This window comes from Mastacembelus armatus, chromosome 8, assembly GCF_900324485.2.
Source record: "Mastacembelus armatus chromosome 8, fMasArm1.2, whole genome shotgun sequence".
Classification (NCBI taxonomy): Eukaryota; Metazoa; Chordata; class Actinopteri; order Synbranchiformes; family Mastacembelidae; genus Mastacembelus; species Mastacembelus armatus.
This window is the reverse complement of record NC_046640.1, coordinates 12,162,276-12,306,454: the sequence shown is the minus strand read 5'-3', so window position 1 is coordinate 12,306,454 and position 144,179 is coordinate 12,162,276. Positions and strand designations below refer to the sequence as shown.

The window sequence follows — 144,179 nt, the reverse complement described above, 5'->3', positions numbered from 1 at the left end:
TGCCTGAGTGCCAAGTAAGACAGTTAATCTCTGCGCTGTCGTGGGCCACAGATTCCCACTGAAATGTGCTACACTTTCCCCTCTCCTTCCTATTGCTCATGTTCTTTTTCCCTTATCACTGTAATTTGGTGTGCACTGACAATGGGAAATTTGACAGTAGCTATTCCACAGTGAACTAATAACTTGAAGATTTCAGACAATTGAGGGGAATATTAAAAAGGATGGTAGTCTGAATTGAAAAATACAGTAATGGCAAGTAAAAGGACTGATAGTACGGTATATTTCACCATGGGAACTTTTCTTTGATTTATTTAGCTAATTTATTCATTTATTTTATGAACCAGTTCAGGGAAGGTTTTAGACCTTTCATTTCAAACTAGAGTAATAGACGACCGAGCTAAAAATCAGTACAATCAAATAATCGTCTGCTGTTTTCAGACGAGTGCCATGATAAAAAGGAAAAGGGGCATAAAATCTGAATTTTGGAAATAAATTAGCATTCTTGTTGAGAATTGGGTGTAAAGACCAGTTCTCCTCTACTGTCTGATGGTAAATAGGTAAAGTAACTTTGTACAAATGGGGAAATTTAAAAAAGCTGCCAAATGATACAAGATACTGACAAACTAGTATTTGCATACATACAAATTTTTAAAAAGACTGTAACTAGCTTTATCATTAGTTTTGCTATATAAAAATGTACAGTACGTCATGTCAATCCAGATTTTGTCTCACATTATCAAAGATTTTTTTGTTGAGTAGTTAGTTATTTACTCGAACTTTTGAATATAAATTAAATAAATTGCTGTTTTAAAGATAACTTTTTTTCTAACCTGATGAATAGTAATTACTGAAAAAATATGTTTAAAATATAGCTGCATGCAAAGTCTCAAAACCTCTCAAAGTTTTTAAACTAAATTGGCTTTATTTCAAAGTGCTGGTGTAATAAATCCAAAGTTTGACAGCTTTATTAAGTGATTGTGGGATTTTTCTTCGGTGCTTGTTTGGACATAACATGCTCTGCTTTAAAGCTGCGGCTGTGATAAACATTGATCTGTGTGCTGGATGTGAACACTAACAAAGGGCAATCAAAGGCTCTTGTATACTGCAGAAAATCTGGGAGGATATTTGACTCGTATAGAGGGGCTAACAAGGTTTTAGACTCTATAAAAACCCTTAGGAGATACCAACCAGTCCTTTCCATTAAGAAGTTTGAATTTACACAAGAATTATTTGGTTGTTGCAAGGCTTATACACTTAGAACTCAGATTGCATCTTTGCAGTACTTTTAAATGCAATCTGGCCTCACTCCAAGGTTTGGGATATACTCTGTAGTAAACACTAGGTCTGTGTCACTGAGCTACAGTTGTAAATTGCCTCAAAGCACCACATTTAACAGTCTTCTAATGACTAGGTTTACATTGTTGCATTGGTGTTTTTATTAAAAACAAAAACATGATTTCAGAGTGAAAGTGATTGATAGTAGTTTACATTAGATGTGATTTCATGTTAGATGAGCTGTATTGAAAGGACTCTGGCTTTTATGAATGTTGTGCTAATTATTTACAGCTACCTACTACTAAGGCCCAACCCTTAGTTATAGTTAGTTGCTCTCAGAGCTAAAGATTATGTTGATAATGCGGGGTGTCATGCTATGGTGACAAAATGAGTATGTGCTCTCATCTGCCCTGTGGGTCATTAATAGCTCCATAGGAAATGTTTCTACCTAGTTCTCATTTATCCATTAATCCTATTTTAATTAATTCTCTTTCATTTACCTTGGTTAGAAGAAATCAATAGCACAGGTTTCACTCAATTTGTTCTTTTGCGTTATCCCTTGATGCTATGTGTGCAATAAGAGTGTGTGTGTGTGTGTGTGTGTGTGTGTGTGTGTGTGTGTGTGTGTGTGTGTGTGTGTGTGTGTGTGTGTGTGTGTGTGTGTGTGTGTGTGTGTGTGTGTGTGTGTGTGTGTGTGTGTGTGTGTGTGGACAGAATGCATGATGTGGAGATTGGTCTGAAGTGACTACATTGCGTGATCTAAGAAAATCTGTGATGAGTCGTATGAATGAGGTTTTTAGTGTGAGTGATGTTTTTGAGACATGGAGGAAATACACTTAAATATTTTTTTTACTAATGAAGTATCCTAATATTAGTCTTGATTTAATCCAGCAGCATTTTTTTCTGAAATTCTGTCAAGTGTAGAATTGTCTGACAAATTTTTCCCACCATCCACTTCGTATTTTTTTTACTGTGGAGGACACTGATCGTTTGAGTTCTTTGTCTCTTCCCCAGAGGTTATACACTTTTTCTGAAGCTCAAAAGTCAGTCCCAAAGGTTTCAATTAGAAAAGTGTTGTGCATCTGAGTGTATTCACTTTAATGGTAGAGAGGGATCTCCTGAGCGTTGTAGAAGTGAATGCTGGTAGTATTGCTCTTTCTAACTCGGGTTAATTGGGTTTCTCTTGGCTTTAGCCAACAACAGTAAACTGAGGAAAAGGAAGAAATCTTTCATTTTCAGCTGCAAATGTTCAGTGTACATTTTGATTTGTTTCCCCTGATCCACAGAAAAACACTCTACTGCTGTTTACCTAACATTGGGATTTTTAATATCACCCAATTGTTCAAACGACTTGTGTATACTGATGAATCTTTTCCAAAGCATTCTGTAGGTAGGTTTGCAGATTCATTGTTTGTCAGTCGCATTGTTGCGTTGTGATAATGCAGTTGTAAACAGGAACTGTGGACTGCTAAACTGTAATATTTTAGCTACTAGCTGCAAACTTAATGATTCAACATAGAAAATGAAATTGAGAAAACAGTATTTAAAATTATATACAGTTGCATCTTATATAATACAAGTTAGCAAAAGTTACAGTTACAAGTAGGTGAAGATTAAATTGAATTGAAATTTTAAAGTAAAGAAAAGTTGGAAGAGCCTCATGCAGCATATGTGACCTTATGACCTCTTATACTGCACTTACACCAGCAAAGGACAAGGAAAGCTTGTCATATTACAGTGTAATCACACATGTTTATATCTGATGACAAATTGAGATTGAAATTATGCCGGAATTAGCTCTTGTTATGAGTTTGAATCATGATTAATAAATTATTTTAATGTAGGTTAACTTCAAGTTCAGGTTAATTTTCAAAAAAAAAAAAAAATTCCAATGATCCTGTGAAATTAGATCCATCAAAAAATAGTACCAAATGGTATTCATCAGTGTGGCCTGAGAAAAAAGATAAATCAATGTAAGTGTGCCCAAAGCTGCTGAATAGTCCTCAATAATTATCAGGTCCAAGCCTCCCTGCTGGTGGCAGTGAAAGTGGAATATGAATATGACATTGGTTCAGTTATGGTAGGGTGACTTCATCAATAGCACTCATCCATTTCTGATGATGGAGTAGCAAATAAACTCTCCCAAATGGCATCCATTTTCCCTTGCCACGTCCTCTTCTCTGTCCCTCATTATGTGTCTTGTTGAGGAAATGGTGAGAGAGGCAAAAATCTACCTAAGTGGCAATCTGAGGCACCAGTATGGAAAACCACAGTGCTACAAGTGTGACCTTTTGTGTTGCAGTTTCAAAATGAATACCAGCAACACTGCTATTAAATTACATGTGTGCTTAAAATGAAAATATGCTTTTAAAGTTGTATGTAATGTTGAACAGGTTTAACTGTGTATTGGTAGAAGCTTTCAGTCTATTTATGGTTTTGCTATCCCACAGGGGCTCAGTGATGATTTTTATTTCCTTTGAATTAGCTGAAATGAGATGAAATGTGTTTGCCTCAGTTTGAAGTGAAGTGGAATAACAGATGACATTAAGGCTGTAGCACTGATGAAGGAAGTGTGAATCTTTCACTTAATTAAAAGTAGACATTATCTAGTGGGTTTCTACAGTACTGTAAATGTCCTCCAAGGAATCCAGGGGAGTTGTGCTTCCCTTCACTAAAAGCTGTTACATTAGAAAACAGTGCAGTATTTCATGCTTAGACACTGGTTCAGTCTAAATTTAGTCGTAGAGGTCTGCGGCCAATGCTTATGAACTCATTATCCTGTAATAAATGAAATACATCATGTCATTAAAGGTTTTGGACCTGCCAAGAGTGTGTAAATTATGAATAACACTAAATATACAGCACATTTCATACACAAAACTGCAATACAATGCATTCACAAAAGATGAGAAATACACACAAAAAGACAAAGGTAAGAAATGGAAACTAGAGCAGAAATGATTTTAAAGAGACAAAAATAGGTGAACATTTTCAGGAGTGCAGCAAAAAAAATCATGAGCATTTTTGTATGATTTCCTTTGATTTATAGCTGAAACCTTAGCAAACAGTTGGCTATTTACACATCCAGAAGAACAAAACGAGCTTCTATTTAAAGTCATATTGCTGAGTTCAGTATTCACCGTATGTTTAACTCTGCTTTTGGTCTCCATAGGAAAATATCTACCCATTTATGAGCTGAATGCTGAAATGTGTTTACTAGCTAGTTACTAAAATTGCCTGTCTGCATTTAAGTGTTGGGCAGGTAGTGTACACTGGGTTTTATTAGAGCTTTGTCACTAAGAATGACTTTCTGTTTTCGAGGTTGATGACAGCAGTGAGACGGAACCAAAAGCAAAACAGAGTTGCAGGCCGTAAAAAAAAATCTAAAAGGTTAAAAACACTAAAACCCTCTGTAAAGCTGAAGGGGACTGCGGAGTTGGTGATAATTTTCTATGAATTTGGCACAGTGAGTGACACTTTTCACACTACACATAGTCATTTGACCCAAAAATGATGATTTGTGTAGCCTTAAGGAAAATTGTAGTGCAGATTTTGTACTGCTCATGTTCACTTATGGAGGTGAAGGCTTTGACATCAAAGGGACATGGAGACATTTTGAAGAGATTGTTAACAAGAATTCTTATGAAGCTGCTTATAGCATAACATTTCTGCTAGTTCCATACAGTACATTAGCATAATTTCCTCAGCACTAGTGGGTTAGATGGTGTAAAAGTGCAATTACATTTTACTAATTATAATTTTAGGCCCCAAAAGGTTGAAGCTGCTAATCTAGGATCCTACGGTAAAAGAGTATTACAGGAATCAACAGCTTCCCACACAGAACAGAAGTTGAGAAACAATAGATGGCAGAGCAGTGCCAGAGACTTCCCATAGTGCAATAAAACCACATGAGCAGAACTGAACACTGACAATAAAAAATAGAATCGATGGGAGTGCTTCACGTTTCCTATCCCATTGACAGATTATTTCATGGATCACAGCAAACAAAACTGTGGCTCATTCAACACAGGGAGTGTCTCAGTTCACATTCTCCAATATGTTCTTTTGATTACTTTAAAGCTGAGGCTGTTTAAGCTTTTGTCATGAGTACAATTAGACAGTGAGGGCATGGGAATGTTGCAGTCTGACATACTGTACTACAGATGCCAAAAAGAGACAGGCAGACATGGAAATTCATATAATCTAAGTCATTATCAGACGTAAATGAACAGAAAGTGCAACCATCTCAAACGAACAAAGTGATTTCACAGATCACTGATGCCCTTTTCTGGAGATGGCAAATTAATGGCTGCACTATATATTTTTTCCCGTGCTGTGCAAGTCCTCCGGAGTGCAATAACACTGAGTGTTAGGGCTTGCCATCAAAGAGGTGAAATCGTTTTCTGCCCTGGACGTAAAGTGAATGGGGGGAATTGATAATGGGATTCACTTAATTGTAAATTAACAGAATCTTGTTAATAGGATTCTGTTAATTTAAGATTTATTTCCATATTGATTAATTTACTCTTTTTGCAGTGTGTGTAAAATGATGTTAGAGGATAATTACGAGCAACCTTAAATTACTAAGAATTGAATCTGTAACATGTCATTAATCAAGCTGACAATGAATGAATGAATAGGGAATAAGGATGCAGATTTACTTTATGCCCATAGTTGTTGCCAACAGCAGTTTCACAAAATCTAGTATAATCCAAATTGATATTGATGCAGTGGTGTGAATAATACACCACTACATTGATGTAATTTATGTTTAGGCTTTTTTCATGAAAGGGACATGTGTACATTTCAGATGAATTGCAGATATTAATGTTTGTTACAAATTGACAAAAGATTTGGAGGCAGTCCTTTAAATAACAACTGTTGGATTCATTTGGATTAGTTTGTTCAGTCAATACACAACAGTAAATTCTAAAAACACCCCTTCAGGATGTTATTGAACAAGCAATTTGAATCTATAGAAATTCCTCCAGGGAGTGTACAATTTATTATCCTGGAGAAGCTGACTCTGTGAATCTGTGTCAATACAATCAGTGTGTTACAGTACATTCTGTAAAATTTAAATACTGTTTGTCCCAACCCACCCTCCAGACTGTTTCTGTTCAGTGTTGCCAAACTGCTAAAGTAAATCACGGTTTGTTTTTATTTATCTGTCCTGGCATGGAATCTGGAGGTGCTAGTGGTAGAGGATTGGAGATGGATAGTCTTTAATGACCTCAGTGTTAGCATTTAGCAGATAGCAGAAAGATGAAAGCAGAGAAAATTTCTAAAATAAGCTATACTGTTACAGGGCAATATAATAAGTTAATATTAGGGCTACAGCTGCTTTGGTTTAATTTGCAAAATAACCAAAATGTAAAGACAATAACTAGTGGTTTTACAGGGAGTTGTGTCAAACTCTTTCTCTCTTTCAGTGACTTCATTGTTTAGTGTCATCGTGAGGTTGCCAGGCAACCAGCAGACTCCAGGAATTTGCTGCGACCAGCCAAGAAATAGTTTTGGTTGTTGTACATATTAAAAAACAAGATTTGATGTGTTAATTAATGACCTTGAGATTTGCTAGTAAGTGGGTTGCATTATGTCAAAACAGAACCGGAATAGCTGTATTCATTTTTCCGGGCTCTATGCTAAACTATGATTGAAGAAGCTTTATTCTGGCTCAAGCATCATATTTGATAAGTAGGGGTCTAACTCTTGCCAAGAAAGAAAATGAGCTTTTTTTTTTTTTTTTTTTTTTTTTTTTTACATAAAGGGGCATGCATAACTGTTTCTTGAACTACTGATAATATACATAAAGAGTACATGGAATAAAACCACAGTCATAGTCATTCATATATCACAACCAAGTCCAAGTGAATACTAAAATTCCAGAAATAAAGGGTTTGATCTAACATGTATTTAGAGATATTTGTATAATACGCTGTTACATCTACATCCTAAACATGCACCCACAATGTTGCCTACATAATTTCTTCCTTATATGTTTAGTAATAATAGCACAAAGCAGCAAAAAACATCTCATTAAATGTGACATAATGATATAAGACACTTTCATATGTGATCCCAATTTTGCTCTCTGATTTGTGGAAATGCAACCTGAGGCTGAATAGTCATTTTATACTTTATATTTTTTTCTCCCTTTAACAGAAAGAGTTACTTGTCTTTGACATCCTCAAATTCTACATGCTTTTCTCTTTCTGTGAATTCATCTGTGTAACTGTCCTACCAGCCCAGACTCACATCCAAGTGACCATCTGCACAGGAGTGACCAGCACTGCTACACAAAACACTATTATTAAAATCTTGGCTCTTTTTTTGTCTTTACGCCGTTTTTATTGTGTTTTTGCAAATTTACAGCCTGTGTCCACTGCACATTTACAAATAGCACCATACACAGTGATGCCAGTCAGTGCAGCCTCCTGTCCATGTGTTTACCTCTGCCTGAAAAGTTGTGGATCTATTCTGGAATTTGTGTAGCTTGAGCTGTTGGATTAAAACCTTAGATGCTCCTTTGAGAAATTTGCTTTAGGAATTATCATATACATCACATTGAGCACAAATGCTATTAAAACAGATTGGACAGAAGAATTTAACATTTGAATACAAAACAGACTGTAGAATTTATATTGGGTTCATAACAAAGCAGATGTGGGACATTTAGCTACAATGGAGTGCTAGAAATACTGACTGCTGATTTAAGGACTAAAAGAAAATTTAGTTGAAGAAACATGCTAGTTCATTTTCTTGCTGAGAGATAGATGAGCAGCTCTGTATAGCTCTGCCTGTACAGTAATGCCGAATTCATGTATTCTGAGAGGGAGGGATGATGCAAAAGAGGCTCATGTTTACGATGTGCAAGCGTGCATATCATCGGACAAGTCCAATTGGCAGCTGCAAGCAAACTGTTTATTAAAAACACTTAACCAAACTATCTTTTTCTCCGTGCTTCCTTTCATTGTGCTGAACTAAGATAACTGGCTGTAGTCTTATGTTTAGCAAACAGGCATGAGAGTTAACTGGGCATATTTCAGATGGAAGAAAAGTGGCTTTTAAATAGCAAAAGTAGTAATGTCATTTTTTTCCATTTAACACTTTTCATATATTGTTAGCAGGATCTTGCAGGAAAGCAGAACATAGAGGACGTGAAGGGCAAATTCGAAGTTACTGCCCTATATAGTAGATACAGATTTGTAATGAACAACATATTTTAAACAGTTGGTGACACAAGTTTTATCACACCTTTGTGGCATGTGTCATCATGCAGTATGTCATTGAAAGGACAGAAAACATACTCAGCCCACTGAGTCTATGTAAAGGAGAAAAAGTAGCCTCAGCTGTGGTGTGTGCCACATGGGTGTAATAGATGCGAAAGACAAATGTTGAAGGTGTCTTTCATGGAAGCATGCTTTTGTCTAAGAAATTGCAAGGATTAGTCTGCATACTTGAGTAATAGAAAAAATACTTAATGATCTGTAACTGCACTACAGTTTGAAGAGTGCGACCTGGTCCTGACAGATAGATAGCAGACAGTTCGCTAGGGAAGCTCTGAAAGAGAAATGTGTGACAGTTTGACCAGTTGAAATGTTATGTTTACATCAGTGCTGTCGAGGATTTCAGGCTTTTAGCTTTCAGCTTTCTTTGGTTTAATATCTTTGATATTTAACCATTAAGGGTTCACTTTTGTCAGTGCTTCCATGGCAGTCAAATTCATTAGCAGTCGAAAAGTATTTACCTTGTAATTCTGATCATATTTTTTTTTAATGACAAAGAATTAAAGTGGTATTTTGCATTATCCTGTTGTATTTCACTTAAACACACCAAGATTCAGTAGTATATTTTGGCCTATCCTCCTAAGACAGTAATGAGGGTTTAACAAAGACCAGCAACAAATATTAGCATTAGAGGCAAACCTATTATTTAATGAATAATGGAGTTTTTCCTTGATAAAATTGTCTTTTTTGTAACATATCCACCCCATCTTGGCAAAACATTGATTAATTCCCTGAACCTTGTTTAAGATGTTGCCCGAGGGTCTAGAAATGACTTTAATCCTCTTCGTCTTTGAATAGCAAAACAAACGGACTGATTTGCAGCCTTTGAGATGTGATCTTCCTAATCAACAACACTGTGCAGTAAATATCCTGGCCTTTTGATAGCAACCATACGCATCTTTTCACGGTAGGAAACAATAAAGTGCTGCAGTTGTTTGATCAAAATGATTGGGCGAAACGTGCATACACAATTATTGTAGCCACGATAGTAACAGAAAGAAAAGGCAGACTTTGCTTCAAACATTCGTCAGTCTCTGCACACGCATTTGTGTCAGCATCATCTAAGAACCTACACTCTTCTGGAAACGATCGGATTATCCATGCACACTTTATCTCTGGTCTGCTTAAATTTCAGTATAATTATTCACTTCTATGAGACAAACCACACAATAAAGACTACATGCTGCCGCCATCGAAGGCGCCCTTATCACACTGTTCAAACCAGCTCAAGCTGCAGAACGGAGACTTCTGTTGAGCATCACCCTAAACGAAAGAGAAAAGGTTTTAGCTGTCCTCACAATTAGAAAGAGACACTGAGCTGGTTTTAGTTTGATTGCCTGAAGTTATTAGCTCATGGTAATTAAGTTTGCATTATTCTCACCCAACATCAAAATGATTTTTTGCAGTGCTCTGTCATTGTGGGCAGGCCATTTGCCGGTCTGACTTGTGGAGATACCCATGAGCCGACCCTGTGAGGGTATGAGAACTCAGAGCCAGGAGGAGTGGGGGGGGGATGACACTGAGACTGTCCTCAGAAAAGTGAAAGCCTCTTCTATGACTTCAAAGGTCTGTCAGTGTCTCAGTAGGATTTTGATTGCAGGGGCTTTGGATTTGAATGGTTGAACCATTGTGAGAAAGTTCAGTAATAGAGTTCAGAATGTGTTTATTATGCTAACTACATATACATGTGTGTGTTTTTCCTACATCATAGGGGACTGAAATCTGTTTACACAGTGACATGCTTCCTCGTGGGGACTAAATCCAGGTCACCAACATGTGAATCACTGAATTTTAAAGAGACGACTTAGTTTATGGTTAGGGTGAGGTTAGGCAGGTAGCGGTTATGGTTAATGTTAGGGCAAGTCTAAGACTTCTCTCAATCGGGCATTAGTGAGCTTGTGCTCCCATGGTGTGTAACGTTACTGTGCAGTGCATGATGACGACGAAGTACCCAGGGTAAATCAAAATGGATTTCCAGTACCGAAAATTTTGTTTAGCTTAGCAATGAAATGTTACAGCCAACGGCTAATTAATTAAGGTTAGCAGCAAGAGATAGCAGTTAGTATTAACATAAAAACAAATTATCATTATGCACACCAGTTATCGTAAGGTCTACACTTATGTGTCTCCAGACGTTGTTTCTGCTGTTGGTGTCCAAATAAAACAGTCCTAACAAATCGCGAAGCTCTGAGTATCCCTGTACTATAATAATCAACTGTTCCTCCATCCTGGCTGAGCTTTGAAAAGTTGAGATTTTATCATCTCATGCTTATCACTTCGTGATAAGTTCTCATACTCGTGAACTACGTGAACTCTACTCATATACTCACTTCGCGGGCGGGAAAACAAAGCAAAGTCAGCGCATTTCCATATCGCTGAAATCAGTCAACACAGACCTGTGATGAACTCTAGTTAACACACACATAAGGTGACAGCACGTCTCCTAGCAACGGAAGCCCTCAAATGTCAGTCAAATGTTGCCATGGGACCCCCCGACCCATCTAAGGATAATTTCTAAAAAAAAATTAAATAAAATACCAATATAAATTTTCTCACAAGCTCCCTGTATTAAAAATGCTCAGTTTCTCATTTCATTCTTACTATTGCAAAATCTTTCCCTGACAGGAACAATGGTGTTAAGTACAATACAATGTGTAAAAAAAAAACAAACAGAAAACGCTTGTGAAGTACACTGGAGCCACCATAGGAATATACAGACTTCGCTTACCCTGTCAGAGTAGCAGTGAGCCAGCTGAGAAGCCAGCTAAAATAAGCACAGTCTTCTTTTCTCGCAACTCTAGTCAAAGCTCATAGCCCTTTATTAATTCAGTGGCCTTTACTGTGTTTTTGGATGACTCTAGGTTTGTGCCTTCAGTGCATCTCAGAGAATAAATAAATTAAAAGCAGATGCAACTGGAGCTCTTGACACTGATGACTGTAATAATGTAGCATGAAATTCCTTTTTTTATCTCCTTAACAGTGACTTTAGCTCTTATTAACAGCCACTGGACACAACGGTCACATCTCTGTCAGATATGTTCCTGAAAACAGCATGCAGGATGAAACAAACAGCAACTTAGAACTGAGCAGGGCACACATTTCATGCTAGGGTCTAATGCAGCCTGATTTACCTCTGGTGGATCATAGTGTGAGTCATGGGATGGATTGCAAGCATACCTTTTACATTAATGCAGGTGAAACTAAATGAAACTGCCATATCCATTACTTTGTCTATCAACATCAGTAAAAGCCTTCCACCCAACTGTTTTTCTAAAGCTGTAGAAGAAATTTGAGCTGCTGTAACAAGACATCACTCCAGTGGTTTAGATTCACACTGAACAACACAATGAACACAAACGTTTCTGCATAATCGGTGTACGTACACACTGCACACTGTGAATCTACTTGGCTCCGCATCATCTTGAAACATGTGTCTTAATGAGCAGAGGCTCAAAGGATAGAGATGCAGGCATCTGGGGAAGTGAATGAACACTAGTTGCTTGCTACCCTCCCCCGATAAAGAAGCTAATGCAGCTCTGTAATTGAGACTGAGGCAGTGGTTGTATTGGGAGCTTCCCATGTGTGACTGTGTGGAGCTTCATTGTCTATGCAGGTAAAGGGCTGATGTGCAGGTAGAGAGGTGTGTGTTTTGTATTTTTGCCTTGTTACACACAATTATCTCACTGATATAACTTTACTTTCAGAATGCTTTTATTTTCTCAAAAATCTGTGAAGATTCTTTTGAAAATTATTTTAATTGGTAGGATTTATGCTGTTAAATTTAAGTCAGTTGGACTCGGGCACTTCAAAGTAATGCAAGAGTGCATCGTCAGTGAAGTGCTGTCAAAGTCTTTTTGGTCTGTACCTGGCCTATTTTTCTGTTTGAAAACCCCATATGTAGGTTTTAAATATTTCTGACTCTGGCATCCCCCAGTGGTTGAATAAAAAATGATTGAGACTGCAAAAGACTGTTTAATTCCTTTCAAATCTCCTATGTCACAAATATGGTTTCACAGGTATTATAATCAAATAAAAAAATAAAGGAGTATATATGTCATATTTCATATATATGTATGAGTAAAACAGCAACATCTCTGGAGTGACTTGTGCAAATTAGTCAATCAAAAGCAACAGAGAGAGTTGGCTTTCCACACTTAATGTGAGGATAGTTATTTGCATCTTTTGATGTCATCACTTTGTAGCTGCAGCACAACATCTAATCCTTGGTGTCTGATTAACCCACAAATATCACCCACAGTGTAAAGTAGACTATTTTACTGACTTGTTTTCACCACTGATCTTGTAAAGATTACAGGTTGCTAGCTTTTGTGTAACTGTGCTGCACTTCATCAGATGTGTTATGGCAATTTTCTATTCTTACTACCAACCAGTTCAAAAAAAAAAAAAAAGATCAATGAGGAAAGGCAACAGATATTGCAGACCATTGCAGGCATTTGCCTAAATCCTCTCAGTTTAATTCATTAAGAATTGTTCAATGAAAACCAGATCTTAGTCATTTCAATCAGTCTCTGTCAATAGTATTTGCCATTATTGTTATGATTCATGTCAACTCAACTCCATGCTGCTCTCAAGGATATTATTAGTATTCCTGATTGTATCTGGCATATCTGAGCACTGCTGTTTAGTTTCACTCTGCAAAGGAGGTTCATGAGGATTCATTTATTGTAAAAACACACAGACTGTAGCACTCCAGGTGCCAGTAGCTTTGACAGTGTGAAGCAATAGAGCTGATGGAGATGGACTGTCCTGTTTACAGAACATTTGCTACTGGATGTATAGCCCTGTTCATCCATGCATAATCTTGGGAATAGGGGCCAAGATCATATAATATACATTAGATATACTTAGTAAACAAAAGAATAGGGGTACTTGTTTCATTACAATAGAAAATGATTGTTCCCCGAACAACCTGTAATCTTTACAAGATCAGTGGTGAAAACAAGTCAGTAAAATAGTCTACTTTACACTGTGGGTACGGGATAATCTAAATATAATTCAGTATGAAAAAATTAAGCACAAACAGTGCCTAATAGTATTCAATTTATTTTATTTATCGATCAATAAAATTACTAGTGTTGAATGAATGTTTTTACATTTGTTAAAAAATTATGGATCTGAATTTGAATGAATTTGGAATTATCTAAATTCTGCACTGGTGGATGAAGAAGTTTTAAGATCCTTCAAGTAAAAGTAGCAGAACCATGATGATAGCCTGTAGCATAAACTGGTTTAAATATTTTTTTCTCTTGCATTTTTAACATAATGTTTGTTTTCTAATAAGTCTCCAAATGCTAAATGTTTTGTTGATTTACTTTCCTATACTGTACACAAGTTTAACTAGTTTCAGTGTTACACCAGTTCATCATTTCTCATGCAGTTAAGTACATATAGTATAATCTGAGGAGTATTGTTTATATCAGCTCTTTTTTAAACCAGTCAGTCTCAGATGGACAAGCAGGGGATCGATCAGGCCTTGGTACATATCCAGGCAAAATGTACAATCTTTAGATCACTCTTCTCTATCCACAACCATCATAAGACCCTGTTTCCTATCAGTGCTACAGGTTGTGGACATCCGCAATGCCCCATGAGACTTTCACAAATGATACTGCTACAGATCCCAGCGCTACTGCCCTGTGCAACTACCTCCCTCTTGGTAGTCCACCTCCCCAGGGAGAGGTGCCTCACATGCCTGCTCAAGTAATCCAGTCCCCACAGGAGACTGCAGAGTTTGTGGAATGACATCTGTGTGACCTTCCTTGATGAGCACATACTGTGAACATCACTCTTAGCTGTGCCATCAAGCCCTGATACTCTGTCATCTCCTCATCATCAGGTGTCCTCTGGCAGGTTCTCGTGGCATCTGCCAGCTCACTTTAGCTACCTATGCTCTTATTTTAGACAGCAGCACAGTGTTTGGACTAAGCATGACCACAGTAATGTGAATTTGAACTTAAAATGCTCCTACAATTTGAACTGTCTGCCTCAAACTGCTCACTTGACCCTCTTAGCTGTCGTTCCCCCCACCCCCGCTTTGATGAAAGTGGAGCCAAGGCATGCTTGTTGGAGTATCCAGCCTTCAGCACCAGGCTGTCACACCAGTGATGACTCTCCTCCCAGCGATTAGAGCTTAAGATGTCGTACAGTCTTTTTTTTTTTTTTTTTTTTTTTTAAAGGCAGAGTGGGCATAATAGTCAGTCAGCAAAAGTTAGAGAGGCAGAGGAAAAAGTAAACTGACTGAAACATGAGCTTGACACAGTGAGGACTGGACAGTGCTAGGAAGAAGAGATGCTATGCACCAGCACCTGCTGCCATCCACTCTGTACACTTTGCTGCTTTGTTCCTTCCATCTCCTTTAAGTCTTGTTTGACTCTTTCACCTCTGCTGGCATTTCCTCCCATATCAGCTGTCTTCTATCTATAAAATTCTGTAGTGCATGCAGCATTGGTTAAAAAAATGCAGCTCATTTAAATTTCTCTCCATGACTGTGCATTAGATAGCTTCTCATAAGTAACTGCAAAATTAACACAGAATGCAGCTTTATCTTGTTATTATCACATTCAATCTTTGTCAACTGTTGACCCACCAACTGGGATTTTGCAGACTAATCCAGGTCTTAAACTTACTTTACAGCTATGATTGACTCACTGACGCCAAATTTGGGTCTAACGCAAAACTATTCATCACAATAGATGCTATGTCCTGAAGGTTACACTCCAGTGATGGATGGGATGATGGGTTAAATCAGTGAAAATACTTCCCATCTTCAACAGCAGAGAGCTTGTTTTGCCAAACCTCATCTTTGCCTAGATGATGTGAATCTTGGGGCCCTGTCTCCAGTGTTTCATAACAATCACTATGAAATGAGTTTTACATGAGCAGAGGATGAACAGATGTCACAAAGGTGACTCATATTTTGAAAATGTATAATTTAGCTATATATAGAAATAGATTATTGCATTTCTTAACATATAGCTGCATTTTCAATTATGTTTCTCCCATTTCCATGTGTGAAGAAGTGCTAAAAGACATGACACTACCCACAGGCGTCTGTACATGAAGTTATCTTCCTTCATCGACGAAAGAGAGGCAAAAAAATCACACACATAAATAATGCATTGTTTTGAGATGTTGCAGAGCACTCAGTGAGAGGAGAGAAAAGCAAACGCGACATACTGGAAACGTTCCAGTTTGTTCTTGTTCTTGCTTGCCTCTCACGACATGGAGACTCTTTTCACACATCTGCTGCTGTAGAAAAGGCTTCTGTCAGAGTTATGATACCAAACAAGTTCAAGCAAAACTGTTCTAAGATACAATAGGATAAATTATATTCCAATATGGTGCTCAGTATTTCACCTCCTTTAGATGTGCAGTTTATGTAAACTGATACGCCGTAGATGTCTCAGTGTGGCTGCTAATTGTATCATCAAATAACCATATCCATTCATAGGTCCATTGTGGGCCTATGGATACAGGATAAACAGGATACAGGACAACAGGATAAACAGTGGGCTACAGAACAGTGGCTTTTGAAAGGCCCCCCACCTAAAGCACAGTAGCAAGACACCCAGACTGAAATGACGAACAACACAGCCCTATTTGTACTTTTGGTCATTTTATTCCTCTTTCTGGTCCTTTTGGATCATTTTTGCCATTTTCTCTATCTAAGTAGTGTTTATTTAGTGTCTTTTTATAAATTTTTTTTTTTATCTCCGTCTGTAGTTTGTCTGTGTGTCTATCATCATTATGCATCTTCTGGTCATTTTGCATCTCCGTGTGGTTATTTTGTGTTACATTAAGTGTGTTTAGCATCATTTGCTCTTTCGTCTGTGTACCTTTTTGTGGCTGTTTTGCATTGCTTTGTGGTCGTCTCTATGATGGCAGCAGTGTTGTGCAACTACTTAAAAACAGTAGTAAATTATGCACTACATCACAGGTGTGAACCTCAGTCCTTGAGGGCCACTGCCCTGCATGTTTTCCAACTATTCCCGCCCTACCTACTGTTGTCTGCCTGGATCAGGTGTATTCATCCAATCAGAAGCTGGAGGGTCAGGGACAGTTGGAAAACAAGCAGGACAGTGTCCCTCGATGACTGTGGTTTAAAATCCCTGCACTACATGTTACTAATCAAAGTACTTTATTAATTACTTATCAGCAATAGAAGCCTTACATATTACCTTCATTTCCTTACTCACCCCTGCTTCAGCATGTGCCTTTGATTAGCCCTGAATTCTCCACATCACTCGTCCCGTCTTGTATTTAACACGCAGGAACAGGAATGGAAACATGGTTTAACAAGCAGGCAGCCCTCCTGCAATCTGGAGGGATTTACCAACCAGCCAGCAGCAGCTAGCTCAGCCTCAGTGACTGCACACAGCTGTCCAGAAGACCCACCCTCAGCTGTGTGGTTCACACATTGTTCAGCTCCAAATAAAACTAGGTGACGCCTGAATGTATATTTACTTGTGGCCAACATTAGAAAGCCAGCTAAGAACACAGAGCATTTCAATAAGACAGTTTAGGTTAGTCCTGTATTGGGCCAGTCTGTCAGCTGAATAGCCAAGCTCCCAGTATGACAGCAAATAAGCTGACAAAATGTCAAACAAGGGAGGAATTTGTGATATGATATAATGTAAAAATATAACATTGTAATAATGTAATATACACTACTCATTACTGAACAAATTAATCACATTACCAAACATAGTGTATTACTGCTCAATGCTGAATGACAGTAACACTAATGCCAATTGATGTCTTGAATTATTGCTTCATTTGTAAATTTTAATATTTATAATTAACATTGAAGAGTGATTACATGTTGCTGTGGGTGGTGCCTCTAAAGGCTTTGTAGCTATGAATGTATTATGAAATTATACTTCATTCTAACATACTGTCCATTCTCTACCTATTAGTTACTACAACTATTTAAACTATGTACAACTATTAAAACAAAGTCAAGTCAAACACGTCTCCACATACTGTGACAGATTGTGTTTTAGTCAAGTATGGCTGTTGTGAGGAGAGCATTTAAATGTTTTGATTTCTACAGTCAAAGCAGTTTAACATCAGGACACGGAGCCATAGCCACACTGTTTATAATGGATGTGGTTTCATCCACATGCTATAAAACCAATGCTCACTCACTGGTTTATTGCAGCATTTGCTGTTTTCTCGAAGGGTGTGTCAAATGAAGGAACACTCTGTGGAGTTAGATTTGCTCAGTGACCCTCTTCATAACACTAATGTTCATTACTGGCTAATGTGAAACTTTGAAGTTCCCCAGATGGTGTTGGTTGTTATTATTCATGCTCAGTGTTCAGGCTTCATGACCTGTAAATAATACTCTAAACTGTGTTGTTTTTAAACCTCAAAGTGCCTTGCTTTTTGAAATTTCCAAGTCTCAGTTTCACTGGCTCAACCAGTGTTGAGGAATTGCATGCAGGGTGTCTTTTTTTTTTTTTGCAAATTGTATTAATTCTTTTTTATTTTAAGGATCGTGACAATAAGTGAAATGAATTTAATGATTCCATGTTGGAGGATTACAGTGACAAAACAACAGTGTGCAAACAGCAGAGCAGTTTTACATTAATAAACATAAGTGTACCAGCAAGTCCTTGTGGTGTAGTAAAGGTAACTAAAGTTTGCTGTAAGTGACTGGTAATAATACAACTAAAGTCATAACAGCTTTAAAAACAAATTTAAAAATGAAATGAATGGAATTTGGTGCCAGTAAATGTTTTCAGCCCTGTAATTCCTGTTAACACACATTTTCATAGTAGGCAGAACCGTGACAAGATGCATGGACATATGTCCATTATACTTTGAAAAATCTACTCTGCTGCAGAGCAAAAAAGCTACTGAGAAACACACAAACACTGTTTATTCAAATATAAGGTGACTTTCAAATTGACAGTTAAACTTAAAGATATATCCATTATACCTGCCTGATGACATTGGGATATGTGACAGCTGCAGATGTTTGTGAGCAGGTAAGTCATTAATCAATACAAGGTAGACCTGATATGTTCTCATTAACACACATCATAGGGAAGGTAGGAGCGCTGCAAAAACTAGACAAGGAGAAGAAGGAGGCAGGATATTGTTTTGAAAATTAAATAACTCGTGCTGAAATCAAAAGGGTTTTTCACCTTAATATAATAACATCAGTCCTGGGTTTTGTTTTGTTTGGCAAATAGATATAGGATTTGAACTGAATGTGAGCCCTTCCAGTTTAAAATGCCAGCAAAATTCAAACAGACCAGCTCTGCATATTTGAATTTTTCTGAACAGGATAAAAGTTGAGAGAATGAGCGTTCATTTCTTATCAGGGCTTGTTGGTCATGCTATCCGCTCCCACCTTGAATCTTGTCCGTCCTGTTAAATGGATTACTGATAAATCAGTTATGTTTTGGATGGCGTATTTAGCTTATCACTCACAGCAAATTTGAGCCGTGTCTTTTAATATTTTTGGATTCTTTGGAATGTAATTCAGATGAATAAAAGAGTCTGCTTAGTATGCAGGTGTAGTTGTAGTGGTTATTAAAGTAGCTTTACACCTCAGATGTCAGAAAGAACTCCTCATCCTGACTGATCCTGTGCTCAGGGCAGGCCACTGCTACCAGCACGTTCATCCTTTCGTGAGATTCATTTATGTTTAGGATAATATTTGAAGACAAAACAAAAACTCACTTTAAGCCTCTTTAAACCCGTGTGTCCTGCAAGGGCTAAGCTTCTCTGTTTTAGCTTCAAATAACTATAATTTTATGTGACTTTTCCTGGCTGTTTGTATTCTCAGCTCTACAACTGGAATATATGATAGAACACATTCAGTTAATCTGGTAAAACCAAGCAAGTTCTTGGCCTGGTGGGAAATAATTAACTTCCCAGCTACACTGAGTCTCACTCTCTCACACACACAAAAGGGTCAAATTATCAATAAACATGGTGGTTACAAGGGCCACCATTAAGAAACAAAGGACCACCTTTAAACTTGCTATTAAACGTCCTTAAAACTACATCCATCATGGTCCTAATTGACTAGCTCTGTTTAAAAACTCTAACAAGCAGGCAAATCATCATTATAAACTATTGCATTCTGACATAATGAAGGATTTATACTGCCCATCTTTTCTTATAGCTAAAAATCAAACTAAATATTAAGAACTTTTTGGCCAATAATTGAACAGAATAAAAACAGATGTAAAAATAGAGTTTTTTGTCTCCATGCAAAATACATGAAAGCGGACTGAATCTTGTGAAAATTAGGAAAATTGTGAGGCAACATTAAAGCAATGTAAAATAACAGTAATGCTTTGCAGACAGAACTACCAATGAGAAACCCAATTCTCAGAGAGGGAGAGTGTAATACGCTTGGCGCTATAAGTATTGAGTTACAGTTTTAATTACAAACAAAGCAGTAGTGGTATTGCACATCCAGGCCTGCTGCTGGATGCAGTCTGACAAATCTTACATGTAAATTGTTTGACAGGCAAAACAACACCGAAATAAGTCAGTCAAAACTATAAAGCCTGTTACGGCTTGTCTGTTGAACCGAAACACTGAGTTGGTGAGTTCAGTCATTTCATTGTAAACCAAATGAATCTGTTTGTTTTCCAGCTCACAGATTCTTCATTCATTATGTCTGACCATCTGCTACATGAAACATGGCTGATTGCAATCTCTGCAGGTTCAGAACAGCAACAATTAGTGTCATGCCCCACCTCCTCCATTCATTCATCCATCCATTCATTGTCTATACCTGCTGTCTTCTATTCAGACAGGAGCATGTCCCAGCATACACTGAGCAAAAGGCAGGGAACCACCCAGGACAGGTCAGCAGTCTATCACAGACTCACACGCTTTCACATTCACACATGGGAAAGTTGGAAGCTGCAGTCCAGCGTGACCCGCATGTCTTTAGAATGCAGGAAAAACCTAGAACACCCAGAGGAGAAGCCTTGTGAAGTCAAGTCAAGTCAAGTCAAGTTTATTTGTACAGGCCAATATCACATAAAGTGTCTCAATGGACTTTAGAGGCTTATAACAGCAACAGTTCTTGACCCGAGCTTTCTAAGAAGACATGGAAAAACTCAGTAAAAAGCTAAGCACTGTAAAAAAAAAAAAAAAAAAAGATGAAACCTCCTCAACAGTTCTAAAAGAAATCCCTGTCCTCCGATAGCTGGGAATGCAGCATGAGCTTTAGGTGGAAAAAAAAAAAAAAAAAATAGCAGAGTGCTAACATAATAGAAATATACAGTGAATGCATAAAATGAAGTTCCTGCAAACACCTCTCAGGAATCTTCACAGTCACCCCAAACCCAGCATGAGGCCCTGCTGTTTGCAGTGTGGTTGTTCTTTTTGCACTACATATTCCTTACCTTTACATACTCGAGGCATGGTAAAAGACAATAATGGTGACTGAGTAGCATCTCTGTGTGAATGCCCATCTGTATTAAAATGTTGCATTAAAATGCAACATCAAAATTTCAGACTGACCAAAAATGCATTGTCTTAAATCAGAAAACATATTAGTGTTGTACTGTGTATAACCAAAATTCTTTGTATTATTGGCATGATATGATCAGTCAATATTTTTTTATTAGATAATCCATAAAATTTTTGTTTTTCTCAACCGTGTCAACATTTTTGCTGTTCCATCATTATGTTTTTCACTCTGTAAACACAGTTTTCTCATACTCCTCTTACAAATAAATGCGGGTTGTTGCATGAGTTGACAAAAGCCACATCGCCTGCGGATTTTAGCAAATAGAAATAATGATTCAGTGGTCAGAACAGCAAAGCAGACCTTTATTGTGTTTGTATGAAAACCTGTGTGATATTGGTTTTAAATATAACTGCGCAGCACAACATCCTACTTATTGTTTTAATACCATCTATTGTTTGGCTGAAACTGTGATTAGCTTGTCTCTTGAAAAACAGTTTTATCAGCATTTGATCCAAATATTATCAGGATGTTGATGTCCCTTTGTGTAATCAATGCTGTTGTCTTGATGTTTATGATGTTTATTCTGTGTGTTCAGTATCTTCTGTGTGTATTTGGTGCATATGGATAAAACTAGCATTTTTATGCCACCAGATACCAATATAACATAAAACAAAACAAAATGGTCTAACTTATATTCTCTGTCAGGAAAACACAGCAGGCTTGGGATATTCATTTGGACACAATTCTCATTATGGGAGAGTAGAGAGGAGAAAACATAATTAACTTAGCCTGCAAAACATAGTCCCATATTAACAAAAGAAGGACAATATATACATCATCATTCTAACAGAATCACACTAATGTGAACAGTTTTTTTTTTCCCTTCAGTTTAATGTGCTGTAATGTGTTTGCTACATTCACTACCTCATGCCGTGCATGCTTTTGTTTCAGCAACACAATTCAATAGAATGTGTCATGTTTAAAGGTGCCGTTGTCACTGGACTCGAGGGCTGAGCAATATGGAAAATAATCTTATTACAATCTTTTTTTTTTCATAAACCAAAGCACTTTCATTCAAACTAAAAGGTAATTCTCTTTACTCCTAAGTGACATGTAAAGATAAAATGTTCATTTTGATTTAAATATTTTTCTTTTAAAAATTGAACATGGAAATGTACAGCTGTATTTCAAAATCTTCATAAATTTTGAATCTACAACTTATACTGTAAAGCTTTCACAGTTTGCAGGAGAAGGAGCTGATGTGTTTTAACTCTTTCAGCCACATGATTGGTTCAGCATGGCACTATTTTTATTACCATTGGCTGTTCGTGCTTTTTGTGAAAACAATGATAGAATAAGTTGTTAGAGCAAAGTTATATCACAATTGGGTGATATGTACTAGATGTACTAAACCTGGGCCTTGCTACTCAGTCTTATATTTCTCCTCCGTGATTGGCTGGAAGACCTGTCCATATTGATTAAAAATGGCCAACTCTTATCATTGAGATCGACTTCAAACTTATCATGATGCAGCATAAAATTGACACACCCCTACCTGACTCAACATATCACATTCAATTTTAGGTACAAGAATAGAACCATGGATGAACAGAGTATCTGTATTTCATAACAAACAGGTTTTGTTGTTGTGTGTACAGTTTAATACGGTGAAGGCAGGATAGAAACTGAATGGAATAAAGACCTAGCATGGGAGGTGTCGTGATTTACTACTGTGAGCTATTTAGGGCAAAACTTTACACATACAGTAGCTCAAAGCCTCAGTGTGCTAATTTCATATAATTATTCTCCTCACACCTATAATATTCTCTTTTGATTAAAAATTATCTGCAGCTTTTGAGAAAAGCCTTTCCTGCCTTGCCTTTATCAGGAGCTGTAAGACCCACAGGAGTCCTGCAATTATGCAGGTTGTCAGGTCTAATTCAGACCACGTGGGGATACATGTTCCAAATTATTGACATGGCCTCACACGGAGCGCAATGGATGTCAACTGCTCTGGATGTAGAAATGTAGGAGGAGGTGGCAGCATTCCTATATGTAAAATAGCACCACAGTATGAAACAGTACTGAATATTGAAGGTTTAATAGTCAGGCATTTTGATGTAATTAGAAAATTGAACTAATTTTCTCAGGTACCCATAGATCACCATAACTGAGAGTCAGACAGCGATAAGACAGATATCTGTAGACGAGAGTCTTATTGCTTGTTTATTTTAAAGAGTAGGATGAGATGCCCAAGCTAGCCATTACTTTAAATTACATCCACATCCTTTCAAAGAACCACAGCCACTTAAGATAAAAGTAGTTGTATCAAAGTGTAAGCAGGGTTGTTTTAGCAGCCGACTCTGGAAAAGATCTACAGCCCTCATGTTGCCTCTGAGGAAGATACTCCTTCAACAAAGCATGTCTAATTTGAAAAAGAATGAAGGGGGAATAAAGGCGATTTCAATGAGCCTGGAAATGTAATGCATCTGCCCAGCTGCTTTGATGGAAGTCTATCAGCTTCAATATTAATGCACGGATTTGCGTGGCCATTCATGTGTCTTTTTCTCCCACTGAGAGAGTATGCAGTTGTTCTATTAGATTGGTTAGCACTTCTGTAGAGATTGCCTGAGACCATTTCTCTCCATATCCTCTCCCTCATTGTCACTGCTGTGCTGAAGTCAAATGAAGTCAAATAAATAACACCTACAGTATGCAGATGCACCTGCCTTGAATGTTATGCAATGGCCGTTATAGGTTGCAATCAGGAACATAAATGTGGGTCAGTGGGCCCCACTCCACCTGCTACACTTCCTAGCTTGCTCAGCAAGCAACCTCTGTTGACGTGGTTGCAATAATAAACATGGAGCTACCAGGTGTAAGCACCAAAATTGTTCTTGGTTATGCTTAGGGAATTTGTGTAAAAATTGTTTATTTTTTTTTAAAGAAGCATTGGCTCTCGGAAACAAACAGCTGTTTGTTTATTTTAGCCATATTCACTCCGGCCTGCCTCTGTGATTCATGTCACAGTTACTACATCCATTGTCATTCACCTGTGTGTCACACATTTCGGTCATATGCACCTTCTGGCCTACTAGTAGGTACATTTTGCCCCAATTAACAACTGCCAACAGCCTTTTAATAGGGTGATAACATTCAAGTCGACTTGTGTCGATGAACCTGGAAATGGCAACATCTTATTTGATTTACTAAGAGCTTTCTGTTGCCATCAAGAGTCTCTTTTATGACCAATGATAGACTGATTTGTAGACATGGTAACAGCACCGGGGTTTATTTTACAAAGAAATATGTATATTTTTTTATTTTTATATTTTCTATCATAACAACACAATAAAATTAAACAAATGAAGCTCATTTCTGTGTCCAAATGATATATTTTACTTTACCTTTTATTTCCCCCTATTTCCAGTATTTATGCTAAGTAAAAAGTATGGAAGTAGTTTACCATACAGTTGTGACAGTGGAATCAATCTATACATCCACCTCACATCCAGAAATGGAAATAAAATAAAATAAAAATAAGTGAATACCAAGCAATTTTCTTTTTGGAAGAGTTAACATATACATTGTCAAGAGCAATTTAATAAAACTATGTATTAGAAAATAAGATCTTCAAAGGCAACTAAATTGCAACCATATATACATATATAAATATATACTGCTTCCCACTGCTCTTAGTGTACTTTCTTGAATTATTTTTCAAATTCTCATGCACATATGAGAGTTCAAGCATTCAAAAATGTCTGTTACCAGTGTGACAGTTCAGGAGTTTAAATGTCAAGAGGTGTGCTTAGATGCAGTGAAGATCATGCAGCGGCTGGAGCTTCTCAAACGAGCAGCCACACAGCTCATCAGCCGTGGGAAATGGAGGACATCTTGCCAGGGTTATGAGTTCAAACACGTAACAGCCTCTGCAGCTCCAGGCCAAGGGAACAGATTGCTCCAATTACAGCGAGCCTCACGCACCAGCGTCCCCTTGACACATGCAACGGTCTATTGGAGTGGACTTAGGGTAGTGGCATGTTGCTCTGGAGCACTGGGGGCCCACACATCCCACTGCCAATCTGTATTCTATTTGGACGCACAGACATCTCCTTTTAGCTTTGCTTTCGTTTCAAATTCTGTTCAGACTGGGTGTTTTGGCTGCCAACACAGGTGATTGGCACCTTCTCTCTGAATTTATAACAAAATCAATTCTCTAACAGCATCCCTGAGCACATCAATCTAAGAGATGCTTTCTACCCCCTCATTTTCAGCTTCACAGGCACAGAGTGGTTATAGATGAATCCCTCAGTATACTTACGCATATCGGCTCTGAGAGCTGTGGTGGAACGCTACTTTAATTGGCAGCGTCAAGTAATGCACAACATGTTAGGAGGCAGCAGCATTGGGAATCACCTTGTTAATTGAGGGCCACATTTGAGAGATTGACTAATTGATCAAGGCCTTTACAGAGGTAGATAATTCATGGGAGCAGCAACACCATGGGGGGGAGGAGCCTTGTCAGTGATGATTCATGTGTCTCTTGGTGGAGAGTTGGCCTCCATAGCCTTTTTTGGTTCAGCAGAACCAGCGTGAAGGGGATTGCATCATCAGCACCTCCACCCAACCGCTCGCTTCTCCCTCTAAATCAGAATTAAAAAGGTGAGGCCGGTGCCGATAGGATAGGTTGCCACGAATGATACAGCGTAGCATGTCTGTATGCTTCCCCTGATGACTGCTGCACTCCCCGAACACCATCAGCATACCTGGAAGATGTATGGTTGTGTTGTAATGAAAACACGAAGGGACCCCAAGTCATGGAGGAAATGTCTCCATCACACAGGTAGAGTGTAATCATGCCCCTGTGTGCTGTACTCCAGGAAAAAAAAAAGAAATGTGTGGCAACAGTGCAAAACTTATACACCGAAATACCAGATCTGTGACTTGATGCACTATGTTGTGTAAATACTGTTAGAAGTTTGTTTCTTTCTATCAAAATATTCAGTTAGGTGTGGATATGGTGCACACAGGAGGGTGACTTAGATATATAGGGTAAATATATAAAAACTGACACTGGAAAAGACACTTGGTGCTGTACAACACTGTTATATAGCTTATTCAAAAATAGATTAAAGATTTCAATATTTCTCTCTCAACAAATTGCATTAAAAAGTGAAAGCAGTGTAATAGATGCATTTGAGTACATCTAGGCAGCAACAATGAACAACACCGACAGTGTCTCCAAATAAATTTTTTAATTAGTTATCAAATAGGTCCTTCATTTCCATACAGCAGGTGGTCTATGTACATGTAGTGTGTCTAGATGTATGTTTCACCATGATGTCAGGGATAAACAGGGATGAACATTAAAGACATTAATGGGCCACACTTCATTACCATCAACATGCCCTCTGTATTTTGAGTCAGCCCCACATATACAAGCCTCACGCTGCACCATATTTTGTCTGCAGCTGAAAAAAAGTCAGAGGTATATTATATTAAAAAAAAAAAAAATCTTTTATATATATATATATATATTGTATATCCCTCAGCATATAATATATATTATTATATATATATTCTTGGTCATATATTATTCATTATTCATTCATTCATTATATTATTCAAAATAGAATATATCTTGATCTTGTCATGGGCTTATATTTATATATATATATATATATATATATATATATTATACCTCATATATGTATATATATATATTATACCTCATATATGTATATATATATATTATACCTCATATATGTATATATATATATATTATACCTCATATATGTATATATTTATATTATACCTCATATAGGTATATATATAATATACCTCATATATGTATATATATAATACACCTCATATATGTATGTATTATAAAAAATACAATACTGACCCATGACAATAGTATGGTAGGGCTAGTTTAGAGGATATGAGCGTGGCTGCATAACAGCAGCACACATTGCCATATTGAAATGACAAAACAATGATTGTAATCTGTGATTAGTGTATTAATTTCTGTTTGAAAGTTGCAGTCATTGAAAAATGACTGCAGACTATCACGTGTATACATAGAATATAATAGGCTCAGTTAAAAGTTACATGACTTTGGCATCTATAAATAATTAGACATAAAGAAATGGCACAGTAGGTTTGCAGTTTTTTTGGGGGGGGGGGGGGGGGGTTCTGCATCATTCTCTTTTTTGTCAGCAAACACCTTTAGTGTTTTTCCTCCCAGAGATCAACTCATCTCTTCCAGCTCAGATCCTGCTGGTTTGGGTAGTCTCCAAAAGTAATTTAGTGCGAGTGTCTCAGGGGAGTTTAAATAAAATATGTTTTTGCACGGTGGAAGTTGTACGAGTGATTCTTACCAGCAACGTGGTGCCTGCAGCTAGAATTATAGGTGGAGGTTTTATGTGTTATTATTTTTAAGTTAGTTGGGGATATGTGTTTATACATGCTGTGCAATAGTGGGTTTTATGTGTGTGCTACAAGTGGTTTTTTTTCCTCTTTTTTTTTGAATTTGATGGTGGTGTTTTATGTGCCTGCACATTTAAAGTTACATTTAATTTGCCATGATAATACCAGTGATGGAGGTAATGATGATGATTACACTGACCATACATGCTAATGTATCATGTCTGAATAATTACAGAATGACCTTTGACAGTGGTAAAATATAGCAGAGGCATGTTACATCTTGATGTTGTCATAGGCTTAAAAAAAAATCACAGGGAAATGTTGAAGAAAGAGCTTTTCCTCCTTCTGGTTTCTGGAAAAAGAGTCACTGACTGTACTGCAAAAACAACTTTAGGCGAACAGCTTGATTTATTTTCATAATCTCACACAGGCTACTGTCAGCTACAAAATTACCATAATGAATCCCAATAGCTCTGTGTTTTATTTAGCATTAGCATCCAGATTAGAGGGGCATATCAGAGAGAGGCTTCTGTTTGAGACTCCAGTCAATCCGAGCTAAAATACAAACTAGTGAGGCTTGCCAAGTTTGCCTGGAGTCAGTGAACTGCCAAATCTTTCACATCCTACAAGCAATGGATTCATCTCAGTGTTTCAATAGCAGAAAATGTGGATACTGGGATTGTTTTCTGTGGCCAGACAGAAACCAAAGGGTCTTCCCACTCATATTTTAACTCTTTTCATGGATTAAGTCCACAAAGTACATTATTGACTGCTGCAAAACAGCTAAATCAATGAAAGTAAATGTAAGCTGTGAATTATTTTTGATAAAAGGCACTCTTTTTTTAAGGAAGAAATGACCACTAGCACTTTAAAACTGAACTGAAATTGGGGATGTATTTCTGACATTGTGAATGTCAAAAATACGCTCAAGTGAAACAAACATGAAACGAACTGTGAGGACCACAGGCAGGGCAGGACAAGTCTCCCCTAAGGCAAATCTTCTCTGAAGTAGACAGAGGAAGCTAATGAATTGGTTGGGTTTTGATTTCAAAGGAAATATAAGAAGCTTAGGGAGAACAGCAGTCCTTCAGCCAGTTCAGCTGTGTCCTAAATGTTTCAGACTTTTTATTAATTCTGCTTTCAAGAGATTTCGCATAGAACACATTTTAGACAAGAGAATTACATATTATCATAAACATTTGGTCCTGTGTTGATCTACCATAGTGGGGTTATGGATGGATGAATGATTTGAAATTTTGAAGGACCAATGGAGCCATTTCAAACAAGACTGCAGTTTCCATGGTAACTAGTGATGCAGCTTTTGTTTTTTAGATTTTTATTTTTATTTATTTTTTTGGTAGCAGGTAGCAGATCACAAATATTAGAATGATGATAATAATAAGTGGATAAATGCCGGCAAGAACAGGCCACAATTTGTTGGTTCCTTTTTTGGTTGCCCTCTAATAAGATAATAATAATAATACAAGGGTTGGACTCTCATGTTATATGACTGTGTATGGTCAGTAGACAGTCAAAGAAAAAGATGACTTCATTGTAATATGGAAATTCAGGGCTGTAAATTTCAGCACAAAAACCAAGAACATCCAGTTCAGTCAGACATATTAAAGATTTATTCAGAGAGGTCAATGTGTCAAAATGTGAACACAGAAGTTGGATGATGGATCAGCACCAGTTTGACAGCTGGATGTGATAAGAGCCTTTGGGCATGTTCAGGAATGTGTCTGTGTTTTTGTTCATTGGAGTGGCAGGTGGTTGTAGGAATGAATTATTTTGCTCTGCTCTGTTTATTTTTTGGTTCCTACTTCCTTTAGCCCCTCGAGAAGAAGAAGTAGAAACAATTAAGTGATGTATATTTGTGTATTTTAAAAAGGGTTTGGAATGACAAGTATTAATAGAATATTTGCAGTCACATCCCCATATATTTGCCGTCTCTGTTACACATGAAGAACTGAAGGGGTAGCCAGTTAAAGGGAAGCTCACAGTCCAGAGTAGAACTCATCAATCAGGTTTCGTAACTCAAGAATATGCAATGACATTTTGGCAGGACTCTGCATATGTCGGCCCAAGACAACGATAAAACAAGACTCCACCACAATTCATCTTCTCTCCCTTCTTATTTACAGAGGCAGTTTGTTTGTGACAGGAACAGCAGCAGGTCACAGGTGCCACGAAAATTAACCCTCCTCCGCAAACAAGTGAGAACATTTAACCACCCATATACAGACATACAAGTTCGTGTATGCATCTGCCTGAAGCATTAGATTTCAACTTGTGCACAAATAAAGAATAGACTCCTCTTCACAAGTAGAGGTGATTGCTGACCCAGTTTGAAGCCAGTAACATGTGCCAAGGTCAGACACCCACAGCTTTTATTTGTTTACAACGTGCCAAAAGACATTCTTGACTCAGGTGTATATGATGTTGTGTTTTTGTGCATGTTTATTTTTAATTCTGGGTGTCTCTCTGGTCATCTGTCACCTCTGTGAGCTGACGCAATGCAAAGACAAGGTTAAAGCATCCTTTTTTGCAACTGTAAACAATATATTTTATAACTCTTTTTGTGTAAAGCCTTTTTTAAATCGGTCAACTTTAAATTAAATGCTTATGATAAATGGACAAAAAAGAAACAAGCCAATATTCTAAATATACTTTAGTTATTGAATTGGATGCATTCAGTTTATTCTTGGCAAGTTAATTCTTTCACTAAAGATGCTCTGTTTACAGCCCACCTGTTTATTCATCTGAAAAAAAAGTCAGTGTTCTGTATATTTAGAAGTATGGAGAACACAGAGTTTTTGTAGTGTACATAGCTAATTATTATTTCTGTGTCTTGTCAGGGTTTTGAAGTCTTAATCTCTGTTTTGCAGCCTCTCTTTGTAATGTTGGGGATGTCATTCATAAATCTGACCTGATGAAAAGCCTTTGGAGTCAAACCCTGTCAACAAAGAAAGCATGAGATACGCGACTATCTCTTCTCCATCTTTGCATACTAAATTATTAAGCTCTGAACTGGGAGCACTTTGCTGCCACAACACTGCTCTCTGCTGGTAACTGAACTTCTTATGCTGGATTGACCCTTGCACAGCTTCAGGACACAGCTGGAGAGAATAAGCATTCAGTCTAAAGGCATCTGTAAAACAGAAACATCTTTTGCTATTTGCAAAAAAACAAAAACAAACTGTCCTTGCACAGAGCAGTTCAAATCTCTAGATAAGTATACACTATATATTATAAAAATTCATATATTGTATATGTGCATATGTATGAGGAGAGATTAATCATCAAACCATTTTTCCCTGTACCTCAGAAATAAAGCACATCAGATCATGGTCTGTGGAGACTACAGATTTAGAAGTGTTCTGTCTTCACTTCAAACAGGTTTATGATACAGATCATCCACTTGGTGATTTACAGACTGTATGGGGGGCATGAAGCTTTATAATGATTCACAGGCTCCCCAGCTGCAGGCAACTCTGAAACATTTGGAATAATATCATTTTGTTCACATCCTACAGTCATATATTTGAGCCGTACACTAGCACCTTGTCAGGAGCTAAACATTTTCTCTAGAGCCCCTGGAGCTGACCACCCACCTCTTTTTAGCCTTGTCAAAGAACCAAAGGAAAATCATATTTCAAGATGGATACCTTCTTTCTTCATCTGCACTGTGCTTATTACTGCATCCAAGAAAGATCAAAGCTACCTAAACTACCCTCGGAGCTTGCAGCCCCCTGAAGATTCTTCACAGTACTAGAATAACGAGAGGAGGACTGCCTCCACTTTTATCTTCACCTTGCTTTGCAAGTGAGTCATATTTGTCAGAAGTGAGTTTTTTTTTTCCCCTAAAGTGCCATATTCCCCTTCCAAATGCAATGAGGGAGAGTTGCAAATAAGAGATTATTCAAGCAGGCAAACACATTCAATGTCATTATTACTTTTTTATTCACCACTAAAAGGTGAAACCATATATTTCCCCATTGCCAGGTATTGATTCCCGTATCAGCAGTGCTCAAAGCCTGCAGTAATAATCAGATGTGACCAGCACAGTGTGAGTGAGGCAGCGCACTAACCTGGACACCCTCTCCCTTTCTGTCTATGCAGGAACAGCTGTTTGAGCTCTAATTAAAGGGAAGCAGCAGGTGTCACCTGAGCCCCAACTACAGGGCCACACCTGGCTGCATTAATTTGATCCAAAGTGGTTTTGACGGACTGCGCACCTGCTTGGAATGAGTGGAAAGAGCGCTCGACTAACACTGCTCTGTGGAGGTGTGCCAAGCCAGCAAGAGCATGTCTTTGCAGTGACCCGGGGGACGGCCCCATCATCTCTGCTTCTGACACAGCAACATCTGTAAGAGAGCAGACCTGCGATGCTGACCTGTAGGCACACGGAGCTGAGCGCTGGCTGTGCCTGAGATAATTGTCTGTGGAAACCTCCCCGAGGCTGTAAAGGCAGCTTGTTTCAGATCTCGTGATGATTTCACAGGACATTTAACTTTACACCTCTCATTTGTTACCTCTTCAGGGTATTTACAAATATCCATTACCAGGTTTCCAAAGAATGTAGCAACCTTTAACCTCCACTAGCTTTTATGTATCTATAAATTACTCTGGGGATAAATGTGACTTACAAGTAATTTACAAGCTGCATGTTAACTTGCCAGCTTAAGATGACCTTTCAAACTGAGACTAAAATGACCAGATTTCGGAAATATAGATGCAATATTGTGTCATCTTTCTGTCACTTCAATTTCTTAATGAAATTTACATGACCCAAGAATGAAGCTGCAGTGGTTTGAATGGGTCATGCCTCGGGTCATGCTGCACTCTCTATGCAACAGTTTCTTTGTGCCACGACAATACATTAATTTCATGAGTCAACAGGCTACGACTGGCAGTTTGTGTCGAGCTAAACGGTGTTTAATTGGATTCTGATCCATGGCAACACTACCGGAGGCTTGTTTCCATCATTTATTTCAGCTGCACCTGGAGCGTAATGGTGGTGATTACATCCCTCCTGTGGTGTCCCAGCAGTTCAGTCCTCGCAGGCCCCTGGGAAAACTCTGCTGACAGTCACAGTCTATGCTGCCCTGTTGAGCAGCTTGCATACCCTGAGCTGCTGCCACTGCTCGTGTGACTTTTTGTTACAGCACTGCTGAGACAAGCCGAGATTTAAAGAAAATTATAACCCAAACCAAATTAATTGTTTACTGCACAAACTCAGGCACAGTCGGAAAACCACATACTAAGAAAGACTCTGATTTGTGGTGGCAAAAAATTAAAACTGTTGACTTCAAAGTGAAATTAAATTACAAAAATCTACTTGGAGAAACACAATTAATTTACTTTTGACCAAAAACAAGCCAATAGTCAATATAAGCTATAAGAATCGGGGGGTACTTAAATATTAAAGGTTTTTCAGGGAGACCAGAACTGAGCTACTTTAAACAAAAATACAAGCTTGCTCCAGTCAGAGTGAATTGAATAGGGAGATTGAAAATTCAGATTTAGATGCCATTCAGCTATAGAGCTTTCAGTCATGTCAAACAATCTTCCTTAGCAACTAAGGCAGCTGGATAATATATGGCTGAATATCTGATATGCCCAACAACTCCAGAACAGCAACTTGAGTGAGGCTATTTTGTCAACTGGGTTGACTTGTATAGGGGAAAACTTACGTTCTAGATGATCTGCATTTAACTTATTTTCTTATGCTACCAATATCCTTGCATTTACAAAACAGTGATAGAGTTTTAAGTTGTCAATTAATTCATATCAGAAATGTTTAATATCAGATCCTGAAATATTTTCTGAGGGACAACAGCTATCAAAGCACTAGGAAGATCAGAGTGATCGCCCTCCCCTACCATGTAAACCAGGGAACGGGCACTGACCTCTGCTTATGAACAACAGGGAGGACGGCCTACACATGAAATACAGTAAGCCCTGACCGCACAGGGAGGAATAACACTGCTGGGCCTCTGACCTTCAGCGAAGCCCCACACCATCATACAGTGTCAGAGTCAGACACATCTGAATAATACATCAGCATCTCCTGCTGGGGCCACCCCCACAGTCACACAGGCAGAGGTACACAGAAAGAGCATTCACATCACGATGTGAGGGTTGCCTCTTTGAGCATCCCATACAATAATGAACAGCAGTTTGACCAGCTGTGGCCAGGGCTTTGTATATTACATTATATTTACACAGACACTTAACATTATCCAGTAACTGATTTTAGCTGCAGCACAGGCTCCACAGTAATGTTGAGCATGACCATTTGAGCAGGGCTGTAAAACATGGATAGGGTAAACAGGGTAAGAGGGTTGGGCCTGTGATCAGTCTGACCAGACCTGGACTTCTTCAGGTTTAGTGGCTGCATGTTTGGCCATATCAGAGGGTAGGGTCACCGATATGGTTATTTAGGTTGGAGGACTGTTTCAGTCTTTTCTTACCTCAATGCAAGTAAGTGAACAATAGATCCAGCCATAAGAATTCAGAGAGAATGAATAAAAATGCATGAAAATTTTTAAAATCCCCTGTGATTCTTGAAAAGGCAAGCTGTCTATCTCTTGTTTCCATCTGCTTTACATACAGAAACAGCTTCACGATTTGCACTGAGATCATTTGAATTTCATAGAGTGTTTGACATTTGATAATAGTGCCGTGCGTTTTTAAATTCCAGACTTCCCTACAGAAGATTTCCTATCTTGTTTGTTCAGGCTTCCTCCTACCCCCTGTCCCCCACCAAGCAACTCAAGACAAAAAACTCACATATCTTAGCGTGACATCAAAAAGACAAATCCAATTATTATTTTAGTTTCACATGAGCAGATACATATCAATTAGCTTTGTAGAAATATCAGTATTTGCTTAAAAGTTTCTAAACAGCAGGAGCAATGAAGAGATGGGAAAAACAAATCATTGTGGCATCATTTATTATGTTAGGAAATTGTTGTCTGATTGCCACATAATGACTGAGTCACCTGTTGAGATAGATTTATAATTTATTTTTATGTGTCTCTGTGTGTACAGCATGTACAGCTGTGCTGACACAGGAGCTCTGATTTATTTTAACTGATTGAAATTTACCACTGTAAGCTGATGATCTGAAAAGAAAGGTTGTAAAGAGTAGAAGTTGTAAAAACAGTATGAAACTGACATCAGATAGGGGTCAGTGGATGATGGACAGTGTGTGTGGGTGTGTGTGTCTGTGTCTGTGTCTGTGAGTGTCTGTGTTGGGGTATAGGTATCCTATACTGCCCAATCACTTAACAAGATGTCATTCATTTCAAAGCCTACCTAGCTTTACAGAACAACCTGAATTGTGGTTAGAGTATGTATATTTGTTACTACCCTCTAATGGACCAGAGAGTGAAGGCAAATGTAAGATTATAGTATTAAAATAGATTAATTTTAAAACATTAAGATCATTTATTTTGTTTATATTTTAATATAATCGGCCACACATATTTAAAAAAACGTGATAAAAGGGCCTTTATTTTGTTTCAGTTACCTTGAACCTAACGCGGAACCAATGTCACATGTCCGACTTCCTTTCCGGTGTGTTTTTGTTGCCCCACCGGAAGCAGAGATATGGCTGCAGTTGTTGCAGCTTTGTTAGCACTTACAGTCGGACTTCAGCGATAACATTGATCGGAGTAGGTGTAACAGAAGCAAAAAAAGTAAACAACGTGTTTAATCCAGATCGGGCTGACAGTGTTTTGGTTTCCTGGAGTCGATTTTAGGTAAATATTGGAAAAAAATCTACGTATATTGTTACACTTGTTCCTTAAACTGCTTACCATGTTTGACCGTATAATATAGTTAATCACATTTTGTATCTATATGTGTTATGTTTTATTTCGAATAGTCTTCATAATATTTGATGTTTTACAACTGAGGTTATTTTTATTTTTGTGTATTTTAAAAATTTGTTGTTTCTCGGGATCAAGTTTTGTGAGTTTACACAAAATTCACAAAAGATTCAATTCTTTATGGTTTTTGTGAGATTATGTGAAAAATATAATCGGAGTGGATTTTTAATTTAATTAATTTATTTTAATTTATTGTTTTTCATGAAAATTATTACTATCTTCCTCTCACTGCTGTATTAAATTGGATCCCCCAAACATCCCAAATATTGTAAATTGTTGATTATTTTGTTAGTTTTCTAAAGTGAAAGGTTAAATGTTTCAGCTGGCTTTGTAGAAAAGTCACTTTGGGGTTATAGCTTGTGATTACCTCAGAAGTGCAGGATACTTTCATTCATCTAGCTCCAGCTTGGCTCTGTTCTGTGTTTCTGTGCTCAAATAAATCAGGTGCTTTGTACTTGGGCATCATCTCCAGCTACACAGAGCATCCAAACATGGAAGCAGTCACATGGTGGCACATGGAGTTGGTAGTTCCACCTGCCTTTTGTAGTTGCCAGTTTGGAAATTAAGTGTTTACATTGGTTTCTCTGCAGCAAAGAGACTGTCAGTAAGCAAGCGGCCTGTGTGTGTCTGTGATATTACCAGCTGATTACAGAATAACTGATTAAATTACAACCATTCATTCTGAAAATCATGAATTTTAACATCAGTCCATAAACTACACATTTAAAAGCTTAAATTAGTTTAAAATGAAAAGTGCTTTATTATCAGAGATTTTGCTGTTCTGACTCACCTTTGTTGTTTGTCCCACAGCATAAATAAGGATCTTCTCATATATGGCTAGACTGTGGTCAAAAGTCTCTGTTGTTCTGCCGCTTAATGAAGAACAGTTTCCACTGCAGTTCAGTGACAAAGTGGAGTCGAGTGTGGTGGACGTGCTCAAACGGTGCAGGCAGCAGCTGTACAGCCACACAAGTACCAGCCGTCTGCTCGATGCTCAGATCATTTTGGATATTTCATGGGAGAAACTCAACACAGGGACATGGCGCCATGTGGACAAAGAGTGGAGGCGTGTTTATTCCTATGGCTGCCTGTTCAAAGTGGCTGCACTGTGTCATGAAGATCCATCTGCAGATGAAATCCTGCAGGCTATAAGGACTTGTGACATGGGTTTACTCATGGGCGCAGCCATTATGGATAATATACTTCAGATTATTGTTCAGATTCTGCAGGGTGAAGTCAGGAAATCTGCTGAAGAGGATGAAACCAATTGTGCTGAAGTCAAGGTCAGTGGTCTTTTGATTGTAAACAAATGTTATTGTATGTGAGTCAGATTACTAGTGGCCTCAGTAATAGAATAGAAGGATTTCAAATAGGTTTGAATTATTAATATTATTAATTATTATGATTATTAAAGACAATGATAATTAGTAAACCATATTTTTATTTATTATAATTGTTACAGAATATATGAAGGTTGTCCCCCCCCCAGGTTTAAGGAGCAGCTTCTGCTGTTGCACACACAAATTTCTTTTTTTATTAAATCTATTGAGGTTGCAACATGGACAGATGAGGACATTTCAAAATGAGCCTTTCAGAAGTTTGAAAAGTATTTCCCTTTTTGCCCTTCATCTTGTTGCACGCTATCACGTCACTAAAGATGAAGTACAACAAACACTCAAATGTCACATCACTTTTTTTAGATGCCTTAAAACTGAGATGGAGAGTTTAGATTAGGGTTAGAATGATGTCATTCTAAGGGATGCCTTTATGAAATACCCCAAGCTTTTTTTAAAAAAAAAAAAAAAAAAGCCTGAAACATATTCATATATTTGAATTATCCATGTCTAATTGCACAGCACAGAGTAGTGCTGCATGGTGGTGCCAGGGTTAGCTCTGTTGCCTTACAGCAAAAAGACTCCAGGTCTTTCTGTGTGGAGTCTGCATGTTCTCTCCATGTCTGTGTGGGTTTTCTCTGGGTATTCTGGCTTCCTTTCATAGCCCACAGACATGTAGCTTGGGATTAGGTTAATTGGTGACTCTAAATTTCCTGTAGGTATGAATGTGAGTGTTTGTCTGTTTCTATGCATCAGCCCTGGTGATCTATCCAGGGTGTGCCCTGTCACTTGCCCAATGTCAGCTGGCATTGGCTGCAGCCCTGGATGTTCCAGGATAAGTGGTACAGAAAACTGCTGGATGGATAGAGAGTAATGCTCCAACTATTTCAATATCTTTTAATCTGCAATGTGTTTTTTGATTAATCAGGTCATTGCTTGATCAGTTGCAGTAAAAGTCAGAAAGTAGTGAAAAATATCTATTCACAGTTTCCTAAAGCCCATGGTGGCGTCTTCAAATTGCTTGTGTTGCTCCACTGACAGCCCAGAACAATATTAAATTTACCATCAACACAAGTTGAAAAAATCAGCACAGTTACCATTAGGAAGCTGGAACTTGAGGTTTTGGGCCATTTTGCCCTGCAGAATTTCTCAAACGGTTATCAAAATAAAAAATGTAAAATTTTTATTGTTATTTTCCTCTAAAAGCTCCACATTTTAAAATGGAATCAAAGAATCCACAAATCACTGTTGTTTTGGCTTCATTAACAGAAAATAAGACTCGAGAGCCCAGATGTTCCTGTGATAAAAGAAAACCTGGCAATTCCCAGGATAAAGTGTCCATCATTGGAGAGCTTCAACACAAACTACCTGCTCACCCTCAAACCAGTGATCCTGGAGGGGATCATCGACCACTGGCCCGCCCTCAACGATCATCCCTGGAGGTTTGACTTTTCAGCTGGTTTTCTTAATTTCAGATTCCTTTTTGCATGATATGGTTTGGTGTCATACATCAGTATTGATTTAGATATTTTGGTCCAAATGGCGTTAATGTGTCAGTTGTTTTTCTTATTATGAACCTATTTCTCATCAATATTTACTGTTATTATCCAATTGAGAGGACAGAAAACCAGCAGGAGCTTGGACAGTGGCTGGCATGTAACATACAGTTCATAGGTTTAGTAACAGGCACTGAGATATATTAGTTATAGGTTAGTTTACTCATTACTACATCCCTGACTCCTGACTCTTCTGTTGAACATTGTAGTCTGATAAAGCTGCGTCTCCATTTAAGAATATCCTTTCCTGGAGTAGGAAATCCACAATTGTACAAATGACAAGTTTTTAGGAATGCTGGAATCAAGGAATGAACTGTTTTTTTTAATGAATTATGCGTTGAGCTTGTAGTAATGATTAATTCATTCATTTTCTCCCTCCTGCAAAGCATAGAATACTTGAGGTGTGTTGCTGGTTTTCGCACGGTCCCTGTTGAGGTGGGATCCCGCTACACAGATGAGGAATGGTCACAAACACTCCTTACAGTCAATGAATTCATTGATCGATATATTTTGAAGAAAGTACGTACCATCTTCATTAGGTCTTGATGTTGCGTTGATGTTAAAGAAAGACACACCCCTGCCTCCATTTCTAACAGAGTATTTTCTTTTTCTCTGTGGGTCAAAATTACCCAGGATGCAGTGGAAGGTTTGGGTTATCTGGCTCAACATCAGCTTTTTGATCAGGTATGGTTTTACTTTCAAAATGACAAAATTATTATGCACCATTTCTAAATGATAATCTCTTAATTCTCATGGATTATTCAGATGATATTTTCAGCATTATGACAACCATCTTTGTTTCTAGCTGTCATACCCACAACGCACCGCTTTGAGAACGATTGATTTTTCAGGTCCAGTAGACGTCGATACCTTCTCTGGATTGAACTTTGCAAAAAGGGCACCTCGTCAAGCTAAAAGTTGGGAATTTGGGGCTGTTTGATGGGTCAGAATGAGGAGTCATTAAACATCCAGATTTTTGACGCTACATCCTCATATTTTAGGAAAATCTGCTCTCTTTTTTATGTGTATCTCAGAGCTGATTTTAGTGTCATAAAAAGAGAAATCTGCTTAGATTTTACTCCAGATAATTAACATGGCTAAATTACAATCATATTTTATTTCTTGGGAATAATTATTTCATATTGTCTTACAAAAAGAATAACTCTGGAGGGATTTTGAATTGCATGGCTAATGGCACTGAAAAATGATTGAATAATTTGAAAGCTAAATGTTGAGTCTGGAGTCTGGACAATCACTTAACCCTTCATTATTATTTCAGTGCAGCAGTCATCTTTGGCCTTGTGTTACCTTTACTTTTATGTTACACTTAAAAATGATTGTAGTCAGTTCCCCAAAGCAAGATACACAAATTTTGAGTTTGGGAAACAGAGAGTGATGGGATTCGATTGGTTATCGAATTATAGAGGTTCCCTAAATTGAACAATCTGAATCAGTGTTGGAAGAGACTTTTACTTTTTTTTTTTTACTGTGTCCTGATAAAGGCACTAAAGAAAAAACTCACCAGTGTCATTGTAATACATCCAATAGTTGTTGAGATGCCAAAGATGTGGACGTTCTGACAGGTTGCATTAGGCGCCCATTAGTATTATGTACACATGGCACATTAGTCTTAAATATCCCCTTCATGTAATTTTACTTCTTAGATACCAGAGCTGAAGGAGGACATCCGCCTCCCTGATTATTGCTGTCTTGGTGAAGGCGATGAAGACGATATAACTGTAAATGCATGGTTTGGACCTGGAAGTACAGTGTCTCCTCTTCACCAAGACCCTCAACAGAACTTCCTGGCTCAGGTGACGAGGACAGCGCTGCTTTATGAATCCAGTTGGCTTTACTTGATCGCAGTTCATTTAACATATATCATTTCTTCAGGTTGTGGGAAGAAAATACATTCGCCTGTATTCCCCAGAGGACACAGACAAACTGTACCCTCATCAATCACAGCTCCTTCACAATACCAGTCAGGTGGGATTGACTGTCCAGAAAGACGGTGCATGTTGAACTTAATATTAGGCACCATTTCTAATTTGTGTGACTCCTTTCATGTAGGTGGACGTGGAGAATCCAGACACAGAGAAGTTCCCAGAGTTTGCTAAAGCACCATATCTCGAATGTGTGTTACAACCTGGAGATGTGCTGTTCATTCCTGTCCAACATTGGCATTATGTGCGATCCTTGGAACTAAGCTTCTCTGTCAGCTTCTGGTGGTCATGAATGTATATCCACAAAAAACTATAATTTTTGTTGTTTCGTTTGGTTTTGTGATGCTATTTGGGGGGGGGGGGGGGGGGGGGGGGGGGGGGATCAATCAGGAGTTCATAACTAATGCAAGACTAATTCTCAGAAATGTTTGGACAACCACTGATCACACAAACCTTTGATCCATGAACAATGAACACACACTGCTGAATGATTAGTTTAATTGTGCTGCTGATGATTCTGACAACATCTATTGTGTGGGAAGCTACCAACAGGAAAAGAAAAACAAATGAGCAGGTAAGACTCGTTTCATCTTGCATGTAATTTAGAGGGTTGCTATTCATCTAATTTGGTACGATGTGTTTCTCTTTTCAAATTGGCTTATTTAATTATTTTCAGCCTTTTTCCTACAAATATCCTCAGATGGTTGATTTCCATAATTCATGGAAATGAGTTTTCAAATTTAATAACTGAGTGAGTTACAGGTACAGAAATGTGGTAATAAGAACAGTTCTCTGGTTAAACTGATAGTCTGAGGAAATCAAGCAGGTCACAGATGAAAATTAATCAATTAAAAGGATTAATCCCCTGGGCACAGACAGACTTTGAAATTAAAACAGTCTTGTTGGTTAAGTACCCTGACAGTACAACTCTTGTCTAGCACCAAAAACACAACACCAGACTACAAAGGCGGAGGCGCTTCATTTCAGATTTCAGACCTCTGACAAGCACCAGTCGTGTATCCCGTAGGTCCATTTCAATCAAACCCGCTAATTAGATCCATGCAGTATGTGAAGATGTGACAAAATTAAGTAGATGAGCACTGACGTACATATCTGATCTGCTTCTCAACCAAATTCACAGTCAGCTAAAGTAGCGATTTGGGAAATCAATGCCGTATACAGCAGAATATTTCAGAGGAGGGACTGAAGAGTTGTGTGAGAATATTTTAATAAAACAACAGAACAGTCAGTTGAAACACAAATTCAAGGTATTTGCTGCCAATATAGTACATGTAAAGACATGTACTACAATTCGACTATCAGTCCTAAACTTCAGACCTTCTTTTCCAGATTTTACTGTTTTTATAGTTACTTTGCTTTTGTAAAGCAGAAATTGTTCAGATTGTCAAATGTTGTCAGAAATGGCTCATTTGTGACTGAAACTGGATTCATCATTTTGAAGTGTGCTATTTACTGATAAATGCATAATAAAGGAATATTGTCAGACTTGCTTGACAGCTTTCAGAAATTCTGCAGCTATGACAAAATGATACTATAAAAAACAAATTTCAATAGCTAAACTAAATAGATGAACAAATAGCTGATGCACTAGATGTGCCAGTGTCCAGTTAAAAGACTTATCCAAATTAGTTACTTTCCTTTCAAGGTTATCTTTGTCAAACAATAATATAAACCCCAAAGAACTTTGTGAGTAAATGCTGTGTACTTCACTTTGCCCATCAGTGCTCTGGTGTTGTCAGGCAAGTGGCACAATTGACTTAAGATCACAGAAAACTGCTTACTCTCATTAATGTAATCAATACTCAATTACCAGTGAAGTAATGTGGGACTTGTGGGCCTATAACCCTTTCTCTTCCACCTAGACCCTCTACTCCTGGTGCTCTTTTGATTAATGGCCTCATGGATTTTCAAATAAATCAGACAAATTAAGATTAAATCCATTAGTGCTATTGTTTTGTGATATAATAAAATTTGTTCGTACTGGCATGTTGGTGGTGGGAAGAAAAACAGAACCCTCTCAAATCTAAATCACAGGTGAAGGTAAAAATGACGTGTTCCTGGTTTTCTTCTGTAAGTTTCCAGAAAACCTGCTTCAGTAATGCTCTGCTTTCAAAGTATTTAGGCCAAAACATGTTAGGATGTCAAGTGGAGAATTTAAGCAAGACTATAACTGAAGCCAGTCAGGGATTGTAAAATTCAGGTGTGGGTCAAAACTGTTTACAAGCAAGATAATAAATCAACATTATACTGCAATAAAATTTCTTCATTGATCTAAATGTTTTATGTCTGTGATTTTCACTGTTAAACATAAAACCACTTGGCTCTCATTTTGCTTGCTAGTTTTGATTAAATGACTGAAAAAAACAAAATGTATCAAACTTTATTCATCAAATAACAAAACTGGGGAAAACACTGACATTAACATGCAAAAAGTATACAAAAATTAAAAGCAATGATTGTCAAGCATTAAGTTTTTTTTCTGATATATGATATTATTTTCATCCAACATTCTAACAACTATAAACACCTTTGTAGAGTAAAGTTCAACAAACACTCTTTAATAACAAACCTGAGATGGATGCAATACAGATCAGGTACAAGATAAGGTCAAATGTGCAGTAGAATAATGTTAATGATTGATGTGTAGTGTTGGGTGATAACAGAAAATGAATCCAGGCTCATCGATAACCATGTAATACTGTTTAAAAAGTTTCTTAAGGCAACTAGGTTTCATTTGTGGCATCAAGTGTGTTATCCAAATGACTTTTAGTGCATCTAAAAGCAGATTTAAAGTAAACCCTAATGAAATAAAGGTCACAGGGTGCATGTTTCTGTCCCACAAAATAATAAATGTTGATAACAGAATATCTTCTTTTTAATATTCCTGCAAATCTACAGAGATGTTCTGCATCCTCTCTACCATAAAGAAGCAGAGTGCTCCAGTGAAGCCCAGGATGACCATCAGCAGCAGCTGCCACATCAGCAGAAGGTAACCACTGTAGAAGAACGCCACTGCTGCAAGAACAGACTGTCAACAGATAACAGATTTTAGTTTATTGTTAAACAGATAGTTACACCAACAACTATGGTACCCCGCAGCAGCTAACCCTCAGTCCACATGACATTTTAATTCCATTTTATATTCAAGACTACAGAAATACCAGGGATAATAAATTATATCCTTTTTTAAGCATTAAGTCATGTATAGAGCAGATGTGTACAGGTTTAACACCCTGTAAAGTCTTAAAATAAATCAGCTGCATTGAAAAACCCGTTAGGGAAGAAGTTTTCAACCAATTTACATTGACATTAGCTTAACACTAGTTAGAGCTGATCAGGTCTGCTAGAGGCAGAACACCTGACAAAGACAGAACAAGCCTTTTGAATCTGAATAGGGAGCGGGTCTTTTCACCGGAGGCAGCCATGTTGTGCTACAATGTTTCTACAGACCAAATACTGGCTCTAGACACGGAATCATGTTTTGTTTTAAAGGTGATGGACAGAATACCCTCCCACCCTGGGACCTGGAAATGGAGGGAATGGGCTGTGATGAGTGCTCACAAACATGCATTCTGCAATCTCACCACTAGATGTTGCTAAATCTTTCACGTTACACATCACACCTTTAAATGTTTTCTGTAATTAATTATGTGGGATGAAAAGATCAGCAAATGACATATATTCTGATTATTAGTCCCATGTTTTTTTCAATATATCACATCAAAATTATAGTTAAGCTCAAGTTTTTAATATTTATAAAACATGCAAAGAAAATACTAGAATTTCAGGGGTCTGTTTCTGGTTAGAGACCAATTTGCAGAGACAAAAAGAGGAAAGATTAGGAGGCGCATGTGGGTCTTGTTCTTTTCCTTTTTAATGGGACTTCAGGTGAATTTATTTCACACTTGACAGGAAAACATTTTAACACAGCTTTGCTTGGCTCTGCTAACAATGTCTGTGAATTGGCAACTCAGGATTACCTGGATGAATTTGAAGATGGCAAAAGCAGGCGTGCTTTGTTCAGCATAAATACAACCTAATATGCTGTAGAGTTGAGTGTTGAAACAACTGTCCCCAAGTCCAAGCAAGAAGCTGCACAGCAGGGCAACAGACACACTGAGGAAGAAAATATTGTGCTTATTAAAATGAAACAGAGCCACAGCTGGCCTTCCAGATGTCTATTACTGTTAAAATATCAGAGAAATTGATTACCTTGGAGTTAGGTATGCGTTTTTCTGAGTGGTGGTTTTAAAGACCACAGGAGCATCATCTGGGATGTTGAGGAAGATCAAATAGAAAGCAACAAAATGGACGACCATTCCCAGGAGCACCACCGAGGTCCGTCTGAAGCGATTGTTCTTACACAACAATCCAAACAAGCCTCCACCTGAAGGGAAAGAACATCCTGTCCTTCAACTCAATGATGTGAATCAACCTGACAAGTTCCAATAGAGACATGAAAACTTACCCACTATTTCTCCAATGCCCACCACAATCCCAGAGATCCCGATCAAGCCTTTGGCTGCGGCCCCAAACTGCGCGGTTGCTCCAATACACGTTCCATACACTCCACTGTAGAAAGACAGCTCGAGGCCTGGAGAACAAGGATGGCGTGCTGTAGCTACAAGCCATCACTGGAGGCTAAAGTACACATTCTACATCGCACTTACCGCTGTATGCCATGCACGGACTAAGGAGCAGTATAGTTTTAGTCTTCAGAACTTGTGCTATGTTTCCTAAAGAAGAGAATTTGAATAAAGATTATATTTCTAGGACTCATACACCTCCTTTACCTCCTGAGTGAGCGCTGATAAAAATGCAGATATTAAGGTAGAATATGTGTCTCAGTAAACCAAAAAGCCACATTTAGATGCAGGTGGAAAAGAGGTTTTTTTTCTCAGGCGGTTAGGGAAATTCAGCATTTAAAAGAAGAAGTCCCACTAGGTTTGTTTATATATGCCTGAATGCCCTTTCTTGACATAAATCAGCATGCATCTTTGATAAACCCAATACCTTTAAGGCAGGTGTACACAAGTCTACATGCACACAAAATACACGCAAAGACAAAGAGCAATCTGATCATCCAAACAACTTCAGGGTGCACCGAAGGCAGATGCGAGTGTAGCAGTGTTTCCAGTTGACAAACAGAGCTATAATCTGAAATAAAGTCTCACACAGGCTGTTTCTGTGTCATAATACTTCTGCAGCCACATGAAAGCAGCTTTTGCTTGAACAAAAGCTGAACTGCCTGTGACTGCTTTCTAGTTTTTGTCAGCTGTATCTCAAATGATACATACTTTTAGCGCCATCATCAGGTCAAAATTTAATTTACTCCGAAATCCTTCCAAAACAAATGGCATTCCCCTCAGCCGCAGCAGATCACCTCTTATTTTGTGCTAACTAACATAATGTTAGCATGCTAGCATACTAAACTAAGATAGGGAACATGGTAAACAGTATACCTGCTTAGCATCACCACGTTAGTATTATCATTAGGAGTATGTTTTACCATTTAGGTCAAACCATGTTGGGTCCAAAATCTATGCTACACATTGACTCTGTGCAGAATACTAAGAAATTGTAGTTGTATACAGAAATCAGCATATTAAAAGGAAAATTATGGGATACGTTCAAAATCAGATGTGAAACTATTTCTTTGGATGGTCCCAAAACTCCCAGTTAAAACCTTTTACTTAGATTTCACACTTTTCTGGATTGTTTTCCAAGAGCACAACGTGCACAAACAACCCTTGTAGAATCAGATTATGTTTAATGTGCATTGTATGCCTGGAGTATCCTTTATTGTATCACTTTTTTAAAAATAACCAATTTGGAGTCAGAGTGCTGTATAGATTTGGGACACCCCACACAAGCTGATGATACTTGTAGTTCAAAACCACTGAGAAAACTTACTGAATTCTGACTTGGCATCTTCGATGGCACCACTTGTTCTGTGCCTAAACATGAGGAAAAGAATTCATTATGACTTCCACGATGAAATAAACTTACAACGATACAGCCTCCTTTAACTGAAAATCAGGTGAAGTCTTTTGCAAACCTAAAAAATTGTAGCTGCATAGAGATCACAAGACTTTCCCAATTACCCTAACAGAGTGCAAAACAGCACTCTCAAAGAAATTGATTGCTCCCTGTAGGATTCCTTTCCATGCAGCTGTTATACACAAACTCAGGCAATAAACAAGGATCAAATGCATGCATCTAGTAGAACCCCTGAACACATACATAATCTGCTACACACAGAAACAGGCTGAGATATTTTATTTCCTTTGTATTAAGGTGTCCACGATACATATGCCTGTATTTTGCTTTCTTTGTTTTCTTTTAGTAATGTACTTTCCACCATGACTTGAAGTGGTCTTTGATGCCAGCTCCAGTTGTCATACTTTTTGCGTCATATGATTTGAGTCAAACTTTGTGCAGAAATTTTAAAACGTCTGAGATAATGTGGAGGGCCGTGCCTGAAGAGGTCAAGGTCCTTAACCGCCGTCACTCACACAGAGAAAGTCTCCGCCCCAGCTGCCCCAAATCTGCCTGATTGCACACTACTTGTATGAAGTGCTACGATTAGAGTCGCCTCTGTCAAAATTGCAGTGATCTGGAGAAAAATGGTCAGTGTCATTGCTGCGAAGCACAAGAGTGGGTTTTAAAGCTTCAGCAGAACAGCAGCAGTAATGAAAACCCTTGCAACATCCAAAGTGGGTTATACTATTTTTGAAACTAATCATTTTATAAGGCTTTTTGATGTGTGTAAGTCAGCAGTGGGAAAAGAACAGGTCTGTCATGTTTCCTCCAAACATGACGTGTATGCATATGTGAAACGACAAAAACTCTTACCCTTATCCATTTTTTAGTAAGTCATTCTGACATTTTCATACATTCTATGTGAGTGATTTTGTGAGACTACAATGAAAATGGTGTAATTATCTAAAGGATATTCATTTACGTCATGTGAGTTGAGAGGAGTGACTGCCCTTCTTCTTCAGAGAGCATGTCCTCTTCTTGATGGCTCTTTCTCAACACCAGGAAGCTGAGAGTGCCGAGTATGGATATGACCACCAGGGACAAAAAGATGTTTCTCCTGCTGCTGTCTAAGAGAGGAAGTTTAAAATAAACCACTTTAATTAAAATACACAAGATATATTTATAATACTGAGCTGGAGCATCTTTGGAATAGCCAATTACTCATAATCCTTTTGATATTTTACTTTCATCATCATGCTCCATTTGCTGTTATAGTCTATGAAGTCCAAGTTTAACCCTACCTGGTATTTCTGTTCTTCCATTCCAGTCAAAATAAATGTAAACATTGCCAAACAACATGCTGTAAATAAGAACAAATAGGTAAAATCCAGTGAGTAGATTACAGACTTGACATTAATACAGATATAAAGACATTTCACGTAGTTTTTCATGGATACTGGGTGACACTTTCGCAACATGTAAAATGTCACTACAGTCCCATTAAAGGTCCACTTAGAAGCTGTTCTGGAGCTTTCTGTCATATGTGACCGTAAGCAGTAGCCAATTTGTTACTGTAGGTGCTATTGAATTACATATTTTCAAAGTACAATCACTTAAAAGCAGCTATAATCAATATATTTTATAATAACAATAATAATAATATATAAAATGACAATATGGTTCGCTCTCATTGCTCTCAGTCTTGTTTTCAGTCATCTGTTTTCAGCGAAACACCCAGAAACCCACTGGGCACCACTGTCGGCACTAAACAGCAGACAGACACAGTTAAAGACCTGCTGGTGAACTAAGTGGAGCGTTTAACAGCTAAAGACAGAAATTTCCCTTGGGAGTGGAGACCAAAAACAGACCCAAAAGAGAGTGACTATTTAAACTACATTTGCCAGATATCCAGAAACATCAGTCCAGGTGAGTGATGAGGCCGCTCTTTAACTGCTGAATGTGTAAATGTTTTCTAAAAAAAATTCACATCATTAGCTTAAAAGGTTAACTTCATGGCATGTTCCCTTTGCCCCCAAGTGTCCGAAAAAGCTACTGAAATTATTTCAGGTTTAAGATTGAAGATCATTTGAGATTAGTGAAATAGAGCAGCTACTAAATTAACCTTAAGGCGAGGATGATAAAGAAAGAACTAGGATACTCAATTTTGGGGTAATATAAAAAATGCAGTGACTTTGAGCTGAGGCTTCCTGACACAAGGGAAACAACAGCGATGATGCACAGTCTGCCATCCTCTCATTTATCACTTGTGAACTACAGCATGAGAAACCTGACAGTAATTATGAAGTGGTAAAAACAGCATCCTCCAGCCCTACTACAGAACAAAGGTACATTTTGTTCTCCACAAATGATGCAGTCAGTGTTTGGACCAATCAGGGACAAGATAAATCATCCCTAAAAAGTTTTATAATCAGTGGAGTGGTGTGAGTTTTAGTCAAGCACCCTGGCATTTAATTATATCACCAAAGTTTCATGTGCATCAAACCCCATTGGGGCTTTTCAGAGTTTAAAAGTCTGACCTTTAATTAAAGCGCTCCTATTAGGACAATCAATGTAATTAAAATAAAAAACACTGGGAACACAGAGCTATCTCAGATGTTAGTAGAGAAGTCATGTTTGATAGACAGAGCCACCGGACAAGCAGGACTGTGGATTGTTTTTTTTTGAGGGGGGGGGCTGGATCTAACACAATAATGTGCATTTCTGTCTCAGAGGATGATTTTATTCATTTATTTTAAGCTGTTACCTTTCATGGTTAACAGTTCAGTCCTGTAAAAATGCTGTGCTCTGTTTATGCCTTTAATTACATATCACCTAAACAAAAAAATAAAATGTAGATGAGCAATTAGTCTGTCCCACAGCTTCAGTGAGGGATAACGGGGTTATTCATTAAAGATAACAGTTACTGTGTTTTGTGTGTGTGTCTACAGGCTGTGAAGGACTGATTCATAAGTTTGCTGTGGCAGGGATCACCACTGCGGAGCCAGATTAGCATTGCTGTGTTGTGAGCTTTGCCGCAGGTGACAGCCAATGTAATTATTATACTAATTCAATTTGCATATTTTAACAAATACAAATTAGTTGTCCAAGCTAGCGTGCAAGAGCATGGGGCCAAATGCCAGAGATGAAAAGGCCAAAACTCTCACCTGCAAGAACCGTCTGTTTTAAGAGCCTTCTGTGTTTTTGCTGAGAAACTAATGACTCACTGACAGAACATGAGAACTTGAAACATGATTTTTAAAATATATTTTAAAATAATACACACAGTAATAGTCTGAGTGGGAAAAAAAACAGTGATGAATTGTATTTCCTGTGCTGAATTCAATGAAGCAAAGGATTAATAAAATATCCAGATAATAGAGCCATGGGTTAGTTTAGGGAGCAAATTAGTAGGAAGATTTTTAGATTCTGAAATAAATATTTAATTCACTAAAAAGCCATAGTTATATCATTTCAAAGAACTGTATGCAGTATAATTTAAGTATTTAAATGCACTGTAGTTTTAATGAGACTTTGAAATTTCAAATAAAGTTCTGCATAGAGTTAGTGGTTCAGCATTGGGGCTATGGGACCTATTATCACAGAACAGACTGAAAGACGGGAGTCTAACATTTCTGTATGAGTAGCTGAATACCTGCACTGTAAGAGAGCCCAGAATATCCCCGTGTTCCTGTTAATGGTGGACGCCTCCGAGTTTTCCACCAGAAACTGTCCCTGAGCTGTCCACAGCGCTGTAGGAACACGAGGGAGAGGGGCCATTTGAGGGGGGAAACTTAACCAGTCAGTTAATTGCCCACATGAAGTGAAAAATTATCTTTTTGTTGGTAAATAATGCATCTAACCGCACAGTAGCCTGGGGATATGATAAAAATTCATCACACTACAATGATTTTAGGCTGCATTAAAAACAGCTCCTAATCATTTCTCTTCATTTGATTTCCACTAAATGCAGTTTTCTCTGTATTTACACTAACATCTATGAACAAGCTCAAGGTGCTGTGCACTATTTACAGAAACAGCTTCTAACCTCATTTAGGGTTTTAATTTGGTATGTAGTGTTTGTATGTATCATCACATCCCAGTCCTGATAATCCCTGCATGCATGATTAAACACTTTGGATTTGAACACAGAAACTGAGCTTGCATATGCTGCTACAACCAAACAGGAACCAAGTTCAAGTCTTTCTGTGCCTCAGTATCTGGAGCTATTTTTAATACACTGGATCCTGCTCAAATGTTCATATGCACTTTTTTTGTAAGTGGAACATGATGTGCCAAACCGAAAAAAGGAAACCTGCCTCTCCTGAATAAAATCTAGCACATAAATAAACTGTAACAAATATTCAGTCAATGAATCAATTAGTCAATCAGCAGAATATTAATTGACAACTATTTATTGCATAACAGGTGCATTACAAAATGGCTCCAGAAGTAAAGGAAGGTTTAGTTAAATGACTACACTTTCTGTATTTGCCTGGATGCTGTATAATAATATAATCTTCATCTTATTACCACTGTCAGAGGCGATCTGAGAGTTAATAATCGCTGGCTTAAATCTATGTGCTGATACAAACGGATATTTTAAAACTTTACAGTATTAGCTCAAAAACTACTGTAACTAAATATAAAAACAGCTTCACATAGGCCCACTTGTTTATGGGAGAGCTACTTACTGGCGGCTCCTATACCGGTGAGTACAGAAGTCAAGTAAAACGACCACGTCAAGGGGATGATGAACACAGCAATGTAACCACTAGACACAAAACATGAGGATCAGTAATGAGCAACATGCTTCAGCTGCATCGTCTTTGTCAACATCCAGGGTCTAATTATTGGGACATTGTTTACCTGTAAAGTAGGCCACTCAGAAACATGGTCATTTTTGGTCCAATTACTGCAACGACTGTTGGTGCAAGTAGATTTGCAAATGAAAAGACCCCATAGATGATTCCTAGACTGTAAAGAAGGCAAAGAGTTTTTTTTATGTTTCACTTTAAAATGCTTTTTTTTTTTTTTTTTTTAATGAACAAGATTTTTCTTTTTCTCCTTCCTGAGCTGAGGATGGGAACCTGGCTGACCTACCTGTGGTACCCACTTCCAGTAAAAGTATCATTCTCCAGGCTTTTCACCACAGTTTGCTGAGAGAAAAAAAAAACAAAACACTGTAACACACGGGCTTAGACTACGCAAAATGGGCCGTAATTATGTCCTCGAGTTTATTCCTCTGGTTTGACCATTTTGCCGACCATTGAAGAAAATTAGAAACACGAGATGTGACTGACATGGGCCCATTTCCCACAACTCATGTCTACAAAAAGTTCAAGTGATCAAAAGAATCAGTTTTATGCTTTGGGTCACTATAAGATGAATCTTCAGAGTAAATAATAAAAACACATAAAACAGAAATGTAATAGCGTAACTGTACAACACTGAACGTGTGTATGTGTGTGTGCACTTGTTTTACAGTGGTTGAGGGGACACAGTTTAAAACAAGCCTTGTAAGGACACAGCATCAGAGGACTGAGGGTGAAAGGTTAGTTTTAGTTTTGGGGTTATAGGTTTAAATGTTAGGGGTTTGATGGTTAGTGTTTGGGGCTATAGAGGATTCATTATAACAGCATATAACATGTGTTAAGGCTGTATGATAGTTTCTGTGGAATCAGAAAATCTATCGCACCCATGAAAAGTCTCGGTGCAGTGATCTCCAGAAGCCTTTCAGGAAGTAGAATAAAAAAAGAAGAACTGCTTTGGTTGAGTATAAATCTCAGCATTGCTTAACTTACTTCAATGTTCCCACAGGTGGTGAAGGCGGTGAAAATGAACAAAAATCCCACACCCAAAATCACCACGTTGAGGGTCCTCCTGTCTGCCATAGTGTTTTCTTGCTCGTCCTAGAAATACATTTTATGTTATTGTCGATGTCGGCTCATGTGATCCACAACGGCTTCCATACGGATAATCAATTTCTGCAAAGTCGCGCAAGTGAAGTTGATTTTACTGCGCTTTAGTTCCAGTTTCCTGCGCAAAGAGTAGAGATAGGAGGAGATGTGTGGTGCAGAGATAACAACAGTGCAGCTCTGTTAGGAGACCACTTCCCCCCCTGTCATGCCAAGTACGCATGACAACTTGTGACTTCAATTAAAAGCAGTTTTTTGCGGTTTTCCCTTTTCCTCATGGACTTTTTTGTCACGGCTGTCGTCACCCTCCCCTGCTCCACCGTCTTCTTCTTGTGCGATTTGTGGTGATCGACACTTATTTAGTTTTGCTGCCTTCCAGAGGTGGCCGGGAGGATTATTGTCCCATAAGAGGGAAATGAGACTTTTAACTCCTAAGTTAAGCTTCCTAAGACTGTCCACTACATTTTTTAAATTATTTCTTAGACCACTATAATCATCTGACAGCTAGATGTGAGATTATTTTATTTCTTATTGTTGTGTTTTATATTTTTGTTTCATTTTTAACTTTGTTTTAGTTCTTTCCTTTTTGCTCTAACTTATGAAGTGTGGTATGGAGGGATTAATGAAGTATTTTATTACAAATGAAGATGTTTTGCATTCAAAACATATTAAGTGTTCATAAATGTCTTATAAATTAAAGTAGTCAACATTAGACTGCAAGTAAAACCGAAGCATTTAGTTGATTCATTGATTAGTGGATTGACAGAAATGCACTGTACTATTTTGCTGATTGAAGTCATTTTAAATACCAAACATCTGCAGGGTTTTGGTTGATTTTTAATAATACTGAGATATGGACTATTAATGAGACAAAACAAAGTAAGTAAACAAAATAGTAAAAATGATCCCCACCTTAACCAAAGAGTTTTTATGGTGCTGCTTTTAAATGAAGAAAACTACTAAACTCATAAAAGAATCATAAAGCAGTTGTGAGTAGAACATTTAAGAAGGATAAAGTAAGAAAAATAAGAAAAACTAAATTAACTTTGACACCTGCATATGACAGGTGGCTTCACCTGGAGGTGAAGAATACAAATTGTTTTTCTATGTTTACGTAAGGGTTTCAGAAAGCTACTAACATTTGATTTGAAAGCTTGAATAGTTTATACAAACCCATAGTTGGCGACAGTGGGTGGTTATTGATCCCCAGCATCATTAATATGAAAGAAGAAGAAGAAGTTAACCAATAGCTGCAGAGCAAAGTGCCAGCTCTCGTGTCTGCATTCGCTGCCACAACAACAAAGACGCTTTGCATCGTGAGAGCATTCACCCCCGGGCACTTCCGTGTTTGCTAAAAAAAATTCCCGTACGCGAATAGAGTACATGGTTAAGGTTTTTTATAAAACTCTTTGTGTCGTTTTTAAGAGTTTTTCACTAAATTGTGTTTACATGTAATTTGTTTTATCACAAATTTAACTACTTTCATAAAAAACTACTTGAATCTCGAGGGCGCATGTACTTTTCCATATTTCGTTCCTGTCAATGTGAAAAACGCTTTAGGTCTGTGACGGTAAATATAACCTCACTTGTTGTCTCATTGTACAGTCTCTACTTTTTGTTTCATGTTTGTTTTGCTGTCGCTTGAGCTCGACTTTTACTTGTTAGCTGAGTTTCGTTTCCTGAGTATCGGATATCATCCCGCTGCCTGTCGTCTCTTTGCCACAACCTACAGGATTGTACACAATCATCATGGCGACGCAGGATGGTGGGTATTGAGAAAATACACAAGTATTTCCTTCATAACTTCACACCGACCGTAACGCTGCTAATGAAAAAGTCCTCGTTAGTAACTGGCATGTTAAAATGTGATGTTTTTGTCGCCGTGCGAAGGAGCTTTACGTCTCAGCGTCACGTTATTCCTTAAATGCTCATCAGCTAGCTAACACCAGCCGCCGCTAACAGCAGTGACATTTAGCAGCATTTGTCCAAAAATGAGGGTCGAGTTGGGATTTTTTTACCCAGAGCTGGTCAAGCCTAGCTGTTAGGTACAAAACTACTCATGGCTGTGGTGTAAATGGTAACCGTGAAATATCAGCGTGTTGTATGTTTCGTTAAGGACAAGTTACCAGTTTGAGACCAGTAAGGCCAGTATGTGTTTTTGTTTGAATGTTTGTTAAAATGTCACATGCGTTACGGTTCAGTTGTGTTTCGCTGTTATTTAGACCCAATATTCAGTAAGAATCGCTCCCAGGATAAAAACGATGGAAGAAACTTGAAAGACCGAGAACTTGTGGTTGTGCTTCTACTTTTAGATATTTTTTATAAGACATGTAAACAAATGGCTTCTTTACAAACCGTCTTAAGACAGGCTTTATTTATTTAATTAAAATCTCTACAATTAAAATGATAAAATGGGACAATCCCCGTCTAAAGGTAAAGCTAACTTATAAACCTGAAAGTTGAGCTGAGACAAACAAAAGGTGAGCTGGGTTTTCCCCAGGATTTCTTTCAGTCAAACTGATAAACCACCGAGTCCTGAGACTTCATTTGTCATTGATTTAGTCATGATTGCCCAAACAGCGCACACACTTTATTTCATATATATAATCATTAATATTAAAATAAAAGGATGAATTTAAGTTGTGGTGTTAACTGGTAACAGTTGTATTAAAGACCTGACAAGGTCCAACACCTTCTTAAATTAAAAGATATTTTTAAATAACTGTTAACAAAAATTTAGGCTATAATCCAAATAGTATGTTAGCATTGCTATAGTATGTCTGCTGGTACACTTAATGTCACATGATTGTGTATTTTAAGAAGCGTAGTAGTTTCAGCCTGCAGCTCATTTGCCTATAGAAAATCCCTCATGTTGTTTTGTTTTCTGTTGTGATCTTTTGTTCAAATTAATTGTGGCTGCTTGTTTGTGTGAGCTGGAATTAATTTCACTTTCTCTTTCAATAACTAACCTGTATCATAATGTATTTTTAGGTGTTGTTACTGATCAGAAAAAAAGAACTGATATATTTTCTAGAGTCACAGTGCTAAGTGCCCATGTAGAGTTTCATATAATAGATTTAAACCAAAGCTCTCATGCTCTTGCAGGGAGTGATGAGGTCATTATGGAAACTGAGACGAGGCCAAAAGAAGCAGAACCACTAAATGAAGATGCTGAAAAAGGTAAAGAAGAAACAACGTCTCACACAGATGCAGGAATCGCCACAACTCAGGACTCTAGTATTAGCAATGGGGACGACTCTGATGAAAAGCAGGAGACGGTGGACTTGAAGATCATCTGGAACAAAAATAAATATGATCTGAAAATTCCTGTTGATAGCACCGGAGCCAAACTAAAAGAGAGGATCCATTCGCTCACTGGTAAGACAACGCAGAGGTCTATTTTAAACTACACATCTTACAAGGTGCTTCGAATAAACCACAAAAATTAAAACCTTAATGATCATTTTGTCATCCTAGGTCTTCCACCGGCAATGCAGAAAGTGATGTACAAGGGGTTGCTTCCAGAGGACAAGACGCTACGCGAAATAAAAATTACAAATGGTGCAAAAATAATGGTCGTAGGATCTACAATAAACGACGTATTAGCTGTGAATACACCCAAAGAGGTCATTCAGCAGGAAGTTAAAGCTGACGAAAACAAGAAAGAGCCTTTATGTAGACAAAAGGTAAGATTAATTACTTTTTATGCAAAACATACTAAAATATTTATACAAATTTTGTGATTTTTAAACTCACACTGTTATTCCAGCAACACAGGAAAGTTTTGGACAAAGGTAAACCAGATGACGTAATGCCAGCTATTAAAGGAACAAAGGTGAGAGAAGATGGAGGGAGATCAGTCTCTATTCTTGTTTATCTGGCACTGACTGCCAAAGCTCTCAAAAGCTGTTGCCACAGATGTATTACAGATGCACAGCACAACAGTGACTAACTGCTTTGTCCCGCTGACAGGAACGATTACCAACAGTGCCTTTATCCGGGATGTATAACAAGTCCGGAGGAAAAGTTAGATTGACATTCAAACTGGAGCAAGATCAATTGTGGATTGGAACGAAAGGTGAGATTACACCAGTTTCGTTTTACCACAGTTGCTCCACCACAGATACACTGATGTTTAGATGTTTATTTTTTTGTGTTTTCTCTACAGAGAGGACAGAGAAAGTCCCAATGGGCTCCATTAAAAATGTAGTGTCTGAACCCATTGAAGGCCATGAAGACTATCACATGATGGTAAGTGTTGCTTCTACCTGCATGTCAGACTTGTCTCTGCTATGAAAAACCAGAATGCCAAATGCTCCCAGTCCAATACAGCTGTCTACATGCTTACTGTCTGTGTCTTCACTGTTTGTGAAGAAAAGTGGAGGGGTAGCTATTTACTGATGTTGTATGTGCTCATGAAGAGATGGAGTCATCATTTTGCAGTTTTGGCCCCTGCAGTAGATTAACCTTTGTCTAAAAGCACTTCTGCTCTTCATTGTCAAGGCAGTAGCTTCATTTAATCAAGTAATGCAAAGAAGATCAAGATTTCTTTTTCAAGAGATGGTAACTTTTTTTTATTGAGAGATGAGTGTTACTCATTCAATTTGACATTTAAAGTCACCACCTGAGTAGAAATTTGAGGGAATTTCCTGATGTCCCTGCTTCCTTGTTGAGGTTTACTACCATCTCCCACTGACGTAACATAGAGGTAAATGTCAGCTGTGTAGCCAGTGAAACTGTGTGGGAGCTTTACCGACATATCTGTTCCAATCGATGCCTTGTTATACCTGTAGTGTCGAGATATAAGCTAGAAAATTTAGGAGGAAGAGATGAGGATGATCGGTAAACACAAAGCCTTTCCTCTGAAATAATGATCAGAGATCAAGCGTGTTTGTTTGTTTAATCGATAAGAAAGAAGACATGAGTAAACGCTAGATGTTTTGAAAGAGTTAATGTGAAAGTCAGAAATTTCTGCATTAATGAATTGGGCTGTACTATAGTGCAGATGCACAGATATTTAAAAGTTATGTTACATCATAGAAACCTGCACAAATCTAGAGTTTCATAGGAATAAAAGCAGCAGAACTTACTGGGGAGGTTTTTATCTAGTTTAATGCCTCCTGATGTCCTGTTTTATGATTTCATTTAAATTATATTTATAGTTGTTTGTGTTTTGTAGGATGTGAACAGATGTGAAACCATTTGATATGCATACAGATCTCTTTCTCCCCCCCCCACTTTTTGTAGGCTTTTCAGTTGGGTCCAACAGAAGCTTCTCAATATTGGGTCTACTGGGTGCCTGCACAGTTTGTCGATGCAATCAAAGACACAGTCCTTGGAAAATGGCAGTATTTCTAATGTGCCTCTTTTTTTGACAATGATGAACTGGGATTGAGAGAAAGGGCCGATGACAAAATAAAACTGGTCAACAGTGAGGCTTAAGGAACCTCTTGGAATATAGTCGAAGGAAACGGACAGATGCCTGTGGACTAATCATATTCTTTCTAGGTTAAAAGTGCACTATGTGGCAGCATAACATTTCCCAGCCCTGTTGGTCATTCAAGGTTTTCAACAAATCCAAGGAAAAACAATGAAACAATTGTACAGAAATTGCTAACACTTTTCTTCAGTTATTCTTAAAGAAATAAAACTTATTTAATGGAATAAAGTCACAGTTTCTTTTGTCTTTCAATACTGAATTCAGCCAAATTTTTTAAAAATGTATTCTTGATCCATTTTGTGTGAATACACTTTTGTATGTCTGAATAATGCAGTGCAGTTCATCTTTTCAAAACTGCTCAGACTCTTGCCTGGTCATGGACCTAAATTGAACAGCAATTTTCAGGTCCCACCACAAATTGTGGATTTAAATATAAATCTTAGAACAGTGGCCAAAAGCTTGATTTTGGTTTCGTATTTCTTCTGTGTGTCCCACAAACGTGGCAAAAAGTTACACACTGGAAGAAATTAAGCTAAAAGATAGACCTGTGTTCCAAAGTACCATTTCTGTCTTTACTGTGGTAGTTATTTTGAAAATGGTCTATGAAAATGAATGGATGCTTTTCCTACCAATATCTTTCCAAAAATTTGCAGTTGGTTAAAGACCTAAGTTTCAAAACCAATAAAAGTTTTACAAGTGACAAAGTTCGAAAACAGAAGGGATCTGAGTTGGACACATTTATTTTGCATATAGCACTTTCTTAGTGTAATGTGTTCAATTTCTTTGGTTTTAGATGATAAAGCAAATTAAAGCAGGTATATTTAAAGATGAAAACATCTCAAAATCACAGGAAGTCAGACCCTGCCCTACTGATGAGTCCTAAATTCAACTGCTCCAATTTTTCAATTCAGTTTACAGTGGTGTGAGAAAGTGTCGGCCCCCTTCCTGGTTTCTTTTTTTTTTTTTTTATGTTTGTCACACTAATGTTGCAGATCATCAAACAAATTTAAATATTAGTCAAAGATAACACAAGTAAACACATGATGCAGTTTTTAAATGGTTTTTATTATTAAGGGAAAACAAAATCCAAAACTGCATGGCTGACCAATATTACCCCAAGAGTGCAACAACAACTCATCCAAAAGGTCACAAAAGACCCCACAACAACATCCAAAGAACTACAGGCCTCACTTGTCTCAGTTAAGGTCACTGTTCATGACTCCACCATAAGAAAGAGACTGGGCAAAAATGGTCTGCATGGCAGACTTGCAAGACAAAAACTGCTGCTGAGCAAAAAGAACATAAAGGCTCGTCTCAGTTTTGCCAGAAACATCTTGACGATCCTCGAGACTTTTGGGAAAACTCTGTGGACTGACGAGATAAAAGTTGAACTTGTAGGAAGGTGTTTGTCCCATTACGTCTGCCGTAAAAGTAACACCTCATTTCAGAAAAAGAACATCATACCAACAGTAAAATATGGTGGTGGTAGTGTGATGGTCTGGGGCTGTTTTGCTGCTTCAGGACCTGGAAGATTTGCTGTGATAAATGGAATCATGAATTCTGCTGTCTACCAAAAAATCCTGAAGGAGAATATCTGTTCGTGACCTCAAGCTGAAGTGAACTTGGGTTCTGCAGCAGGACAATGATCCAAAACACACCAGCAAGTCCACCTCAGAATGCCTGAAGAAAAGCAAAATGAAGACTTTGGAGTGGCCTAGTCAAAGTCCTGACCTGAGTGGGCCAAAATTCCTCCACAGCGCTGTAACAGACTCATTGCAAGTTATCGCAAATGCTTGACTGCAGTTGTTGCTGCTAAGGGTGGGTCAACCACTTATTAGGTTTAGGGGACAAACACTTTTTCACACAGGGCCATGTAGTTTTGGATTTTGTTTTCCCTTAGTAATAAAAACCTTCATTTAAAAACTGCATGATGTGTTTACTTGTGTTATCTTTGACTAATATTTAATTTGTTTGATGATCTGAAACAAAGTGTGACAAACATGCAAAAAATAAGAAATCAGGAAGGGGGCCAACACTTTTTCACACCACTGTATTTGCATAGTGCCAAATCACTATACAATCATCTCAGAGCACTTTACTAGAAACCCAACAAATCCCTCATGAGGAAGCACTCTCCACAATGGAAAGGAAAAACTCTCTTTACAGAAGAAACCTCCAGCAGAACCGGACTCAGTTTGGGCGGCCATCTGATCGACTTGTTGGGTGAGTGGATAGAGGAGAGAGAAAAGAACAATTGACAAACATTTCACCAACCATTCCCATCCTGTGGAGGAAATATTAATGCATCTTTTTTTTTCACATATTCATCCCAGAATTTTTATGACTATTTTTTTATTAAGTCGAACTATGGCATAATTTTCACCACATAATGAAATAAGGCATAACATTCAATTCATCATTTTCACCACATACTGTACTAAGTCATAATTGTTATGTAATATATTATTAAAGCACAATTTTCATGTCATATTAGGAATAGTTAAGGCACTATTGTCATTTCAAACTAAGTCATAATTTTACCTTCTACTATAGTAAAGCATTATTTTCTATGACAGATGACACATATAGTAAAGAATTAATTTTGCCATATCATAATATATAGTGAACCTTAATTTTCTGTTTACATGTTTTGTTTTTTTCAGTAATGGTTAGCTCATCTGTGGCCGTGGGACACCTCAAATATCTGGGTGATTTATGTGGAGATACTTTTACGCTGAAAAGCCCGGGACGGAAATGACGTTATTGCTTGCGGCACAAGACTCAGTGTATCCGGTTCTACAGTTTTGGCGGGACCCCGTGGCGTGGTCAACGCGAAGTTTTCCAGCCGCTGTCGGTGATGAACAGACCGGACACTACAGAAAACAAACGCGCTCCGCCGGTCAAAGTGTTGTCCGGGCAGCTGAGGACGGCGGACAGCGGGGGTGGATACACTATCAGACCGGGCAAGGGTCGCTCTCTGCCGGTGTCCCTGGTGTGGATGCAGGGAACCGTCCTGGAGGTCCAGCTGGACAGAGACACGGTGCTGCTGATGGACGAGACGGGGACGTTTGCAGTTCAGGGCGTCAACAATATCCCCAAAGGGAAGCCGTGTTTGTCCCCGGGTACGTAAAGGCTGAAGCTGTGATGTGTAATTTTGTGTTGAAGGCGCAGTAACGTTATGTCTTTTTAAAACAACAAACTAATGAAACCAGACCAGTCCAGCACAGCCGCTGTATGTCACACGGTCTCTGGTACTTTGTTGTTTAACCTTGTTCCCACTTTCAGTCCATCTCCTAGTTGTTTCGTTCATTCATTGATTGTTTGTTTGACCTAAATGTCAGATAAATAATAACAGTCCAGTTTTCTCAGTTTTTGTGGTCACGTCCAAAACTTCAAACGTCCAAAAAAAACCTTAAAAATCATAAGCCGCACCCTGAGAATCCTAAAGTTTGTCAATCAGCTCAAGGTGTCTTAAGATTATTTTAACTTCCTCTTTCAAACCTTTATTCTGTTTCAGGAACTAGATCAATATTTGTTTGTGAAAGTTGGAACAAGGTACAAAACATAATCAGGCTTCAGTTTCCTCCTAAATCACTAAGAAGCAACAAAGCAAAAGCCAATTTAACCTGGTAAATGGAAACATTGACTGTTCTGACAGCAGGTATTTGTAATTGTGGTAGCAGCCATAACATTATCCTGCATTTAAATCGTCCTTTGAGCCTGTTCAGCCAACACCAGGAACCTGACCAACCAGACTAATATTAGAAATTCATCTGAGGGGTCAAACTCTCAGCTGAGAGAAATGTCTCTCAAGGCTTTAACATTTTCACAGCAGCACTTTGGCTGTGCCAAATATCCAGTTTTATGCTGCATCGCGATAAGATTAAAGTCGATCTCAATAAGCCATTTTTTATTCGATACTGACAGGTCTTCCGGCCAATCAGAGAGGAGAAATACAAGACTGAGCAGTGAGGCACAGGTTTAGCAGGTGTTGATATAACTTTGCTCTGACAACTCATTCCTTCATTATTTTGACAAAATGGTAATGAAAATAGCACCAGGCTGAACCAGTCGTGGCTGAAAGAGTTAGAGCAGGTTGCACAGCACAGAGGGTGGAGGGACAGCTCACATGCTAATGTTTGGCTGCTGTGGCTGTGTACACCAGGAGTAGGGCCCGATTTATGGTGTTACATCGATGTCAAAACTAGGGGGCGCAAAAGCATGGTGAAAAATATAGACCTGCATGTTTTAACAGTTCGCAAGAACAAATATCCCGCTTGTGAGCGCAAATGTGAAGCTTGAGCAAACAGAAATAAGAGCTGTGTGTATGTTTATCATAATATCAGGCTCAAACTGTCTTTTTTCTCTCCATTTGATAGTTTTTCTCGCTCTCCAAGTGAATTGTCTTCGACTGCTCTCTGTGCTCGATTGACATTTTGCTCTCGCAAACTCTTATTTTTCACAGTATATAATATTTTTGACATATAATATTTTTGACATTATATAATATTTTTCACAGTATATATTTTTCACATTATATAATATTTCTCACATTATATATTTTTCACATATTATATTTTTCACATTATATATTTTTCACAGCATATAAAATTTTTCACAATATATATTTTTCACATATTTTTCAGTATATATTTTTCACAGTATATAATATTTTTCACATTATATAATATTTTTCAGTATATAATATTTTTAACTAAATATTTTTCACAGTATATATTTTTCACAGTATATAATATTTTTCACAGTATATAATTTTTTCACATTATATAATATTTTTCACAGTATATAATATTTTCTACAGTATATATTTTTCACCTTTTTTTTTTTGCGCCCTCTAGTTTTGATATTGATGTAACACCATACTGATTAAAGAGACGACGAACGGAACAGAAAAGATGACAAGTCGAGTGTCGGCATTATGATGAAAACACTCAAACAGACACAGCCCAGGACTCAAAAGACGAGACCAGAAGGTATTTAAAGTCTGACAGAAGCATAAATGTGTATTTGACAAGAATATACAAATGTTCCACTAAAAGCAGCTACCACTAACATTTTTTACCACCAAAAGCAGTGCCATCCTCTGGAGCATGTAAAATGCAAGAGTTTACAGTCCCAGACCCAAGCAAGTGTTGGTGGTCTCTTAAAACCCATATGACAATTTCATTTTGTGCAACTTACCTAGTTTATTTATTTGGAAGTGATCAAGAATTTAGTTTCTGTTCTCCTGTAAAATGTTAAAGCTTTACAATTTTAGTTGTAGATTCAAGATTTACAAATTAAGATTAAATTTATTTAGTGGATCAAATTTAGTGTTCATCTGTAAGACTTAAGGCTTTTGACTGTTCAGAATATTTAATATAATTATTTATTTGAAATACAGTTGTATAATGTTAAATTTTAAAAAGAAAATTATTTAAAGAATATTTTATCTTTACATGTCATGTAGGAGTAAAAAGGAACCTTTGACTGAAAAGATGCTTTGGTTTATATCATGATATATATCGATATCGACCAATATGAAAAAAATGATTGTGATAAGATTTTTTTCCCATAACACTCAGCCCTGCTTGTACTGCAGCTTTGCCAAAAAAAAACAAAAAGCAGTTTTTTTTAATGGATTTCTTTTACCTATAACTAATTCTGTGGTTTCTGTTACAGTTAGTGGAGGAACCAACTACAATACAGTCTCTTTTGTAACAATTCAGGTGATGAGTTGTTTGCCTGAACATCCATAACAGTGAGACTGCAGGTGATGTGGCTGAAGCAGGATCATTAGTCCAAAAAAAAAAAAAAAAAAAAAGATTTCACATGAATGTGTTGATCTCTGAAAAACAGCCGCGTCTCCTGGTGTCACCATCCTTGTTTACTTGGATCCGTCTTTGCTGAACAGTCGGCCACCTGCTCTTGTTGTTACAGGCAAATATGTCATGGTGATGGGTGTCATCCAGGCCGTCTCCCCGGAGCCAGTCATCCGTGCAGTGAAGATGGCAGACCTCTCCGAGCTCGTCGCACTTCACAGACGGATGTGGAAGCTGGAGGTGGAGGACCTGCAGCAGGTGATGGCCTGAACGCGAAGCTGTGAGTGGAAATGCTGCTGTGTCGGCCTGCTCCTGTCGTGTGTGTGTGCTGTTGACGTGATTGACAAATGGAAGAAGTACCTCACAGGACTGAGCTGCAGAGTCTCTCAAAGGTCAGGCTCCTCGCTGAGAGGTAGGACGGGAGAGTGGCAAGACTTTGCTCTGATAAGACAGTTGTTTTTCTGTATATTTTATCAGTGAAATGTGATATGTAAATATTGTTTTAGCCTCTGCTCCAAGAAGATCAGTCAGAGAGGAAAACTAGAGTTACCAGGACAGTTTGCTAAAACACAGTTAAAGAGAGATCCTAAACTTTACTTCTGTGAATGATCTGATGCTTTGGGAACAAAATAACATGTTATGTCTAATTGTCTTTGTAGAACCGAGTAAACACCAAATCTGTACAGTCATTAAAAGAATATTTGCATTTACATCCTCTGCCTATTTTCACCAAATTAAGACGGACAGAAAAACTTCAGGGAGAAAATATTTGTCTTTGCTGCAGAAAACAATTGGAAACAGGACAAAAAGCTTCACTTTTGAGTCCTCAATTTGCTAATGTCACCTACATATGTTAAAATGTTCAGTACAGGTTTTAAAAAAACCTTTTTTTTAAAACCACCGTTTCCAAATGTGGGAAAAACTACACAAGTTTAAAAAAGAAAAAAAAAAAAGCTTTATTTGGTGTGGTGCCCATAACACAGGAAACACTATTAGATAAATGATGGGAAATGACCTATGTTGACAGATTAAAATAGAAGTGTCAACTGAACTTTCAATTTAAGTAGTCCATACTTAAAACGTATTGAATGGTAAAGGTCATTAACATATACAAACTGCTTATGAAAAGAAATTACTTTTTAAGGTCAACTTTCTGAACACATCTCTGATCAAAGTTTACACGTGTTGTTTTTCTCACCATTTTCAGATATTCTACTGAAAGGTGCATTGCAAAGCGTCAAGTGTCGTACACTCACTAACTGCTGTTAACGATAACACTTCAGTATTTCTGATCAGAGTAAACCTGCCAACAACCAGAGGGCCTGGTCCCGAACTTCGTCTCTAAAATCATCAGGCTACTTTCCTGTGCAACGCAGAGGCCCTCAAGGATCACCTGACTCAAGACTGTTTGAATACTGCATTATTTGCAAGTGAGCATTAATATTGTCATCACACCATTATTTAATGTCTTTAAGCAGAAAACTGTATTTTCCAAAGTCATTGTCATTTGGTGCTATAAGATGGTCTTTTCTGGCTTTGGCAAGTTTCATCAAAAGGAATTCCCTGCGCTCCCTCCACTCCTTTAGCTCCTGCTCCCCATGTGCCAGCTTGCACAAGTCGTCCTCTGTGCATGTGCCTTTCAGGAACCTGTCAAAGCACAAGATCAAACGTCAGCCTTCAAAAGCTACTGGAATCAGAGTGGAAACCAGACATATGCTGTGACACGGTGCGGCTGATGCGCTTACCTCTCACAAACTTTGAAAGTGCCTGTGGGAAATCGATACTGCCAGCAGTTCTGATCATCCTCAGAGTTGAAAACTCTGTCTTTGTGTTTTTCTGAAGTGATATGCTGCTGCCACTGCTTCTCACTGTTGCAATTTTTACCACAGAGCCAACAGTGATTTCCAGCCTGTGAAAACAGAATTCACTCATTTATGCAAAAAAAAAAAAAAAACCTAATTACCATCTGTTCCTTAATCATCCACACTTATCGCTGTTTTGGAATCACTTTGCAAATTACTAAATTAAAGACACGATTCTATCAAAGTGTTCACAAAGTTTAGCCATCAGGCACTAATAGTTGCTTTACCCACCCAGACAACTAAATTATCTACCAAAAGAAAGTGAAAAAGCAATACAACACTTTGGCTAATGAGTATGTGCTTTCATAACATATTGCTGTAAAACTGATCCTGAACTGATTAAAAATAGTATTTTGACATATGCAACCAAAATGAAGCTGTAGGCCCTTGGAGAACCCCATTTATACACACATATCAGATAAAACCACTTTTAAACTCACCACTTCCTCAGCGTAGTCTGTTGGCATGTGGATCTGTTTGCCGTTCTCCCGAACAGAGTTAGTGGAAGTCTCCTCACCCCAGCCAGGCTTCTGAGACTGCAGCCACTGCTCATAAAGCTGATCCATATCTGGAACTAAATCAGGGGATATAATGAGCGTGATTACTTGCGGTGCATCGCATACTAATTCAATTCTCCTAATTAAACTCTGCCAAGTAAGAAGCCAATTTCCTTGACAAAACTTACTGTTGTTTTCCTTCATGTAGGTCCAGAGGTCTCTTTCTTCTACACTGTGAGCAAATGTGCAATTCCCAATGTACTGACACCTCTTGCCAGCGTTCACATGCATGCAAATCTAAGAAGGAAAAATTACATTTGGTGATCCTTGCTAGACGTTAGTTTTCATCAGGCACGCAATGATAAAACAGCCCAGGATGGCACTTACCTCAAACTGAGAGGGGATGGGCTTTTTTGTTGGAAGTGGTCGAACTGTTGTCCACTTTTTTCTTTCAATGGAACTTACAAGCACTACCCGCCTGTCTTTTGCCCACCTGAAACAGAAACACCAAGCCTGATTTTAAGGTGATACGATATATTGGATTGTGTTTTATTCTTCAGTTCACCATCTCCATTTTTTTTGTCATCCCCATGTTCACAAAAACTACTCACGTGTGTCTTGCTTTAGCTGAGCAATACTTTTTGTTTTTGTCAGCTTCACTTAGTTGGCCATTTCTCCAGCACTGCCCACAGACAAACATCATCTTCAGATTTGGAGGCCCGAACCGCCTCTGTGCGCTGGAAAGCTGCTGATGAAATTTGAAGGACACGTTAAAATCAACAGTGAGGCTCAGCCAGCACTGCACATTTAGGTTTTAACAGATGTAAAATTTCAACAAGCGATAAATATGAGAAATCTGCCATCAGAGGTCTTGCATGAGTCTTACCTGGGCTCCTTGCAGTGAAGCTGTTGAATTCCAAAACTTCTTGGCCTCCTGGACAATACTTTCATGACTGATACCTGTAAGATGCAGAAAAATAAAGTTTGAAAAAAAAAAATGCATTTCTTGTTAGGTGATGGGGAAACAAAAACTTTTGACCAGGTAATGTAAAAATCTGTCTTACGGAGCTGGTGTTGCATCATCCAGACCTTCAGCTCGATGAGGCTGTGGGCATAGAAGCATTCGTCCTCTCTCACGCAGCCGTAGCGGACTTCATGGCGACAAAGATCCAGCTGGCACTGATGATTCAGGGGTCTGATTTTGGAATAACGCACCGTGTTCTCTTTCAAAATGTGAACCAGGCACCTGAAATTCAAACACAGTTTTAATATTCACAAATGTCCCATCACATATTTCCACAATACTTGAATATTGTTTGAGCTCTACATTTAGATGTACTACTCAGAAATACCGTTACGGTAATAAAAAGTTAGGAAACGTGAAATTACTTTTGATCCTCAAAGTCGTGCTTTGTCACTGGATGAGAGCAGAGTGAAGGGTCGTCTTTGTTGGTTTTGCTGATTATTCTGGGCTTATGGTCAAAGCAAACCTGCAGATCAAATAAAAGCATAATAAAGAATTTTAAATGTACTATAGTAATAAAAGCACATAGGTCACATTGGTTCCTATGAGGTAACAGAGGTTCTGCCATACTGAGTACCAACAATAATCAGATAAAGACGTTACATTTCTCACGTTCTACATGAAACTTTTTATATTTAATTGCCTTATTTTTCTATTTTTGTTGTTTAAGTGCTGAAAAATGATGAGGCCCATTCTGAGCCATCATCTGTTGTCTCGAAAGTAGAAGATTGTTTCTTATACGAAACATCTTTGAGGGGAAAATCCATTTACAATGAGATTATTGTATTGTTTTCCTCCTTACACCAAAATGAAAAACAACTTGCCAACAGGCATCGCTGACAGCATCAGGCTCCAGCAGCATTACGGCCCTGCAGTTACCGTATATTAAAAGCACACTGCCACACTCGGAGGGCCTACTACTTTTGATGTAGAACCTTAATACACACTCACCCCACAGAGAAACATAAATATCCCATGATGCTCCTGTAAGATCTTAGGCACAGTCAACCTGACATTGGATTTGGGTCCAAAAGGATCGAAGAGCAGTTCTCTGGAGATGAAACCTTTTCGCTCCAGAGTCCAAACATCAATCTCTTCCTGGCAGTATGCAAATGTGCAATGTCCAGGGTACGTGCACTCTTTTCCGACAGCAACCTCTGAAACAACACGAGGTCACATTTTTAGCACTTTTTCAGATGTGACAGCAGAGTGTAAAATGTGACAGATGGTAATTGATGGCAATATAACCAATAATGACCGAGGAAAATTTTAAACCTGCCTATGCTTTACCAAAGGGGGAAAAAAAATTACATTACCTTTGCAAATGTAATAAGGTCCAACATATTGGGTTTTTGTTGGTCTGGGCCGAATGAGCTTCCAGGCCTTATCTGGCAAATGTTTAATTCTGCCAAGTAAAGCGTCCTTTTTGCATTTATGCTCCTCTGTATTAAGTGCATAATCTAACACTCCAGGACCTGTGGATATGAAAATGAAGGGGGGGGGTAACAAAAAACAGATTACTTATCCTGACAGATGCTGAGCACATACACAACAACAGGATAAAAACAGATGCTCACCAGTTTTGATGTAGCACATCGAGCAGGCTTGTCTGAATTCATGTGTTTCTGCTAAGGGGTTCTTCGCTAAATCCACAGCAGCGGAGGGACCCTTCACTTCAGGCATACCCACAGCCATTCCCATCGGGGTTTCTTTATTGTTCATCTGTATTTAAAAAGGAAATACGAATATAAAAATATAAGCCTGCAATAATGCCGACACTGAAATGCCTAATAAATAATATATAGAATAATTACCTGTGGAATGAATGGACTTGGAGTATAATCTGAAAATTTGATGGAGAGGAAAGAAAAAATAAATTTAACTGACCGATACTTTGTTAACATGATATAATGGACTGTCATCACTAGGAAAAACTTAAATAATTTGAACAAAACTAAAGCTCCATGGCCGAGGAGGAGAGGGAACATACCTGTTTTGAAGTCTGTTATGGTGAGACTATCCAGGGAGTCCAGTGGTTGCAGTGGTTGAGGCAGGGCATCAAACGTGTCCATACCAAAATATGTGCTTGATCCTGACTTGTGATAAACCGGGGGCAGCGTTACGGTGCACTGCTGGGAGCTACCATCAAGAAATGGGCTGATGTGAGAGGGCATCAGGAATGGACTTGACATGGAGCTGCCTGAGGCTATACTGGTTGGCAAAGGAAGAGGCCCCTTCGCTGTGGGAATAATCTGAAGGAGGAGAGGGAGAGAAAACAAAAAAAAAAAAAACAAACAATGTTCAGATACTGACATCCTGTCACATCTCATTCATTAGTAAGGCCCTGTGGTCATATCCCCTCACTGACCATGTCAGATTTGGGGCCAGCTTGGTCCAGCAGATCATCCAGATCATCCCCAATGATGTCTGCGTCAAAATCTTGACTTGTTTCTAGCATTGGGGAAGGTTTACTAGTCCTGCACCCATTAACACACGTGAGTGCAGCAGGGAGAGCAGCTGACGTGGGCACAGACACGGGAACAGATTCAAAGCCTGGAGGCTCAGATGGGGTCATAGATGAGATACTGTTGTTGGGAGGAAGTTCATCCACCGCTGCTTCACTGAGAGGTGAGTGCACTGCCGCTGGAGCCGAGACTGGAGCCAAAACACTGCTATCCTGGTTCAACTGAGGCACTTCTAAAAGAGAAATCAGGGAAAATAAAGATTAGCGATGCTTGAACTGTAAGGCCACTGCTAAATCAAAGCTCATCAAAGATGGAAACTTACCAATTTCTATCTCTTCTACTGAAGACGAGCCATAGGAAAACTGAATAAATTCAGAAAAATTTTGGTGAAGAATACATTTCTTCAGGGAATATAATTAAAAACTATAATGAGAAAAATCTATGTTGTTTACCTTGTCACATGATGCATCTTGATAACTTGATCCTCGTAAAACATTCAAGGCAGGCTGTTAAAAAGGGAAGAAAATGCACGTCCATTACATCGTGGAATATGTCTAAAGTCAACTTCACTGAATTTTTTAAAGCACTGTACATAAACTACTTTGTAGTTTTCGGCACTGCCAAGGTTCATGAAGGAGTAAGATGGTGAGTGAGACGTACGTACCTTACTTCTCACATAAGCTTTACGGATTTTCAAACCTAACATTTTGGCAAGGTCCTGAGTCAGCTGTGTTACACTGGGATCCTGGGGAAACAATGCAAATAACAGCAGCTATTCAAACACATGGTGGACAATAAGTCTTATCTTTTCATTTTTATTTCCTGACAATCTTTCCTTATATTAAAAATGTTATGTTTTGATCTGTAAGGGTTTCATTTTGCAGATAAACGATGACATTTTTGTTAAAGTTGTTTTTATGAATCAAAATTTCTACATTTGAAGGTTCAGCACACCTGAAGTGTTGCTATTGGCTGCAGTGTTATACTGCGCTGGAGCCCATATAAATCCTGTCCATATATTCTTGCAGCCGTAGACCAAAGCAGAGCCTGCATTATTATAGGACAGTGATAAACTGTGATGGAGTTATAAGGGTGTTATTTCCTAAAGCAAAGCTACTCAGCTGTCAAACATGTTATTTCCCCAATTTTTATGTACACCAAATTTGGACCTTTTATTTATACATCTTTAAATGTAGCCTGTGGATCCTGTCAGACAACATGCCAAAAACATCATGATTACACTGGACGTGCTGTTTCTCCAGGCAGCCTGGATAACATTTCAATTTGCTTAACTTTCAAATATGTTGGGACAAAACCTGAGCGGATAACCAGCACATTTACATACAACACACACACACACACACACAGAGACACACACACAGACACACACCAACTCACCCGAGGCACTGCTAAAGAGCATTTGGCAACAGCCTCATAGGCATCTTGATGTCTCCCCAACTCCTTCAAGGATTTTGCTTTTCTGTACAGTGCTCTGTAGTTCCCCTCATTCAGCTGCAGAGCCTTTTCACAGTCTTCTAATGCTTGGTCATACAGTCCCTAAGAAAATAAATAGTTAAAGAGTTAAGAAAGCCATACTTAACATTAGTCCTGTAATAAACACAACAAAGGCACCTTTCTTTGATGGGTTATTTGTGACAGGTATGGGTGTGGTTGCCTTTTACTGCCATTTAATGTAACCTGCCCCAGGAAAGAGACACCGATGGCACCAAGGGAACAGGTGTTTTCTGAAAACTCTAATTTCCCCTCAAATGGAAGCTTTATTTACTCAATCCAGGTTTGGTTTTTCAGACAGACAGTGATTAGAGTGATGTGTCAGACACTTTATCAGCATCTAGGTCATATAAAACAAAATATTTAGATTTAATTTAAATAGGTGATTTGTAACTGATAAAACCAAGTATACACTACTCACAAAAAGTTAGGGATATTCGACTTTCAGGTGAAATTTATGGAAAATGTAAAAAGTTCATACTACAGTAATATTATATCATGAAAGTAGGGCATTTAAGTAGAAGTATGCAATGGTAATTTCTTCATCTCAAACAATTTATGGAAACAAAAGCTAACAACAGTGGTGGGTATACCACAACAAAAAATGTCAATGTCTCAATAACTTGTCAATTGTTAGGTGTCGTCTTGGTCTCATGATGTCAAAATGTGAACAGCATGATGAAGAGGACTGTTTAAATATGAACTGTCATTGAACCAGAACATTTAGTGGTCGATAGTCATGGATCAGACACTTGTTGTGATTTTTGTGGTTAATCACCTTGTTAGAGAACACCATGTTATGCAATAAGTACTGAAACATTGAACAGTTGGACATGTGCATTCCAAAGTTTAGAGAAGGTCAAATTAAGTTCAGCTGTAAAGGTTATAGTGCATTTTTAGGTGCATTCTGAAATCCTGAAAAAGTCAAATATCCCTAATTTTTTGTGAGTAGTGTATGTAATAGAGTGATAATAGTAATTTATTTATTTAGTTTATAAACTAATGCGTTCGATATTACCCCTAATATTAATCTGGAGTCTTGGAGCGCCAGAAGCCCAGTGAAGCTTTTAATCTATTCACTGTCCATCACATGGCTTTTAAACCTTTACCGTCATGATGTCACTTTAATGAGTGTGCAACTCTCACCTTTCAAAAGAATAAATATACGATGCATTCATATATAAGTGATTCTGTAATATATTTATACATTTTGCTTGACAACCAAGTTACATAAAAACACCTCATTATATTGTCAAATTAATCTTATTGCAACTGATTTCAGACTATGTTTCTCTAAATCCTGTGCAAAACGAAGTTATACATAAACTGGTGCCCACAGGTAACAAGAGCAAAATGTATTTGCTGCTGTTTTAGCTGCTGTGTCTCAGAGGTTATGTGTGAAAATTAAGATTTATAAAACTTGTTTCATTAAAATAATGTTATGTTTAACATTATTTTAATGAAACAAGTTGTCATTTGGGGTTGTCATTTGAATGAGTGAGGCACAAGTATAAAATCTCAGGTGATGGACTGATCATTCAAAAGGGACAAACTGAATGATTTAACAGCACAACCAGCACCAACCTTGACCATAATTCCATTCTGCGTTGTACACAAGGTAGTCTGAAAGCTAAAAATGAGCTCTTGTTACAAAACACATTAAGCTCCACCCTGTGATGCGACATTAACCTGGCTGCCCTGAGGCAAGTGCAACAGTCACATGAGTATTGGGAGGATTACATTTTCCAATACATTGGAAGAGCTGGAAAACTCTGGAAGTAATGCTGGTATGAAACATGAAGATCCACTTTTTGGTCTGTTGTGCTAAGAGATGATAATATAACAGTGTATACAGGATCCTGATAGAGGCTCCTGCACTCACGGTTGAGATATATTTTACAAATGGGCACAATTCAGTTTTAATAAGATGACTGTGATATGATTCACATGTAATATTAAAGACTATACAAAAAGGAAGCATTGCAGTAATAAAGAGATAAGTTAAATTTTTAGATGCACAAGGTTTTTAACCACACTGACATAACTAGAGCACAAAAAAAATTTCCCCTGACAACTGTCTGGCGTTATTTTTGGTCATTTATGGACTACACCTTTACAAAATATTTTAAGGACATGACCCTACTCACTGTTTTATTCTGGCTTTCAGTTTACTGTGTTTGCAACATAGGTAGATTTGTTTTATACAATGCAAACACCCCTATCTGTGGGAAACTCATGGCCCTCAATCGAGATGTGGTGAATAATCATCACAATGGGGAAATTTCATAAAGCTGAAATTAATTTACTTAAAAATAAAATTCTGCTACACCCAGAACTGCTCTGAGTATTTTGAGCCTTCCTCAAGCCTGTTTAATTGTTTTTGTTATTGAATTACATATACAAACTGTAAGACCAAAGGGAGCAGGAATCCCAAGTGATTTGGCCTGAAACTGATGAAAAAAACGCTGTGAGAGTGACTGTTGCTTACCGGAACAATACTTAGATATGCTGCAGCTCGATTTGCATACAGCTTTTCCAGTAAACTTGTTGGAATACAGATATCCTCGGAGTCAGCGTAGTCCGCAATACTCAAGGCTTCTGTGTACATCTCAATGGATTTAGTCCATTCCCCCTCTTTGAACACGTCATTTCCTTCTCCAAAAAGATTCCATACAAGCTCCTTAATGAACACCTGGAAATGAAAAAAGAAATTGAAATACGCAAAGTGCAGCTGATCTGTCGTTTTATTAGGGCACATTACATTTAAAAAGGAAAAATCATAAGGTTTCTTTCATGCGAGGGGACTGTCCCTGAATTACACAGTAGGCCTACAGCGAGTCCAGCAATACAAATACAGTGCAAGCGTTGCTTCAAGTATGAAGCTGCAACACCCACATTTAAAGATACACAATTACACACCTCATACTGATCTTGACTTCCAGGAAATGGAAGGGTTGATCTGAAAGGAAAAAAAAAAAAAAAAAGATCACATCACAAAGCTGTAGAAAAACTACTGTGCGTGAAAGGAAAGTCATGCTCAGATTTCAGTGGAATACAAAACTCAAATTACTGCAAACAGCTAAATGATATGGTCATTTGTTATTTCTATGATAGATTTATCAGAATCTACCAGTGGGGGTGGTGGTGGGGGGGGGGGGGGGGGGGTTACTGCCTAAATATCGATTTATTTAAAGTGATATACAGAAATTAACCTTAATATATTAGCAGCATGGTTGGTATTTAGTGTTTTTCTTTTGTAATAACACTTATTTCATAGTATATGGTGCTTCTGTTGACAAAACACTATTTGTTCTGGTTTGCCATTAAAAAAATAAAACATTGCGACACACGGGATCGTGTTGAGAAAAGTGTGTGTGCTGACTGCATGAGCTGTTTAATACAAACATCAGCGGAAACAACATTTTGTAAACAACCCTTCATCTACACTGAACTCAGCAGTTAGAAAACATCTCTCTTTAAGCCAGTCGGGTTTATATGGTTGTTGTGAACTTACACAAAACAAATAACTTTTGTAACCTGTTTGGAACATTGAGGGTGCTGAGGTTTAATGCAGAGCGTCACACGTGAGCTGTGCTTCTTTGATTACAAGAAAGGAAGAAAACATCTGCAACACAAAGGCTGTCAGGAATTACAGATGGCACCAGCAACTTGCTGGACTGCACCACAAGCTCACATGCCTCATTGCATTGGAATTACATTGTGCATCCTTCTTAGAAAAAAAAACAAAAAACAAAACAATGTCATGACAGAGGTTTCAAGTTGACTGCACACCAGTGACATGTCAGGTAGCACTTTAAGTATCACTTTTGTTTTAAGACTAAAAGGGCCTTGTTCGATTAAAGGAAACTCAACCCTGCGCTGCCTGTGGACGTACAGTGAGTCCGGGAATACAAACAACTTCCATAGACACACAACTCAACTGAGGCCAGTGTTGAGCTGCGTCCCTGACACCCAGGTGAACGCATGATGCCAGAATGACATCTCACCCTGATCCATACGCGGATCGTTTTAAAGAGTGACGAACACACGTGACATGCACTTAAGACACGATAAGACACTTCATCTGAAAATCCTGCTCATTATTATTTTCCTAGTACTGCAGGGTGCAAGGGATTGATGTCTCCTTGGACTGTCTGAAGGTGTGTGTTGCAGTGACACCTCCACAAGGTAAAGAACAACCATGTCAACACTTACAAATTTAATTAGCAGGGATTGAAATTTAACATTAGTGGAATAAAGTTAGTTTGGTATTTAAACCTAGTTCCTCTTTGTATCAACAAAGTCTCCTAAAACAACCAGCTATGACTGAGGCCACTTAGAAACACTGTTGAAATACAGTCACAGCTCCTTTATATACTTAGATGTTTCTAATCACAATGATTATATAAAAAAACAAAAAATAAAAAAATCCCATCCAATGATCTGAACCAGCCACTTACTGGATGAACTGTAGGCCTTTCTGTATCTCCTGCCAGCGACGACTTCTGTCCTCACACGCTCCAGACATGTTTGCGTGTAGTAATATCCACCCCTCAGTCAGCACCTGAAATTAGAATATCCACTATTATGTGAAGGACACAGGTAAAATGCCCAGAGTGTTGTTAAACCCCCAGCAGCAGGTTGTCTGACTGGTTAACTTACAGTTCATTCAGTGGTTGTGTGCCTGAAACTTTTATAGCTTCTGCATTCGGGCCATGACGACATCACGTAGGGTTCCGGAAATTAAGGCAACATGACGTCAGCTCGTTTGGTGCAAATGTAATCAACGATAAAAGGGAACTTCCTGTCCTTTGGGAACAGGTTTCACCTTTTATTACTTATCTTCTGATTAAGTCCAAGTGTTGAACTACATGCGAGTTAAAGCCGCGTATCCAAACAGCCTGTATCGGGACGTATCTCCTGCTATTGATCAGCCCAGTCCCATCACAGCTAATGATTAATACCTATAATCGTTATAAGACTAATCGATGACTGAGAAAGACGGTGGTGACTACATGTTAGCTTGAGGCGCCCTGATTCAGTATAGCCTAAATTAACTTTCTTCCAGGAACAAGAGGAACATGAGCCTCGGTGGCTAACCCAGCCGGGTCTGTATGGACCCGATGGCCGATTGTGGGCGAAGCTTCACAAATGAAGCGCTGTCCGATAATGGAAACATGACACTTAGCGCACGTGTGTTACCCGCGGCCGGGGACCACCGAGCCGACTTGTCGTTACCGATTTGGAGCCGACACCGTTTTACTCAGCCCACACCGAGAAAACAAGGCCGTCTGATCAGGTGCTGCCAAGACGCGGACTCATCCTGCTTCGTGACGTTATCCAACCAAGTTTCTAGGAAGTAGACTGAACCCGACAAGGCATAGGCATTTCCAAGTTGAACTAGTTCCCCAACGCAAACAAAAGCGAGCTGTAGGTGTTTAGCTCCTGACTCGGACCCGGTAAATATCGCACGGACGAGTCATCGGTGGCTGCCGGACATACTTACATGAACTGATCTTCATCCCACACAAACGCTACGTCGCTTATCTAAAAAGAGGGAAAGTGATTTTTCGTTTTAGCTGAAATAACTTGGCTAGATGTGCTATATGGCTGCAGGCCGCCCTCTGCTTCTTCTTCGGCTCTAACTGAAGGCTGAAATATCCGCACGCTGCTGCCCCCTTCAGGCGGCTTGTATATGACCCTGCATGGACCAAATCTGTGATTGTTGTGGATATCCGTGTGCAAATACATAGATACATCTTTAAATATAATAAAAACAAAAAGACCCACAGAATTATGAAAGAAAATAACGACAAATAAGTAGCAGGCTTATTTTTTATGCATAAAAGTATAAATTTAACATTGCTGCAATTTCATCTGCCTTCAGCGTAACGAGGATTCACTTCTCGTCAAAGCTAATTCACAACGAGTTGGATGAGCAGATCAAATGCTTTTTTTTGCTACAGTGATTGACTGTGTTTCAATGGATCATCTACAAATTCAATGAGTTATCAAAACAAGCATAATCAGCAGCTGTGTGAGGAGGCAGGCAGCGAACTCCATCGCTTCATTGTAGACTGTTTGGAACTAAGATCTGAGTTTTATTCAGACAGAATTCAACCAGCTGGACTGAAAACAAACAGTCCAAACATAAAAACAATAAAACAGCAGTAACTGTTATCACAAAATGTCATAAAAGTGTCTTTGTCTTCTTTATTTTGTCAATAACGCATGAAATGTCAAATTCATTATGTCAAAATAAAAATATTTAAGATTATTGTTTTCAAATCACACTCACACTTTTTCCTGACCCATAAATGGTCTGACATTGTTTTCTGTTCAGTTCATTGCACAGTTGAAGTTTATTCGGGCTTTACATTGACATTAAAATTTCCGGGCAGATTGCGTTCAGCCTGATATGATCTCAGTGTTGGCTGGACGTTTTGTGACAGTTATGTGTTGAGCTGAAAGCAATCAGACAGACAGGGTTAGAGGGATGTGTCTCCTCATGCAGTACAGTCATAATAACCGCCAGGAGTAGACGCTTATCTAACAATGTGCAGAAGCATCGCTGAGGAACTGAATTACAAAAAGAAGGAAAAAAAAAAACTTGAATATGTCCCCTGTTATCAAAACCCAGACCATGTGTCTTTTATGATTTAGCTGCCCTGCCATTATCACATTATGGATGACAACAGAGTTAAGTGCGACAGAGCTGAAAATATACTTTCAGAAAACATAAAGATAAAAAGAAGAGATATGACGCAATTCATGCCATTTCCAGATCAGGTCTGCAATTTGTCAAATAAACAGCCTCAGCTGTTAAACTTAGACACTTGGAGTGCTGCTCAGTAAATCATACTGACAATAATGATAGCTACAGGATGTCTTGGCTGTTTGTTTTCTGGGGATAAGGTCTGTTCTGAGGTCTTTATTTACAAAGCAAGATGGATGGAAAGCACAAGTAGATTTCTTTATGATTATAAAAGAAAAAGTATATTATTATAGCATAATTATCAGGATTTTCAAATGTTGTTCCATTAGCTGTGAAGTGCTAGACCTGTATATTGTTAGACTGACTACAAATGTGTTGTATAAACAAAAATTAGCCTTGATGTTGAGTGAAATCTTCTGTGTCCAAGACATGAGACATGTTTTTTGAAGGAAAAATCAACATGAAGTGTCCTTGTGATGTTGTGTTACAACATGTCACCAGAACAGCCTTACGTGCCTTGACATTGATTCTACAGGTCTTTGAATGCTGCTGGATGGATAAACACCACTCTACTGAAAGATATTTGACGATCGTGGTGGTTTTTCAATTCAATTCAGTTCAATTGTGTTGAGATCTTGTGATTGTGAAGGCCACAGCATATGACTTACATAATTTTCATACTCATCAAAGCATTCAGGGACTCTGTATGCCCTTTGGATGGGCCCACTGTTATCCAGGAATAGACCACTCATGGTCAAAGGATGAAAGTGATCACACAGAACAACTTTGTGTTGATTTGATGTGACCGCTCCCTCTAAGGAGACCGGTGGATGCAAACCACACCAGCAAAATGCCATTCACAGTAGACCTATAACAGAGCCACTGGATCCCTTCAGTGTAGAGGTCAAGGATTCATGGTTTTCTGTGCCCAAAATAAGATGTATGACTACTGGATATTTGGGAAAAGCTTTGAAATTTATGATTTGAGTTTTATGTATAAAGTCTAGAATTAGAATTACCATCCTGAATTACTTCGTCTCTTAAATGTCCAGTGTTTGAATTGCTTTTCCTCTCCCTGCCTATTATATAACATGCAGTTCACTCAGAGAGTCAGAAACGTGTGGTGCACCATCCCAGAAAGTTCTCTATGGTTTCTCTAAAGGTCACAATGAAGACAAAAATTAAGTTCAGACAAGGACCAGTGAGTTTAATAATAACTGATATCATCTCAGATGAGGGTGGAAGACAAAGTGAATAGGTATCTTTCAACTTCTGTTTGACTGAACACATCTGATCCAGCTAACCCTGCCCTAAATGAGAAATACAATTATTTTCAGTGATTTTCATAAATCAACAATTATTCTGTGTCTCTAGAAAAGTAAAATAAATTGGAGGAGAATTAATCCTGAAAATACACACAAGCAATGCTCCAAAAGAGCTGAGAATCCACAGGAAAATCCTCCAGTCTGTTTCCTCTAGGGGCAGTAGAGTTTTATAAACACTGGATTAGCCTCTGGCCAATGGTGATGCTCAGGAGATTATTCAAACAGCATCTAAAAACAGCTCTCCACTCAATGCTCTACTCACAGAGTGGAAGTGAACAACACTTGGTGTGGAGTTGAGCTGCCTGTTGAATGCCATGACTGCTTATTACCGGATACTTCTCCTATTATATGGTGAGTAGTTTACTTATTTTGAATTGGACCTAAAACTAGTTATAAAAATAAGGCTTGAAATAAGAACACAGACAGAGTCAGGGCAGGTAACACCCTTTAATGAAAACTACTTGTGTTTACATATGAATAATGATTCAGTGAGAGTGCTGTTATAAGGGAGCAAATGCAAACAAATTAAATTCATGTTGCGCTAGAACATTTTCTACTTTTCCAGCAACCTAACTCAAGTCAGAGTCAGGCTGTGGTTTTCGGGAAAAGTGTAGTTTTCTGCTGTTCATCAGGTGTGAGAGGTGTGTAAAAGTGAAGTCAGTTCACTGAGTCCCATTCACTATTGTCCTCTGGGTTTCAGTGTGGCTACAGACGGAACTAAATTTCTTAGCTCGTTAGGCTCAATATATACAGGGTTTGGACACAAACACAGGAAAACATGAACATCTTACTATGTTAGACATTTAAAGAAACACTGTTTCTGTGAGATGTGTCAGTATCTGGTTCTTCAATGTTCCTCCACCTCCTTTATGTCAAGCTATATATTAAATTCTGAAAACAAAGACTGTCAGACAACATTAACAATGTAGCTCAGTGTAGAAAAAAAAAAAAAAAAAAGTGTTTACAAGAACAGATGAGTTGGTTGATCCTCTTCTGCTGCTTATTGCTCTTTTCAGTGGCTGTGGTCTTTGTGGCAGCACGCAGGTCCCAGCGGACAAAAAGAGGGTTATTTGAGCTGGCAGGAGCCATCAAATGCAGCACGGGGAGATCTGCCTTGGCTTACATGATGTACGGGTGCTACTGCGGACTAGGTGGTGCAGGGTGGCCCAGAGACAAGGCAGACTGGTGAGGCAGCAGCTTTAATGACACTCCTGTCAAATCCTAATAAAAGAAAACAAAACTTAATGTCAAGACTTCTTTTTTAAAGACTATTATGCCTGTACACCCAATGACAGTGTGTATCATTACGTAAACATCCAGCTGACACTTTATATATGACCCACCTATACGTAATGTGGTGCCAGAGATATAATTTAGCATGCATTAGTGGTGTTTAGCACTCCTCTCCAGAAACTATGCATACACATAATTTCCTCCTCCTAGATGTCTTCAGTTCTTCTCAGTCATTCTGTCCTCATGTATACACAATTTCGGTTTGAGTCGACTGAACCACAAATACTATGCCCCTGGCTGGAAGGAGCAAATTCAGTAGATTCAATGGTTACTTCAAAATAAGTCTAAAAATTCCACACCCAAATCCTAACTGCTATCTCCTTCATTTCCTTCAGCAAATCCCCACAAACCAGTTAACTGTCTAACTATATGTTGTGAAAACTCATGTGGTGATCCTGCTCTGCCTTTAAAATAGCCGCGGTGTATTCAAACCACAGTGCTGTGACTACCCACCTAATGCTTTCTTGACCCTAAAAGTCTAGACTGAGTTTTGTCTGCTGCGGCCTTCAAAATAAAACATTTATCACATTGATAATCTCTGTATGTAGGTGCTGTCACAAACACGACTGCTGTTATGGAGATGCAGAACGTCTTGGGTGCCACACTAAAACAGCCCAGTATCAGTGGACGTGTGAGGACAAGGCAGCTGAATGCGGTATTGAATTTTTAATGTTTACACATATATTAACATCGTTTTTTGTGTTATTTGTTTGGAAACTACTGTAGCTGCTGCTTTCTTTTTTAGTTATAGAATAGGAAAACGGTAAATCTGCGAGTGGGACACAGCTCAGGCTGTGTGTGAAAGCTGTGTGCAGACAGGATGTTTCTAACATGTATTTAATGATATTTTAAGCTTCTCAAAACCACAGGCCTTCATAATTAAAAATAGCAACAACCTTAATGAGATCTGCACATTCAAGGACCAAAAATATTGGGCGGCCTATGATTTTCTTTAAACAAACCAATCTGAAAGCAGTTCATCATATGCACAATTACCATGTGGAACTTGTTAGTTTTAATTCAATAGCCAATTTTCAAAAGCAAAATTAATATAGCTGGAGCTGTTTGTAGTACGAAGAGCCAAGACATTGCCAGCATTACAAGTAATCAAAACAAATTTCACAATGTTAATGAGAAAACCATTTTAAGTGAAAATCCATTTTTCAGCTTGTCACTTAAAAGAGCCATTACGTTCTTCATTGCAGATGATTTGAAGGACAAGTGTGAAAAACTGCTGTGCAAGTGTGACAAAGAAGCTGCCAAATGTTTGAGAAAAGCACCTTTCATCCAGAAGTATGCCCTGTGGCCAGATTTTATGTGTGGCTACGAACAACCAATGTGTAATATTTACTGACACAATAAATGCATCCGCATGTCCTATGTGCCTTTTATAAATGCAATATGTGACAGTAATAATATTTAAAACACTCAACACTTTACACTTATATTGTGCTTTTTTAAAAAAGCTGCTTTCAACCAAATGTTGTTTTAATTTAAGACAAAACGATTATTACAACCTAAAAACAGTTTACAGTAAGTGATCACCTAATTTCTAAAACAGGTGACCAGAAGATTAGAGGTGCAGTCAAGAAAAAACAACTTTCAGAAGCATTTTTCAGTTGAAGCTCAGTCAGCCAGGGGATCAAATGGCAATCACTCTTTGTGTTGAGAAGCCTTAATTTACTAGGGTTTTTTTTTCTGATGCACTAATTTGTTTCCTTTTCTCTCCAGAAGCAGTGGTTTATTTCTGCTGCATTGACAGTGTTATTTCAGTGACGTAACTGTAGGGTATTTGCTTAGAAAGTCAGCTTACTGATTCAGACTTTATTTAAAAACCTCAGTGTTATTGTTGAGTTCCTTTTAAGGTTTTGTTAGCATCACAGCATGGTTGTAGATTGCTGTCCTAAAAAAAATAAAAAAAAAATACAAATCTATGAATACATGAAGCCCCAGGAAATAATGTCATATAATTAGCAGAACACCACATGGTTTGTAATGTGTGAGGTCTAGATATTCACCTCTAGATGGTCACATTTATAATTACTGAACCAGAAGCCCACTGACAATCCAGGACTGTTCCTTTAATGGATTTTCTCATAACAGACTATGGGTTTAAATATTTAACTCTATTTTTGTCGACTACAGTTAGTTCTGAGTTTGCCTTGGGAACCTTTTTCAGTCCAAATTGATGAAATTTCCACTGCCAAGTCAACATCTTCATTTACCCTCTGACTGTAAACACTATCACCATCTGTAATCAAAGCAAACAAAGCCCCCAAAATGTCATTTCTCTCGCTTTTAGACTCCTCAGTCTTGTCTTGCATGTGTTTGCACAGGAAACACAGCTTCTTTGTTCGATGACTGCACTACTCATGAGTGTGGACTGAAATGGGAGATGTTACAATGTTAAAAGACCAGGACTGGAAATAAGTATCTGGGTCATGGACCAAAAACACTTGCCTGATTGTGTCCAACCTTCAGTTAGTGTGTACTCTAAAGTTATGGAAGTCATACACTCCATATAGCACATGGCAGATGGAGAGAATGATTCAAAGTCCCAGATGTTTATTTTATTTTACTTTAGTTCAAAAATCTGTAAAAAGAAAAAAAAAAAGTACCTACTGTGCAGCTGTTAGTGTACTGCTATATATAAACATCCCTTTTTGCATAAATATAATGAAGAAAAAATGTAAGTGCTTTGCTTTCAATAACTTTTTAAAATTTTTCTTTGCTGCACTTCATAATGAGTCAAAACAGCAGCTGTTTGAGTTCATGAGATCAGAACCTACACAAAGATCTCGGTTTTCCATTTCACAGCTACAGTACATTCATCTTTTCAGCTTTTATGACGGTGTAACACAGGCTACGCTTTTTCAAGCAAAAATTTTGTGACTGTTTGTACGTATTATCAACAGTTGCCTTCATCAGTCTTGGTCTGTTTCAGTCTTTGCCGCTAGCTTGAAAATCCATCGACACCTTGAACAGACTTTGGAATTGCTCTGTCACTGCTGATTTGAAGAAGTTCACTATGTCCGGTTATTACATTAGTTTCCGTAGCCATATAACCCTGGTTGAGGTTATCTGGAGCTGACAAGTAAAGCCGAGTTAAAAATGAATCAAATGACCATTTCTGGAGTGGCACGCTTGAAGAAATCCTGTGTTTGAAGAAATGCAGGTGACTATCCTGCATATGCATGACAGCATGGTTGTCACAGTGGATGAGCACGTTCTTTAATCTCAGCTGGGTGAACTGACAGAACCTGATCCACGCTAATTGTGCTCTTTAATCAAGTGTTTGGCTCCCCAGCCTGAGAGCCAGATGGCACACAATGGAGTCTTGGCTTAAACAGTACAAAACATAAACAATGCAAGTATGTCTATTTACCAGCATAAGATCTGTATTCTGTTTAGTGGATTTTTATGTTTGACTGTTGCAAGGATAAATGAGCTCTCTCTGATGTCTACTCATACAAGGTAGTTTATAAATAACAAGCTGCAAATATACAGTAGAATACGTGATGTGGAAGGAGTATAATCGCCTGAATTTCTTGTGTTGAAAACCTCCTTTGATTTCAAAATACTGCTACCCACACAAACACTGAAATTAATATGTGTGCAGCCCACAGCAGACTGGGCCTGCTGCCATGTCACACACTGTATAGTCTTCCTCCTCCAGTTTATTTCTCTATGTGTTTTTTCAAGACACTGTTCATTTCCAGGTAGCAGAGGTGAACTTAAAGGATATTAAATTACAGGAAAAAAAGTAAGAAACTGTCATAAATCAAAAGGGTAGAAACATTTGTATGCATTGGACTGAAAGTCTAGTAAATGTTACTTAAATCTACATTGTTTTTGTACTAGTTTTTTTCATAATAATGCATTTTAAAAAGACTTTCATCCATGAAATTTTGATGGGGGAAGAAATATTGGCAGCCACAGTTTAATATGTGATAATAACTATCAAAACCATGAATTACTAAGTGAAGAGCAGAAAATTATGCAAAATTTGTACACATCTCAGTATAGTTAGAAAATGTCTATTTTTCAGGGTGGTACTGAGTTCTGATACACAAAAGTGTTTAATACAATATGATGTGAACCTCATCTATCATTACCTGAGGATTCCACCAGGGGGCTCCATTTTACAGCATTGCCTGAGTTTGTCAAGACAAGTCAGCAGCCAGAAAATGCCCTGAGGGGAAATATAGGAAATATAGTCAAATACTTTCAGATAGTTTGAGACTGAAGACTAAGATGAAGAATCTTACTTTTTGTGTTCAGTGACCCCATCTGGCCAGTTGTTTCCATTTTTCAAGGTATGTGTTTTGCTTTGGACTGCACATTTCCTACAATTGGAAAAAAAGGTTCTTATTGAGCTTTTTTTTTAACCAGCAGTAAGAGAGAGTCAACACATTTCAGTCAGGATACATGTAAAAAAAAAAAAGTTCTCCAAGCCTTCACCACACAGCTCCCACAAAAATATAGGGGGAAAGGCTATAAATGCAAACAGTATACTCTGTTGGAACTTAAATTGCCTCCAGATTTGAAGGCATTTTACTCTTTTCTCCAGTCAACAGCTCAGTAGCGATTAATCATCTTGTGAAGGAAAATACATTAAAAGTGCTCATATTCTCTTACAGTGGGCTACCATGTCAGATTCTGTGATTAATGCCTTTTATTTTTGACACAATGAAATAAGGTTACCATGGAAACAGTCTGTTGGCATAGCAGTATGAGCTGACTAAAGACATCAATCACAATGACCTTGGCAGCTTGACATGAGTTGCTCTTTAGTGAAAAATATTTTTAATGCACATTCCTCATAAATAACCTGTCTTATACTTGTTTACTATAAAATGAAATTATCATTTATATAAGTATAAAGGAAGCTTTGCTTCAACATGAAACCTTTGTGCATTTGTTTTGTTAAAGCTGCTCTTAGTATCGTACAGGCCAAAATCCTTTTACACTAACTTGATGAATAAACTTTGTTGTAACCAGCAACTTTGCCATCTGGATCTTATTTTCAAAAACCAAGTTACCGATTTAGTCACCTCAATGTTTGTGGTTGGAATTTGAAAATTATCCATGGCTTGTTGTAGATGCTTCTGATGAAGATTTTTTGCAAACCAGTGGTTTGGTCAGCTTTCAATTGTTCTTTCCTATCAACAGGAATCACTTTACAAAGGGTCATTTCAACAGAGAGGAACATGATAATTTGCTGTGCCATACACCAGAGATGAATCATCAATACTACAAAATAGAGCATTGCCCAGGAAACTATACTAGTCTCCTAGATTAATGTCAGCTGAGTATGCAATGTCATTAAAAATATTTTCATTGGATACAAAGGAATATTGTTAAAAACAAAATAGTATTGCCTTAGGTTTCTGAAATTCTGAAAAGTGCACACAGGTGTGTTTACCTGTAGTCTGTTGTTGGTACAAAACATAACCAGTGTCTTTTGAGATATATTCTTTCAACATCAGCTTTGATGATTTCTGCAGGATCAGCAGAAAGTTTGGAACAGTGTACCAAGGTTTTCCTTTTGTAGGGCATACATATCCAAGTCTCTCAAAACTAGCTAAAATGGGTTTTTAATATTTGAATAATGCTTAATAACAGAAAATACAAACATACAGAATATGTAATCTGGTCACAAATAATTCTAAGGATCTCAGAGGACAAAAGGCACGGACGGGGTTCGAACCCGCGATCTTCGGTTTACGAGACCGACGCCTTACCACTTGGCCACCGCGCCTGCGCTAAAAATCGCGAATACATAATAATAACACATTGACAATCTGCGATATGACTGCTCTGTCGGTACAGCATGTACTACTTCTCTTATAATTTACCAAGACTCGACCTCTTCCTTTCAAAATAGACTTAAACCTAATGAGCTGCTGAAGTAAACAATATGAAAAAATGTATTGTTGTCATGCGGCCACAAGGGGATGCTGCTAACTACCATGTGAGGACAATCTGTGTGGTTCTCAGCGGATTATTGCAACCAGGGGTCTCTGCTCTCCTGCAGCCAGTGTTGGCATACAAACGTAGAGAGGCAGTGTTTACTGTTCAGAGTTTCATGTTGTTTCATTGAAATACTGTCATTGCAAAACCCAAAGCAAACTAAAGATAACATCCAGTACTGGCTAGATGGCTAGATGGATAAATAGACAGATAGACAGATAGAAGGAGAAGGCACTCCGTTGTCTGTCCAGCACAGGATGGAGAGGGTGGTCAGGGTTGTCCATGATTGATAACAGTTTTTTCAGTGTCCTCCTCTCCATCACAGCCTCAAAAGTCTCCTGTCTGCAGCCAATGACAGAGCCAGCCTTCCTTATCAGTTTATTTAGTCTGTTAGAGTCACTGGCTGCAATGCTGCCCCCCCAGCAGACCACAGAGGAGAACAAAGTACTGGCCACAATAGACTGGTAAAAGATTTCCAGCATCTTGCTGCACACGTTGAAGGACCTCAGCTTCCTCAAGAAGTAGAGTCTGCTGCAGCCCTTCTTGTACACAACTGTGCTGTTGGCCTTCCAGTTCAGACTGCTGTCAATCGTCACTCCCAGGTATTTATACTCCTCCAACACCTCCACATTCCTCCCTAGGATGCAGAGGAGCTTTGAAGCAGTTCCCTTCCTCCTGAAGTCAATCACCATTTCTTTGGTCTTGTCCAGATTAAGCAGCAGGTGATTCCCTCCAGCCCACTCCACAAATCTGTCCACCAGCCCCCTGTACTCCTCCTCCTGTTCACCTCCTATACACCCAACAAGTATAGTAGTATAAACCCACTTTTTAGTATAGCCCACTTTTAGTATAAACAAAACTAAAAGTGGGGCTACCCACAGGCTGTATTGATTACATCCATAATACAACTGTAGGACGGAAGGGACAGTATTTACTATACCAATGGATTCACCCAAGTAGCTAAAACTAATGCATGTACTAATTCACCTATAAGTCCTCCAGCACATTCCTGCAAGTCATCTGATGATACAATACAGAACATTTACTAAAGGACAACTTAGTTAAACACACTTGGCACTAGATACAAATAGTTGCTCTTTCAAAAAGCCAATCTGGAGCAAAATATGCTCAGCAAACTGAATTGCAGAACAGGGTACAAAACTGACAATGTGCAAAGTGAAGACTATGGTCAAACATATTCATTTTCTTCAAAGCATGAACTAGCGTTAATGTGTAGATTATGTTACAACATATCCTTTCTACAGGACTAACAGCAATTAATTAATGAAGTAATATGACCATTATTACTTTCTGATCTTCCTCAGTATTATATGCTAAATATAAAACATTTCAAATGTTATCTAATTCTGGCCAAGGGGAAATTTTGGCCTAAAAGTGGTGCCGGGGTGAAAGGGTCTGTAAAATCACCAGGAATCATCTTCTGGAGGCCATGAACATCCAAAATACATTTAATGGCAGTATGTGCAGCACCATCAAGACATTTTGTTCTGAATCAGCATGGAACAGACTGAGATTGAGCTTGCATAGTGAATAACTCTGAGAACCAGTATGGTGCTTGTAATTTTTTTCCTCAGTAATACAATATGCATGAAGCCAGACTGCAGCTTTTCACTGTCTTTCTTTTCAAAACATCAAAGACGAATGCTCGCCTGGGGGGCTTTTTTTTTTTTTTTTTTTTGGATCAGATATCCTAGAGGCTGTATGAAAAATGAATAAGACTCATTTCCATTGGGAATGAGCAGTAAAAATCACAGATGTGATGTATTCACCTTGACCTGCTTACAGTACACTGTGAGCACACAGGCCAACAGAGGAGCTTCTCTCGAATAACACACAATGGCAGACTGAATTCTGAGCACCTTGAAATGTGAAATGTTTTGCTCAAATTCCAACCTTCCTGTAGAAGACAAAAGCAAGCATTAACTTAAAACAATAGAGCAAAAAGAAAACTAATAAAAAATTGTTGACTTGAAAGCAATGTTTTGCAGATTGATGCCAAGCCTTAAAGTTTTTACTGGAAGTGTGGATGCTGACTAATGCGCTGTGTTGCTTCACGGCAATTCATATTTATTTTTGTTCTGTTATGTAGGATTTAGATTTTCCATACATTTAAAGTGAAGCTTCATTGAACAAAATGTAACCGTCTTATATCACTGATGATAAAAAGATACACGTTTAAGTAAATCTATTTAATTTCTGCAGATGTTTATAGTTGATTATATACTTCTACATGGACCTCTTTTTAGTAGCTGTGTGTGTGTGTGTGTGTGTTTTCATTTTCTTTTTAAATAAACCCTTGCATCATCATAACCAGAGATAGAGTGTGTCGCCATCAGACATCACACCGATCTGGAGCAGTTTTGTTCATGTGGGGGACACTAAGCACCACACTCCCACAGAGAATAAAAAGTATCACTGTAGCAATCTATTTAATTATTTATTGGTCTATCATCTTATTTTGCTACTTGTGCAGGAATACTCTAGTGCCTCAAATCTAAAAAAAGTATTAATTTAATTTTGTTGAAGAGCTTGCTATTATGTTGTATACATGGGATTGAGACAAGTGAATGTGTTATGTCTGAATATATCTCAATTCTGATAACTGACCAATAACATGACTGCTATAGTGATACACTAATTAAGCAAGCTTCTTATGGCTGTTTTATGAAGCATTTCTGTAAGCTTAGTCTTGTTAGTCATGAGTTGCTGAGGTTAATGAGTGCGAATTTGACTTTAAAATAGTCAATATTTGAACCTTTATTAGATTATATAAAGGATGGATCCGTCTTTAAATTATTGCTACTGACTGTAAATCTTTACTACTGAGACAGAGCAGGAATCTGTACTTAGATCCCTAATCTTTACATCTTATATGGTAAAACACAATATGTTGAGATTGATTTTTTTTAAAAATGTACACTGCATTAGCACACAACAACAGCACAACTGCCAATAACAAAAGCAGATACGCTGTGTAACGTTATTGTGATAGATTGCTTTGCTGAAGCTGTTAAGATCCACTTAATGTCAATGCACATGTAAAAATATTTGGTGCTGCTTTATCAGCTGTAATATAAAGTAGGTATATGTGTCATTAGTGTTAAAAATGCTAAAAACAATTGGCAGATAATGAGGCAATATGTGTTTAGTAGTAATTACAGAACGAACTAGCCACCTGAACAGCTCTGTGCCTTAGCAGATACAGTCCAACTGAAGTAACTAATCAGATAAGCTGTGTTACGTTCTACCTTAGATATTCATTTGAATTTTCTAGCTACCCTTTTTATGGAATTCACTTTCTTACTGAGAGTTTGTACATTCACTAAGTTTATTGTTACAAACAGCTGGCTAGGAAGTCACATCCTAAATTAGCTAGACTGGATGCCCCTTGCAAAAGAGTTTGACACATAAAGTGGAGTAAACTGTCATTTTTAAACATTGCTTTTGATATCGATTAAATTAACCAGCAGTGGCTTATTTAGCTTTACCTAGTGGTTAGCTACCTTAAAATAACTGTCCCTGTTTCTTACGAGAAAAGGGGAGCAAGGCTGAACTACAGTAAAAGACTGTTTTTTAAAGATATACGGTAATACTTAAACGAATATAGTAGCAAAAAGAAAGAAAACGCTACCATTAGCCTAATGTTAATATTAACTGAAATGAGGCTAACTGCATCTTGAGCTGTTGTTTGTTGATCATTTTTATGTTAGCATCAACGCAACCATTTTATTAAACTGTCCCAAGGGAGAGTAACACATAATTTTAAACTTACTGGAAGTACATTATCTATTTTTTAATGGACTCTCTTTCCACAGAGCTTGTTGTGGTAAATTCATTTGCTGTATGCAGTACCAATAAGAAATAGAATTGATCTAAATTCAACATTTTCCATGAATAAAAAAAAAAACAAAAAAAAAAACTTAGTAGTCTGAATCTTATATTATACATTTTTAGCTTTTGCGGCGTATTCATTACATTAGGTTTTGTAGAGATAATGCCTGTTGACACAGTTTTGGTCCTGTGTTTTGTAATGATCTAGCTCTTTTGCAACTTGTTTTATTTTGCCACAATATAATTTTTTACTGCATGCTTGTACAGGTCACTAAATTAAAATTTTAACATAAAATGTGTTTAAATGCATCACAATCCAGGCAAATGCAAGTGGCAACCAACAACATGGATCTTCAGTGACGCAGTGTGAAGAGAAAATTGGCCATTGTGAGAAGTGGAGGCTGAATCTGACCCTGGCCACGACAAGACATGCAAGTGTGAAATCCATTTGAAAGGTAAGCAGCTGATAAAATAACATAACAAAGGCAATATCATCTCTCCCCCTTTCTCCAAAATTTCTTTTCATCCATCTTTCTCCTTTATTTGCATTCATCTCTTCATTCACCAAGCTCTTAATCCACAACTTCATTCAGCAGGATTTAACATATAATGTTGTGGCACAGTTGATTAAAACGCTTTTGGAACTGGAATGTGTGCAATTATGTTTACACTTTTTTCTATTGTCTAATATCTACAGAGCACTTAGGTGCACATCAGTCATGCTTGTTGGATCCGTTACCATAGCTACAATATGACTATGCAGACAATCATCTGGTCCTTGTTCCCTCCAATAGTCGCAAGGCTGAACCTGCAACATGAAGTAAAGATGCTCATCTTTCATCAACACAATTGTAAGAATCAGAAACAGGCTCATGAGTATAAGAAAACTATTCAAGGGTGGCAGGCATGGGACTGCGCCCAGTCATGGCGGACCAGAGAAACAAGATCCGACGAGCCACGCAGCAGGAGAGGAAGGTGAGAGCATCTACACTTTGGAAATTCAACTCCTCTTATTGTTCACCTAACGAGTTTGGCGGAACAAAACAGTAACCATAAACAAGATGCGCTTTTGCATTCAAGCTTTAAAGACAAAACGTGACCATGAGGAACAAAAAGGAGGTGTCACTTTAAATTAAATGCATTAGTTTGATGAAAGCAGGCACAGTCCGAAGCTACCCGGGTCAAATTTAGTTTCAATTGGTGAGAATTCCAGCTGAGCTTTGCTTAAAAGATCAATGTTTTTGTTGCATTACACATGGCGGAACAGCTGTAAATGGAAATTTTTTTTTGTTTTTTGTTTAAATGATCAGAATCTGTTGTAACTGAATTTATGAATTTGCAAGTAGTTACAGAGATGTGGCCTCAATCAAAGAGGGCTCCAAATCTCATCAATCAGAACATCTGAGGAAAAGATGTGTTCAGAGACGACCATGAAGGACCTTTAAGGCCAAGCTTGTTGAAATCAAAGGCCTGTGAGCTAAAATATTTTTTACGGGCGTACGTATCATTCTGAGAAAAATAATTGTGGTCAGTTAATCTGCGGCTTGGAGATGGACAACAGCCAATGCAGCATGTTCAAGCTTCCCCCCTACTGGGCGGCCCATGAGCCTGTCGATACGGTGGTTTGATGTTGGATGGAAAATAAGAACCCCCCACAACAAACACAGAGAGGGCTGGAACAGAGAAAGAGAGGGTAGAAAGGGAAGAACCATCGACAGATGGACTGTGTTGTGATTAAAGATGGCGGGAGTCTTTACTGCAGACTACGAAGGACTATATTCGATCCATAGAAAAGCGGTGGGAGTAGTCTGCGATTCAGCACAACAAAACCAAGAACCACACAGTAAGGTAAATCAGCAGGTACGATGTCTGATTTTGAAACTCTGAGGATAAAAACTACATTTACCAGTAACTTTCCATTGTGTTGTTTATCGTGCTGTTATGTCTGTTATCGTTTTTCATTTCGGTGCCATACTGGTTTTGTAATGTTCTCCCTCTCATCAAAAGCAAAGCACATCATTTGATTTGACCAGTGAATGTGCATCCCATGACCAGACTGCCAAAGACTTAATGGTCAGATAACTTGAATTTTTCAAGCTGGTACATGTCTGACAATGTACTTTTTCCATTTAATTACAGATGTATGTCTTTGGACTTATGTCTCCATAGGAAATATGCACCTTGTAATAAGATTTTTCCCTTCTTCTGGGAATATGGTGCTCTGTGAGCTGGAATACCCAACAAAATAAATCTAGTCTGAAAATTGCTCAATCCTCTGTGCCTAATCCAGTCCAAGGCTTGTTAGTCATGACATATTCAGCCAGGACAAAGGACATCAGCAGGACTCCAGAATACATTCTCTGACAGTCTTTTGATATCACTCTTTGGATCATTTTCAGAACTTAAAACAATCACTGAACAGATGTAATATCCATGACACACTTATTAAAATCCTCTTATCAAAGTTTTCAAGTGTCTCAATTTATTCTATAAGCTTTATGTAGTTTACCTGCTTTAATATGGGGACGCTAGTAAATGTCATGCCATATTTTCTGTTTAGTCTTATGTAGTTTCAGTGAATTCTTTGAAGCCAATCTGCAGCCAATTTGAAAAATAGAAATCTCTATTGTGTGGGCTTAGAATGGGAACCTTCATTTAAATGTCTTAATGGGCTTTTGTTCATCAGAGTCTTCAGCAGAGATAAGCCTTTTTCAGCCAAGGCCTACATGGGAGTGTAAATCCACACTGACAGGTGGAACAAAAGACGACTTAAAGAACTGAATCAGAAAACATGAAGTTGTCTTCTGGTAACACTTAACTGCAGCAAATTGTTCGTCTTCTGGTAACACTTAACTGCAGCAAATTGTTCAAGAATTTTAAAAAAATTAATAAAAAATGAGAAAAATTTTTAAAAGTCAACTTTGGAATCATCCATACATTTGAGCTCATCCTTTTTTAACAGGAATGACTCTAGAAAGTGTTAAAACCGGTAGATTTGCATTTTCATCTTCATCAGAAATTAGAATAAATGATAAGTGAATGTACATAGGCATTAACAACAACTTGTCACTGGATGCTTTTTACAGCTTTATAGTATTTCTTTAACTATTCCAACACCAAAAGCAGATTTTGCATAAGCTTAGCTGATTTCATAAATAACCAGATCTGGTTCACACAGTTACACCTCAGAGGTGAACACAGACACGTTTGCTATTGTTCCTCTGTCTGCTAAGCAGCTCCACTGGGCCTGTAGCTTAAGGGCTCCTTGTTTGGAGTTGATGAAGAAGGGAAGACTATTTTTCATTCCCCTTCCACTACCAGCTGCTTCTTGGTATTCAAAGGATTTAATTTAACAACATACCGGTCCTGGTTTCTTGTTCTTATGTTGCTCATATCTTTAATTTATCTTCATCAGTAGTTCCATTGTGATGCAGATGATGACAGCAATTGTGATATTACAGCATTGCTATTGCTAGTCGAATATCTTGGACGTGTTGGCCAAGGTGCAGTACAAATCATCATTTTCCATTTTAATTTGTAAAACCAAAGCTATGGTCTTTTTTTTTTTTTTTTTTTTTTTTGCACTACAGCAGTTCTCATATGAGTGAGCATGAAATCAGATCTTTAATTGTCTTTATCATGTTAATTTTGGCTGCTGACAAAGAGCTATGATAGATAATTCTTCTCTCAAAGCTCTAAACTGAGATCAGGGGGACTTCGTGCATTATGTCTTATCAGGTCTAAAGCACTAGTCATATTAGTATGCTTTTTGTAGTTGGAAAACTTAGCATCTGCTCTCATGCTTGTGGGGGCTGTTCCAGGTCTAGATTCTTGATTTTTGTGTTTCTAACAGTTACAGGGTCATATGCTGTTGTACCATCTGACATTGTTTAAACACAGGAAAAAAATAAATCATACAGTGGTAGTAGATTTTCCTCAGCTGTGCAGAAAGAAAAGTTAACATATATTTCTTCCTTTCCAGGAACAAATGGACTACAAAGACAAACTATTATGCCGATATTATGCTTTGGCCGGGCCTTTCCATTTCATGTGGATGAGAGAGATGTTACCATTACCGCAGAGTGATATGTTTAATAAGTGTGCAATGGGATCTTCAATAAATGGAAGCACTGGGAGAGGACATGTGAGGAAGATTATCAGCCTTAAGGTAAAACATGTTGATTTGCATGTAAATCAGTATTCTCCTATCATCCTCCTTTGAACTGAACACAGACAGACAGACAGACACAGACATGGAGAATATTTCTTTTTTTAAATACTTAAAGGTGCAATGTGTAAAATGTGAAAGATTTAGCAACATCTAGTGGTGAGATGGCAGAATGCAACCTTTCCGGACACTCCATCCACCCATTTCCAGGTGTGAGGGAGGGTATGGTGCCCATCACCTTTAAAACAAAAAGTGTTTGTGACTGTCTAGAGCCAGTGTTTGGTTTGTCCTTTCTGGGCTACTGTAGGTGGCGCAACATGGCTGCCTACATAAGAGATTAACACTAATGCCAACACATTTATGAATGCTGGATTATGGGTTTCAGAGATACATCACATCTTATTTCTGATGTTCTGTAACATTGTCATGATTTTCTAGTGAAATCCTGTCTTTGATGTTGGGGAAACATACTGCCAGACCTAAAAGACTGAAGGACTGTTGAAAATAATAGTGATGAATGAATACTAAGTAGAAAAACAATAGATTTTCAGAGAAGATTAAAGTTAATTGTATAAAGAACACAGTAAAACAATAAAATAAGTATTACAATGCTTAAGTTGTTGCTGCCAAAAACAGTTTTGCCCTGAGGAAGCCAAAGTGGGTTGAATCTTTTTTATCTTTTATGTTGTTGGCATGAATATTCTAAGCACATTGTACAGTTCACACTTTAGAAGGTTTGTAGGTTTGAACAGGAAATTCAATTGATATGATGAGACAGAGTATAAAAACTGTGTTTTTGTATTTATAGTGTTTCTCCGGTCTTTCATCGTAGGATCAGTAAAACAGAGTGACTGTGCAGTGATTTACTCTATCATCAGTGTTTGTACTGTACAAAAATGTTTATGTGGAAGGCATACTCCAAGTATTTTTGTTTGAGTGGTCAGCCACCCATCCATCCATTCATTCAGCCATTATTAGTATTGTTTAGTCCAGTTCACGGTAGTCATTGGCTGGAGTCAATCTGAGCCAGAGGTGAGGTACACCCTAGATTAATAGTTTATCAAAGAGCTGACACATAGAGACAGACAGTCACACTCACACCAATGGGTCATTCAGAGACACCAGTCAACCTTACCCCTGGACTGTAGGAAGAAGCCAGACTAGTTAGAGAAAACAAACACAGAAAGGGAAAACATGCAAACTACACACAGAAAAGTGCCAGGTTCAGATGGGATTCAAGCCCAGAACATTCTTGCTATGAGGCAACAGTGCCAACCACTGCACTGCTGTGTTGCTTTGAGTGGTCATGGCACTAGTAAATGACGCATAAAGGAGACCAAAGATATCTCTGCATAAGACGTATCCACTGGACACCAGACAAAAATGTCACTGTTGGCACATTGTAACCTGGAAACTGTTTATTACTAATTATTAATCACTATGCATGTTAGTCAGGTCTCCTGTTGGCCAGTTGTCCATTAGGGTTTGACGTAAAATACCTTAAACTTCGGTATCCTTAAGTTTACCACTTATATTTCCTGCTCTGAGTGTGTTTAAAAAATGCCTCCATTCATCTTTAAATTGATTGTTATTGAACATACATCATTGAAATTTTAATAAACATTATAATATAATGGATCTTAGTAAATTTTATTTTTTGTATTAAAATTATAAAAAATTACTACTACATGTACGCTGACATGTACATGTATGCAACATGATGATGACTACTACTAGTGAGCTACTACTACTACGACTAGTATAATGCAAAGACTGCATTACAAACAAACCTGTGGCTACTGAGTTGCACTGTGGGAAATGTGGGATCAAGCCTTTTGGAGGCAAGCAATTAAATATCAGCACAGTTCAGCCTGCATCAGTTTTATCCTCTATGTCTACCTAGTTTAGCATAAGGCCCTGTATAAATGCCACAGTCTGCTTGGGGGCTGAGCACCCCTAAAAGTCTGACACTACAACCTGCCCTGGGCAACAATATCATCCTTTTCAAAATATCATTATAATACTTGAGAGAGAGAGCGAGAGAGAGAGAGGAAGGAAAAAAACAAGTCCCTGTTCTCACATGAACCAAAACTAAACACTGGCAATTTATGTAGTGAACGGGCGAGGCGCTGTGCATCATCAGCTGTAGCCTCAGCTCTGCACAGACAGTGAGAGACAGCCATGGAGAGGTGGAGAGCGGACTGCTTTCTTTGTTATTTCTAAAGTCCTGCCGTTCGCTACAACTATGACACTGCTCGCGGTGACTTGTGTCGCTCCACATGCTCAATGCAGTCGAAAGCAGCAGGAAGATTTCCACCGGTTAAGTATATGTCACTTTTTTTCCCCCCTTCCCTCAGCTCAGAGATTGGGATTGCGGTAGTCGGGAGATATGTGCCATCGCTTTGCTGGTTATAAATCTGTTCGGGAATTGATGTGGGATTCCCTCCGTGTCTTCTGACGGTAGGGGAAATGTCTGCGGTCGTCCTGTCATTCGTTTGCTTCAGCAGCTCTTTGCGGATACAGCACAGATATTAATAGGTGAATAGTGTGACAAAGTTGTGCACTTGTCGGTCGGCTGCTGAAAGGCCTGGCTGTGTGTGTGTGTGTGTGAGAGAGAGAGTGTGTGTGTGTGTGTGTGTGTACGGAGTTTGTTTCTGCCTCCCTTCCCCCACTCGCCGCTTCTCATTCTGGGGAGGCCAAGACTTGAATGTGATGAGAGGCTCACTTCAAAGCAGCTGATAGAGTTTCAGCACAAAAAGACATTATCGCAACTAAACCTTTCTAAATGCTCCCGTCTGCCCTGACACACACACCTGTGACCGCAGTACCGTTCATTTAAATAAATATTAATGCGCTAAGCGAACATCACTAGTGCCTGTGCATCATTACACCCAGTGAGCAACGAGCCACTTCATCATTGTTTTGAATTTTAACTCCGGCATTGATAAACTATGCATGAAATATGCTTGTTTTAAAATCGGGCCAATTTTTTTAAATGGTTATTTTCAGTTTAGCACACCTGGTCTTGTGCACATGCTGCTCATACTTGCTTGTGCAGGCAATAAACACTGTTGCCAGTTTTTTCCTCTACTGTCTTTGTTCAATCAGGAAAATGATTTGTAGCTCTATTAGACAAGACAGAGAGTGGGTGTGCCTTAAAGGGAGCATGATGGCAAACACTGATAATATTTGTTGTGGGTAAACAGTAAACCCAACTGTCAGTCTCATTGAAATTACAAATATACTGTTTTTAAAGTTAAATTCAATCCCCAAACCTTTACAATTAGGATATTTACAAAAGAACAAATGGGAAAATAATTATTTTTGATTTTGTTTCAAAATGTAATATAAACTGAAAGGCAAACAGAAGTGGCTTGATTTTTGATATATATGTTTTCTGTCCACTGTGAAAATTGGTACCTTTTTAGACTGTACTGACTGTTGTCTATAGAGGTGGACATCATATGGGTAGTTCTGTGTCTGAGGGACAATATCCAAGGACCAGGACGTATCTTTAAATCAGACACTAACATCATTAGGTACACTATTCTGCTGCTGACACACCACTACAATGGAAGGGGAATGAAAAAATAAGGAATATGACACACAAATCAATAAAGTATTAGTTGCAGTAGTGCTCTTACCAGCTAAGAGTAAAGAGATTAAGGCATCTCTGTTAGTGAATTTATAAACCTCAGGTGAATTTTCACTTATTGTAAAAAACTGCCTTCAGACTATCAGACCATATTGATAGCCTGAAGACTGCAGTTTTTAATTTCTGTTCATCTTTGTAGATGCTATGCAAAATCCTGGTATGTGTGTGTAGTTAGCATGTGGCCACATATTAACTACATGGAATTGTTTCAGTTTATTGTATTATTGCCAATTGAGTTATTACAGATTTTACCTGGTTTTAAATTAATGTTAATGTGAATTCACTTTTACATGGTATCAATCCATTGCTGCATAGCACTGTCTTTTCCTTTCCTTGAGAATAGGTATTAAGGTGTCATATTGTGGTACTGCCCTGTCAAGGCAAGCACTACTCAACCTTTAAGTGATAAGATGAAATTGAATCTCATTATATATTTTTCCTCCTCACAGGAGTTTTTTTGCTGTGGCATAAGTAGAGGTCTGGATCTAATAGTTGTGCAGTGTAGGCTCTACGAGAACGTGCTTTATGGATGCTGGGACTATGAGCATAAACAACAAAAGGGGCTACTTAGACCTAGGAGGCAGTTTTACTGAGGATGCTCCCAGACCTCCAGTCCCAGGGGAAGAAGGTGAGCTGGTGTGCAGCGATGGACGTCAGTACAGCAACCTTGGCTTCTTCTCAAAGAATGAGAGCCTCAAATGTGAGGCTTCTGTGGCTACACCCAGGCGACCTGACTTGGACCTGGGTTATGAGCCAGAGGGCAGTGCATCTCCCACACCACCTTACTTAAAGTGGGCAGAATCTCTTCACTCCCTCCTGGATGACCAGGATGGCATCCATTTGTTTAGGACGTTCCTCAAACAGGAGGACTGTGCCGATATACTGGACTTCTGGTTTGCATGCAGCGGCTTCCGCAAACTTGAAGCTAATGAGGGTAATGAGGAGAAGAAGGTAAAACTAGCAAAAGCTATCTATAAGAAATACATCTTGGACAACAATGGGATTGTTTCCAGACAGATCAAACCAGCTACCAAGTCTTTCATCAAAGATTGTGTGATGAAGCTTCATATTGATCCTGCAATGTTTGACCAGGCTCAGACTGAGATACAGACTATGATGGAGGAAAACACGTACCCTTTATTCCTTAAGTCTGACATTTATTTGGAATATACACGGACAGGAGGAGAGAGCCCTAAGCTGTACAGCGATCAGAGCTCTGGTTCTGGGAATGGAAAGGGACTGTCAAGTTATTTACCGACATTAAATGAAGATGAAGAATGGAGATGTGACCAAGAGCCAGAGGGGCAACCCGAGTGTGAACCCACACCAAGCAGCCAGCTTACTCTGAAGCTACTAATGGAGACAGCACCACAGCGAGTTGCCAACACTGCAGGATTCCAGGACAGTCACGAGTACAGGTAAATCCTCCCAGCAAGCTAGAAACCTTTACTTCAGCTCTAACTACATAGCTTTTCTCTGCAAACTGCTGAATTAGAAATAAACCTGAAAAACCCATACCACCATGAACACTGCATCAGGTTAAAAATGAAAAGAGAGTGAGTGTAGCACAAGGTACAACTGAGATAAAAGAAAGATGGTGTGTAAAATAATATTTTTTTTGCTTTTGGTGGTGAGGAAATGTCAGAGGTTTCAGAAGAACTTGGTTAAAGGCTGAACAAGGGTTCTTTGTGCTCCTTGTGCTGGTAGCTGAAACATGCTTGTTTTCTCATTGGATGGAGAGTTTGGTAGGGAAAATGTTTTCTGAAATCACTTTCTTAGAAAATTGTAATGTTGGCCACACTCTTTCTCTTCTTTTTAATTTAAAATCTTAATTTATGGAAATTATGTAATTATGATTGTATCATTTTTGCATTAGAATTGATATGAAAGTAATATTTTAGTCTACTCAATTGGTCGGACAAACCATTCCCATCATTACAAGTTGGCAGTTGCAAAAAGAGGTGACTGTGTTGGCCAACTATGTGTGCGTTTAGAACAGCAGAAATAAAACATTTGCCTCCATGTTTTGATGTGCGTTTCACTTTCACTGTGGAAGGTCAAAGTAGAGTCATCCAGATGTTGTTATAATCTCTGCAGTGCTGATTCTGCTGATGCCTGCTGACTGATGCTGCGAAACATTAACTTTTAGTCCAGTTTAGTGTGCCTGTAAATGTATAATTACAGGCCTGTACTAAAGTTCAGATTTAGGGATTGATCCAATGTCAGGTATTGTATCCTCGACCACATATTGAGGTTAAGTTGGTTCATTATACCTCCCCATCAGAATCACCAATATCTGTCTCACTGCTTGACTGTTTCCCTTCCTTTGAATTTTCTGCACTGTGTGGATGTTTGTGATTCTTTCAGATCCAGTTAGTCTTCTTTTGACCTAAAGCTGGTGCTTTGAATAATGGGCAGTTTTGATATGTCAGATTAGTTTCAAGTGATAAGTCCTTTGGTCGCAGCATGTACTTCCTGTTTACTCAGGTGCGCAGGATTGGAAAATAATTTTGTATAAGGAACTATAATACGTTCATACTTTCTACAGTTACAACATTACACTTGTTCACCTTGTTCATTCTCAGGTGATTCATTAGTCCTGCTGCATTTACTAAAGTAAGAGTGAAAGATCAAGTAATTACTACCACAGCTTAACACATCTACAATAAGTAATTAAGGCCACTTCCAGTAAAAAAAAAAAAAAAAACAAAAAACAAAAAAAACATCCAGTAACATGTGAGAACCTGAAAATATGAGAGAAAAAGTAAGAAAAAGAAGTCTACACAACTAACCACCACGTGCATTTCAGCCATTTGAGCTCATTTTCACATCATTATTTCAGCAATCAAGCATTTGGCTGGAATTACAGAAAGACACACTTCATTTTTAAATAGCCTTTTAGCATCACCTATTGGGTTTATGGAACTAAATTTTACATCAGCTGTGTCTGATCTCCTCCGAGACAGGCAAGAAAAGATATAAGACTTTCAGATCAGCTCTAAAAAAAAAAATCAAAAGACTTGAAAAAGACCTATACATTAATTTATGTTTTGGGAAGTTTGGGAAATGTGAACAGCTCTCTTTTGTTCTCATTCAAGTAAGATGTGTACTTCAAAGGCAAGACTTTATTGTCTTTGTAATTTTAATGAAAGTCGTTGTTGCCTTTTGAGGCCCAAATCTGCATACTAGACTGAAGTTGAGACAAACATTGAATAACAAAACAGAAAAACAATAGTACCGCCGCTCAATGTTTTTCTCAAATCAACATTATTATTATGGGATAAGTCTAAAATCTTACTTACTTTTATCTTACTTTTTAGAGCCAAACCATGATCATTGAGTCTGAGTTTGGACAGTTTTGAGAAAATAAATTTCTATTAAAAGTTTTTTTGTTTCACTTTTGTGTGTATTTAGCAGTTGAAATGAAAGGCAGGCAGGTGAGAAGGAAAGAGAAGAGAATGGCATGTGGATTTTGTGATAGCATGACAAGCAGCTGAGGACATCATGGCCAGATGTTCTCAAAGGTATAATATAAATAAAACCCACATTGATATGGCTGACAAAACATAGTTTCAGCATACTGTATGTGTTAAATACATGTTTATACTTGCCATGTAATCCTTCACCCTTGATTTGGCACCTGGTGTTGAATTGTTTTATATGGTGCTGTGGGATTTCTAGTTAGTCTGATGATACGTTTTTAAGATTGATTATTTTAAAAACCTGTCTATATAGTTCCAAAACCTGCCCAGAAACACAGCACAAAGATTTCCTCTAAGATTTGTGTTGTGTATTTTTTTACGAGTCCTCAGCAACATGGCATAATGCAGTTTGAAATTAAACTTGTTTTAATCATATTGAAAAATACTTGAATGACACTGAAAGATTCATCTTCTGTCTCTACATTTCTTTTTAATTGTCATAAACACCATTCTAAATGCTGATATCGATTTATCTGAAAATAGCTCATATTGCCAGATTTTATCAGTATGCCGATTAATCAGTTAAGCTCTTGCTAGGACGATGAGATAGATAATTAGTGATAGGTTGTGATTCAAGGATAGGTTAGTGTTTTTCCAAGTCTGCTTAAAATACTAGTCAGGGGTCCATATAAACATTAAGAGTAGTAAGCCACAATCATTCTTCCTGTTCATACTAGCTATTTATTGATCCTTCCCCTGTTTCCAATGTAATTGACAGACTGCATTCTGGGCAAGAAACACTCTGTGTTTGAAGTTGGTATGAGGCCTCAGCAGTGTGAGTTCATCAAATGGGCATCTTCCAAATTTACATGACTACAAAACTATACTGTACTGTCATTTTGTTTAATTTGTGGTTATGAGAAGTGTTGTGATAAATGCTTGGGGAACTATGAGCAGTGTAGCAGAACAGAACAGAACAGCTCCAAGAATCATCTCATTTGTCTTCCATCAAATAACAGTTTGCATTAGAAATATTTTCCCTCGTTCCCATGCCATTTCCTTTAATTTCTCATCAACAGAAATGTTGCCAAGTATAATCAGAACTTCAAGTCATTTTTGGTAGACTAGGCTTTTTATTGGTCCCAGCCCTCCACTGTAATTATTCAGTGTTGTTGAATATAAATGCTAATGAGAGTCAGTTGGTCACAAAGGTTTCATTTTGAACTCTGGGTGATTCTGCTTTCCAAACAGGGAAAAAATTTGGGATAAATGCTTCAGGGAATTCCAATTTGAATAAAAAGAGATGATGCCTAACATCTATAATTCATGTGTAGAAGTGTGTTCAGCAAAGTCAATGACTGAGAATATAAATGGTGTCAAATAAAGCCTCAGCATCTTTCTGTAGATGTTTTCTAGCATCAGTATAAGGCTGGTAGTTATACTCCACTTTTTAATACACCAGGACTGAATTTGGTGTATTCATAAAGGCTGCCATAAAGGCTTACCAAATTATCATTAGCCAGGGCAAATAAACTTACTCTGATCTGTTTAATAATTTTGCCAGATGAAAGAGGTTTACTGTGGTGGAAATATATTATTAGGGGTTTGAGAAAGAGCTTGTTGGCAGTTTTAAAAGTGACATAACCTGAATGGCATAGTGTAATTCATTTTCACTGAATGTGCATCAAAATGCCCATTTTAATGTCCCACAGCTTCAATGTGTGCTACATATATTCCTCCCTGTCTGGAGCATCACCTTCCCCGCAGTCTTCTAATCAAACTAGTCGAGCAGGAATGGAAGACCTTGGTGTTAACACTGACAGCTCAGACATCTGGCCTCTGCACAGATTTTCTAGTTGTGATCATTCATATACTATAATTATTATACCAAAGACCTGTGTACCGCCTCTTCTTCTAAATGCAGTTTGCCACCATATTTCTCACATATAGTCTGTTTCAGCAAATGAATCTCAATTCTCAGCATTTTCTGTATTTCTTGACTGTTACAGACATGCACCATGTCGGGAGCCCATCAACCCATACTATGTCAACACTGGTTATGCTATGGCTCCAGCTACCAGTGCCAACGACAGTGAGCAGCAGAGTATGTCCAGCGATGCAGACACAATTTCCCTAACTGACAGCAGCGTGTATGTATTTTATCATCTCAAACACACGCACATATGCACATTATGTACATTAAGGCAGTTATGCCAGGTCATAAAGTCAGCAACTTTGGCTGTAACACCAGTTTTATCGTGAAAATGGAAAACAGAATCAATTAGTGTTCAAGTATTCAAAATCGACATACATGTGCCATAGGTTGGCATTGATAGAAAATTTAGAAAACTGGCTTCATAATTGCTCTTCTGGTCAGAGTGTATGTAAAATGAAAATCTTAACCTAATGATCACATTTGCATGACACAAGAACCAGTTTAAAATCTTTCCAAAGTGATTCTCTTCGTATTTGCAATTCTTAACTTGCGGTGACCAAAGAATTGTTCTTTCAGAAACATTTCAGTAATTCACACATACAATAAGAGAGCAAAGACAATGTGTTGTACAGTGTGGCATCATTTTTCAAGCAGGACATGTATTCAAGCTTTGCATGAAACCAGGCATGTACTGATGAAAGACTGAAAAAATAATGTTTTTCTAGGTACAGAGATGGCACTGGGGAATTAAGCCAAAGAAACTTCAAAGCTTGCACAACTGCACAAAATGTGTTTGGCTGTTAAATAGCTAACTAGTCCAGAGCTTCCAGCAGGAGAGACTGTAAAACCCAGCATGACCAGTACCACATAGAATTAGACTCATAGATGTATCTATAATTTGCCAGACCACTTGTGGTGCAGGACACAGTAAGCATGTGAGAATACCTGTCCTGCTGTACTTTATTAATGAAGATTTAGTAGATGCTCATTTTTGCCAAAAATGTAGTGAAAAGCTTCTCACTTCAAAGCTGCCTGTGTTGTGTATTCATGGGGATGTTTTATAAAAATGTCTTTGTTGTTAATTCCAGAGATGCAGTTCCACCCTACAGATACCGCAAACAGTATCGTCGGGAGATGCATGAAAGTGCCAAAGCAAATGGGCGAGTGCCACTACCTCATATTCCAGTGAGTTATTCATGGGTTATTTCCTTCCCTCTCACTTTCTGCCTCTACACCTCTCTCTCTTTAACTGTCTGTCTCTGCCTTATTTTTCTCTGCTTCTACCATTGGAAATGTGCATATTTAAGCTCTGCTGTGTCGTAGGGCCTGTGATGGAGCATAAGAATAGCTGATGGTGAAAGAGAAGGCTGTCTAAATGCAGCTTGATGCTTTCCTAAGCTGTATGCGCTGAAGCCTAGCAGACATGAATCCTCCCCTGTGACAGCCTGATGCCTCCTTCTGTAGCTTAGGCTGTCTCTTGGTAGGAAAACCCCAGCCCTAATTAGGCCTCGGAGTAAAGAGTCAAATTAAAACTCCACACCTAGCATTCTATTAGGATGCATGATGTGACTGTATAGTAGCAGACAAATCCCCGAAGCATAGGTTTCACATGTCCCTGCCACAACAAATTAATCATCATTTCACGTCACTGGCAATAAAAGGAGTGACAGGGTGTACAGATTGTGTTTTTTAATGTCACTTTGTTTTCCATCCTTCTATATAAATTGGTTTAATGTTAATAATTAACACCTTTTAATTACAATGATTTCTACACTATAACTGGTGCTAGCTGGAGAAGAAAAATGTCACACACGCCTTATTACCAAAATAATGTGTGTTTAAAATGATGCCGTATTTATGTTTATGTTCCCAAAGTTGTTTTGGTCTGTGAAATCCAGGATGAGTTCTTTTTACTGTGGAAATCCTTATCAAATAGATATTATGTTATCAAAGCTTGCAAAGCAATTTTGAATGGAAAGTGTGGCTCCAACCTCTTTTTCAAATTCACACAGAAGGCATGAATGTCACTGAGGCCTGATCAAACTTATAGTACGTAGTATAGCAAATGTAAACATGATGTCTGCATTACATTGAGTGGGGAAAAAAGAATCAGCTTCAGCATTAATGTGAATCCCTTTGGCAGTTTAACACTTGACACTGCACAGTTAATGTTTTCTGCTTATGTTTTAGTTCTTTCTTATAGTCACTGACAGGATGTAAATGGTCAAGGTGGTGCAACTGCCCATGCACTGGTGCCAAAAATGCACTTACAATATGATTTTTTTTTCCTCCAGCGCACAAACCGGATTCCAAAGGACATACATGTGGAGCCAGAGAGGTTTGCTGCAGAGCTGATCAGCAGACTGGAGGGCATACTGAGGGAGAGAGTGGCCCAAGAGAAGCTAGAGGAGCGGCTAAAGAGAGTACGATTGGTATGTTGATTTTATTTTCTGAACTAGCTCCTGGTGTTTAAAGCACAGCCAGGCCCACTGTTTTGATAATTGTCTTCAGCACATGTGAATAAGCACCATCTTTCAGGAGTTGTAGTTGGGTTCACAGTGGGAAAGCACTGTCAGTGACCTCTAATTCTCATAATGTAATCAGGGAACAAGAAGAAACGTGTTTTTGCTCTTAGCTTTTGGCAGGGTGGCATTATCTTGTACTCAACAAAGTTAAACATTCAAGTCATGTGAGGTTCTCTTGGTATTTGGTAAATGTTACAGCCACCACACCATGTTAGTTTCTAGTCACAGCAGCTGACTAATATTCAAGAGAAAAAGAAAGTGAAGTGTGAAATAGCATTAACAAATATCATCATTGATGACTTTTTTGTGGATTAATTGATTACCATGGCAGCAAAATGTCAGAAAGTAGTGGTAAATACCATCAATGAATTAACAATAAATAACATACAGAAAATATTTAGTTTACTATTATTGGTATATAGAATCAAGAGAAGCAACAAATTTAAAAGCAACACATTTGAGATGCTTCAACCAGAGAATGCTTGGTCTTTTTGCTTAAAATTGGCTTAAATATTCAGATAATTATTTTAACTGACTAATTTTTTCCATTTTTGTTTATATAAATGCATTTTTTGCTTTCTCAACATTAGACAATATGTGAAACAATTCTGATTAAAGCTGTGATGTCAATCTTATTTTTACCAGGTATTCTTTAAATGTTAAAACATCAGAGGACACTTTTTTTTACTCTAGTAACTTTTATCTACTTTAATAAAAGAACGATTAAATAAATTATGACCATAGATAATACACTGAAAAGCAGTTGGTTAAGGAGTGTTAGTAGATATTACCAAAAGCATATTTCTGAGCCAGGAAGTGAGATGTGTACCTGGCCGTTGGACTTAAAGTTTTTTGTAACAAAGGTGACTTAAATCCGTCTGGCCTTAATGAAATTAATGAGGCCATCCATTTGAATTGGGAATAAAAACACATTATGAATCATTTGGAGCATTCTGTCCTTGGCCTGTCAGCAATCTGGCTATGTTGATCAATCAGATAGAGCACCTGCACGCTCGGCCACTTTTAAGCTTGGAACAGTATGGAGCCTGTTTGATGTCACTTGAACAGTGATGAAATGGTTGCTACCACAAATGAAATCTCCCTCAGTACACAGAACCCACTATTAAGTCTCAAGGCAGACAATTTATGTGGTTTGGCACTGAAAGGCCATCACACAGTTCGAGGTTTGCGTTATTAAACCTGGAGGCAAGCATGAAATAACTACATTTATCAAGTGATACTCTGCATCTGGAAAAGTAAATGTGACCGTAATTTTCAGAGGTATTAAAATTACATGGATTAAAAAAAATCCACCATCTGGTTAAAAATTGATGTTATCATTTTATTGCTGTGAGGAAAAGAGCTACAGTCTGATTTCTTGAGGATGTGAGTAACTTTTCTATAATGCTGTCACACAGTGTGCTAAGAATGAAATTATGGCTTCACCTAATGTAATTTTTTGGAACAATGGGCCTTGTGGTCCAGCTATGCGCTGGATAATTCACACACAGGAGTAGGAGCTTGCTGTTCACAAAAGTAATCCAGTGACTAAGACTCATGTGAGCAGGATGATCATTACTCATCTGAACCTCTTTCACCACCTAAACTGACCACTTGAGCATCAAATATCTGATGTTGTTTGTCAAGGATTTATATTTTTTCAAATGGTAAAATGTGCTCAGATGAGGATGTCATAGTTAAATGGTAACTGTAACTTCCACTGGGTTCACGTAATGCAGATATCTGGATCTGGTGTTGTGGTTAGATTTATCATGCCATAAACATCAATAAATGATCAGTAATGGTTTAAAGTGAAATATTTTCTGCTGCAGAATAATATAAACTCACAAAATGTCTATCACTGTTGAAATGATGGGCTTCTGATACTACAGCACAAAATGAGTTAACTCGTCAATCATCATTAGAAGTTATTAGAAGTAAAACACGTAACAGTGTAATTATTAATAAACAGCCAATAAATGTATCGTGTACTCTAGCCACTGTTCCTATATTATTTTGTTCATACTGCTGTTTATCATAATTAGTAACCTACAGCACAGGAAACAGACTTATTATTAGTACCTGTCCAACAGGACATATTTACTCATTTTAAAAACTGACTGACCAAGGAAAGTACAGCTGTACTGTGTCCATATTAGGGATGGAAATTGATAAAGTTTTATTGATACCAGTACCGTTATCGATTCTGCTTGTGGGTTTGATTCTTTATCTTCAAGTGAGCGAGTGGACACGGCCATATAGACGCAAACACAAGTGTGGCTCAGGACACCAAATGCTGCACACGCAACGATATGGAAAAGACAGTATCGCTACCTGTGTGTAATAACAGGCTGTCAGCTTTTAAAATGAAATGGATGAAAAGAGAGAACATTTGTGTAGTATTAGATTTTTTTTTAGTCAAATGAAGATCTACTAAGCCTGCTGTGTGGCAGTGCTGTGTTGTTAACACAGGACATTTACCCTCCTGTAAAGGACTTGCTGTTTGGTTGAGAAGCGCTGGTATTCATGCATTTGTTTCATCAAAAGATTTCTCAACATTTTGCAGGTGCTTTGATTATTTTACATTAAGCAGCACTGCAGTCATATTTATTCATGAAATGAAGCCAGGCTTTGTACCACTTCTCCCGCTCTGCCACGACTCCCTTTTCGTTTCAAGTTTTAACCCATGGAGATGCAAAGTTTGAGGTCCTGATGGACGCGCAACTGTCAGAAAAAACATGTCGGCATCAATAAGAGAAATTGATACGGAGGCATATGATTCTGAGTGACTGGAAAATTTGGTACCGTTTCTAAATTGGAACTGGGTCTCGATTCCCATCCCTAGTCCATAATTCACAGAATAATCAATAAAGTTTTAAAGTTTCATTATTCCTGCTGCAAAAGTTCAGTCAATCTGTGAGGTACTTTAGATTTTGATATTAATTGTAAAATGTAACATCAGTTTATGCAATGAATACAATAACCTGGACCAATAATTAAAACAATCAGCCACATCAGGATATGAACTGCTAACCTGCCATTTCTCATCCCACTGTTGCAACCACCATGCTCTCAGGATACTTGGCGCTAAAGAGCACAACTCTGAAGAAAGACTTGCACCGGTCCCTGTGTTCAATGCAGTGACTGACAAGGTGTCACGAAATTGTAATTTTGTCAAAAACTATTCATACTAGAGCTGAAATTACTTCAATGCTAGATTCACATTTTTTGTGGAACATCCTAGTGTGCCATTTATCGAAATAGAAGGAAAAAATACACTGTGAGATCAGGTTAGACCGAGGGGCAGAGACAGGATCTGAGAGGAGCAAGTTAACATCAGTGACTACAGGAAAAGACAGCATGCCTGTCAAGGTTTAGTTTAACCAAACCTATGTACCTAACACTGAAAGGCTGCCGGGGCACTATGGATAGAGACCCAGGTCTGCACCAGCAGTACATCACTTTTTATCATTTCAATCAGAATCTGTCCAATCATTTATCGGATTAATATAACATCATTGTAATTCTTCGACTTAGAAATTGTGCAATAAACCCTGTGTACCAAATCGTCTTCTCCAGGCACTGCTTCCTCATCACACCCAGATTAACTGTCAGTGATTGCCTACTATTTCTTTTTTTTTAGATTGAGGCAGGGTGTCTGCCCTAGCAAATAGCCCATCAGCAGCTCAAAAGTCTGAAAATATCATTGACAATAGGTTACAGTAGCATCATAACTGCTAAAACTTTAAGGAAATCCCTTTAGATCCACACAGCAATCACACTGAAGCACCAGCAGCTCATACAGTGCTTTTCTGCAGGTTATAACTTCAGGCATGGGTTGTCAAGCTTGTCTTATAAGATACTAATTTGTTCAGTTGAATTGTGCTTTAATTCATCTACTCAAGCTCCAAGTCATGTTTTGCTGAGCAGGTAGCTCAATCAATCAATCAATACATTGGCAGCATAAACTGAACTGTATACACAGATACAACACAAAGTGAGGCGAGTGTGTGGCTGTTTGAGTGTGGAGAAGTCAGCCAGTGTTCATATCATGAGACTACTCTGCGTGAGAATGAGATAATGCGTAAACACGCGATAGTAACACGTGGAAACAAGCTACATAATGTGTGTAAATAAACTATGTAATCCGTAGGAACTAGATAATTGTGCGTGGCCATGAGCTAATGTGTGGGAACAAGATACTGTCTTGTGTCCATGACTTAAAAAAATGGTCATGAGATGATTCATTTCCCAGATGTGACAGGATGCTCATTTTTGAGTTATGCTGTTTAATAAGGGTTGAATGTAGTTAATTATGTCTGCACTAATGATTAGAAATCTAATATCATCATTTCTCCTGAATGAACTGCATAATTTGATATTCATTTGACTTCAATCACACAATCTGTTGAGCACTATCGAGATGACAAAATAATAGGGCTATATTAAATTATGAAACAGAAAAAAAAAAACTTATCAGTCAGAGGGAGTTCAGATTATGTAGGAAAAGACAGAGTCCCTTTGTGCTGTCCTCAATGCAGTTACAGCAAACGGATGGTGAACATGAGGCAGTAACAAGTAACGAGTGTTTTTGGCATGTTCACAAGTGAGGGTTTATTTAATTATTAACAAACTGACATAAAAAGTTTGGGCATGGGCTGGATAGAAAAATAAAAGTGAAACTCCTGCCTACTGTTGTCTTTCCACTATGTTTCTTTGTTCTCTCCTCTCCCTTTGCTCTCTGCCAAAGTGTTTCTAACGTTACACAGGATGCATTACAAATTAAAGCTCAATCATATGGCGCTCACTGCTCCAGCTGCATTATACACATTGTTCGTGGTTTCAAATCTTTGTGGACAGTACTACTGATTATCCTGTAGTTTGCATTTGTCTGTTATATAACATATCTGTTTTGTCACAGTGAATGTAAGGATTAGAATACACATTTTTGATTCAGAATTTAATTTTGTCACACTTTTACAATAATTGTGGTTTAAAATTCTTATGCCATGTGAGGTTTCAACTTTGTCAGGTTTAGATACTGAATATTTCCATCCACTGCTGTTTTATTTCATCGCTGTACATTCTCCATCAGCTACATTGCTCATTCAGAATTCTTGTAGCATCTCATCTCAGTTAAATCTGAGTGTTGAAGAGCTGTAAACTGTGAATTGGTTGAACTTGTTGTTACTTGAAACAAGAGAAGTGTCTGCCCACCACACTCTTAGATCTGCTTGTCTGCAAAACAATGCAGTATAAAATAGAAGCATCTGATGTGAAAATCTGCCATCTGCAGTTTGAAATAAGTACAGCATGTGCAACCTTATTCAAATTTCAGTTTTGTCAAATACATTAGGGAAAAATGTGTCAAGAATAAAAGATTTATTATGTTTAAGCTTTTTCCACAAAACACAAAAAAAAGATTTGTTTTTCATATTCAAATTCTTTTTTCCTCTAAATAGTGTATATGTGTTTGTGTTTTTGTACAAAAGGAAGAGGAAGGTGATGAAGGCCTAATGTCTACAGCCACAATATTGCCCAGTCACAGAGTCCCCCCTGGTGCTTATCTGCAGAATTACAACTCCCGCTGTGCTGACATCCCCTACACTGGCCCTTTTCTGAAAGATGCTCACGAAGAGAACCCTGAGAGCATCCTGGATGACCACGTCCAGCGAGTTATGAAGACTCCCAGCTGCCAGTCACCAGGGACTGGCCGCCATTCTCCCAAATCACGCTCACCAGATGGTTTCCCAGGGGGCAAAGGGATGGGACTTGGAATACCTCTATCGTCAGGTCAGGGTAAACATCCATCGAGGCATGGCTTCAAGGGAGAGACAAGCCACCTGTACCACCATAAACACATGCACCACATCCATCACCCAGGCATCGTCAAGCCCAAAGAGCAGGTGGAGGCTGAGACAGCCATGCGTGTGCATGGCAGCTTTCCCTGGGGCATGGAGACGAGTAATTATGGATCAAAGTCTCGCAACTATGCAGATGGCATGGGATTCAGCCACCTGGAGCATTCAGGTTATAGGTATGCATCAAACTCAAGCAATAAACTTTTTGTCACTATTGTGTACAAAACGCTCTGTTTTGCTTATTAATGATTCTTCTCTCCCATTGTACAGTAGCAAAGGCAGCACACAGTTTAAAAGAGCATACAAGAAAGGAGACGATGTACGCACTTACGACATATCGGGGCATGCAGAGGAGACAGAGAAAAACCAGAAGATTCTTTTGTGGCTGATGGAAGGACAGAAAGAAATAGCTCAACATAAGAAGAGCCCATATGGGTCGGTGCATTTTTTTTTTTTCATATTTACACAAATTAAATCATGTGAATAGGCACATTCCAGCCTCAGTACCATTGTCATATTGTGTTCTTATTTTGGTTGTGTGACCCTGAAGGAAATCTCTTTTTCCACTATGCTTGTTTTGTTTATTTATGCCCATCACAAATTAAAGGAAGGAATGAAAAGGATAAAAATCCACTTTAACTACTCTTGTTTTGTTTAACTCAATTGCTGATATCATTCAATTATTAGAAGTACCACTGGATCCAGGAAGACCACAGGTCATGAGGGATCTCGTCTCAGCTCGGCGGAGCGAACAGGGTTGGTGCATGCTTGCATCAATACCCAACTGCGGAACAATGTGCAACCGTCTCACCCTTTCATCCAGGATCCCACCATGCCCCCCAATCCAGCTCCCAGCCCTCTCATCCAGCTGGAGGAGGTCCGCCGGCGGCTTGAAGAGGAGAAGATAAAACCTGGGACTTTACAACCAAAGCAAAGGTAAGGGAATATTCATCAAAATAATCAGCATAGCGTTTCAACAAAATTTATTTATCTGGATCCACACAGAAAGATGCCTGATCTGTCCTCATATATTCAAAAACAAAATAGTTCTCTAGCCTGTGTGCTTTTTAGGAACAGCCTGTCTTTAACTATTGGGGTTGTTTGGTTCCTCAGGTATGTGATGGAGGTAATCCAGAGGGGTCGCACTGCAGTCAGGCCTGCACTGGTCCCTCCGCTCAGCGTGGTGCCCACTGTTTCTGACAGCGAGGTCTCCGAGTCTGAGTATGTCCAATGAGTTCTACCAGTAATTTTTCTCACTATCTCCAAATGTCCCATGGAAACTGACTTCATTTCCCTTTCTCATCACTGCTAGTTTTGTTACCAAGAGACCTTTAGAAACAAGTAATAAGACATTTCTTTGCCTGATTTCTTCCTGTGTGCTGCATGTTTGTCATTAGATAGTGCCCGCCACGTTATCATCTTGTCTTCTCGAATTTTTCCCTGTATTCATTAGTGTGGTGATAAGATTCAATCAGCATCCACATATTCATTGTCCGCTAAAGATGGTAGTTGATACATGTCATGTTAGGTCAGTGGAGGGTACAGTGATCAGTAATGTAGAGTAGAGTATGTATGTAAAGTTGTCCAGAAGAAGAAGAAGAAAAAAAAAAAAAGAAAAAAAAAAAAAAATCAATAATGGGAAATAATATAAAATGACATATTCTCATAAAAAACAGTTGTTTTCTAGACTGGGACAATTTGGGGTGCATTATCACACCTCTATTATGGCCACTTATAAAAAAATTATTTTCAGTGGTCACAATGTAAACTGTAAAAATACTGTAACTTGGATCATACTTGATGGTTGAAAACAGCAGATCTCTTACTTGCTATTTCCAGAAAGACGATCATATAGGAACTAGCAGTGTACACTTTTCTATGTTCTTGCAGAGACAGAGTAGCTGGGGTATTGAAGACAGGGGTAGTTTTTGATGTTTTGTAAGAAACATGTTTCTGTTTCATGTTTGACTGCCCTCTCAGATGGGTACTTAACAGATGGAGAGGAACTGAGGTAAGAGGCAGATGAAAGGCAGATTACCTGGCATTGCCAGTGGATGATGCCTCCAGTCAGACCTGTGAGGACTGGGGCTCAGTAGTTGGTGTGTCTTGGGGGGTGTGTGTGTGTGTGTGTGTGTGTGTGTGTGTGTGTGTGTGTGTATCACAGCTGACTGAACCTTTCACTACCTCCGATGTTCAAACTCAAAAATGCCTGAAAGATAGCTGAAAGGCTAGAACTTGAAAGATATGTTCATGTAAAAACAAGGTGCTAGTGTTATGGGAATTTTTTTACTCTCACATTTTTTTACAATAGGAGTAAAATAGTAAAAGTATAAAGCACCACTTTATCAGTAAAACATTTTAATTTCAGTAGCAGTACTACCACAAATACCAGTAAAACACCAGTTTTTAAGTAATGTATTACGTTACAATAATTATATTAATTTCAAACTCGACCCTCAGACAATATCAAGATGACCATTAAAATTATGCTGAATTAGCTATCCTTTTGCAATTTATTAATGGATGTATGAACAACTATGATTTCATTACTATGATAACTGAAGAAATCATAAAAATGCAATGTTTCACAAGCAGGTTCTGGTAATTGACATCTTACTGTGATTTCAAAATTATGGCTGTTTACCTGTGATGAATGGAGAGATTGTTGGAAGTGCAAGTTACACTGGATGTATCGTGTCTGTGTTTTTGGGTTGAGTTACAAATATCATGAGGAGGACTATTTTTGGCACAAACTGCAACAACTGGTTGCTAAGGGAGAGCTTTAAAGGACCTTAATTGTCTCCATGTGCTGTTTCACAGCAGAAAAAAAAAAACTACACCAATAAAATAATCACAAACAAGGAGCAAGGTAACATCTAGTATCTCAAGAACTTTATTCAGCTGAATTTCTAATGTAACACACTAAATTGTAAATACTCATTTAAGCCAGTGTAAAACTGGCCATAATCCTGCATGTTGTTGTTAGGACATACGGATGTACTTTGTTAATGTTCTCCCACAGTAATGTGATGACACTGACATCACTCTGCTGTGAGCTAGCTTTTTCCATTTTTCAATTTGTATTGAATGCTGCTCTTAAAACTCATAGCATTGTGTTAGTCATTACACTGCTGATACAGCTGGGGAAAACTACATTTATATCCTGTAGTACATTCATCACGAGTTATGATGAAAAGAGTTATATGGTTACTCAGGCTGATATCTGGCAAAAATAAATTGAAATCACTAAGAATGACATTACCTTATTGTGCATTTTGGCACACAAAAGGCTGCTGGTAAAACATCCTAAATGCTAGACTACCCTCATTTACTTAAACTACCTCTAGGCCGAGTCATAATTCACTCTTCATTAACAGACCTATGCCTGGTTGCAAGCTCTTTCAATGGTCAGTTTACCCCAAATACTGGATATTTCTGAGTTTCTCTTACTATGGTGGTATTTCACCTTGCAGGTATTTATGGGTATATGTCCTGGGTATATATCCCCATATATCCTCAAAAACTCCAAACTCAATCTACCTTGACTGACACCTACCACAAATTCCATCCCCTTTGTGTTGATTTGTCTGATCTGCTGCCTTGCCTGATGTCCTTTCTATCATACACACAAATATATGTTAACGTGTGTTTGCCTTGTTTACTTAGTTCTTTCATCCTTTGATTTGTAAAGTACTGTATACAATAATTTGTCATTATTTCCCCAGCTACACATTTACTGATGACTGTAACTGTGACTCCCCTTAATCTTACCATAGATAGATATATTTACTAAATTGTTTTCTGTCTTTCGTATTTGCAGACATAAAGCCACTAAAAAGCAACCATGTGAAAACACTACTGTGGCCTATTACTTCTGTGAGGAGCATATACCATACAGGACATCTGTCAAAGGGAGGATCATCACTCTGGGCCAGTTCAAAGAACTGCTAACAAAGAAAGGAAACTACAGGTAAAATTTCTGGCAGTATTTGTTGTTTTTCAAGAGACAAATCACAGCTAACAATTTTACTTTGTTAGCAAAGCAGGATTGCATTTAGAGTGTACTGTCTATAGCAAAACCTGCTGTGACAGTCTGAAATGTTTGGAGTTTTTAAAAGTTAACATGGCTGGGGTTGTCTAGGGGATAATTGGGAATGAATAATATTATAATCAAGACATTGAAATTAAATTGTCAGGTTGTTGGTAAAACTTCTGTTTTTTTATGACCTTAAAATTACTTTAAAATTCATACTTAAGTTTGACTGGGTTTATGTTCTTTCAACATATGTAACTTTCAAGACCATCTGCTGTACTGATGCAGTATTTGTCAAATTATGCAGCTATGATGAATTACAGCATGGTCTATTGATTAAAAATGAAATATCTGAAGTAGTTGTCTGTCTTGAATACCTCAAATTGGTTTCTAATATCGCTGCTGTTAGATAACCTAGATTTTGTCTGCAGAGCACAATATAAGCGAAAGTGACAGCTTTTCACTTGGAGAAGTTAACTTCATTCTTTGCCTTTGCAGGTATTATTTCAAGAAGGTAAGCGACGAGTTTGACTGTGGAGTGGTTTTTGAAGAGGTACGCGAAGATGATGCCATCTTGCCCATCTTTGAGGAGAAGATTATTGGGAAAGTCGAAAAAATTGATTGAAGCGCACGTTGAAGAGGAAGGAGTCAAAAAGCGAGAGACAGACAGAGGAGCAATTATGAGGAAGTGAAGGATGGAGGAGCAGAGAAGAAGGTGATACAATCGAAGAACTGAAGAGCAAAGCAGTGGTCAGAGTGTGAGCTGTAACATTTGAGGCCTGGGAACATCTCTGTAGTTATGTTGGAGAAGAAGACAAAAAAGACCCAATTCACTTTTTAGGGGTGTAGTGTAGCATTGTGAAGTTTACTAGACACATCAAGAACAAAGTGCTACTAAAACTACATATTTTTGATATAATATATCTGAGGCTGTCCTTTCTAAGTAACTGCACTCAGAATTTTATATGTATTCTATACCAGATATGTACAGTTTGTGTTGAAACAAAAATATTTTATATCTATTTAAGAATTTAAAATGCTCATTTTCAGTCCTCTTGTAGCAGAAGTGTTGTCCCCACAATAGGACAGTTTTTTTGTTTTTTTGCATTTATTGTAAGAGCCCCTTTGGACTCCAATGTTTGTGCTCTTCTAAGTGCTTTCACTACTTTGCTTACTAATGTTTTCAGTCTGCCTGCACTTTTATTGTATGCCACTGTCTCAACACTGCAACATGTAAACATGAGTGACCAGAAAATAGAAAAGCCTACACACTCACAATTCACTGCAACAACACAGCATCTTAAAATATTACTTTTAATAATGGAATGTGGAGAGTTTATGATCATATAGGAGTTTCACATTTAAAATACAACATAATCTGAGTGAACCATTTCTTTAGTATAATGCAGTCCAGCGTAACCGCAGCACAAACTCAATCTTAACAATACAACACAATAGGATCAGTTCCTCCCTGACGCAGTCTCAACAGAAATTAAACATCATAGGTTTTAAGGTTATTATTTATTGCAGAGCTACTTTATTTGATTGTGTTGTTGTAGCTGTACGGGTTATTTTATATTTCTGGTTATCTACTGTATACTGCATGTTAAATGTAGCTTATGGCACATTTTATGTCATCCACTGTATTGTTTAAACCCAATTCTTTTTTTTAAACTTAACCCAGTTGACGTTTAAAGAAAATAATCTTGGAATAACACCGTAGATGCAATAATACTGTAAAATAGATATGATTGAAAACTACAAGTTGAATATCTATGCAAATTGGTTTGTAATTTTGTTGCCCTTATCCAAATACTAAAGTGTAGCTTGTATATTAATAGGCAACATTAGGTAAATGTCCATAATATTTAGAGGTTACACATAAGAACTAATTGCTTAATTTACATGTTCAAGTGATACTTGGACTTAATAATACTTAAATTTTGGCGTTAAGGTCATCAGCGCAGTTTTACGTTTCCTCGGTTTGGTGATTAATCTGTGTGTGAGCAATGTGAACCTTTCAGAAACAGCAAACATATCTGAAAAAAAAAAAGAATTAGGGGAATGCCACATATTCAAATTTCTTTTGATTTTTTTCAACTGACTAAATTTTTAGTTTCTAAAGTCAAACAGGGTCTTTAGCTTTAAAGGTTAATGCATAAAAGCTACTTTTCTGCACATAGACTTGCACACTCCAGGTCATGCTTGCAGTTCAGAGAGGTCCTTAAACTCGTTCATCACAGGTCATAGGCACAGCATTTTAACGAGAAGGCCAATGAATGTCATCACAGCACTTATCAAAAGTTGAAATGTTTGTGCAATAGATTACGTAAAGACATATGTATACATACTTGGTGTTGGTCTATCATTTTACAGACATGTGGAGGATGGTCCAGTATATTTAGATTTCTCTGATGTTTCTCTGGAAGAAGTTTTTGTCCATGGGAGTTGATGAGGGCTAATAGAAATTTAGAATTTTAGAAATTACCATTACAGTACATCAACTTTTTTCTAGCTTCTTTGTCATTTACGTGTTAATTTCTATTATCCCAAATACCTACCATGTTAAACCTTTAATCATTGCTTTGTTGGTTGATCAGTTAAGAAGGGGGCAGCACTAACAGCTGATCTTTACTCTGGAGCCTTCTCTAGCTTATCACAGCTACATCTGGTGCCTGGCAAGAATTATCCTTTTAGTGCAAATGATCAGATTTTGATAGGTCACATTACACCAAAGAGAAAAAGTAGCTGGTAGGTACAGGTTTGAATTACCCTTTCACATTTTTATTCCTCCTCATTTTTACTAGTGTCTTTGTAATGAATGTTCATGTTGAAACACTGATGCTGTAGTCTTGCATGAAAGACCAGAATATTTTGCACTGGACAAGATGTACAGTATAAGGTTGCAGAATTTTTGATGCATCTTGATATGAAAACATTACCATCTGGATGAAAGACATCATGAAGCTTCCAAGACATTCAGATCTTACTACTGCAATATTGTAGAAAATGTCCAAGGCAATTCAAATTCGCTGTGCCCCCTGTTTCGCAATCTAGATGACACTTTAGCACTGGAATAGCAAATTGAAAATAATGGGAATTGCTGGGGGAGCTACATGACGTTAAGAATCTTTTTTCCCCCCCTCTGTACTTTCTTCGTGCTGGAGTACATATGAGGAATGTGCTATAATAAAAGCCTTCTCTGTTATGAAATAATAGAAAGATGAGCAGACCTTGAATCCAGAGTATGGTACTGTGTTGTACTATTGTTTCATAGAAACCCAGTATAAGATTTTGTTTTAGATGCAGTTCCAAAGCAGCTGTTTTTTTATTCCTAACTTAAAATCAGTTTAATATATTTTAAGTACATGATCAAGTCAAATACTGTTGTGTTATCTTGATTATTGTTTATTTCTTTTGAAATGTAGATCTATGTATCTGTTGTGATTCTTACTGTGAAAGCCCCAAAAGTGAACTTCCCTTATTTAAGAAATGTATATAATAAACATCAGTGCCTTTATTGCATTGCTAATGGTGTGACCTTTAGTCATATGTGTGGACATAAACACCAGAGACTAGCTTTATATTTTTGTTATTGTTGAGACTTTTTTCTGAAGTTTGTGACAGTTCAATGTTTGTCACTATTTCACCTTCTCTATGTAAATATATACAAGGTAAACTGTCATCAACCAGCAGCCCAGTCAGCACATTCAATACCCTGGACCTGTTTCTGTTCACTAACTAGCATGGTTACCATTTAAAGGTACCTGGACAGTAAATAAATACATGCAATAAACCAGCGCTGGAGTTCTGTGTGGCATTTATCCACCTTCAGCATTTACTGCTCATATTCATAAGTGGTGGATGTTTTATTCATTGCAAGCACACCAAAAAGCATTTTAAATGTGCCAGATGACTTTGTTATCTAGCAAATCAGTTTGTGCAGATCATAATTAAAATGGTGTCCAGACCCATCCTGCTGGATACTTTACTTAGAATAAAGTATCTAGTAGGTAAGTAACTTTTTTTTTTTTAATATCTAGGTACTAGATATATTTATTTTTAGGTTAAGGATAGCTGCAGGGGTTTGCTATGGACTGAAGATGGCGCTCTTAGCATCTCGTTGCAGAGCATCTCACAATGATCCTTCCACCAAAACATTCAGGATAAACATATTGGAATATATACTGACAAAAGATGATCAGGGATCAGTGTGGTTTACTGGACAAACAGAAAATAACTATTTGAATACAGACCAAAATATCAGCATTAAGGAAGTTACACTGAAGATCCTTGGGTACCCAAGGCTTTACAGCAGAAGTGTAATAAACAGAGCTCCACCGCTGCACTGCAGGTGTTTGGAGGCGATTATTTTATACCTCTCAAAGACACAGTATGACTTCACCATAGTACCTGTTGTTTCTTTATGTTACTATTGATGAGATCTCTCTGCAGCATTCTCACCTCCCCCTGTAAACACTATTTGTTTCATTCACTCTTTCCTTTGAGTCATAGGGGCAGAGGTTTTTAACCTCAATCCATAAAAATAAAAAAAAATTTAAAAAAAAGATTGAAAATACAAAAGAAGCATAGGCCATTTGGTCATGGAACAGTTTGCCATGGATATCCATACAGTCAGTCTGCACATGCTGGATTCTTGTTATACTGCATGAATGTTATGTTGTCTGATATACAATTACAAAAATCAATCATATGAATTCTTCCTACATAATCATCAAACTGCACATACCATAAGCATGCAACAGCAAAAATACTGAACCAAGATGAATTTTGTTCTAGATTACCGTGTACTAAAAAAGGCAACACTTTAGCCAAAAATTATGCATATTTTTTAAAAATTAATCTCTCTCAAAAATCACCCTTTGAGCTTTGAAGAAAACACAAAATTTTCCTTCATACTGTATATACAATGCACTAGAGTCATTTTTAAGTACTTTAATCACAGTTGCATCGTCAGCTGTTCCTGTAGAGACATGATTGCTTTCTCACGTTGCCTTTAAGAGCTTAGATTATTATTTTCCATGTCTTAGGGCTCCTGTAGGTAGACTCTCTCCCATCTCAACTCTCATTAGCCTTGTCAGTGTCAGGGATATTTAATTAATTTGACAACTACTTCTTCAAAAAGAGAATTAACACTATAGCCCCATTTTGTAGATATGCATTTAGTCACTGAAGTGTCAAGATGTGTGTCTCAGTAAAAACAATTTTTTTCCCCAGCAGCAGCATATGTAAATAATTGATGGCTGGGAAGTCCAATATATCAATTATAAAATTCTAATTTGATCCTTAAATAACTTACAATAACCTCTTTTGTTTTATATGTTTCAATTGTCTTGTAATTGGCAGTTTACAAAACAATAAAACAAATGTTTGTGTTCAGTGGAAATCCTGCAAAGCCAGAAAACCAACAGCAACCCCTACCTGAGACTGATTTTTGTCAGACTGGAGGGTTTTTTTTTTTCCCCTTACAGAAATGACAACCAGAAACACACAAAAACAGAGACACACAGTCGGTCTCTTTAGCATATTTATAGACATACAGTATTACACCGACTTTACATTATGCTGCAGCTATATTGACGTAATTAGTGGTGCTAAAAATGTGTTATGTGAAATTTGACTATCCACGCCAGCAGATATTGCTCAGTAAACTACAAAATGAATGACTGAGTTTTATTACAGATCATAAAATTAATTTTTGATTCCTGAATTTCCCTTTAAGGATGAATAAAGTTTATCTCATTTTATTTCAAAATACTTACTTGCGATTGGAATTGGATTTTTGTTTTCTGTCAGATGTGTTTAGTTGATGTATTAGTGTCCACAGTCTTATTGTACTGTCTGTTGTTTTATTGGACTATTCAATACAGTCCGGACTGTCCCAAAACATCATGTTCTTTCTTAAATTAATAAATTGATACTTGATCTTCATGCAGCTTTTTCTAGTGAATCACTTGTTTATCATCATGGCCTTTTCTCTGGTTTTCCAGTAAGAAAAGTAAGGAAGCTACTGTGCATCTTTTTAATTATAGTACACATCATAATTTTCTTGGTCCACCTAAAACCGCTGATGTACACTTATCACATATGTACATGCACAGGTTATCCAGTGCAATCAAAGCCTGTACTGCAAGTCGAACGGTTATTGCCCTTTTGTTTGTCCAACATCACAGGTAATTGGTTTGTTTCTACTTAGTTTCCCTATGTTGTGCAGACAGAAAGTCAATTTAAAAGTGAGCAACTTAGTTGAACATCATTACATAATGTCAATGTGCTACTCTTAGAACATCAAGAGCTTAATTTATTCATTAGAGTCTTCTTTAAAGTGCAGCCTGCCCTGCAATGCCTGTCTCTTCTCTAATCTCCATGAGCCGCAAGAATCTCCTGGGGATCTGCTCTGTTGTGCCACATATGCTCATTAATACTATTTCTAACCCTAGCAGCAGAAAACCCATAAAGAGTGTTGGGAAAGTATGCAATTGAAAGACACAGCAACAATGAAGGCTATGAACCAACAGCTTGAATGATGGCTGGCAGCTGTAAGTCAAGACTAGTAGGGAAATTTAAAAACCTGGAGATACCAACATGGCATCCTGCCTAATATTCTCTGGGCCCTGCTGGTATATGAATTGTGTCCACTGTGGAGAGTTTTGAGAATAGGATTAGCTTGCATCTTCAAAGTTGGTTGGGGCATCAACAAAGCCTGAGCAGTATAGCCCTCCACAGCAGCTCAAACAAGCCAACTCTCCGTTTTAACAGCCTAGGTGAGGAGTGAAGCAAGTGAGGTGCTGCAATATAAAGAAGATAAAGACCCTAAAGTCATCCCAGCCTGGTACCAAGGTGAGAACCAAAGTGGAGGGCACAGAAGGCAGTTGACCAAGCAAAATCCCAGCAGCAACACAAAATATTGTTGGGATTCATGGCGAGTGGCTAGGCAGGATTAGGCAGTATTCCAAATACCTACATCAAAAGCCCAGGGCAAACAAGACAGAACTTAATCCAAAAAAAAGTAAAAGTTGGGGTTGAGGAGCTGAGAATAAGACAGACAGCAGGTGTGTGACAACAGAAAGCATGGACCAGGTGGGAACAAGGGATATGTCTGAGCTGTGTCAAAACCCTACTGCATCATGTTCCTCATCCAGTCAGTGTACAACGGTTTACAAATTTTAGGCAGTACTAGTAGGAACATGACCATTTGTACATGGATACAAGTTAATTGAAATTACAAAGAAAAAACCTGCTTCTAATGCAATGCAACTGTCGTGCCAAAGTAGTTATCCCCGACAAGAATTGTATCCCCTGCGCGCATTCATTCAGAGTGAAGGTGGACCTGGGTTGTTAGGCTTGAATTTTAGCTAAGCTAACGAAAAAACAGTAACACTTGGATTCTTTAGTCATCGTATTGAATATAGTTCTTTTTCTGCACGATGTTTTCTAATGTGTCTTTTAATTTGTTTATCTTTCTGTCGAAAGTTATTCTAGCCATTGTCAGCGTTATGTCAGGCTGTAGCCTATTTTACGTGTTTGTCGAACTTCTCCAATGCACTGAGATTGTGAGGTCACTGTTTGGAAGCTACATTCAAACACGATATGATCTGATCTTTCTTTCAATACAATATACTGAATCAAATAGCCTGCACATTAAACAGCTACAATAAAATCGAGTTCGACAGGAAGTGTAAACAAGCCTACAATAAACACATCACATTGTCAACAACAATTGTTTGTATAACCGACTTTTAATTGCAAAATAAATTGAGGTCTAGTTTTGGATACTGTTATGAATTACTCTGAATGATCACAGCGATCATGTTATTGCATAATATGACGTTACAGGGGGATACAAATGATTTCAGATGCAGTTTCCCACCTGAAATAAATTGTATCCCCCCTTCCATGATGTCAAATGATACTCAAACATCCTGAATGTTATTCTTTACACATTTCTGATCATGCTACATAATACTGGAGACTTTGGACAACTTTCCTTCACTATGGCTGAAGTTACAGGGGGATACAAATTATTTCAGATGCAAATAATCCACCCGAAATTTGAGGATTATGGAGGCCACTGTGCTCTTAGGAACCTTAAGTGCTGCAGAAATTATTTTGTAACCTCGGCCAGATCTGTGCTTTGCCACAATTCTGTCTCTGAGCTCCTTGGGCAGTTCCTTCAACCTCATGATTCTCATTTGCTCTGGCATGCACTGTGAGCTGTAAGGTCTTATATAGACAGGTGTGTGCCTTTCCTAATCAAGTCCAATCAGTTTAATTAAACACAGCAGGACTCCAATGAAGGAGCAGAACCATCTCAAGGAGGATCAGAAGAAATGGACAGCATGTGAGTTAAATATGAGTGTCACTGCAAAGGGTCTGAATACTTATGACCATGTGATATTTCAGTTTTTCTTTTTTAATAAATTTGCAAAAATTTCTACATTTGTTTTTTTCTGTCAAGATGGGGTGCTGAGTGTACATTAATGAGAAATAAAAAACTTTTTTAATTTTGGCAAATGGCTGCAATGACACAAAGAGTGAAAAATTTAAAGGGGTCTGAATACTTTCCGTACCCACTGTATTTCAGGTGGGAAACTGCATCTGAAATAATTTGTATCCCCCTGTAACTTTAGCCATAGTGAAGGAAAGTTGTCCAAAGTCTCCAGTATTATGTAGCATGATCAGAAATGTGTAAAGAATAACATTCAGGATGTTTAGAGTATCATTTGACATCATGGAGGGGGGGGATACAATTTATTTCAGGTGGGAAACTGCATCTGAAATAATTTGTATCCCCCTGTAACTTTAGCCATAGTGAAGGAAAGTTGTCCAAAGTCTCCAGTATTATGAAGCATGATCAGAAATGTGTAAAGAATAACATTCAGGATGTTTGAGTATCATTTGACATCATGGAAGGGGGGATACAATTTATTTCAGGTGGGAAACTGCATCTGAAATCATTTGTATCCCCCTGTAACGTCATATTATGCAATAACATGATCGCTGTGGTCATTCAGAGTAATTCATAACAGTATCCAAAACTAGACCTCAATTTATTTTGCAATTAAAAGTCGGTTATACAAACAATTGTTGTTGACAATGTGATGTGTTTATTGTAAGCTTGTTTACACTTCCTGTCGAACTCGATTTTATTGTAGCTGTTTAATGTGCAGGCTATTTGATTCAGTATATTGTATTGAAAGAAAGATCAGATCATATCGTGTTTGAATGTAGCTTCCAAACAGTGACCTCACAATCTCAGTGCATTGGAGAAGTTCGACAAACACGTAAAATAGGCTACAGCCTGACATAACGCTGACAATGGCTAGAATAACTTTCGACAGAAAGATAAACAAATTAAAAGACACATTAGAAAACATCGTGCAGAAAAAGAACTATATTCAATACAATGACTAAAGAATCCAAGTGTTACTGTTTTTTCGTTAGCTTAGCTAAAATTCAAGCCTAACAACCCAGGTCCACCTTCACTCTGAATGAATGCGCGCTCCCGCGGCAGGGGATACAATTCTTGTCGGGGATAACTACTTTGGCACGACACAACAAACATCTGGTTTTACATACATATAGTTAGATTCTTTGTTGTGAAAGTCAGCATAATAGGTGATAAATTAGTCAGGATTCTGTTAAATAATAAATAATAATGAATCAATTGGTATTACAAAAATTAACTCAAAAATCCAGTCCAGGTTTTACCAAGCTTTCAGTCAAAAACAAAACAAATCACGAAATCAAATTCGACACAGTGTGTATGAATCATGGCCTTAGTTACTGGCATTGAGCAGTATATTACCAACACTTGACGTCATATTGTACTCACAGTGGCTGCACTCTGTCGGTGTCCAAATCCGACGGACACAGAGAAAATCACTCCACTCAGGAATAGCGACACACCTGGTCCTTCCTCCATTAAGGTCCTTAACAGAGTCAACTCCCGTACGAAGACACGGACTTAATAAGGTGGTAAACAAATACGGTGACCGGTGTTCTCCGTCGCTGTCACCCTTCCCTCTGAACACTCGGCTACTCTCAGCCATCTTAGTAACATCTTCCTTGGCTGGATTCACACTGCGCGGGCAAAATCTAGGCGTTGATTGGATGGCTGGTGGCACGCGAGTGATGACGTATTCATGGTAATAGTCGTTACTTGGTAACAAGATTCAATGGGGACGATAGATAGATAGATAGATAGATAGATAGACATAGATTTTGTGTGTTGTTTTGTTAGTTTATTTCATAAAATTTACATTAATGCACAATGTGAACTAAATAAAACCACTAAAATCATACAGCAGCAAATGTTTTATTTGGTCATTGAAGTGTGCACTACATTGTGTTTTGAAACATTCTGCTAAATATTTCTTTAAATATATATATTCTTAAAATATACAGGATGTTATGTTTGAAAACTCACAGAGAGACACTTATATGTACTGTAGATGCACAGGGCATAATTATAGTTAGACCCACTGGAGGAAAATTGTTCAGAATTGTTCAGTGCAAAGAACTAGTTAACTGGAAATTTGTTTCTCCAGATGAAAACTACACCTTACATCATCTGAACAGAACACAAGTAAGAGTCAAGAATATTGTTCTTTTTACAGCTTTGAGGTAGGACACAAGCTCACAGCCAAACACACACGAGAGAGAGAGAGAGAATGAGAATCTGCTTTGATTTGGAGAGAGAAGCTATAAAAGACATATTGATGATGAAATTTATTTCACAAAAAAAAACACAGAAAATACGCACTTTTAAAAATACACAACTCTGCTTAAGTGCACTCATTAATAAACATATCCATTTAAATATTTTACACCAAAGAGAAACATGCCATGAATACAATCATCTTCAAAGTACAAGTAAAACAAGAAAATATGTTCAGTTGTTTAGTAGAGTCCAAAAGGACTGGAGTCTTCTACCAAGCAGCGGTTGTTTTTAATATTTTTCAAGAACAAATGTCTCTTTTTATTAAACATATACCTAGTGATGTTTGATTGTTGAATTTGCTACACCAGAATGCATTAAGTCCAAACTGTGCCATTTTAAATACTGCCATGGATTAGAAATATAACTAAATAGCATATTTGCAAAAAGTTTCTGTGTATTAAGTTGTAACATGTATAATTCAAAATATACCAATAACATCTTGACAAGACAGAGCAGCATCTGCATGCAAGATACAAGCCAGACCTAAGAACATCCTGCTGCAAAACATACAACCGTGTTAATAAATGGGCAGATTTAAAACAAGTCACAAAGGTTTATTCAGACTTTTAGGATCACAGCTGCAGTTGAGCTAATGCGAGAAAAAGGCCACAGAACAGATTGAAGCACCAGAGCAGTAAACATACAGTTGTGGTATGCGGATGAGACTGGCACAGAATGAACTTTACATCTGCAAAGAAGTACCACTTTGCAGAGGAATGCTATTCTCTCGAACTTATGTACATGAGCTCAATTATGACCCTAAACCTGCATTTAAAGTCAAATAAACTGCTAATGGTGCTGACGTACATGGATTTACCTCACAGTCGCCAAACCCTGAACATTTCTGGAACCATCGAAAAGGGAAGAGGTGAAACATACTGTGATGTTATTTGACATATTCTGTGCTGCTCTTAAAAAAATGAAGAATAACATGGATTCTGAAATGCTAATGAAAAAATTCAACAAATAAATACCAAAGTGCAAGCCACGGTTAAGGCAAAAGGTGAAAATAGGCCATACTGAAAAAACTTTATTTCTGATCTGTTAATGGAACATTAGGGGAAGTGATACTGGGCCAAAAACTGTGACGATTCTATTTTTATCTCTGTGAACATGTTTGTGCATTAATCCTTATATCCCCACTCAGTAGACCAAAAATTGTGAATATAATGATGAGAAGTTTACACCATTTTAAAGATATTAGCTCTAATGTCTAATTGTAATAAGGCAATCTGTTCTAGGCCTGTCAGCAAAGCTGAATCACTTGTCAAGTCTGCCGGTGAAAAGGCAAATTCAGAGTCACTGTGGCTTCTCTTGGCTCTGCGATCGGCCTGTTAATCATTTCACATTCATTCTGTCGTATGTTCTCCTCATTCATCTGCGACACCTCTGTGGAGCCTGCTTCAAATCCAGGCACAGTGTTTGCTACATGAACCACATGAACCTTATTCCTCCCGTTTTTACTAAGGATGCAGCTGAACACTTTCTTGAAGCCTTTGCGAAAGTGCTTGGACACCAGAGCATATACAATGGGGTTAACACATGAGTTGGCGTAGGCCATACAGTGAGACAGAAGCCTGAAGGCGTATGTGGTCTGATTAAAAGGGAAGTCACCATACAGATAGCACAAGATCACCACATGGTACGGCAGCCAGCATATGCAGAAAAGCACGGTGACAATGATGATCATTTTGGTGACTTTGCGTTTGGCCCTCTTGGATTCTGACATGCCGTCCAGAGGGTCGACGGCTGTCCACAGGTACTTGATGGTTCGAGTGTATGACATGCTGACAATCAGCACAGGGATGACGTAGCCAAACAGGAAGGTGCATGTGTCCAGCACCTTACGGTTCTCCTCCTCCCAGCCAGGGATACACACAGTGCTGTTGGCAAAATCAATCAGGTCATAGTAGCTGAGATATGGACCGGCAAAGACCAGAGAAAGACCCCAGATGATCACCATGGCAACCACTGCATTACAAGGGGTTCGTAGCTCTCTTGAGCGCAATGGGTAACGAATAGCCAGGTACCTATAAGAAGAAAATAATAACAGTGACGTGATCTAAACCACATGAGTATATTAGTAGACATAATGAGTCAGTGTTGCGCCTTATGCTAACTATACGCTAAAAGAGTGTAATTATTCATCCGAATGCATCATTATAGTATTATTAAAGCTTAATATGAAGTTTAAATTAAAATCAATATATATACATAACATTGTAAACATTATAACAAAAGTAAAACAACTCAGTAATCCATTAGCCAGTGATTACTTTTGTTTAGTCTGGGCTCATACTGAAAGCAGGAGTCTAAAAATAAAAGCATGTCATCTTTATTAGTTATGTTTAATGTTTTTGTTTTGCATTATCTTAAAGTTAAATACAGAGAGCATTGCATGAGTGAAAAGCACATGACAACTCATTTTGGTAATGTCACTGATGGTTTGTTTACATAAAGGAAATCCACCAAGAATACTGCCACCTCCGCACGCTCACGGTTACGAGCATCACAGTTCACACAAAAGGGTCTGTGTTGGATGGTAATTATTCACACTATGGCTGCTTATGAGTTTTACAGAATAAAAACACCTCAGGGAAATATGTCAAACTGGATGCAATATCCACAGAGAGGGTTTTTATGGTTGTTTCAATAGGATCTGATCCTGCATGCATCGCTTGATAAAACCATGACAATAGCAGAGAACTTGACTTGTGTCTTCTGCTTTGCTTTTGATGTTGCTGAGGAGTAAAGCAATAAAGGCACAATTCCCACAGTGCTCAGCGCGCTGTAATGAAAAGGAGCTGGGTGTTTTCATGGCACCAATTTCTTTCATTAATTCTACAACAGACTGTTCCTGCCTCATTATCACTTAGTTTGTCTTTGAACATACCTATATTTGTGAGGTTCAAGATGCTGCTTCATCAACTTATGTTCTCTCAGGGACAGGGATATTGAAGGGCTTGCAGCCTCTTCTGCCTGAGGCAGGAACACTGAGTAAAGCTGCAAATCAATGTCATCCCTGTCCACATTTTCAGGACACTTAGCCAGCTCTCAAAACAAAAAACAAAACAAAACAAAAAAAACATCAACCTACTTGACACACATAGAAGCTCAGCAGCTATTGCAACTGCCAATCCTTGGCTAAAATTTTTAGGTTTATAAGAAACCATTAGCTAATCCACTGTCAACATCTGACAAGATGGTCTCTTTTTGTGCTTTTCCTTGGATTCGAAATGATGTTTTGTAGGATCATAAAGCAATTACTGCTGTATCAAAGCAGACCGGGAAACAATGTTGAGTATAATACTAAATTACATCATTCCATGTTAGATTGAATCTAATCTTCTTTCACTTCATATCATATTGATTCAGTACTGATGCTGTTTCAATATTTTCTTCTCAAATGTCTGCAGAGATCATACAACAATGATTTTGGATTTTTGCCTGTTACACACATTATGTATAACTGCAGCCTCATGTACATTTAAACCAAGAGGTTACAAAATCACTATATATTTTCTAGACATTGAAGACTACGTGTAAAACTGCAGCATGTATAATTTTTCCTCATGCCTTAGTTACATAATGTCTGCACACCAGAGCTCAAATATTTGCTGCAACACAATTAACTCCCCTGATTAGAAGCAATGATGGCTATTTCTCACATACTGTATAACCGCAGAATCTGCCTACAGCTAGTAGTGTCCATCAGAGGAATGTGTGTTTGGTGTTTACTCAGGCTGAGCTATGATTTAATTACTGCTGTGGGTTCATGGTATAAAGTGTAACTGTAAGTTGCTTCTTTTTCTTCTTGACTTGTTGCGTATAAAACAGCAGAAATGTATTAACCTCCCAATTCAGATGTTCCTGTTCTTTTCCAGAGTCAGAAGTAAATGTCTGGCTGGTGAGCTGAAAAATTAAAAAAAAAAAAAAATCTATTGAATTCTCTAAAGTGTAAACACAGCCAATATGAGCAGAGAGTGTCTGCTGCAGAGGGCTGCTGCACACTAACTCTGTCCATATTGACTGAGCTGATAACATTGCCCACAACTATAATGAGGGCTTAGTGCTTACTCTACGAACGATATAATTTTCAACCAGGGATAATGCATGACTCTCTCATAAGATATTCAATTACTGATTCAACTTCTTGACAAGGTCTTAGGGGCATATGACTAATTCCATTAATGTGTACCTCTGGGCTCTTGCTGTTCTCAGAGTTGTTTTTTATCTTCAGACAAGAAAAATATCTTTTTGATGAATTAAATGCACCTTACTATAAAACTATGTGATAAAAAATAAAATAAAATAAATCATATTATGAACAGACAACAGAATGAACAGACTAATAAAGGTTTCCTTATTTCCTTAATGAGATTTTGAGAACTGATGGTTTTTTTTTTGTTTGTTTTGTCTTACAACTAGAGAATACTTGCAATGACTGTTGTTCATTAAATGACACAAAGCATATACTTCAGTAATATTTAAGTAATGCACAACTCATGATTCATCACAAAATTAAATGAACATTAATACGCTCTAAACAACTTTTTGCAACAAGAAGTAAAAAGGTTTATGGGAAATGTAATGTTAATTTTAAAAAGCAGTGCTAAAAATTCTTGATTGTAAAACTATATATAGATGTTTCAAATGTCATTTATGAACCCAGTATGTCTGTGGAAATGATAATATATACTATGCTCTGCTGTATGTGGACGATGACATATTTTCTCGTGGAATAAACACATAATGATTACCATACCTGTCAACAGAGACGGCAGCGAGCGTGAAGCTGCTGGCGTACATGGTGAGGTTGATGAAGAAATGCACCACTTTGCACATGAAGGAGCCAAATACCCATCCCTCCAGAGAGTAGATGGTGGCTTGGAAAGGAACGCAGAAGATGATGAAGAAGAAATCAGCGACACTCAGGTTGAGTATGAACAGGTTGGTGGTGTTGTATCCAACCTGTCCGCTCCGAAGCAGCACGGCGAGCACCAGGCTGTTGCCAATGGTGCCCAGCAGGAAGATGAGTGAGAAGACCACTGAAACAATCACACTGGTGGGGTTCACCTGGTAGCTCTCAGATACATTTGTATGGCCTCCTGGTCTGCTGAAATCCTCAAAGTCAGACATTTTGCAAATCTGAAATTCAAGAAGCAAGAAGATACATGTGTCAAGAGAATTATAATCATCATCCATCGAGTTTTTGACAGTTTTACCATGTCTTCTGGCTGGAAATCTTGAATCACATCAAGTGAGAATACCCAAGTTCTCTTAAAGACGGGGCTTATGCACCGTTGGTTAGTATTGACACGAAGACAAAGGAGCTCACTCAGGGGGTTTAATGATGAGTTTTTCAAATTATAGCTAAAGAGGTTGACAGATCTGCATGCACCACAAGATTTCTTCATCCAATTAAATCCCAGTCGAGTTAATTGGAGTCATGTCACACATATTAACAAGACAACAATAAAAGCGTTTTTTTAATTGGCCAATGAGGTTTTGTCAGATGTGTACAGGGGATATTAATGTGTTTCATTTACAAAGCATTGGCACTGTCAAATGTCAAAATAAATGGAAATGTTATTAGATCAATTTAGATTATTATGCTAAATTTGCATTTTTTTTATTACAGAGCTTTTGTTCTGTTTTTCAGTTATAGTTAAACAGAGAAAAGAGAATCACAATTAAACGAATCCTTTGTTGCTAGTTGCCAGTTTTTTTTAATGTAATACACTGTGGCAAGTGGTCGGCTGAATATGACAGAGAAGGTTTTTTAGGTAAGTGGACTGAGCCACTTACAGCAGAAACCATTTCCGCCCCACTCATCTCTAATCCATGAAACTGTGCCAAAAAAATCCAGAGCTGCTTGAGTGCAGTTACCTTGGTATATTCACTGAGTGAAAATGAAAAGAGCAGAAGTCCAAATCTACTGGGGGATTTTTGCTCTCAGTCAAGAACATGTTACAATTTCCACTGACGTCAGCCTACACTGCATATATATTTTATATCTAGTTATCATAATGCTGGATGGCAAGTGGTGCAAAATTGGCGCTTGAGAGCAAAGAGCCGCTCATGATGACGAAATTAATGAGGAGACACATGAGGGAGTATGACGTCTCCAAACATTTAATCAAATCCCATCTGTACAGTGAGGTGTTCACTGTTCACTGTAAAAATTTATAACTCTATTTAATGAACAGCTAGATCTTTTCCTTGCTAGGAGCTGATGCAGGTACCAGTGTGTTGTTTGTCAAGAAATGGTTGACATCTACTGAACTGCGGTATATTAGGATTCAAGTTAATCGAATTTCTAAGGAACTGTTCAATTGGATTGGACTGGAAGTTAATTACCATAAGTACGGCCCTAGCTATATCCTTCAAAATAATGTTCCTGTATTCAACCAGTATTTTAGGTCAAAAGTAGGCTCCTTCACATCTGACATATTGAGGTAATGGTATGATAACAGCCATCCAGAAGCTATGAAGCACCAAACTTAATGATAGGCAACTGGAAGCAGATGCAGTGTAATAATGCTAGTTTAAGAGTAGTTTAATCAGCTCTTCATGCTAATTTCTGAAAAAACAAAAACAAAAACAATGAGGAAGTTCTATTTTTTCTTCTGTGTAGATTTCAAAGCAACACTTCACTGATCATAAGAACATGGCACTGACTCTCCTGTATCAAAAGAAATCCATATTATATCACCTTGAAACAGTGAAATGACACTGTCATGGTAGCCTTCTTTTTGTGTAAACAAAATCCAACCTAAGGAGAAAAGTTGCCATTTAAAAAGGTTTTTCATTATCATTATTATTAGCTTACATGTCTTGTACTTCATAATGTTATGCAATGTCAACCTCAGGCAACAAGCATCACAGTTTTTTTTTTACTTCTCAAGACATAGAAGCAAAAAAAGCTTTTTCATGGTTTGATCTGAATTGAACTGAAGCAGCATGAATGAAGGTTGTTAATTATCCAACAGACAAACAATAATTATCCAAAATTGCATTTTGCATGATTATTTAATGCCTCAAATCTATGTAGGTATAAAAATCACATAAAAATGCTGTAAATATAGACGATAAATACTGGTCTCACAACTCAACAATTACCTGTTTATAAATTAATTATTAGACATTATTAAAGTTTGAAAATCCTTTCAGTATAAACTCTGCTGCCACTCTATCTGCATAATCAGGATCGTGACTGAGAGCAAAATTAAGTGGACATACTGATCGCACCCAGGGGCAATTAACCAGCACTCTAAAATGAAGATAGTAAAAGCTGCTAGGTATCACCAATAACCCTGTAAAGAGGCAGGGTTACAATATCAGCTGGCTGTTGCTGTAGAGGATTTTGATCACAGCTTTATGTCCATGCCTGACTTCTCCTCTCCTCTCCTCTATCCTCTTTCATAGTGTGGTTGAGTCCCTTTTCTTCCCACTAAGTAGGACAATCTGGACTGATTTTAAATATCTGACTGCAGTGGGATATCAGAGCTGAGAATCTAGCTGACACAGAATACATGCACAAATCTTAGGGGTAACCAGAGAAAAGAGGAGTAGATATCAAGGAGATTTATGAGCTGGTAATAGAGCATGTATAACCTGATGGGTTGTGGAATTTATAGACTTTAGCTGAGCTCAGTGTTATGGATGTGAGGGTATAATTAGAAATTCTGCTAATGAAACAACAAGTAATGAAAACAGCAGAGCTGGAGAGAAGGTAGAGGGGGATGAGGCTATAGCTCACAGTCTGTGGGAAAACATTTTCATTCTGACAACAGAAGCTTCAGCACTGAAAATGATGATCAGGCAATGAGAAGGAATCATGCTTCCCTTTTTTTTTTTTTTAATCTATATCAATAAGCAACGGAGCATGAATAATTTACATGATATCAAATCTTTATCTGGCTCATGTGGGGAGAAGATTAACAACTAAACTTTAGGTGTCAGCCAAGCAGCAATAACATATATACATCCTGTAATCAAATGGTTTAAAAAGACTATGCTAATTTTGAATAATCTGTTAATCTTCTCGAGATCCTTTCAAATATTTATGTTCTGCACAAGCAGCAGAAGCAGCATGCAGATCAGGCAGATGCAGTGTGATGAACCTACCAGGCTAATGATGGTTGGCCAGTATCCAAAGCTTCAGCACTGCTCCGATTAGGAAAAGCACTCCCAGCAGACCTGCTCTGTTGAAATGCTTACACTCTTCACACTAAAGCCTCTGTTCTTCCAGTGCACATCGCTATCTGTCTGTGTTGTTGGTATCTTACGCTTTCTCCTCCTCTGCCCCCACCCCCTCCTCCCAGTCAGGACTCCTCCTCCACATTCACATTAATGTTCACATTTCACTGCAGAAAAAGATTGCAGAGCAAAGGTATGGAGGGACGATGCAGCGACCGGCAGCCTGTTCACAAAAAATCAGGAGCTTTGCTGCTGAACGATAACAACATTGTTGGTCCCTAAGAGTCTTGCACCTGCACCCAAATCAGACTTTGCCTTTGCATTTCACTTTCAATTGCTGTTGTGTAATGGGTGAAACTATTGTGTGCAAGGAAGCTGCAAGATTCAATTTAAACATTAAAATCATTGGGGAAAAAAAAGTAATATTGTCTGTTTACACATTGTTCAAGCTTAATTAAGTGGGTTGTTGGTTCAGCATCGTGTTTTCAAACTTAAAGGAGGTGAATGGGTGCACGAGGACATTTTTATAAACCTCTGACTCAGAGGTTACAAAGAGAGGTTACAATAGATTTTCTATATATATATGTATATGTATATGTATGTTGTGTGTATATATATATATATATATATATATATATATACAGTGGGTACGGAAAGTATTCAGACCCCTTTAAAATTTTCACTCTTTGTGTCATTGCAGCCATTGGCCAAAATCAAAAAAGTTCATTTTATTTCTCATTAATGTACACTCAGCACCACATCTTGACAGAAAAAAACAGAAATGTAAAAATTTTTGCAAATTTATTAAAAAAGAAAAACTGAAATATCACATGGTCATAAGTATTCAGACCCTTTGCAGTGACACTCATATTTAACTCACATGCTGTCCATTTCTTCTGATCCTCCTTGAGATGGTTCTGCTCCTTCATTGGAGTCCAGCTGTGTTTAATTAAACTGATTGGACTTGATTAGGAAAGGCACACACCTGTCTATATAAGACCTTACAGCTCACAGTGCATGTCAGAGCAAATGAGAATCATGAGGTCGAAGGAACTGCCCAAGGAGCTCAGAGACAGAATTGTGGCAAGGCACAGAACTGGCCAAGGTTACAAAAGAATTTCTGCAGCACTCAAGGTTCCTAAGAGCACAGTGGCCTCCATAATCGTCAAATGGAAAAAGTTTGGGACGACCAGAACTCTTCCTAGACCTGGCCGTCCAGCCAAACTGAGCAATCGTGGGAGAAGAGCCTTGGTGAGAGAGGTAAAGAAGAACCCAAAGATCACTGTGGCTGAGCTCCAGAGATGCAGTAGGGAGGTGGGAGAAAGTTCCACAAAGTCAACTATCACTGCAGCCCTCCACCAGTCGGGGCTTTATGGCAGAGTGGCCCGACGGAAGCCTCTCCTCAGTGCAAGACACATGAAAGCCCGCATAGAGTTTGCCAAAAAACACATGAAGGACTCCCAGACCATGAGAAATAAGATTCTCGGGTCTGATGAGACCAAGATTGAACTTTTTGGCGTTAATTCTAAGCGGTATGTGTGGAGAAAACCAGGCACTGCTCATCACCTGCCCAATACAATCCCTACAGTGAAACATGGTGGTGGGAGCATCATGTTGTGGGGGTGTTTTTCAGCTGCAGGGACAGGACGACTGGTTGCAATTGAAGGAAAGATGAATGCGGCCAAGTACAGAGATATCCTGGAAGAAAACCTCTTCCAGAGTGCTCAGGACCTCAGACTGGGCCGAAGGTTCACCTTTCAACAGGATAATGACCCTAAGCACACAGCTAAAATATCAAAGGAGTGGCTTCGGAACAACTCTGTGACCGTTCTTGACTGACCCAGCCAGAGCCCTGACCTAAACCCAACTGAGCATCTCTGGAGAGACCTGAAAATGGCTGTCCACCAACCTTCACCATCCAACCTGACAGAACTGGAGAGGATCTGCAAGGAAGAATGGCAGAGGATCCCCAAATCCAGGTGTGAAAAACTTGTTGCATCATTCCCAAGAAGACTCATGGCTGTACTAGCTCAAAAGGGTGCTTCTACTCAATACTGAGCACAGGGTCTGAATACTTATGACCATGTGATATTTCAGTTTTTCTTTTTTAATAAATTTGCAAAAATTTCTACATTTCTGTTTTTTTTCTGTCAAGATGGGGTGCTGAGTGTACATTAATGAGAAATAAAATGAACTTTTTTGATTTTGGCAAATGGTTGCAATGGCACAAAGAGTGAAAAACTTAAAGGGGTCTGAATACTTTCCGTACCCACTGTATATATATATATATATATATATACATACATATATATTGTTGGTCTCAAAAAAAAAACAAACAAAAAAAAAACATCGGGCATCATAGCGGCTAAGATGAGTAGGCACATGGCTCAATACATGAGCGGGGCCCAGAAAGGAATGGGTAAGGACACCAGGGGAGCAAAACATCAACTACTGGTAGATAAAGCAGTCACTCGAGACGGTAAGACCAGACAGACCAACCTGTGCACCGCCTGGATTGACTACAAGAAAGCCTACGACTCAGTGCCTCACACATGGATCCTGGAATGCCTGGAGCTGTACAACATCAATAGGAACCTAAGAACCTTCATAAGGAACTCAATGGGACTGTGGAAAACAACCCTAGTAGCCAACCTCAAGCCGATAGCACAAGTCTCCATCAAGTGCGGCATCTACCAAGCTCTGTCCCCGCTGCTGTTCTGCATAGGCCTGAGCTCCCTCAGCCAGATCATCACTAAGACTGGCTTCGGATACCGACTGCGAAATGGGGCAACCATCAGCCACCTCCTGTACATGGATGACATCAAGCTGTGCGCCAGGAATGAGCGAGACATCGACTTACTGATCCACAATCTGATCTTCAATACATCAAGATTGTTGGTTCAGATGTCCAGGAGGATTTGTAGGTTTTTTGATTTTACTAATAGTAACTGAGCTGTTATGACATAAAGTGATCATCATAAAATGCATGAAGGTCTGTAAAGGTATTACTTTTATCAGAAATATCACAATAACAGCATGATTGCTTTTACAAAAATGCAACGTGGGACTCATTAAATTCCACAAATTTTATGTTCATTCATTAATTTATGAATGGAATGGAATTTTGTTTGTGATTCTAGTTTTGTCTGATAGTACTGATGAACAGAGTGATATTCATAGATCTTTTTGAAGCATGTCTATATCTGCTATTGTGTGTATTTAATGCAGGCCTAGTATATAACATTTTAGTATATATATTCAGAATAGGTATATGATTGTGAGTGGTGTCAAATTGTATTGTAATTTCTACACAAATGCACAATAAAAACCAAAGAGTTACCACCCTGGAACCAAACTGAAAGGTTGTAGAACCAGTAGAAGGTCAAGCTAACTTTTTTCTTCAGACAATTCAAGAGTAAGTATGCTCCCCGTGGCTAATCCTGCCCTTTTCAACCTAGTCGCTGTACTGTACCTCAAGCTGCCCACTCATTCATTAAACTGTCAAGCATCAACTTCACCTGGTGGTTCCTGTCACTTCATTAAAGGATCTGTGAGAAGGTGAGGCAAAGCCCAGCTCTTGTTATAGTATATGAAGCCCTAACAACTAGTTGTTGAGTGAGGTGAGTTTCACCTCATTTATCTACTCACTCACTGAATTGTAAACTCAGATGAGTCACTGAAGCTCCTGGGCATCATTACCTTTTTCCATCACGCTCCAGTGTGACTAGAAGATATTTCGCCAAATCAGTAGGATCTGGCGTGGGTTGCTCCTCCTGCGGCGATTGTGTTGACTCAGGATCCTGAATATTGAATCAAGTAATATTTAGATGCAACCTCACAACCTTCTGTCTGACACGTTTCCTTCCTCTTCCTGTTTCAGACACAAGCTCTGACATGCTGTCTGAACTGCTGTCAGCTATCATCCATCAGCAAACAGCAGGACACCGGCTGGCAGGATGGAGCATCATGTCCACACTGGGCAGCCACCTGTGGAAAACAGGAACATGAATTTTGACCTATTACTTCACACTACTATGATTTATACTGCTTTCATGGTGTTCAATATTTTTGTCATGCTTTTACTTTGACAGTGATATTGCAAATCTGAAATGCATTTAATGATTTAAGATTCACAAACAAAGGCCATTGATGCTGTTGACAAAAAAGCTGAACCAGTCCCGGGCTGATGTCTGCTGTGATGAAATCCACCATTATGCTGTTTTGTTTTGCTTTATTTTTATTTTGTAACAGCATAATCCTTATCTAAAAAACATGGTCAGAAAACAAGAGGGCAATGAAAACAGTTTAGTTTGTACAATGACAGATACTGAGGCAAATTACCATTTGGGAATACCTCTGGGTGTTGTTTCATGTGAACATTTCCATGGCAACCACAGACGGATAACTTTGAAAGGGAGCAAAAAACAGAGATTGATTTTCACCCAGACTACAAGGAATAGCATGACATTTTACAGACTACATAGAAATAGAGTGAATTATTAAACGGTAGCTTACGGCTAGCAGTATGTTGACTTAAACATCAGACATGGTTCTGTTTAATTCAGCTCACTGAGGGTCTGTGTTTGCAAGAAACAACTCACGCAGATAAAACTTATCAATCAATACTGACACATCATCATCATCAATCGTTTAACCCCACCTGACATCCTTTAACCATTAAGAAAGCACATGCAGTAAGAATACATCCTTCTGTGCTTGTGATTTACAAATGTTTTATTCATTATGACCATGCAACCATTGCGCCCCACATGCACACACAAGCCAATTCAATTTAATGGTGCATTTAATCCATTAAATGAATATCTCCCACAGACGCTCTGACCTCTCTTATTCATTGCTTGTTCCATGTGAGGTATGTACTGTGCAAGTTGCACTGTGATTCTGTTGCTGCTGCTGTTTGTCTGGTCACTAATCTAAAATGTCATTTCAGGCACTGGTTCAGTGCAACCTTAATGACAATTTTACCTACTCACAGGCTTGAAGGTATAATAACCAAGGGAGGAATGCATTAGACACATTTTAAAATGGTGGAGTAATACAAATACCCCAGACAAAGATGCTTAGGGCTTGGTCCGTCTTACCAACAGAATGACTGCTGGTTTTTGGTTGTAATCATTTTGCTTAATTTGGTGTCGTCTCATGTTGTTGTGCTTTTTGTTTGGTTAAGCTAACCTGGTCATTTGTTTTATTGGTCTTTTTACTGTATTGTCATTTTTTATTTCGGCTCCTCCCATTAGGGGTCGCCACATCAGATCAATTGATTCACATGGTTGATTGGGCACAAGTTTTACACCAGATGCCCTTCCTGACACAACCCTCTCATTTACCCAGGCTTGGGACTGACAAAATCTCACTGGCCTGTGCAACCTCAATGGCTGAGTCTAGTGGCCCCTGGTACCCCATCCAAGTACTAACTAAGCCTGTCCCTGCTTAGCTTCCAAGATCTGAAGAGATCGGGCACTCGCAGGATGGTATTTCATATTTATGAGTATTGGGTGATGAGTACCACTGTTTTGTAACTAATTTCTATGAGCCTCTTTTTATATTTTGTGCTATTTAGCAAACATTAGCACGATAACATGCTCAGATGATAGACATACTAAACATTATACCTACTAGCAATTAGTTCAAAGCCTGGCTGTACCACTGTATATTAGTCTTGTTATAAGGGAAAAGTTTATTGATTAGTGTATTCTATAGTATAGTAGTGTGGGGGGTATAGTGTCTTAGATGCAGCAACACTTTGCAATGAGCTCTGTGATTAAGTGATTAAGCTTCATCAGAAGACAGTAGCAGAATAAGGTCTGATGGCGTATTGACAATGCTGAAGTGTTACATTGCAAATAGCCACAAATGATCTGCCCGGGCCTTAGCTACATACTGTATATCATTATCCATTGGTTGTCATGGAAACCAATGCAGAATATGTTGTATTTGCACTTAGAATAATTGAAAATGACACATTTAACACATTTCCTATGTGCCGGAACCTTTTTTTTTTTAGCTACACACACAAAGCAGGTGAAGGTGTTTGAAGTTTACAGTATTACGGCTTTTGAGAATTATAACAGAACCAGGTTTCTGAAAACTGATGGCTTTGAGGTGTCACACCATAAACATAATACACAAATAAAAAACAACTTTCTTCCTTTGCACGCAATTATCTTGATACTGTAACCACAGTTACTATTGTTTTGGTAAGCAAGATGCTGTTTTAAAGTGCTATGTAAATAAAACTTTGATTTGACTGATTGATATTTACTCCATCCAGCTCCACAATCAAGCCCCCTTTTGTGTGACTAAGACTTGCAATGATATTAAAGTCATGATTATATGGATTTTTCAATAAAAGCTTTTATTAGAGAATAGCCGGTGGTGGGTAGTCAAGCCTGCTGCCAATAAAGGTAAGAATGGGTTTGTTTTGACCACAATCTATAATGTTATACTAATGCTGACTGACGCATGCTCAGCCCCATGGAGAATCGTTCAGCAAACCCCATCGGCTGGCTCACATAATTGATCGACAGGAAAAGGAAGCATTCGTTACACTCAGAAACACCACTTCAAATAAAACATAATCAAGACAGCAGATGGACAGCGCTCTGAGTGTCCTAAACAAATTATTGTTTTAATTAACACACAGAAAGAAAAGAAACCAGACAGAAGATCATGTACACAGGAGGCCAAGTGATACCTAAAATACTGTCCTCATATTGTTGATATTACTTACTTGAAATGTTTTTTTAAGAAACCATAACTTCCCAGCCTCAGAGTTGTTTCCCTGACCTTTTCACACATCTTCAGCTGCTGAGAACACTGTGAACCACAAGTGACTCTGAAGCCACTGAAGTCTGCCCTTGGACTCTGATTGTAGGAACACAATGTAAATTTATAATGCTATAAAGTATGTTTACATATGGGAATTGTTCCAGCCCACAGCCTCAGCTCTTCACTTGAAAACAAAAACTCACTTTATCATTTACTAGAACCAGCAACACTTAGAAATGCTGCTGAATGAACGTTCCCGTGGTTTAATCCCTAGGCTACCATATGTAACTGTAATGAATAGGAGGATAATTTCACTTTGTTTTATCTAATTCTTTGTTTATGACAAAAGACACTTTCTTTTACACTTACAGAAGAAATGGTTGGTCTTAATGCTCAGCTGAATCATCTGTGGATGAAAGCTGCTCTCCACCCCCTGGGTGCCACACCATTGCTTCAACAATTCCATGGTGATTGTGGGCTGAACTGTGAAAAGAAGAAAATATTGAAGTGGAAGTTCCTGGTGCAACCTCACCCCTTAACAAGGTGCATGAAGAAAGAGAATCAATCTGTAGAAGGAAAACCTCCAGGCACACTTGCTGTGTAAAAAAACAACCACAAGCTGCAACGCAGTGGCTCAGCAATAAAGCTGCTTTTTTTACACAGCAAGTGTGGCTGGAGGTTTTCCTTTTGTGAAAAGAGAAAATATGCAATCATATTTTAAAGGTAATTATTTTAAATACCAGAAAATGTATTTCCTATTATCATTTTAAACATTTCTCTATGAAGGACATGCACAAATTCCTTTAGAAAGTGTTATTTCACTTCTGACTCAGGCTGAACTGGCTTCTTACTGATCATGCAGCATCAAAGCAGATTCTCCCCCTGTGTCCTTGGATTTGTGGAAGTACGAATCTGCTGCTGCTGAAATGAGAAGCAAAAATAATTAAAATCAGGGGCACAGCACAAAAGACTAACAATGTAGTTAACAAAAGCTAAAGTGGAAAATAGATAGTGCTCAGAAATGCCCTAACAGAGTTTCAATTCATCCTCCCCCTCACAGAGATGAGACCATTATCTGACCCAGCTGGAACCCTCCACCACAATGTATATTAAACTGCAGTTATTCAGTTTGGAGTTAAATGTACATTACTGTGCAATATAAATGATATAAACAGTTTTTCATTTATCAGGTAACTTCATACAAAGTGCAGTACAGGGAACCAAACCTGAATCTAATTAGTATTTGCTGCACTTCCTCTTGCCCTTAAACCAGCAGCAGTTCTCTCTGGTTTGACCTGCACACAGTTTCCTCTGGTACTTTACAGCAGATCCCAGACTGACTCCACACTGCCCCAATCCAGGCTCTGTGGGGTTTAGACCATCTAAGCAGGACTCCTGGTTCTTCTTGCCCCTGAAAATAGTCCATCACGAACTGTAATGGTTACTTGTCCTGCAAAGTGGGCTGCACTATGAATGTGGGATCAATCAGACACCTAATAGTGTTGTTTGATAAACTGCCTAAAACCTTTACACTGCACTGTGAATAATCCTTCACTGTATTGAAACTGACAAGAGTCAAGCAGGACCAGGTGAGGATGATTTTGACATCAGCTCCCTTTTTTAATCCGTGCACTTCTCCACAATCACAAGATCCAACTGATTGAATTAGCTTTTAGTCTGTGACATATGACGTGTACACACTTGTACAATCCTGTTCACCGATTGAGAAGTTTACAGTTGAAGAGCTTTTTCTGTCCTGTCTGTCCCACTTTCACAGCCCACTGAGTGTCAAGTATACTTAATACTTATGAATAAACTCACACATATTGAACTTCAGAGCTCTCACTGAGTCATGGGCTGCCAGTGTTTTAATGACTGTAATTATTGCCTTTTTCCACAGTTTGTTATTCATAATAATATCAGAGAGATAAATGAAATGAAATGAAATTATTGTACAGTGTGTGATATAATAGAGCTAAATGCACAATAATATAATTGTTTTCTTCTTGCTATTAGTAATAAAGCAATGTTTTCTATGGTTACTGTTTGCAAATTACCAAATGAAAATGCTGGGAAAATAACGAATAACCAACAGCGTAAAGTCAGCAGTGTCAGCTGTGTGGGGTTTATGGTCTATTTGCGTCAAGCCAGTAGCCCATTTCTGGTGCTACTGGTGCACCAGTTGGACATTTTGAGTAAAGATGACTCAAGTTTGAGCTGAGGAGTTACAGCATATCACCTCTCCATCTGGTCTGCTAAAATAAAACCCTCCACAGAGCCCTCTGCATTAGTATATCTGGCTCACATACATGTTTTTGTGCTGCCAATCAATTCTTTAAATATTCCTCAAAATCCACATATGAAAACGTGCATTTCAGCAGCAGATGTGGTAACTACTTCGATATTTTGATCTAAAATAAGGCTTTTTAGCAGAAGATGTCTGACACTTCAGCCTGCACTTCACAACATTTCCATTAGCACCAACACAACAAGGGCACATTCTGGTCCACTCTCCTGTTGTCCTGCTGTGCTGTGAAATGACACTTGTGGTTCTGGGAAATTGGAGCCATGTTACAACTCTGTGTTTTACTCCTCAGCCTCAAGGTCATAAATCTCCAGCTGTGAAGCCTGTCTCCTCCTATAACACTGACACCTATTGTATGTTTGCCGTCTATAAATTTGTAGCTTTTCAATCATTTAAAAAATAAATCAAATACTGTGTGTCACCATTTGCATCTTGAAACCCAGTGTGTTATCTGATGATAGATGTGAGGAAGAATTTCAGCTCTACAAACAACACTCCCATTACAAGGTCAAATGTTGAATTAGTAACTGCTAAGACATTCATGACTTTATTTCATGGCCAGCAAGCTTGAATCATTTTCTCCTCACACACAGAATCATCACCAGTGCATTCACTAACAATTTTCTTCTCGGCCGACAAAGGACG

At 38.1% G+C, this 144,179-nt stretch overlaps 8 protein-coding genes, 2 long non-coding RNA genes and 1 other non-coding gene across 20 annotated transcripts; 6 read left to right on the top strand and 5 right to left on the bottom strand.

Moving 5' to 3' along the window:
• The first annotated feature begins 35,079 nt into the window (after nt 1-35,079).
• On the top strand, nt 35,080-40,517 carry kdm8 (lysine (K)-specific demethylase 8). Its single transcript, XM_026326166.1, has 8 exons — nt 35,080-35,234; nt 36,174-36,646; nt 37,967-38,139; nt 38,640-38,772; nt 38,887-38,937; nt 39,918-40,067; nt 40,147-40,239; nt 40,324-40,517. The coding sequence occupies exons 2-8, from the start codon at nt 36,197-36,199 to the stop codon at nt 40,486-40,488; spliced, it is 1,215 nt and encodes a 404-aa protein (XP_026181951.1). The 5' UTR covers nt 35,080-35,234; nt 36,174-36,196; the 3' UTR covers nt 40,489-40,517.
• A 53-nt stretch (nt 40,518-40,570) lies between these two features.
• Nucleotides 40,571-43,824, top strand: LOC113141637 (uncharacterized). Its single transcript, XR_003296766.2, has 3 exons — nt 40,571-40,770; nt 43,116-43,206; nt 43,710-43,824. It is a non-coding gene; the product is annotated as an uncharacterized LOC113141637 (long non-coding RNA).
• LOC113141627 (UNC93-like protein MFSD11) lies at nt 42,584-52,499 on the bottom strand. The gene is made up of 13 exons (XM_026326163.1): nt 52,001-52,499; nt 51,300-51,355; nt 51,066-51,173; nt 50,891-50,970; nt 49,852-49,948; nt 47,501-47,559; nt 47,182-47,326; nt 46,131-46,174; nt 44,888-44,953; nt 44,686-44,811; nt 44,430-44,604; nt 44,198-44,333; nt 42,584-43,245 (listed from the first exon to the last, which is right to left on the bottom strand). The coding sequence occupies exons 1-13, from the start codon at nt 52,088-52,090 to the stop codon at nt 43,093-43,095; spliced, it is 1,335 nt and encodes a 444-aa protein (XP_026181948.1). The 5' UTR covers nt 52,091-52,499; the 3' UTR covers nt 42,584-43,092.
• A 1,215-nt stretch (nt 52,500-53,714) lies between these two features.
• ubfd1 (ubiquitin family domain containing 1) lies at nt 53,715-57,778 on the top strand. The gene is made up of 7 exons (XM_026326172.2): nt 53,715-53,879; nt 55,220-55,492; nt 55,592-55,800; nt 55,884-55,949; nt 56,087-56,192; nt 56,283-56,365; nt 57,362-57,778. The coding sequence occupies exons 1-7, from the start codon at nt 53,864-53,866 to the stop codon at nt 57,470-57,472; spliced, it is 864 nt and encodes a 287-aa protein (XP_026181957.1). The 5' UTR covers nt 53,715-53,863; the 3' UTR covers nt 57,473-57,778.
• A 2,556-nt stretch (nt 57,779-60,334) lies between these two features.
• Nucleotides 60,335-65,584, top strand: rmi2 (RecQ mediated genome instability 2). 6 transcript variants are annotated; one of them, XR_003296765.2, is made up of 3 exons: nt 60,335-60,676; nt 63,495-63,768; nt 64,584-65,584. XR_003296765.2 is itself a non-coding variant. In XM_026326174.2 (3 exons), exons 1-2 carry the CDS (start codon nt 60,412-60,414, stop codon nt 63,644-63,646), a joined length of 417 nt encoding a protein of 138 aa, XP_026181959.1. In that variant the 5' UTR covers nt 60,335-60,411; the 3' UTR covers nt 63,647-63,656; nt 64,584-65,584. The 6 variants fall into 6 exon arrangements, 2 of the variants coding, with proteins under 2 accessions (XP_026181959.1, XP_026181958.1); XR_003296764.2 differs by having other exon boundaries at nt 63,495-63,788; XR_004463137.1 differs by having other exon boundaries at nt 63,495-64,806; nt 65,020-65,584.
• Nucleotides 64,308-76,376, bottom strand: zc3h7a (zinc finger CCCH-type containing 7A). Of its 3 annotated transcripts, none has more exons than XM_026326155.2 (23): nt 76,243-76,376; nt 75,197-75,300; nt 73,656-73,695; nt 73,225-73,428; nt 70,623-70,781; nt 69,889-69,969; nt 69,677-69,730; nt 69,547-69,586; nt 69,128-69,456; nt 68,750-69,011; nt 68,574-68,602; nt 68,337-68,481; nt 68,076-68,234; nt 67,711-67,916; nt 67,125-67,225; nt 66,800-66,981; nt 66,622-66,695; nt 66,347-66,483; nt 66,123-66,228; nt 65,924-66,032; nt 65,679-65,812; nt 65,122-65,285; nt 64,308-65,023 (listed from the first exon to the last, which is right to left on the bottom strand). In XM_026326155.2, the coding sequence occupies exons 2-23, from the start codon at nt 75,262-75,264 to the stop codon at nt 64,834-64,836; spliced, it is 2,973 nt and encodes a 990-aa protein (XP_026181940.1). In that variant the 5' UTR covers nt 75,265-75,300; nt 76,243-76,376; the 3' UTR covers nt 64,308-64,833. The 3 variants fall into 3 exon arrangements, with proteins under 3 accessions (XP_026181940.1, XP_026181942.1, XP_026181941.1); XM_026326157.2 differs by having other exon boundaries at nt 66,347-66,480; XM_026326156.2 differs by lacking the exon at nt 76,243-76,376 and adding an exon at nt 75,399-76,037.
• Nucleotides 76,377-79,002: 2,626 nt separating this feature from the next.
• On the top strand, nt 79,003-81,423 carry pla2g10 (phospholipase A2 group X). Of its 2 annotated transcripts, XM_026325527.2 has the most exons (4): nt 79,003-79,127; nt 79,793-79,961; nt 80,618-80,724; nt 81,275-81,423. In XM_026325527.2, the coding sequence occupies exons 1-4, from the start codon at nt 79,091-79,093 to the stop codon at nt 81,421-81,423; spliced, it is 462 nt and encodes a 153-aa protein (XP_026181312.1). In that variant the 5' UTR covers nt 79,003-79,090. The 2 variants fall into 2 exon arrangements, with proteins under 2 accessions (XP_026181312.1, XP_026181311.1); XM_026325526.2 differs by lacking the exon at nt 79,003-79,127 and having other exon boundaries at nt 79,532-79,961.
• A 2,768-nt stretch (nt 81,424-84,191) lies between these two features.
• On the bottom strand, nt 84,192-125,552 carry LOC113141243 (uncharacterized). Its single transcript, XR_003296725.1, has 3 exons — nt 125,351-125,552; nt 84,338-84,415; nt 84,192-84,261 (listed from the first exon to the last, which is right to left on the bottom strand). It is a non-coding gene; the product is annotated as an uncharacterized LOC113141243 (long non-coding RNA).
• trnat-cgu (transfer RNA threonine (anticodon CGU)) lies at nt 85,759-85,830 on the bottom strand. The gene has a single exon. It is a non-coding gene; the product is annotated as a tRNA-Thr (tRNA).
• axin1 (axin 1) lies at nt 96,227-119,268 on the top strand. Of its 2 annotated transcripts, none has more exons than XM_026325524.1 (11): nt 96,227-96,381; nt 98,167-99,135; nt 103,149-103,289; nt 104,164-104,260; nt 105,370-105,507; nt 111,093-111,637; nt 111,735-111,896; nt 112,149-112,397; nt 112,575-112,682; nt 115,282-115,431; nt 115,993-119,268. In XM_026325524.1, exons 2-11 carry the CDS (start codon nt 98,243-98,245, stop codon nt 116,117-116,119), a joined length of 2,610 nt encoding a protein of 869 aa, XP_026181309.1. In that variant the 5' UTR covers nt 96,227-96,381; nt 98,167-98,242; the 3' UTR covers nt 116,120-119,268. The 2 variants fall into 2 exon arrangements, with proteins under 2 accessions (XP_026181309.1, XP_026181308.1); XM_026325523.1 differs by having other exon boundaries at nt 111,732-111,896.
• Nucleotides 125,553-127,208: 1,656 nt separating the features above from the next.
• galr2b (galanin receptor 2b) lies at nt 127,209-134,490 on the bottom strand. The gene is made up of 3 exons (XM_026325525.1): nt 134,369-134,490; nt 131,004-131,386; nt 127,209-128,268 (listed from the first exon to the last, which is right to left on the bottom strand). The coding sequence occupies exons 2-3, from the start codon at nt 131,375-131,377 to the stop codon at nt 127,506-127,508; spliced, it is 1,137 nt and encodes a 378-aa protein (XP_026181310.1). The 5' UTR covers nt 131,378-131,386; nt 134,369-134,490; the 3' UTR covers nt 127,209-127,505.
• Between the last annotated feature and the right edge of the window lie 9,689 nt (nt 134,491-144,179).

Coding starts and splice junctions, on each gene's coding strand:
- kdm8 (XM_026326166.1), top strand. CDS start 36,197: ATGGCTAGACTGTGGTCAAAAGTCTCTGTTGTTCTGCCGCTTAATGAA. Junction 38,773..38,886: donor ATCGATATATTTTGAAGAAA/GTACGTACCATC, acceptor AAAATTACCCAG/GATGCAGTGGAAGGTTTGGG. Junction 38,938..39,917: donor AACATCAGCTTTTTGATCAG/GTATGGTTTTAC, acceptor TTTACTTCTTAG/ATACCAGAGCTGAAGGAGGA.
- LOC113141627 (XM_026326163.1), bottom strand. CDS start 52,090: ATGGCAGACAGGAGGACCCTCAACGTGGTGATTTTGGGTGTGGGATTT. Junction 44,812..44,887: donor TCCGTGCATGGCATACAGCG/GTAAGTGCGATG, acceptor CTTGTTCTCCAG/GCCTCGAGCTGTCTTTCTAC. Junction 44,605..44,685: donor GGGCATTGGAGAAATAGTGG/GTAAGTTTTCAT, acceptor CTTTCCCTTCAG/GTGGAGGCTTGTTTGGATTG.
- ubfd1 (XM_026326172.2), top strand. Junction 55,493..55,591: donor GAGGATCCATTCGCTCACTG/GTAAGACAACGC, acceptor TTGTCATCCTAG/GTCTTCCACCGGCAATGCAG. Junction 55,801..55,883: donor AGCCTTTATGTAGACAAAAG/GTAAGATTAATT, acceptor CTGTTATTCCAG/CAACACAGGAAAGTTTTGGA.
- rmi2 (XM_026326174.2), top strand. CDS start 60,412: ATGAACAGACCGGACACTACAGAAAACAAACGCGCTCCGCCGGTCAAA. Junction 60,677..63,494: donor GAAGCCGTGTTTGTCCCCGG/GTACGTAAAGGC, acceptor TTGTTGTTACAG/GCAAATATGTCATGGTGATG.
- zc3h7a (XM_026326155.2), bottom strand. CDS start 75,264: ATGTCTGGAGCGTGTGAGGACAGAAGTCGTCGCTGGCAGGAGATACAG. Junction 65,286..65,678: donor CAGACTACGCTGAGGAAGTG/GTGAGTTTAAAA, acceptor CTGTTTTCACAG/GCTGGAAATCACTGTTGGCT. Junction 65,024..65,121: donor ACTTTCAAAGTTTGTGAGAG/GTAAGCGCATCA, acceptor GTGCTTTGACAG/GTTCCTGAAAGGCACATGCA.
- pla2g10 (XM_026325526.2), top strand. CDS start 79,750: ATGAGTTGGTTGATCCTCTTCTGCTGCTTATTGCTCTTTTCAGTGGCT. Junction 79,962..80,617: donor CCCAGAGACAAGGCAGACTG/GTGAGGCAGCAG, acceptor CTCTGTATGTAG/GTGCTGTCACAAACACGACT. Junction 80,725..81,274: donor GGACAAGGCAGCTGAATGCG/GTATTGAATTTT, acceptor TCTTCATTGCAG/ATGATTTGAAGGACAAGTGT.
- axin1 (XM_026325523.1), top strand. CDS start 98,243: ATGGATGCTGGGACTATGAGCATAAACAACAAAAGGGGCTACTTAGAC. Junction 105,508..111,092: donor GGCTAAAGAGAGTACGATTG/GTATGTTGATTT, acceptor TTTGTACAAAAG/GAAGAGGAAGGTGATGAAGG. Junction 112,683..115,281: donor AGCGAGGTCTCCGAGTCTGA/GTATGTCCAATG, acceptor TCGTATTTGCAG/ACATAAAGCCACTAAAAAGC.
- galr2b (XM_026325525.1), bottom strand. CDS start 131,377: ATGTCTGACTTTGAGGATTTCAGCAGACCAGGAGGCCATACAAATGTA. Junction 128,269..131,003: donor GCTGCCGTCTCTGTTGACAG/GTATGGTAATCA, acceptor TTCTTCTTATAG/GTACCTGGCTATTCGTTACC.